At 43.2% G+C, this 144179-nt stretch overlaps 1 protein-coding gene across 1 annotated transcript; it reads left to right on the plus strand.

Moving 5' to 3' along the window:
* The first annotated feature begins 1114 nt into the window (after positions 1-1114).
* Positions 1115-116325, plus strand: TOX3 (TOX high mobility group box family member 3). Its single transcript, XM_066637344.1, has 7 exons — positions 1115-1265; positions 84519-84584; positions 91290-91547; positions 108429-108698; positions 110996-111223; positions 112724-112804; positions 113912-116325. Exons 1-7 carry the CDS (start codon positions 1164-1166, stop codon positions 114650-114652), a joined length of 1746 nt encoding a protein of 581 aa, XP_066493441.1. The 5' UTR covers positions 1115-1163; the 3' UTR covers positions 114653-116325.
* Positions 116326-144179: the final 27854 nt, after the last annotated feature.

Raw genomic sequence — 144179 nt, forward strand, 5'->3', positions numbered from 1 at the left:
TGTGGTGATGGCATCTGGCCTGGATGCCTTTAAAAGGGGATTGGACAAGTTTCTGTAGGAAAAATCCATTACGGGTTACAAGCCATGATGTGTATGTGCAACCTCCTGATTTTAGAAATGGGCTATGTCCGAATGCCAGATGCAAGGGAGGGCACCAGGATGCAGGTCTCTTGTTATCTGCTCTGCTCCCTGGGGCATTTGGTGGGCCGCTGTGAGATTCAGGAAGCTGGACTAGATGGGCCTATGGCCTGATCCAGTGGGGCTGTTCTTATGTTCTTATGGATAGGATTGGGTATGAAGTCCCATTATAAGCAATGAGACTTACTCCCAGGAAAGTGTGGATAAGATGGCAGCCTCTGAGCCCCATCCTAGACACGCCTACTACTCAGAAGTAAGTTCCATTATAGCCAGTGGGGCTTACTCCCAGGAAAGTGTTGCTGGGACTGTAGCCTTGCAGCCCAATCCTATGCATGTCTACTCAGAAGCAAGTCCCATCACAGCCAGTGGGGCTTACTCCCAGGAAAGTGTGGCTCGGACTGTCGCCTTAGTCAGGTACCAGCGGGTGACACGCCTTGCGCCAACCCTCGAGGGGTATTTCGCCCGCCCCTGCCCTGCCCTGCCCAAGGCGCGAGCGGGACCCCCCACTCCTGGTCCTGGTGCAGCGGGGGGGGGGTGCGCGCACTCGCCCGCCTCCGTCGCCCTCTCCTGGGGCGGGCAGGAGGGAAGGCGGGGGAGCTCCGCTGCCGCCTCCTCCTCCTCCTCCTCCTCCCGGCCGGGCGCGTGGCTTCTTTGTGTGGTGCAGCTGGTCCTGGAGAGGCTGAGGCTCCAGCCCGGCGCCGGCCACTGGAGGGGGTGGGCAGAGCGGGGAGGCAGCCGAGCGCCTAGTGCCCCTCCCCAGCCCCTCACCTGCGCCCCCTCCCGCCGCTCACCTGCCGCCTGCCCCTCCCCCGCCGGCAGCCCGCTCCTGCCTGCGCCCCTCCGCCCCCTGCGGGGAGCTGCGCCTCCTCCTGCTCGCCCAGCCCCACCACTTGCTCCGCGGCGCTCCCCCCGCCGCCGCTGCCGCCGCCAGCCCGCCCGGGAACTTCGGAAGGTGGATCTATTGGAGCCCCCCAGAACTTGCAGCCCGCTGGACCTTCTTCTCCCGCTCCCAGCCCCCCGGCGACATGGATGTAAGATTTTACCCGGCTGCATCGGGGAGCTCCCTGCCCGGAGACCCCTCCGCCCCGGACTTCGCCCACTGCCTGGGCTACTACAACTACAACAAGGTGGGGAGCCTCTTCTCCTGGCCTGGGGGGGGGGTATTGTGTGTGTCTCTGTCTTTCTCTCTGGTGGGGTTCAGCCTCATCCTAGGCATTACTCAGGTGTAAGACCCTTTAGGGTCAAGGGCGCTTACTCCCAGGGAAGTGTGGATCGGATGGCAGCCTTGCAGCCCCATCCTAGGCAGGTCTACTCAGGAGTAAGACCCATTAGAGTCAAGGGCGCTTACTCCCAGGGAAGTGTGGATCGGATGGCAGCCTCGCAGCCCCATCCTAGGCAGGTCTACTCAGGAGTAAGACCCATTAGAGTCAAGGGCGCTTACTCCCAGGAAAGTGTGGATTGGATGGTATCTTTAGAGACGCAGGCGTGTCTACTCGGGAGTAAGACCCATTAGAGTCAATGGGGCTTACTCCCAGGAAAGTACAAATAGGATGGCAGCCCTAGTTTGCCATAGTTTTAAAAGGGGTGTGTGTGTGAGGGGGGGGGAGGAGGGTGTAAAATGACTTGATCTCCAAACTTTCTTTCCCTGTTGAGAAATAAGGCAGCTTTATTTGGGAAATCAAAAGTTTCCCAAGTATTTCTCTGCCTCCCTCCACCCCCAGGCATGCTGCTTGCATCTTTTAACTCTTCTGTATGTATGTTTCTTTCTTTCTTTTTTTGAAGGTTAATCCACTATAGTTTTCTCTCTCTGCTCTTTGGCCAAGAAGGCACTGTTTTCCTGGGAAAGCTGTAAACACAACACAAATGTGCTCCTGACATAACACAAATGTGCTCCTTACTTGTGTTTTCATTGGTTGTGGGGAACTGCTGAGGAAGGGGAAAGTGTGGAGATGGTGTGTATCTGGGCAAAATGGGACTCTGGGACGCTTTTTGAAAGATGCATTTTTTGGTGCGAACCTGGAACAATGGACAGTTTTGCTGAGCGCACTAGAAATACTTGGGGAATTATAGTCACCAGCCAGCTGCTGCTGCTATTGCTATCTTTTTTGTCTGGTGTGTGCAGAGAGTGGATCAAATTTTTTTTTTTGGGGGGGGGGAATCTTGGTGTTAGATCATAGTCATGTTGAATTGCTTGCCAGAGATTGTGCATCTCTGTGGCCCCCTTCCCTTCTCCCCTGCCACTCACAATGGTTGCTCTCTTGTATTCAGGTTCCGCCACAGTTGTACTACAACATTTACTAAAGGCTTTTGGTTCATAGGAAGCACGCTTGCAATGAAGTTGAATTGAAATCCATAAGCTTTACATCCCAGTGAATGTGTTGATGATCAAGATCCCCAAGGGTAGTTCCATACAGGATTTACTTGGGTACATGTGTATATAACCCGCAGCTGCTGCTAACATCATCCAAAGAAGGAGCCTTTTTTGTGTGTGACTTGTTAGTCTGCTGGAGAAGTTGTGGTATTGCTTTGCTCTGGCTCTTATTTGCATCTTTTCTTTCAGAGGTTAGAGAGGACAGGGTAGATGCAGCAGCCAGAAAGCAAGGACATTCCCTGTGGCTAAATGCATGTACAAAAATATGTTTTGTGACCATTGCGAGTCTGTTTTTGCCAACAGCCAGGAAAATAACAGGGAAATGTGAACTTAAGAAGGACACCGTGACTCATTCCATTCTGAAAGGGACTTGGTTGTTTGCACGTTGCTATGTCAATAGCACATTGAGTTATTAGCAAGGGGGGGCCTTTATATGTGCACATAAAGATTCCTTTCAAAGCAAGTCTCTCCCCCCCCCCCAAATGCTGTGTTTGCCTAACCTTTGGGGCCTCTTGTGAGATACTGCCTAGGATGCTGAGAAATAAAGGATGCTATACAAGCAGGCAACTGATGGTGCTTGTTCTTTTTATTATATTTAATACCAGTACCTAGCTAAAAGTTTCAGAAAATGCCAAGAAGGAAAACACTCTGAATTTTAAAAGCAATGTCTGAGAACATCTTTTGGAAGTTTTTTAAAATTGTCAGATTGCTTGGATGCTGTCAAAGCAAACTTCCCTTTAAGAAGACTCTGATTTTCAAATATGCTTAGCTCTGCTTAGTGATCGTGTTGATGAAAGCTGATCTGATGTTTGCCTTGTCGTATCTGGCCAAAACGCACAGATGTCTTTCCACTGGGTGATATTGAACCACTCCTGGAGAATGCATGCATGCACACAAGCTTTTGGGTGATATAGCGCTGAGAGTATAAGCATGCTGCTGTGTTGATAGTAGGGGACAAAAAAAATGGTAGTCTAATCTGAATTAAGAACTACAGTGTCACCCTTGAGTTTTAAGGTTCAATATAGCCTTTTAAGTACAGTATAGGCAACTGTGTATTGCCTTTGGTAGGGCAGTCAAATGTATACAGTTGCAGCCATTGAAAGGATGACTGTAGTTTGTGTGTACAGTATACATTAACTGCTGCATTGTACAATATTTACACCATGTGGGTTTTGGTATGGGCAGCTATTGAGGTGTTGTTGAATGACCTGTGTAAGCCCTCCTTTGTTTGCTTGCCTCTATAAAGTGTGAGTGGCTCCACAATTAGAAGTTTGTGGAGGCAGTGTAATTGTAACACCTTTTGAATCATTTTCTAATGTATCTTTGTTCATCTAGTGTTGGATACTCTTTCATAGGACATTAAGCTCCCTTTTTGACCTGCTAGGAATTTGTTTTGCCCCCCCTTTTTTTTTGCACTGTTCAGAAGGTGCTGTTTTTCACCATGTTCAGAAGGCACTTGCATTTCGGCTTGTGCTCTGGATAGAAGATAGTTATGATTTGGTCTGTGATCCTAAATATAATTGGAAATAAGGACTGTTGAAACCAAGAAAATGTGTTTAAGATCAGGAAGTTTGACGTCTCCATGGTAGTTTTTAGGGTAAGCCTACTTACCTATGGGAGTATGGCAGACTAACCTGTGATTATGGATCTCTTCCACATTTATACAGCTTTAAACCATGGTTGACTAAGTTAGCAAAGGATCTACTCTGTTGAACCATGCCTCTCACTTTTGCTGATCTCATCAGAGCAGCTCTTGACTGCTTTGTCATCCATAATTGCATTACATTAGCATATTTTTACATACATTGTTACTTGCTAGTCACAAGATCAAGCAGTATACCTACTGTACTCAATGATCTTGTGGCAGCGTTCGTACTTACACACTCTTGTTGAATCTGTGTCTAATGCAATGACACAGTGTGTACTGCATAGAACAGGCCAACCATCAGGAACTGGCATCCTAACAGAAAAGATATACTTCTATATATGAATGGATGCAATGCCCAATAGTACAAAATAAGTAATCAGTGTATCTCTACTGGGGCTCTAGGACATGAAGGCACATCACACAGCCTTGCTGAAGTTTAGCAACTTTATATCTGGTTATTGCCTGGATTGGTGACAACCTTCAAGCCTCCTGGAGTATCACAATGGAGGAAATTTGGGATATAAATGTAATTTTAAAAAATCCTAATGATCATAGCTTGTAGTTCCAAGTTACTTCAGAACAATCTCATTGAAATCAGTGGGATTTCTTTAAAGCAAATGGTTTGATTCTCATACCACCACGCTATGTACGTCTACTCAGATATGTCCCATTGTGCTCAGTGGACTTCTTCCCAGGAATGAATGTATAGGATTGCAGCCCTGAGTGATTGGGATCCAGTATCATAATCTGTGTCTATGACTCTAAGACAGGGGTGTCCAAAGTTTTTGGCAGGAGGGCCACATCGTCTCTCTGACACTGTGTCGGAGGGCGGGGCGGGGGGAAGAATTAATTTACATTTTAAATTTGAATAAATTTACATAAATACTTAATGAATATATTAAAGATGAACTTATATGAATGAATGAAGGTCTTGCAATAACTCAAGGCCTATAAAAGACCTTGCACAAAGCAAGGCTGGCGTTTCCTTTGCTGCTGCTAATGCATCACAGACGTGAAACAGCAAGGAGTGGAGGGAACCCTCACCCCACAGCTCACGCGAGAGGTCAAACAATTGCCCTCCTGCTGAGAGCAGTTGTGTCGGGCCAGTGTGGGCTCCAACAAATCTCCGGAGGGCCAGAGGCTCATTGGAGACTGGAGGCTCCCTGAGGGCCGCATTGAGAGGCCTCAAGGGCCGCAAGTGGACCCAGGGCCGGTGATTGGGCACCCCTGCTCTAAGATAATAGTGCTTGGGGAACTTGTGGGTTGAGGGATAGGATGTCACTGAACTGTTAGGGAACAAGTGGTTTTCTTTTAGCCATATGCTCCTGAGCAAGAACAACTACATTTCTGTTCCATAATGCTGTATTGTGGATATTATGGCTTCAGTGTTGTGAAACTCGCAGAGTTCCAGTGCTTAAACTAGCTTATGTCCTAATACAGCAGGCTGAAGCTGTAGCTCAGCGGTAGACCTTGTGCTTTGCCACCAGGAGGTTCTAAGAGCAATTCCTGGCATCTTCAGATAATGCAGAAGAATCTTGTATTATTTATTTAAAGGATTTATATCTCACCTTTCCCACTGAATCGCATGAAACCTTAGAGTGCTTCTGCCAGTCAGTGTCAACAATACTAAACTGGATGGGGCAAGGGTCTGACTTGGCTTCCTATATTTCAGTAGGACAGATCCTTCTCTTCTTACTTCCATGGAATAGTATCCAGTGGGGGCAACACCCCCCCCACCTGCTCAGCAATTCTGTGACTCTCTTACTAGTCTATTTGAAACATGACTGGTCTGTTTTGTGCCACATGTGCATGCACACACAATGGGGTTAATCTGGACTAAACTGGGGAAAAAAAACACAGTCTGTGTGATGTGATATAAGTTACATTATTGCATGCTGGAGCACGCAGCTTCCATAAATAGACCTATTTCAGAGGGCAAAAAGCATAATGTCTCTGACGTTTCACAAGACAAGGGACAGCAAATGAGTTTTTGCAGCTGCGGGATCTAAACTGTTCAATGCAAACACTACAGTTGGGTAAATAGATGGTGGAGATAAAAGGAGGAGCAGATGGCCAACGAATGCTTGTGTGTCTTGCGGTGTAAGGCCGGGAGTTGCCTGCATTGCTGTGACCACCTGTATCTTTACCATATCCAGGAAGAACAAATTAAAATTTCTACCACTTCCCTGCCTGTGCAGTTTGTCCACTGCCCGAACCTGTTTAAAATGGAGAGCAACAGTTGTTGCCTGTGTAGCCTTGTCTCTCGGGGAGGGGGCGGGCTTACATTGCAATCTGGCCTATAATCTCATGCCCTTGCAACTGTGTGGTTCCACACTTTCCACATTAACACTTGAGGGTGAAATGAAAGTGGGGGGGGGGAGCCGTTTGTGAACCTGTTTGGCAGTGGCGAGTTTAAAAAAAGCAACAACAATTGAAAGCTCAAAGTTTTTGATATACAATTGCATTTTTGATGTGATAGATTGTGGTATCTGTAGCTATAACAATCTATATATACTTAATAATGACCACAGATCATTGAGTGATTGAGTGATTTATAAGATCACAGGAGGGCCACCTCAAAATAATGGTGGTGGTTTCTACATCATAGAGGGACTGCCTTGTTCTGCAGAAGTACATCCATTTGTAAATTAAAAGAAAAAGCAAAGGTACATGAAAGTGTCCCCCCCCCCAAGAAACTGCCTGATGCAGATTGAGTATGCTCTGTGACCCCCCCGCCCCATAAATCACAAAAAGTTGAGGGAAAAATATAGCAGAATTGAGGATGTGTTGGAGGAGAAGAAAGAAAATGGCCTAGTCTGCCTGTAACAACTGGAGTTGAACATCAGGGTTGGGGGCATGAGACATGTTGCAAGCTCCTCTGGTAATTAAACTATTTTTTTAGGTCAGCGATTTTCAACCTTCTTCGTCTCAGGGCACATTGACAAGGTACTAAAATTGTCAAATCACACCATCCGTTTTTTGGCCATTGACAAGGCACACCAAGCTGCTGGTAGGGGGCTCACATCCCCCAACTGCCCTATTAATAAATGACCCTCCCCCAAACTCCCACAGCACATCTGTGGACCATCCGCGGCACACCAGTGTGTCACGGCACAGTGGTTGAAAATCGCTGTTTGAGGTGATTTTTTAAATGGTGGATTTGCAAAACTTGTACCGTATTTGCCCTAACGTGGACCATATTATTGTTGCTATTCTGATCTGATTTTTGCTAAGATTTGATTTTTTGGTGAACTTGCATTAGAGTCTTCCTTTATATACATATATATATAAAGAACCATGTTTTAGATTTCTTGCACTCATAGGAAGAGAGCTTTAAGTTGGTGGCTTTCAAACTCTGTTCCAGGGCCTACAGGATTACTTATTGCCATATAAACCTGCCCAAATGTTAAGTTTACAACCTTCAGAAGATGGTTGCCTTCCCACACCTCCCAGTATGAGGCAGGTGGTGCCTGGGAAGAAGACCTTTTCCATCTATGAAATTCTTTTTCTCAAGGGGATTGCTCAGTGCAGCATCTTCTGGTCTCCTGAGGCCAGGCAAAGACATTTTTGTTAAATTTGTCTAAGCACCACTGATCCTTCTAATGCTGTTCTCATCCTTATTTGCTGAATTTTTATGGTTTTCAGTGTATACTTCAAAATTCGTTAGAAGCTTTTTGTTAAACCGAAAGGTGGGAAACTATATGAGATGTTTTAAATAAAATGAAAACCCTGAGTTTCCTTGGAAGCTTAGTTATAGATTTTAGTTTATTTTAGAAATTAATATAGCATAACAGGGTTTTACAGATTTATTAACCAAGAGTAAATCTTAGTTTAATCTTAAAGAATTATTCCATTGAAATATATAATCAATTTTTTCTTTTTAAGTTGCCCTTGAGATTGGTTATGATATGTTTGTAAAGTTGTATTTTTACTTTTATGCTGGTCTGACACTGTTAAATAAACTACTACTACTACTACTTGGAAGTTTACTGGTCTTCTTATAGAGGAATCTCTAGTCATGGTAGACTAGCTTCTCTGAAGGACAGCTCACCTACTGCTGCTGATTTTCACAGCACATGGAAAGTATTGGATGTGTTTTGTTCAATGCTCTTGAGCCACATGACTTTGCTGGTCAGTGCCTGATGTGAAGTGAGGCTGCGATCCTATGCACACTCACCTGGGAGTAAGTGCCATTGAAATCAATAGTAGACATGCATAGGCTTGCACTGTGAGTGTATATTTTGCAAACCTCCCCAGAATCTTCTGCACTCACCAGGAATGTGAAAGGCTACTACTAAAATTTTTCTTTCTTTCTTTCTTTCTTTCTTTCTTTCTTTCTTTCTTTCTTTCTTTCTTTCTTTCTTTCTTTCTTTCTTTCTTTCTTTCTTTCTTTCTTTCTTTCTTTCTTTCTTTCTTTCTTTCTTTCTTTCAGTTAGAAACTTGGCTGAGTTCAGCACCAGTTTCCCCCTCCCCTTTTTGCCTGCTTCAATATGCAAGTTCCATTTTAAAATAACCAAGAGAACCAGAGAACCGCAAGCTTCATTGCATAGCCTAAACATCACTATTCTGGGTAATGCTAATTTACCCTAGGGAAAATGCTACAAATGCAATGCAAACAAGCCATCTGGAACCATGGCAAAGTGTTGTGCACTTGGTAACTAGGTGTTGGTTACCAGGGATTGCTAATATCTCTGAGCAGGAAGAGCAGTAGCTGACTTTGCTAAATCAGTGGAAAGTTGCAGAAATACACTAAGAAACATGTCAGATAGATGTGCATGTTACTGTATTGGACTCAATGTTTTCTCTATCATAAGAGGCATTGGATATTATTGGGGAGTCAAATCAGACTTGAATCTAAAGCCTAGTTCACAAGTGCCTTTTTTTTGTATTTCATTGAACTGGAACTGAATCTGAACGTAAGATCTCTTAGTTGAATCCAACCTGAACCGGAATTGAACCATAAGCACAAAAAGTAGTAACCAATACTAAATAAACCGCTATCTTTAAAAATAATAATTGGACACTTAGGAGATTCTTTTGTGAGGGCTTCTCTTTGCTCAGGCTAGAGAAACTATATTTACCACTAAACCACCTGAAAAGAAGGGGAGGAGCAGCAGGAGAAACTAGGAGGCAACGCATAGACCTAATAGTCCACGTGGGCCCAATTAGTTGCTTCTCCACTTACACACAGAATGTTGACTAGCAACCGGACTTCAGTGCAGAGCAGTGGTTCCCAAACTGTGCACTGTGATGCACTCACAAGGGCGTCGCAGGTTGCCCCTCCTATTGACTTTCCCAAGCGCCACCATCTTGGATTTCTTAAGATTCCGTGACATCCAAGATGGTGGCTCCCAGCTGAGCCAGGAAGAAGAAGAGACTGCAGAATGCTGTGATCCTGGTAAGCTTGGGAACCACTAATGTAGAGGATTCTTGAAACGTGATTGCTCAAAGTTTCTTTGTGCTTCTTTGGCACTTCAGTTCTTTCCTGCTGCCATTCAGTCATTCATCCTAAGCTGGATGAGTTCTTGTCTTGTTTGCTAAGTGAGTGAAGCTGTTTGCAAGAAAAGTGAGAACTATGAGGTCTTGGGAATGGGGAAGATATAATAGGAAAGTAAGTACAGCTGTGAGATTGAGTAGGAGTGGAGAGGAAGCCCTGTGTGTGTGTGTGTGTGTGTGTGTGTGTGTGTGTAACAGTTCTAACCTGATTAATAAAATAATCACTTTGTTATCTTACCTGAGGTCTCCATGAGTGACTGGGACTAAAACCTTCTCCCGTGGCCATTACTACTACTATAGTAGGCCCTCCATATCCATGAGGGATCTGTTCTAGGACCCCATCTCCCCCAAAGACTCCAAATTCTGTGGATAATGAAATCCATGGGGGTCCTGTGCTGGCCAACTGAAAGTGCCTCTCTATTGTGTCCGGGAAGCCTTCTGAGGCAGAGGGAGGCTGTGTATAGAAGCCACTTCCAGTCGTATCCAGGAGGTTTTTCAAGTCCCTCCAGCTGTGGGCTCGGCCTCCGCCAATTCCAAGGCCGTAGATAAGGAAGGCCCACTATATTCGTTTGCTGGTTTTTCAACAAAAGTTCATAAAGCAGAAGGAACAAATAAGCATGAGGACCCAGCATTTACTCAAGGATAATGTGTGCTGGTCTTCAGTATGGGAAAGGGGGGGGGGCATAAAAACAGCCACATTGATTTCATTTTCTTTTTTTTTTTACTACAAATTTAAGTCAGTTATTGGTTTGTTTTTTGCCATGACATGTATCAACTGATTGAAAAGTAGCTTGGAGTCTCTGAACCTGTTACCAAACCACTTTTTAACTGGAAAGTGAGTCATACTAATGAACCTGACTTAGAACAGGACCTGTATTTTTAAAATTGTTTTGGTCTCTCTGGGTATCAGATCAAGCACTGTCTCTGGGCAATGGCTTGTGCAGATGCGGAAGGGTCATAACACAGTTGAAAACAATCACGTTACAGTTGCAGTTTGCCCGCACATTCTCAACTAAGGTTCATGGTAACCAAGCCACAAAGTATTGGATCGAGGCAAGTGCATGTGCAATGAAAATACATATATAAAACATGTATTTTGTCCTGATTTCACTTTGCTTGCTGTGCTTCTGCAAAATCAGTAATGGGATTATGCATTTTTGAAAACATGTGGCTTCATTTCATTCCCATTCTCCCCCCAAAGATGTTTTGGAGGTTTTTGGAATTGAGCTTTCTCCCCCAAGTTAACTAGCTGTGCTACATGAAAGACACTTATCAGATTGCTTGTTGACAGCTACGTTTTCTTTGTAGACATTCACACTGTTGCCATGTTGGACTAGTGGGTTGCTCTTGTGAAACCGATACATGTTGCTTTCTTTTCTTTCTGTTTTGGCTTGGTAAATGACCTTAGGAATGTTCTGATAAGCATCTTTGCAGCTCACCATTTCTAGGTGTCAAATCTGTCTAGGTAGGATAAAATTGGACAGTGTTCCCATGAGCGAACATTGAGTTTCTCACTCTTTTGGTTACCCACTCTGCACAGCTTGAGATCACGTGTATGTTCCAAAAGTGAAGTTGCAAATTCCAGTGCGGAGAGTTATGTTCAGGCAGTTTGCTACTGCATGTAAAAACACATGGATTGATATACTAATCCTGTGTGGGAATTAAAAGAGCAACAGAGTAGTACAGCATGCACCAAACCCTGGCCTGTGGACTAGATCTGGTTCCTGCAAAAAGCCTTCCCCATTGTGCGCAGAGCTTACCATTGCATGCTGCTCCATCTTCTGATTCAATCTTTCACAACATTGGGCCGGGCAGCCTCTTCTGCTGCTTGTTGCCCCAGCAAGCTCTTTACTCCAATTTTGGGGCAACTTTCTGATAAGATAGTATCTGAAGATTAAGACGGAGCAGCACAGAACAGTAAGCACTGCTCACAACTGCGAAGGCTTTCCTCTACATCTTTAACCTTTCATGCTCAGGGAAGCACCAGAACAAGCAACAGCTCTTCTTCCCAAATCAGGCAACGACGATGAAGCTGTAGATGAGCAGTCAAATCTAGTTACATGCAGGCATCCCATGTATGTCAATAAGGGTCTTATGCCAGGGGACACTTATTTAAACCCATGATCTTAGTTGGTGTGGGAGGGAAGCCTTGACTTACTTAAGGATCATATTCCTTCCTCAATCTGTGCACACTTTTCAGTGTCCTGTAACCCCAAGGGAGTATTATCAAGGCAAAGTGAAGTCAAGCTATAATTAATCACTAGTGGACTCAGTTCTGCTAGACTAATGAAGTTAATTTATTGAGATTGCATACACTGATTTATCCAATGCAGCTGGGAAAGTAGCCTTCCTTGGTAGTCTGGTATGGGTGAGAGGCTTTTAGAGGTACAAGTTAGGCATCCCTTATCCGAAATGCTTGGGACAAGATACAAAAAAATCTGTCAAAAATATATTTCAGAATACTTGTATATACATAATGAGAGATCTTGGGGATAGGGCCCAAGTCTAAACACAAAACTCATTTATGTTTCATATACCCCTTAGCTTGAAGGTAATTTTGTACAATATTTTTAATTTTGGGCATGAAACAGTTTGTGATTTTATTTCTTTAGGCAAAAAAGTCATGATGTCACTGAAAAAAAGTTCTGTTTTTTGGATACTCTGTATTTCGGAATTCTGGGTAAGGGATACCCAACCCTTATTCGCTTATCATAATAGATCACTTTAAAAGCAGATAGTGAATGCAACATTGTACTGGCCTAAGACCCTACTCTGTATCACTTTAAAGGACAGAATTGAACTGCTTTCCCACCAATAGCAGTTGACTAATCACAGGTCAAGAAATTGGTTATAACCTTTCTCCTAATTTAGATACGTTCCAGCTTGGATATTATGGGGCATCACCTTGATACCACTCCCAAGATTTTGGTTTTGAAACCTTGGTTACTGGAGCCACCCTGTCTTACAAGAGCCTTTGTTTGAGGCATCTCAGAAAGCCAAATGCAGCTTTCTGCTAAGCTGTCCTCCTTGGAGAGAAAATTGAGTTACTTTCAGAAAATAATTAAAGCCTGGTTCAGGCCCTTTGCAGGCTGGCTGATGATGGTCTGTTGGGTTCATATCACTCTTTGAGAACCATTGAGCATGTACACACACATGCATGTACAGCTGAACTTTTGTACTTGAGACTGTTTGCTCTGATGTTCAAAATGGACTTTGGGGTATCAGGGAATTTATGGATACTCAAGAAGAAAGATGAGGCAAAACAGAAAATCTAGTGTAACGTAGACTCCATGGTCCTTCCAACTCTATATGGCAGTTTTTGCTTTCATTAAAACAAAACAAAACAAAAAAAACCCCATCAAGTTTCTAGCTAGGATTCTGCCCCTTTGCTCACTGCAGCCAATAATCTTAACAGTGCAATCCTAGACATGTTCTCTCAGAAGTAAAGTCCTCCAATTTCATTTCTATGTTCTAAGGTTGCATTCTAAATAATTTTCTGCAATAATTCTCTGCCCCCTCTGGCAGAAGTGGTTAGGTGTGGCACTAGCTGAGGGCCCACCTGTTGATACTGACTCCTGCACCCTCAGCACCAATGGCATAGTAACAGAGCAGAGGGACACCATAGGAGTCCACTGTAGAACCAACCAGCAACCAGACACCACCATTTCTATCAGCGCCCCTCCCATCACAATATGTCTGACTATGGGTCTGAGTATTTTATAATGTCTTACTGCTCTTAACACCTCTAAGGAAGGAGAGCTTACCCAGCAGGGTTGCTGTGAAAGGGGTTGGTTCCATTTGGGGTCTTCTTGGCCTCCAGAGAAAGTAGGATAGAAACAAAAAGATTGTATTGCTGGCCCAACAACCTGGATTCCCCCAACCAGGCCTCAGAGTTTAGCAGTGGGGAAGGGGTTTCTTCCTCCTCCATCTTTCCTGGGCTTGCCCCCCCCCCCAGATCTCTCATCACTCCCCCTGAGTGCCTTAGGAAGCCTTGGGCTATACCCTTCCTGGGCTGTCTCTCTCCCATCCCCACCATCAGCTCCACCTGGTTAAAGGGTTAAAGGGCCAGCATCGCCCAACTTAGGGAGACCCTCATCCTGCAAGGAGCATACAACCCTGTGCCTTGATGGCCTAGGGGACAGTGGAAGGACCAGGCATACACCCATGTGGTGGCTGTATGGTTCCATAGGCTGCTCCACCACCAGGGTTGTGATGGGACAACTGGAGTCTCTTAGGCAGTGGGGCAAGTTCAGAGGTGGACAGGGAGATATAAGAAGCTGTCATCATAAGAGAAACCATATAAGAGAAACCACTGGTTGTGTTGGCCAGTTTCAAAGACTACGTCTCTCTACTTCTCTCTTGTACAAGCCTTAGGTACACTTATTTAATGATTTTAAAAGCTCCATACCCTACCTCTTTTTGAAGGACCCAAAAAGGCAAACAGCATAATTAAAAAAGAAGAAAAAAAATATATGCATAAAGTACTCTTATATTATGTAATGCACCACTTGTGGTACCATAATGCCATTCATGCAATATCCCCTCTCCTCCCCATTGCTGCACATGTGTACTTTATAGCAGCGAATGGCTAACTTTCTCTGATATGAGCATAGACCTTGCCAGGCAGAAGTGTGAAGGCATTTTTGATGGTCGCTTGGTTTATTTATCTCACAGAGGTCAGATGGCCTTCCTGGACAAGGGACTGAAAAGATTTCATGGAGTTTATAAACTGTTAAAATCTGTGAGCAAATCTGGTAAATTTAGGATGCAATCCTGTGAATGCTCTCCTGAGAATAAGCCTCATTGAAGACAGTGGGGCTTGCTTATGAATCATAGAGTTCACAAGGTCATCTAGTTCAACCCCCTGCCTGTAGCAGAAAGTCTTCCTAGAGCATCTCCAGCAGGTGCCTGTCAAGCCTCTATTTGAAGATAACCAGTGAGAGAGAATCCACCACCTCCACCAACCAGAATCTCCTCTTTTGCAGTTAATACCCGTGTACAGGATTACACCATATAGGATCAACATGTATAGGATTACACTGTTAATGATGTAAGTATTGCTTCCTTAGGGCAAATTGAAAAGGAGTCAGTAGAACACATGCTTTGCATGCAGAAGACCATAGGGTCAATCTCTACCATTTCCAGGTAGGCTTGGAAAGGCCCTGCTGACCAGAACCCTCTTGAGCTACTCAACTTCAGTGTAGACAATGCTTAGAATGGTAACTTCATATATTTGCTTGCTGAACCTCTTTAGATTCTTTGGAAGAAAGCCAGTGGTCACATACAGATGCTGCAGGTGTCCTCCCTGAGTCTCAGAAGGTCTTCCGGGGGGCCTTAGAAAGGCACTTTTGGGTTTCTCATGTGACCTTCCTGGGCTTCAGAAAACCTCCTGGACATGACTGGAAGGCAGGTGTGACGGTCCAGTGCAGGTTCAGAACCTGCGCTGAGTCAAATTCATGAGTTCTGAACCGTGGATGAAAAGGGCTCACCTGTATTCAGTTGTGTGTACTTTGACAGTGCAATATTTACTCAGAAGTGTCCTCAGAAGACTTTCCTGGGCCTTAGGAAACCTCCTGGACACACCTGGAACACACTTCTGGTTATGTCCGGGTGGTCATAGGAGGTCATGCAGTTCGGGTTCGGAAACCATGCTGAGTCAAAATCTCAGGTTCTGAACCTGAGGATAAAAAGGGCCCACCTGTATTCAGTTGCATGCACATAAACAGTCTACTCAGAAGTAAGTCTCTTTATGTTCAGCAGGGCTTATTCCCAGGAAAGGGTGTGGAGGATTGCAAGCTTAGTAGGCTCTGGGAATGAGGAGAACCGGGCATTAGGAAGAGCATTAAATTGCTTAGAGTAGGGGCATGTTGTTCTGAACATTAGAGCTCGATGAGGACTATTTGCTATGGGAGTTCTGTTTCCAGCAAGAATTCCTATGGTGAGTGTAAAGCATGGGTTGGCCTGCAGCGCAATTACTTTCCAATAGCTCTGAGAAATGTAGCCTTAGCTCTGATTTTCAGAATGATGTAGTGAGCTTGAATAAGGAACATTTTCAATCTTTAACTTTAAAGACCTGTTTTTTGGGGGTGGGGGAGAAATTACTACATGAATATGTTGGGAGAAAAAAATTGCACTATGTTGAAAGATGCCAGCTGTTCCGTGTTCTGCTTTTATCTTGAGGCCTTTTATGGTTCTGTTGGCGGAGAAGTAATTTTGGGCATTGGCTTTAGTAGCTTTTAAAATAAACAAAGCACTTTCTTCCCCTCCCAGTTATTGAGTCAATTACATGCTTTGTACTGAAAATGTTTAGCAAACCATCAGTCCACAAAGTTCTTAACAATCTGCTAAGCAGCCTCAGTTCTCATGCTTGTAGCAAGAATGTGTGCTTTAAAAAAATTAAGAAAAAAGATCAACAATTCTAACCACAGCTTGTTGCTTGTGTGGTGCGTTATCCCTCCCCCTTACAGTTACATTATATAGCCCCTTATGTCCTCAGGTGCCTATAGGAAGCATTGGAGTAGGGGAGGGGGGAACCAGAAATAAACATGATGTTTTGGCAGCAAAGCTTCTTCTTTTATATCAGGGGCTGGTGTAGAAAATAGGCTTCTCCCAAGCTTGGCAGAAGCTTCCCCTCCTTTACTTAAATACGTAAATGAGTACATATTTACTAGAGAGCAGATGTAATGTAGTTAAAACCTGGGCTACAACTCTGGAAGTAACTGGTTCAGCTCTCGCTTCTGCCACAAACTCACTAGAGTGGAAACTAGATTGGGCTCTTGGTATCTGCGGTGGATCCATTTCAGGGCGCACATACCCATCGGAAATTCCGTGGATAATTGAATCTGCAGAGGGTCTGTGGGGGCAAGGTTGCTGCAGGAACTTACCTGGGGGGTGGGTCTGGCCCTGCAGAGGCTGCATATGACCTTTCCACGCCTCCTAACACCTACCAGATACTAAAATCCACAGATGCGAAGCTCACTGATAAGAGGGTCCACTTTACGCACTTTCCTGGAAGTAATTCCTGTTAAACTCGCTGGAGCTCATTTCTGCATGGGCATGAGTAAGAATTGTATCTGTAGGTAGCCTTTGGAAAGCTGCCAACCACATGAAATAGCACCACTAAAAGATGATACAGATATGCCCCCAAGAGAGAGCGATAAAAACGAAAGATGGCTATAAAAGCAAAATGATCAACCGTGGTGGTCAAGAAAGGTTTGATAAAATGTATCCTCTTCATCAAAATTAAAAGGAAGGGAGCACAGCAAACCTCCCACAGGAGGAAGTATCACAGGCAAGGAGCCACCACAGAGCAGACCCTCCTGCGTGTCCCTGATAGCTGAACTTCAGATAACTGGGGACTATGCAGAAGAGCTTCCCCAAGGATCTTGGGGCATGGATACACTCAGGAGAGAGAAGGCAGTCCATCAAGCATTTGCTTATTATTATTAGTGTTTTTATTGAGGCCTGCAAGCCAATGGAATTGAAAAGCAAGATATAAGGTTGTTAGTAATAATAATAAAGGTGCCTTTTAAAAACATTAATTCTTTTCCATCCTAGTGGCAGGATACTCGTGGTTTCTACTTATTGGCCTTACAGAAATGTTGTAAGGAGTATAGGATTCCTGACATAAGGAGTATAAGATTATAAATGTTTTGCATTCAAGAAGAACTTTACAAATGCTAAGTAGTAGTATGTTTAAAAGAAGCAAACAAAAACACAAAACCATAAAGGAGTTTCTCTAGTTCTCCCCCCCCCCCCAATAGTGCATTTCTTTTTCTCCTTTGTACCATTATCTTTCTTGCTTCTGGGCTCTTCCAAGGCCTCTCATTCTGTCTGTGTTTCTCTTGAAAGTGCTCATCTCCTTGCAGCACCTCCAGGCAAACATTTCTGCCTACAGCTTGAACAATGTAAGTGTTTGTCTCCCCTGCATTTGGCCAGAAGGCCTTCCCCACCTGATTGGATGCCAGCACAAGGGCTGCAGCTGGAGCACTGATTTCATACATTGGGTTACTTTGATTGACTGCCCATCCAAACTACATACCTGTGGGCTGGTTTACATATTACTTCTGTCACTTTCAGCCCACTTTATTGCAGTTTCTGGCATTGCTAAGTCATTAGTATGCAGCAATTGGTGGTGAGGTTAGAGTGGAATGTCTTTTTCCTACCCCGGTTCAATGTTTTTTTTTTTCTTTCAGGTGTTTGATTATGTTGTGTTGACCCCTCAGTTAACTTCTGCATGCAAATGGCTTGGCATATGATGACCAAGTAGTCTATACATGGACAACCTTCAGGTTAAATTGATGATGGTGTTTGGAATGGAGGAGTTGGAAAGGAACTTCTCCAGGGAAGAGTTTCTTAAGTTCATTCCAAACTGAACCAGTAGGGAGGCTTGCACTTCATAAAAACTGCCCCACTGGATCAGGCCATAGGCCCATCTAGTCCAGCTTCCTGTATCTCACAGCGGCCCACCAAATGCCCCAGATGTCTTCATTGTTAAAGACTCTGATTCACTCTCTCGAATGAATGGTTTAGTGAGCCATGTCTAGGACTTTAATGCAATGGTTCCCAAACTTACCTGGGTCATGACACTCTCACAGCCTCTTCTTCCTGGCTGAGCTGGGCACTGCCATCTTGGATCTTGTGATGCCCAAATCTCTTGTGAGATTTGAGTGCTACCATCTTGGATATCACAAGATCCAAGATGACGGTGCCCGGAGGGAATAGGTAGGAGGGGCAACTGGGGACATCCTGTGGTACCCATATGAGTGTGCCGTGTCCCCTAAGATGTCATGATGCTCACATTGGGAACCCTTGTTTCCCAAATGGAATCTGAGACCATCCCAGCCCGTCTTACTGAACTTACTTTTTACTGAACTGCCTTTTTAAAGATACTTGTACTAAAAATGGAATTCCAAGTTGCCTAACTGCACAGTTGTTGTGAGAATGAAGGAGAAAGGTTTCAAAACATGTAGCACATTAGCTGGTGCTATGTACATTGTAATTATTCTACTGTTAGGTTGCCATCCCTTTTGGGTTGTCTTTCTGAATGCAGAAAGTTGATCTCAAAGGTGGACTTTTGATATCCATTAGTGGCTGCTCACAAAATACCTGCTTAGTTCTGAAAACGCACAAGCGATTCAATATATAGAGTGTTTTCTGTGTTCCAGACAATCACGCTTTAAAGAATTGTCCTGAATCCCAAGAGGGCTTGAACCGGTTTTATAAACTAAAAATGGAAGCTGATATTTTTGGGATCCCAACAATCACCTTGGTTGTACAGATAGCAATAGCCACTTTTCCTTGGACAACCAGACAATTGCACACCTCTGTGTTAACAGATTTAAAAACACGAATCATCATTGTTTGCTATACTTAGCTCTTCGAAGCTCGGTCTCCTAGTCTCAGAGATGCAGCTGAACTAGTGACAAGATTGCATTTGTTTCTCTGCCGAGGTCAGGAAAAGGGGAAGCTGCACCCCGATCAGTTATGCTATGGGGGTGCAGTTTATCCTTGTCTGCCCCCTTCAAAAAGCCATGTTGAGATGAAGAGAAGCAGAAGTAACAGATATTGGATTTATTTTATTTAAGGAATTTATATGCCACCTTTCCAGCCCACTTAACAGCCCTCAAGGTTGCCCTCCCGGTGGTTTGCATCCAAAGGTTTCCTTCCTCCAACAGAAAGAGGCCTTCCTCTGGAGGTGGTTTGCATCCGAAGGTTCCCTTCCTCCAACAGAAAGAGGCCTTCCTCTGGAGGAAAGACATTTTTGGAGTCAACCCAGTGTGTTCAGTTCTGCCCTAGTTGTGAGTCCTGTAAGCAAGGCTCCATAAGTAGGAATAATCCAACACTAGATGATTTGTTCTTAAAGGTAGGGGAAAATATTATGGCAGGAGTTCTCAAAGTATGTGTCTCGATGCCTTAGGGCAGTGGTTCCCAAACTTTTTAAACTGGTAGCTCCCTTGACCTACTGGGCCATTGGCTGTGGCTCCCCATTAGGGCTAAAATTCTATACATACATTTATTCCACAGTGGGTTTTTCTCAAAAGCTACTCTGGCTGGTTTCCACGGTTCCCCAGGGAGCTACATCTCACAGTTTGGGAACCACTGCCTTATGGCATCACGGCATAGGGATGTTATGGGATGTTCTTGGTTGTGCCTCCTATGTACTCACCCTAAGCACCACCACCTTGGATCTCATGAAATCTCGTGGGACTTTGGTGCAACCATCTTGGATTGCACAAGATTCAAGATGGTGGTGCTTGACTCAGCTGGGAAGAAGAGGCTGAGTGTGCATCATGACCCAGGTATGTTTTGGAACGACTGCTTTGTGGGACTTTGAAGACCACATGGGGAAGCCATTTGATCTTGGATTGAGGTCATTGTCAGGAAGCCAGATCACAACCTAAAGGAAAGATGTCCTTTCTCTGGTACACAGATTGGAGATCATAGTTGAGATGGTGGTTAAAAAAATCTGTGGTTATAGCGAAGGTGCTGGTGTGAGATGTGCGTGAGTACATGCAGCTTAGAGTCGCTAGACTCCTTATCTGTATGAAAAATCACTGTGATTGACCTCAGGTGTATGTATGTCTATTTGATTTCCCAGTTGTAAGCGTTCCCCTTTTAAATAATGGAGTGAACGGGGCAGGAAATATGCCAAGGGCAGTGACTAGCAGAGTTTTCAGTAAGCCTCCTGTTTCTGCATAATGGTGTGATGCTAATTAAATTGTGCTGTGTACACAATTTCCTTTTTGCCCTCCTTGATCAAGTTAAGCAACTTCCTCTGTATTGAATAAACGTGCAGAGAAGCTGTTTTAAGAAAGCAATTAATGTCGCAGAGACCAATACGTCCTGCTGTTGAAAATGATTTTCCCTGCAATTTTCTTTAAGTGAAAAAAATATAATAAACAAAAAGAGTTCACTGATATGAACTAGCATTGCTTTGCTGTCAACCGCTGACAGCGACAACACACCAAGGCCCCACCCAGTTGCTTGTGTTCATCAAGTGACTTCACATGCCATTAGATGCCCCTGTAAGAGGCTACCACTCTTGCTGAGGGCAAGTCTGCCCCAACCTTACGTAGCACAGTTTCAGACCTGTACGCTTCAGCAGTGCTGCTCAAGCATCTCGCTTGGTCCACTAGCTATGCCCCTTAGCCTACCATAGCCACAGTTTCCTCATTCCTGCAGTGCAGAGTAGGCTGCTAACTTAATCAACGTTATCTGCCATATTCCTTTGACACTGTAAATGATTAATGCAAATGATTAATGCATCCACAATGTTGCATTTGTATTATTTAGTCTGTATTCCTATAAGCACATTCTTGGGAGTAAGCCCAATTGAACACACGGAGATTCACTTCTGGGTAATTGTGCCTAAGATTGCACTGTGAGAACCACACTGTTGGGAAGCTCGTGCCTTTTGGGAAATCAGGAAAAAGTGTAGGCACAAACTCAATGGAAGAAAAGACTTGTTGGGTTTGGTTAGGTGGCAGGTTTGGCTCTTCAGGGAAGGTCACAGCTCAGTGATAGAGCATGTGTTTGGTGTACCCAAGGTTCCAGGTTCAAGCCTTTCTGTATGCAGACAAAAAAGGATCTTAAGTGGCAGATCTGGAAGAAACCTTTGCCTGAGATCCTGGAGAGTGTCTGCTAGTCTGCAGTGACAATGCCAGATGGCAAGGACCAATGGTCTAATTCAGTGGTTCCCAAGCTGTGGGTCTGTGGCCCACCAATTTTTGGTGGGTCATAAAACTTAACCTAATCTCCTTTGTAAGTTTTTTATGACTTAAGGGACCCTATGTGCATAAGGGATAAACAACCTACTTCATGGGGGAAACACTGCTGCCCAATCACCTATAGCCACAGAGCCTATAAAGTGAGGCTGGTAGTGACACTTTTATTTTAGGTGGGTCCTAATGCTAAAAATTTGGGGAACCACTGGACTAGAGCACTATCAAAAATCAGAAATCATTGCAATGCAGAACCCAGTCTTTTTCTGTAGCTTGCAAATGCACGTTGGTTGCTGAAGAACGTAAATAATCTACTATATATTACTTGTGAATGTGTGCAAGAGCTAAGTAATACTACGTATACATAAGTAGAGTAAAATGAACAAGAGCACGTGTTCGCAGAAGTGTGTGGAAGTTTGTGGACATGACAAAATAGGTTGAAAGAGCAGGCCACACACCAAATGAATGAGCTCTGGTTATAACTGAAACAGGTCAAAGGAACGGATTGCAAAGAAGCGGGCTGTTGAAAAGTGGGGGGCACCCGTACACCGTAACTAGGGGGGCTTAGTGTACTGAACATTCAGAATGGTCATCCTGTCCAGGTAGGGCCTTTGCTGGGTACGCCCGCTTGATCAGCATCTGATCTTAGACATGACCTCTCCCTGAAGGAGTATTGTTAGTCCTCTTTTGAACAAAATTCCTGATCTGGCTATCACTCAGAAATGGTTCATTGGGTCAGCAGTAGGGATTTGGCAATTAACTCATGACACTGTGCCGCTTGCTACAGTCCTGGTTAGGATTATGGTTAATTTTTATTAACTCTGATATTGCTTGCTGTCAAATTACACATCTTGTGTATATAATTGAGTCTCTTTCTGTTACTTTGATATCATTGACAATCAGTTATGTGCTATTTGTATCTTTTGATGTTAGGGCCTAGGGCTTAACCAATTAACGGATCCATTCATTCAACATGGCAATTACAGGCAAGAGTCACCTATTTGCAAAAATGGATCAGGCTACAGAGTTGGAAATGTTGCTTGGGGCATATGGTTCAGCCATGTTTTTCATTAACTTTGCAGCAAGCAGGAGAACAGCAAGCTTCTTAAAATAAATGAATCCTCTAATCTTTTAAATAATGTTTCTTGGGATTCTCACAAACCTCTTTAGGGTCAATTCACTTGAACATCTTTTTATTTCTTTTCTTGCACTGAGTCATTGACTGCAGTCCACTTCCACAGCTAAATGAAACTGTCTTCCTATTAAGATGACAAAACACTGAGCAAATTGTGTTGGCAGAAGTGCAAACTCCTTTATTGACTTTTTTCCATGTTCAACCTAAGCTGGAAGTGCAAAATGGTATGTTTTGTCTGTATGACATGTCTACACTGCAAGTATGAAATTAGTTTCACAGTGGATTCCACTCCACAGAGCCATGCTTGCTTATGAAAGTTAGTGATCCCTCATAGAGAATTAGCTTGGCTTCATACCCTATAAGGTCCAGATATAGATCTGGAATATGGACCAACTAGAACCATTCAGTGAGAAAATTGGGTGCCTTAGTGCTACCTCTAATAGTACAATACTGTGCATGATTACTCAGATGTAAGATCATTGTGTTAGTGGGACTTACTCTTAAAAATGTATGCATAGGATTGCAGCTAAGTTTTTTAGGGGCAGAGGCAACTTGGTGAGCTATTCTGGGAACAGAATGCTAGACTAGGTGGACCTTCGGCCTGATCCAGCCAGCCTTTCATATGTTCTTATGTCCCATTTCATACTTTGTCCTCACAACAACTCTATGAGGTAGGTTAGATTTAGGTTTTTTGCAGAAGGTGCTTTGCACCTGCTTTTATTGTAGATTCCAAGAGTTGGGAAGTGCTGCAGAGGGCTGCACAGGGCTCCCCACACCTTTTGCAGCCTGCTGCAGCCCTACATCATTCAAAGTAAGTGGAAAGCGCCCCCCTTAGCGACGTGATCCTGGGGATTGCGTCGCTGCCCTAGCCCCTCCCCCGAAATAACTTACTGAGGGAGTAAAGCTCCCTCAAAGTTTGAGAAATGCTGCTCTACACACAAACAGGAGAGCCCCCATATCAGCAAATCTCATATCTGCGGATTCAATTATCCATGGATCGGGTCCAAGCCTCCCAGTGCGCTCACCCCTGCATGCACCCGTTCCCCTCACCACAAGCTAAAAAAAAACGCAACTTGAGGACTTCCCCGGGCCTCCCAATGCCTTATAAGGCATTAAAAATGTCACTTCTGGTTTCTATGTGCATTCTTTTTTTTTTTTTAGTTTTTTCTCAGAGCTTAGTCTAAACTTGGCAGAGGCCAGGGATAGACATCCTCTCGTCTCCAGAGGCGGGACCCCCTGGGACCACGGGGATTCATCCAAATCTGTGGTTTGAGGTATCTATGGGGGGTGGTTCCAGAATGGAACCCCCACAAAAAAGGGGGCATGCCTGTGCTTGGGATTGTTGGCAACCTTCAATCTCGAAAGACTATGGTATCGCGCTCTGAATGGTGGTTCTGGCACAGCGTCTAGTGTAACTGAAAAGGCCGATTTGGGAAGCCAGACTTGCTTCTGACTAAACGTGCAACGGATTATGTTGGAAATGTATTCTAGCGGCTGCACAAAGCAGATGATTTAGGTACACTGTGGACTTAGTGGTATGCAAGTCTCAGAAGAAAAATACATTTTCTCCTTTTACTCGTTCCTGTCTGTTATGCTTTAGTTTCAATGAGGTGCAAAAATAATGAAAAAAGGTCACAACTTTGGTCTGAGGATTTGCAATTCTAGTTAGTTTGAAACAGTGGATCCCATACTTTTAAGCATAGGGACCCACCTAAAATTAAATTTCACTTTATCAGTCTGTCAAGCCTCTGAGGCTATAATGGTGATTGGGCAGCAGTGCTCCGCCCCAGCAGATTGTTTAACCCTCGATGCACGTAGCCTAATCTTCCTTGTCAGTTTCGTGACCCACCAAAAATTGGGTCATGACCCACTGGTGGGCCATAGACTCACAGTTTGGGAACCGCTGCTCTAAACATTTCATGACAAAGCTTAAAAAATTATTCTCTTTTCGTAATTACGTAATTGCATTCCTGAAACAAATTTCAGGAATAAATAAATTGGCTTGATTCATTTGAAATTAGCTTATAAATTTCCATCCTGCAGCTTATTCAAATAGCTGTGTATGCTAAATGGTGCTTTTATTAATAAGGTGGTATCTGACTGAAAAGTTCTTTAATAGTGAATTGTTAATGCCATTAAGGTCTTAAGTGCATTGAACAATACAATGCTCCTTTTACAAGTGTTTGAAGTCTTAACATAAGTCTTAACATAACAACCATGTAAACATGAACAGTACTCTAGTTTGATGGATTCTTCTAAGATCATTTTAGATTGTGGTAAGAAACCAAAACCACAGAGTCAACTATTTTTCTTTTGCCTTGTTGCATGTAATTAGATGCCTACAGTTGGAACTTCAAATCATTTTTTCTGGCAACAACTCTGCTCATTTAAGTGAACACAATGCTTTGAGGCTTGGGTTGTTATGATATAAGCATTTAATAATGAGCAACTAGGAGATGTGTGGCAAGTGTACTCATGTGTCAAACTGGAAGTGTTTGTGGAAATGAAAAGTTACTGCTTAAACAAAGATTGTTTGGGCTTTGCTGTTTCTTATTTGCCAGTAACCTCATGTATTGGGGCAAATTGTATATGTAGTGAATGTTCATGTTTAAATGTGCAAAACAAAACCATGTCCAGAACACTTTTTTTTTTTTAAAAAAACAGCTTTTTACTTTAAAAAGACTTTTAAGTAATTTTTAAAGATTTTATTCAAAAACATTTGAGTCTTAGCTATCATTTTATACATTTCTGGAATGCAATCCCTTGTTTCCTGGGCTAGAAGGCACCTTTAAAATGCTGTTCGTCTTCTATTTAGCAGGGAGAGAGCAATTGTTCCATCTTGCCAAGATATAGCATCTTTTTCAGTGGTTGTTGTCTCTTTTTGTAGATAGTTCCTTGTCACAAAAGGGCTCACAGTATTTTTATTTATTTTGCGACGCATATCACTTTGTGAACTTCTTTTATTGAAAAGCATGACATAAATACTTTTTAATAATAGTAGTAATAATGATCAAGTAAATTGAATGCTAACGGTGGGGGGGAATTACAACTGGCAAGACTTATGTCAAAAGGTAAAGATCTAAAGCAAGGACAATATCCTTCTACAGTATGGATCAGAATATAATGTCTAAAGAAATAATAAGCATGTACGAGAAAATTATACTAGGAGCGCTGCAAGCCATTTCTGAACTCAAAGTATGAATTTGTCTGGTGTATATTAGTAGGATTCAGCTTTTATCGTCTCACCCCAATAAAACTGTCTTCTGTCATTTGAAATTTCTGCCTCCAGTACATCTTGCAAAATTCTGAAAACTATAAATGCTTATTGAAGTCCTGGTGTTGGAAGAGTATCATGACACAGAGCCATCTGTGTATATGCTGCTTTAACGAGTTACAGAAGTAAAAGAAAGCACCCTGAGGAGCTTACAAGCTAAATTTAGACAGTGGACTGGCGAAGGAGGGTGAAACTAACAAGGGATGAATTCAAGCCAGTGTAGACATGTGTCATTTGATTTCATTTCAACTTCAGAGGAGGGTTAAAGGATTCATTCAAAAGGTTTTTATGGAAGAGGTTAGTTTTAAATGGGAGTTTGAAGGAAAATGGGAAGGAAAATGGGAAGTTTGAAGGAAGCCTACACCATGGCTTCCTCATGAGGAAGCTGATTGAACCATTCACTAATGAGGCTATACTATACCTCCAAAACTAGATGTGATAGGGCAAAACGGATGCAATTTTTGGAATCAGCACCCCAAATATATCTAGGAATTGGTGTAACGTTTAAGGAAGCAAAATGTGTGTTGGCCTGTGTAATCTGACGGAAAACCCATGTGGTTTTTATATCAAATTGCAAGCAAGGGGTTTATTTTTTGACATTGTTACAATGATTGACTGCCTGAGTCGACAATGAATTTGATCTTGGCGATGATGATGTAGCAAACAAGCACAGAAGTGTTACTCTTTGAGTATAGTAGCTTAACACCCAGCCTTAGAACCAGGGTTAAGCTTTATCTTGCTGTCATTAGCCAGAGTTAAAAAATCACACTGGAAGGCAAATCCCTGTGGATAGCATTCCAGGTTTTCTTGCTGTGGTGGAGGGGGCCCTTTCTCTGACAAAATAAGTCCTGACTCCAATGGAGAAATAATTCTGAATGCTACCCATCATTGTTCCATTTATTTCAGTGCATAGGAAGCTAATGTTTATGGGTCAGAACATTGGTTCATGGAGAGTGATGGTGATTCTCAAAGGGTCTTTTCTTAGTGATACTAGGGTTTCAGTCTGGGACCTTCTGTATGCAAAGCATGGGTTTGATCACTGAGCTGTGATTCATCCCCCTGATTTATTTATTTTTAAACACTTATATCCCATCTTTCTTACCCTCAAAGGTTGCTCAGCTTCCTGTTCTGCCCCACAGACTCCAGTTTTCATGCCGGATTGCCTCAGAGCCCTCATGCTAGGAAGCCACTTTCCCGTGAAATTGGGGCACATCGTATGAGGGCCTCATTGTCTATTTTATACCTTTTCCTGGGCTGAAGAAAAAAAATCAGTTTTATAAATGAATGAATGAATGAATGAATGAAATTTAAATGGATGAATGAGTTTTACATGGTTTTTTAAAATAATCAACATGATATGATTCAGAACAAAAGAGGAAAGTGACAATTGCAAAGAATGCCATGCTTAAACTGAGAAATGGTATGTAATGAATAAACATTAGCAGACGCTCCAAAAAAGTTGCTGTGGGCTGGATAAAATCTTGTGGTGGGCTGAATGTGGCCCCTGGGCAGTAGTTTGGAGATAACTGAATTAAACCTTCAGACTAATTAATGAATGTCCTTTAGCTTTTGTGAGGATTTGAGTTTTTCCAGGTAAATCTGTTGTGGATGGGTATTCTCTATTTGTTTTGACCAAGAAATTGCCATTTCTGCAGTATATACACTGCTAAGTATTTCCAGATTCCATGGGTGTCCTCAAATGACTTACCATAGTTACCAATGATCCATTCTGTTAAATGTGTTGAAGATGTGTTTATTTGAGCTGATCTTGGTCAATGTTGGGTTCATGCTGCAATTTGCCCATTGCAGGAGCTTTTTGTTGGCAGAGTGAAATCTGTGCTTAAATGCTTAGTTCTAAGATGCTTTGTGGAGTACAATAAGCTTGCAAATCAGCTTGGATCCTCATATTGCAGTTCTAGTTTGGCAATGGAGTTGTTAGTCTCTCATTGCAGAATGGAGTTCTTATTTGTGATGCTGTCACTGAAAAGTACCCCTAAACATGCACTATGGATCATAATTCTTGAAACTTCTTGCATCCAATGTACAGGTGGAGCCTGTTTATCCGTGTCTTTTACATCTGTAGATCTGGCTCAATGCGGCTCCCCTGGATCTGCATGGGGCCAGACTTTGCTCCACCTGACCCCTCCAAAGGGGACCGGGAAGGGAAACGCACCTCTGGGTTATAACCCAGAGGTATTTTCCCACCTCTGTGGACCATTCTGAAACCTGCAGAGGCCATGGTCAGACATGCACAGCCTCTGTGGACTTCAGAAAGGGGACCAGAGCATGACTCTGAAGGGGTTGAAGATAGCAGATTTGATTATCCACAGTTTTCTGTATCTGCAGGGAGTCTGAGAATGACTCCCCCATGGATACTGAGGCCCCATCTGTATAGATCAGTAATTTTCAACCAGTGTGTCATTCATGGTCTGCTAGTGCGCTGTGGGATTTTGGGGGAAGCCACATTGGTGTGCCATGAATGGTGTGCTGCTGGAGTCTGAGGGTCATTTATTCATAGGGTCATTAGGGGATGTGAGCCCCCCACCAGCAGTATGGTGTGCCTTGCCAATTGTCAAACAACTGATGGTGTACCTCGACAGTGGCTTATCGGTGTGCTGTGAAATGAAAAAGGTTGAAAATAGCTGGTATAGATAATTAGTATAGTGTTTCTGGGACTGTACTTTCCAGACTGCATATGGCAATTGCCATAGCTAATGCATCTTCCTTAAGAAAAATTGTGACTAGTCACTGCTTTGAAGGTATACCTTTGGGATATAGTGCAACAGATGGTAACTTCTTCTTTTTTTATAATCTGTCTTCTGACAATCTTCTTTCTATAGACTTTAGCACTGAAAAACCAATTTTGGAATAATAGCCTGGCTGTCCTGCTTGTGGAAGATATTTACACAACAAATATCTTGAGCTTGTTTGTGCAGTCATAGATAATTGCTACACTACGGTCTTTCCTCTTCATTGTTCTGCAGTCTCAATGTGTCATTTGGAAGCTATGAACGCAGTGCACTAGTGTTGTGTGCCAACAGAAGACTTTGAGAGGGGTTCTTTCATTTTCATGCCTTCCAATGCCTGCCATATAATATGATATTAATTCAAACAGAGCAGGTCTTGTACAGCTTGTGACCTACTGTGCCAAAAACCATGTATTGTGGCCTGCCAAGCACTTGACATTCTCTTCCACTACTTGTTTTTACAGTTTCAGGCAGCAAAAATGGGAGACTGTTAAAGAGAGACTGGGAAGCTACTATAGATAGTTGGTAGGCTCCCTTGGCTTAATGGGATGAAAATTTTCAAGTACAGTGGGTCCTTCTTATCTGCAGATTCGGCATTTGTGGATTTGACTCAATATGGTTTCCAGCCTGCGCTGGAGAATCTCACATGACCTCCCAGACTTGACCACAAGGCACTTCCGGTCACATCCGGGAGGGCTTTCGTAGATTTAATTATCCACAGAAATTAGTACCGGGGGGGGGGGTTCTGGAACTGATCCCCCATGGATACAGAGGACCTACTGTATAACAGAGAATAGGAGCAAAAGGCAACTTTTTAGGATATGTATGAAATTTTCCATTGGGTAGATGGGTTGTAGAGTAATCAACTTGACTAAAATGAGCCTGGACATTCCCCCCCCCCCCAACTTGTTGTAATGTCATTAAGTTAAAGAGTCCCCTTTTGACATCTCCAGGATTGCACTCAGTAGCCACTTGGTGATTTATGTTGATTTCTGGAGACTCCAAACCAGTCCTGGAGAATGGCAACCCTAATGTGGCATTTCTTCTGGTGTGGCCCTGGTCATCCCAGTCCTGTCATCTGGAGAACTACATGCTACCACTACAGTGGCTGGAATTATTACACAGAATGCTGACCTTAGCATTATGTAACTTGAAGTTTTGTTTTCTGAGTTGGCTTGTTTTTCTCTTCCCTTCCAATCCCTTTAACCATTTTGTATTGTGTGTATTACAGTGGTTCCCAAATTGGTGGGTTGGGACCCACCAGGGGAACTAGAAGACGGCCATTCCCCCCTTAAGAGAAGTGGCCCAGAAATAGATGCCCTGACAGTGCTGCAGTGATTGTGCCATCGCTGGGCAAGGTTTTTTTTTTTTTAAACTTACCTGGGGGGTTGCGGTGGCCTCTGGGAGGGTCTGGGAGGCTCACAGCCCCCACCGCAGACCTCCTTGCTGTTCCCAATAGCCCTGCTCATTGATTGACCCCACTTTTGGTTTTCTAGCAGCTATTTGAGCAGCAGGGAGGCTCACAGAGGGGGCTGCAAGCTTCCAGGACCCTCCCAGAGGCCAGCGTGACCCCCAGGGGAAGTTAAAAAACAAACTTGCACACGGTGCTTCTGCAAGTGCTGTGCTGCCATTGAGACCTCCCCTGTTCCATCCCCGCCAATACTTATTGCGGTCTCAACGTTTGAGTAGGACTTGGGGAACTAGATTGTAAGCCTGTGTGCAGGCTCTGAGACATTCTTTAGAAACTGATGTACAGTATCTAGAGTATTTTAAGTACTTAATTAATAAAAAAATAATTTTCGCATGATGGTCAATGTTGTTTTTTCCCTCTTTAAGCATTAACTCTACTATAATAAGAAAAAGTGTACTTTACAATCCTCAATAGGTTTGCTACATATGCGAAGATTAGTTAACTTTTATTGCAAAACACCGGAATTTTTTTTATTTTTAAGAAAAACAGTAATGAATTTTTATAACTCAGTGTTAGGTAGGGTTGCCACTGATGGCTGCAAGACTATTGGGGGGATTCATTGTTTTGTGTGTCCTCTTTTCAAATTCAGTTGTAGTTACTCTGAGTTGTCAGAAAAAGCTTACCTTAAAAATTTTGCATCCTGTTGCCATTTTTTCATAGTGACTGTTAGCTGCTGTAACCATAGGGACAAAACTTGTTGTCAGCATATACTTCTATTTTTGAATCTTTCCAGTAGGCTGTTGACAGGCCTTGGGTGCGAAAACAATTAAGATTTGAAAGACTTAATTTCAGCTGTAGTTTCTGTGGTTGTAAGAAGGTGTGATAGCTACAAGTTTGTTGTCTGGTGTGCATCTATTTAGTTTTCTGTAGCAATATTTTGAAACATTGGAACAAAAGTTGTCTCCTGATTTTTAAAGACATCTTACAGCATAATCCTCTGCATGCCTACTCAGAAGTAAGAGCCAAATCCTATTTAACTTTCCAGTGCTGATGCAGCTGTGGCAACAGGGCATGGTGTAGCATCCTGAAGTGGGGGGAGGGCACTCATGAGGCCACCCTAGGGTAATTTATTCCTGTGCCTTATGGCTGCATTATGGCTTCATCAGTGCTAGAAAGTTGGTTAGGATTGGACCCAGTTCCGTTAGTTAAATGGAACCTATTCCCTGTTAAGTGTGTATGGGTTTGCAACCCAAGTCAGTTTATTATATGTGTTTTGAGCAGTTCAGAATTCCTCAAATTGTGGGTTGCTACCCACCAGTGAAAGCTACTTGCAAGGCATTCTGGGGTTTGATGCAGCCAATGACACAGGTTTCGGGCTGGCGTGATCCAGAAGCGGCTTCTGATTTGTGTTTCCATATTGCCTCTCAGCTTCCTGGTTGTGGTGTATGTGGGACCCACTATGGATGCTAGAGTGGGCTGCAAAGGTAGGAAGTTTGAGAACCACAGAATTAGTTGATAGTGCAAACCTATACATGTCTACATAGAACCAAGTCTCACTGAGTTCAATGGAGTCTGATTCTAGGTCAGTATGAATGGAATTGCACTGTAAATCTCTGTAATTTTGGATATGTTTTGTAAGATTGCTGTGAGGAAGAAAGTCTTGATTTTTAGAAATACGCTCATTTCATAGTACCTACCATGTTAGAAGAGGTCTTTCCCTCTTTGTGTTTGAGAAGGAAGAATACCTTCACCAAGATGGCATATATATTTTCAATAAGAAACCTCCTACTTGTTTAATATTGATCATATTTTTAATCATTGGAAACGTCTTAATCAATTAATTAACTGAGCGTTGCAGCCCCAAATTCAAACACATCCTCTCAAGTGTGGAAAATTTTCTTATACATAGTGATATTGTCTTTGCTTTATATCTGGTCACAAGAGTTTTAGCTTTCTATTTTTTTTTATGCCATTTGGGATATTTAGTCTTTGACATCTCCAGACTTGGTCCTTGCAATTCTCTTGGCATGCTATAATTTGGGTGATAAAGTTTAATTGGTCCCAAGTTTGCACTAGATGTTCAAGTAGTGGTAGTTTAGTACTGTGTTAACTTCATCAGTAAAGATTTTTTCCCCCTACAGTGCCACTTAGCAGGGATTAAAATCCTGCTGCTGTTCCTTGCTTTGCCCTCGTGATGAGCAGAAAAATACTAGTTATCATGTTTCCCCTTTTTACTGAAGATCCTGCCTAGGGAGAGGGCAGCCTCCCAAGCTATTTTTGCCCAGGACAACAAAAGTAATTACATTTCTCAACTGTCCACACTGTTTTTAGCATTCCAAAGGAAAGATCAGTGAATTATGCTGGAATATTTGATTGCTGGCCACTTGTAAATCATGTAGCAGCAAAACTATGGCTAACTGCTCTTGGAAAGGCAGCTTGGGAATGAATGCCTGAATATAAGCAAATCCTATTTAGGTATAGAGTGTACTTGTGGTTGCTGTAGGCCTGGGTCTCACATAAGCTAAGCTGTAATGAGCAATCTTGCTAGGTGGGGTTTTCTTATGGTGTCTTTTCTCAAAATCCATAGATGCTGGAATCTGGGGGGGGGGGGGTGGAGCTGCAGGAACTTACCTGGAGTCTGTGCCTTACCCTGCAGAGGTTGTGCTGGCCTCCCAGCCTCCTCAGAAGGCCTTGTGGACTTGACTGGAAGCCTCTTCTGGTTCACGCCGGCAGCTTCTGGCCACGTCTGAGAGTTGTTCTGACGTGCAGAGAGGCCAGGCCCTCTGTGGTACAGGCTTGGCATCAGTGGATGCTCAAATCTGCAGGTGCAAAGCCCACAGGTAAGGAGGACCCACTGTAGTTTGCATCGCCAACAGGCCCACGCAGTTGTAAACTTGGCTCTTGTGCTGCCCCAGGGCACAGCACCGCAAACATGCCGCCCCCCTGCAACACACTACCTCCCAAGGGGATGCTTAAAATGGCTCTAAATGGAGCCTCGCGTGATGTTCCTTGGGTGCTCTGAAAACCTTCTGAGAGCTCTGGAAAGCTGTTAAATAGTTCTGGTTTTCTGACAAAAACTGGAAGTACTGTTTAAGGGTACTCTGGAGGCCTCAGAAAGCTTTTGGAGTACCCATGGACACAGTGCAGAGTTTTGCCTGCCGCCGGAACAGCTTCGGAGAATGGGCTGAGTCGTCGTCGGCGGTGGTGCAGTGGGTGCGGCTTTGCCACTCCCATAGGGCCCACAGGCATGGTGTCTGGGGCTTTAGCCCCCCTGACTCCCCCTGGACTGACACTGCATCCATGTTGCCAATAGTGGGATAAACAAGATTAGCACAGCCCTGTCACTGCTCCTTAGAACAATTATTAAACGTCTTAAGTTCTCAGTACTGGGCTTGGTAATTGAAAACCTGTTTCAATCAGAAATAACTGGCTTTTCCCTGCTTTACATGCATAAATCCCAGAAATGGGAGCCACAGCTGCAACACCTGACGGGTAAGCGGGGCTTTGTTTCTGAAATTAGAATCTCATAACCACCTTCTCTGAAATCAGAACCTATAATGTCTTTGCTCTGCAAAGGGATATAGTACTTGTCAGTAGAATGTTGTTTTATGAAACAGAGGTATGCCATTCACCCTGTTGCAATCTGTGAGTTATTAAGTTTAACTTGAATATGGTTTATTTCTCCAGATGCTGCAGTTCCAAATAATGCATGTTTAATACTACATGTGAAATTCCACAGATTCATAATAAAATTTGACATCATAATATCCTTTGCGGCATCCAACTGGTCACATCCAACTGTGATAAACAGTTGCATATGTTTTATACGTGACATCTTCTAGTAAGCTTAAGGATAATGGGGGGGAAAGCGCCACAGTTGGCATTTGCAGAAACCATTGCAAATTTCTGAATGTTATTTCTGAGGAACGAGAAAACACACAAACATGCACACACACCAAATTTAACATTTATACGTCCACTAATAGTCCTTTATTTCTCAGAGAGGGGAAAAAAAAATCCAGACAGCTATGCTTTAAATGAATTTAATGAACTGCAAAGACTGACATTTTCACTATAAAAGTCACACTTCATTTCATGAAGTAGTTAAATATTGATGTTATATTAAAATAAAGGCTTGGGTATAAATGGTAATGCGGTTTACAAAATAGGGATCTAAGGGCTCCCCCCCTCTTATATTGCAAATTTCATGAAGTGAGAAAATATATAAGAGTAATAATCTAGCTGAGTGTTCCCTTAATAAACACAAACTACTGTGCTGAAAGAATGTCAGAGCTGCCAGGCATATCCAGGAAAGTGGCGGGATGGGCTTGGAAGCATGGTGGCGGCGCTTATGCTTGCATGTTGAACATTTCAGGTTCAGTTCAAGTAAAGCTGGGAAAGACCCCTGTCTGACACCCTGGAGCACCACTGCCAGTCAGAAGGAACAATATTGAACAGGATGGACCAGTGGATTGACTGCCTAAAAAGAGATTCATGTTTTTACTTTTGTATGAAATTGACAGCGCAACCTTGAAGCATTGTTGAGCTAGTAGGGCTGTCCCCGTGTTGGCCCAGAGTGTCGCAAACCATGTTTGCAACTACTCTAGTGATGTCTGGGCTGGTGCAGAGGCCCATGCTGGCTCAGCAGTACTGGATCCCTGTGCCAGCCAAAACAGGTAAATTTGCACCAGGTGCAGCTGAGAGAGGGAGAGCGTTTTGGAGGCGGGGAGGGGGTGTTTTTGGGTGGGAGAGGGTGGAACGGAGGGAATTGAGCCTGGGAAGGGGTAGAATTGGCAGAGATGGCCTCTGCTGCATCCTCATCTCCGCTCCCAGGCTGGGGAAGCCCTACACGGCTTTCCTGGATTTGCACCAGCTAAATAGCTGGTGAAGAACTGAGAAGTTTGATAAGACATGGTTAGGGTTTTTGCTTAGGGTAAGGGGAAATATATCCCAAAGTGAGTTACTCCAAAATGACCTCCAGCCACTTCCTAACCTGCTTTGGATACAATGCTGGGTGTGGCTGTGCTGTCGCAGGTGAGGATTTGGCTGTGAATCTAAACTTGCAGTTCATTAGGTCATTAAAAAAGAGCATTGGGCACAAAAGTGGCATTCAGTAATTACTGCTGCACAATATTTATCACTGATTTTAGAATTTTAATGAATTCTAAATTCAATTTAGAATTTAGGTGCTTTCAATTTTAATGAATCACATGAAAAACAAGAAATTTGCCTCCAAAGCTTCCCAGCTAAAGTGATAGAAAAGATTGTCACAACTTTGTTGCATCCTCATACCCTTTCCACATGTGGTTTAAATTTGCTTTAGCCTTTTCTGTGGTAGGAAAAGCATTTTCCCTTTACTTTTAACTTCCACTTTTTAAAAATGTAAATGGACTTTTTGTATTCGTTTAGGAGAATTGTGTTGACAGGCCAGATTTCCCAAGGATTCCATGAAGCCATATTGGCTATAAACCACTAGAGAATTCTTCTGTGCATGACTCATTGAAATCAAGAAGTGTGTAGTGCTTTCCTTTTAGTACAAGCAAGCATTTGAGAAATTGAGCTGTCAGAGGCATACTTAGAATTCACTTAAGCCAGAGCCACAACCAGTCAGTGAAGACAATTTTGGGCATAGTTGCACCAATGACTAGACACAGTCAAAGACCGCTTTGAATGTGTCCATCACAAAACTTTTACTGTTATCAGGAAAGATATACAGTGGGTCCTCTTTATCTGTGGATTCAGAACCTGCAGATTTGACTCATTGCAGGTTCCAAACCCACATCTGGAGGACCTACAGAGAACCTCCCAGATATGACTGGAAGCACCTTTCAGTCACATCTGGGAGGCTCTCTGGGCCTCAGAACACCTCCAGATACAACTGGAAGGTGCTTCTGGTTGCATCTGGAGGTCCTGTTGGACCCCACTCAGAGATTCCATGATCTGCACATTTTGGTATCGGGGGGGGGGGGGGGGGGCGGGGGCTCCAGGAACAGATTCCCCACCGATACCGAAGTCCAACCTGTATTGGTTGCTCCAGTGGTACAGCATTAGAAAAAAACTGACATAGTACTCTGCTTAGGGGAAAATGCAACTGGAAAGTCTCCAGGTCAAGTCTCACTTCAACCACTAGTTTGCCAAATGGGAATATTTAAGCAATGAATTGGAAGTTGAGATGCAGTTACAGCAATACCTTGACTTTCATCCACTTTCATCGGTTTGCTCTTTCAGCTATTTTCAATTATAACCACATTTCAAATTTTGTCCACGTACTTTCCTCTTTTGTCTGATTTCGTCCAACCTTCCATGACATTTGTCGACATTCTTATGTTTATTTTCCTTTTATTTCTGATTATTTAGGTTTCACATACATTCACGTGTTATTTTTTTGCCAGCCAAAATAAATTTGCAAGCTAAATAAAGGTACAGTTTGAAATTCATCAACTTTGACTTTTATCTGTGCTGTGGTCCCTAACCAGATACAAGGTATTGCTCTAGAAAAATCTGAAGATGGGACGTTTTTCTGTTTATTTAATCAACAAGAAACCCAAAATAGCCCTCCCTGGTCAGCACAAAGCAACCCAATTGACACCTGTGACAGATGGCGTGCATTGAAAGTGCTTCCTTTGGGTTAGCCTTGAATTGTGAAGTGGGAAGGTTGGTGACAGCCAGGAACATATGTCTACAAACAGAACAAACAAACAGCACACATGCACTAGAACAGAACAGAAAGGTGTGAGACCCGTGTTCACACATGTCAACAATCCTAACATTAGAATAGGGAGAAAAAAATCCAGTGCCAGGCAGGAATATAACAATGGGTTTGTGCATGTGGGTATGATTTTCTTTTCTTTTCTTTTTTGGTGGGGGGAAAAAGTAGCATTATTAGTTATACTGGTCCTGTTCTTCTGACTCTCACATTCAATAACTGCATGAGATCAATTGCCTTGAAAAAATTACTTTTTTGTTCAATTCTAGGCTGACCAGTCTATACTGAATATTGTTAGTTTTGCAGGAATGTTTAAAAATCACAGGTTTGTATATAAAGGCTTTTTTTTAATGTATCCCCTATCAGTACTGATACTGGCATGCTTTTTTTTTTTAAGCAAATGATCTATACATTCTTTTGAGAAGGTATTTATAGAGCAAGCATATGCATATGTTCTAAGAAGCAAGTCCCATTGTATTCAGTGGGGCTTACTTCAATAAAAGTGTGCATTGCCTTACATATGCAGCTTCTTTCCACATGATGATCAGCTTTATATAATTGAACATTTCACATACCTGGGTAAACACTTAATGATTCACAGACCTTTTCAAACAAATAAAAATCTTGATGCTGTATATTTCGATGCTTACATTTTAACTCCTGCTTTGCAAAGCTTCACTGCAATGGACTATATTTATGAAGTGCTAATTTCAGTAGTTATTTAAGATGTAGCTAGCTTTGCAGACATTAATCTTTTTTTTTTCCTTTTTAATTCAGGGATGATGGTTTGGGTTTTTGCTCATTCAGTCTCTGAATGGGCACTCAATAACTATGCAAACTATCTATTTCTCCCTTGGGTATTTGTGCTTTGATATATTCTGATCCTTATTAAATTTAAAAAGGATCAAATTTATACAGCCCTGGCAGAGATTTATTAAAATACACTGAGTGGACAGCTGGTGAGAGTGCACTGCTACTATACTAATGTATGCCTTTTACCCACAGAATAGTAATTATTGAGAATCAAGAAAGTATGTAGAAGGTTAAGTATAAATGGAGAAAAAAGTATTGACTGTTGTAACACAGAGCTAGAATGAAATATGATGTACCGGCAGGCCCCCATAACCAGAAAGCTCCTTCGGTCACACCCGGGAGGTCCTTTGTGGGACCTCTTATGGGTTCAGAAGCCACACCTGCAGGTTCCAAATCTGTGGAAGAAGAAGACCCACTGTGTTGGCTCACGTAGAACTGGACTGGGCCCCAGGTGTTGAGTTTAGGGTTCGCTCTACTTCCTCTTGTCTGGTTGAAGGACAGTCATAGGTAAAATCAGGTTGTCACATTATAAAATAAATCTTTGTTGATTGGCAACCCAATCCTAGGCATATCTACCCAGAAATAAGCCCTATTAAACTCAATTGACCTACTTTCAAATATTGAGTTTCATAGTAAATATCCATAGAATTGTGCTCTTAGTACGCAATCCTAACCCCTCATGTCAGTGCTTTCCAGCACTGGCATAGCGGTGCCAATGGGACATGTGCTGCCTCCTGGAGTTGGGTGTCACTCACAGAGGCCTCCTCAAAGTAAGGGAATGTTTGTTCCCTTAGAGCTGCATTGCCCTTATGTCAGTGCTGGAAAACACTGACATAAGGGGTTAGGATCGTGCCCTTAGTCAATTAATGTATCAATCCATCAATTAAATATTGCAGACCTAGTGGAATTCATGTTTTGCTTGTTGATCTGTTTCCCTGAGTCAGAGGAGCTGTGGATACAGTAACATCCATCCTTGTACAGGGCTCTGGTCAAACAGCAGAGTTTGAAAAAGCTGAGATAAACTAATTTGCCTGTATCACTTAGTGATGTCATCACCTATATGACGCTTGCCCTGATCCGTCCAAACAAATTGGGCTGCATGACCCTGAGTGTGTCCAGGGTCCCTGAGTGTGTCTAGGCTAGCTGTTGCTTTAGCACAGGAGATGTGTAATCAAAACATTTAAAGTAACACCTTTTGCCTCTTTAGAAAACAAAATGAAACGAGCATCCCAATCCTGAGCTGCCCGCAGGGTTGCTGCGGTGCCGATAATGGCTACTGGGGCTTCCATCGTGCATCAGGCAGCTGCTGCTGCCTCTTTCAGAGAAGGGGACTTTAGATCCCTTCCTTCAAGTAAAGGAAGTAGCCCCACAAGAGCTAGTTGATTCTGCAGCAGCTCTGGAATCAGAATCCTGTGTTGGATTTCACGGCCCGATACGGAGCTCAGGATCTGGTGAAGCTGAGCTCCACAGGTCCCGACCTCCTTCCCGCCCTGCCCTCGTCCTCCCCCACCCCAGAACGCCTCTTCTCCACCTTCCTCCATGCCCCACTTACCTCTGCCACCCTGTGGTTCAGGCGACTGCGGAGTGGTGGAGCACTGACTTTCCACCAGCACTAGCCCAGCGCCGACTAGCACTGGGTTAGCTCTGGTGCTGGGCTGGCGCTAAAGCTCACAAACATGCCTTGCAGCACGTTTGTGACAGTGTGGCCCGGCGGTAAGTGGGCACGCAGAGCTCAGGATTGGGCTCTTAGTTACAGCGCAATAATGACAGGGACAATAACATGTCCAGTGCAGCCTCACACGGAGGATAGAATATGGTGGAGCTGGGCTCTGCCAGTCCCACCCCCTCCTCTAGCATTCCAGGTGGCTGCTTCTTACATACCTCCTCTAGTGTTCTATGACAGGCTGCAGTGGAAGAGAGATAAGTGTTTGGTGCCCTTTTATCTGTGGTTTCAGTATGTATGGGAGGATATTTCCCCTATGAATATGGGGGGATGTCTGTAATTGCTTTCAGAAATATTTCATTGTCTTTTTCATTTATTCATTCTGTATATTAGCTGCTGTTCTACTCAAATGTCTCTCAGAGTGAGCTGAAAAAGTAACCCAGGATACTTATGTCAGCATTGCTATTCTTCATTCATAGGTAAGATGACTGACTGTTGAATGGTCAAGACGCTGGCTTCCTTTGAAGAAAGTGGGAGCCACCTACAGTCTCTGCCAGTAGGCTTGCCATGTCAGTGCACCTCCAAACAAGAGATTTTTCTGAGGTTGCAACTTGAGGTGTAGCCTGCTGACTTAATTAATGAGAGTTTTGAAAAATGGAAAAAAACTGATAGTGGGTTGGACGAGTGACAACTCCGAAATGACTTGAGACTAATCTTTGCCCCTTCTACCTAAGGTGGAAAACAAACAGAAAAGCAATATGTTGGTGAAATGGAAATTTCTGGAAAGACAGGCCATCCTGTCTGCCAGTAGTAACTGTAAAGGTTAACTGGGACTTTGGGAACTCACAACAAGATGGTAAACAAGTAGTGTTTCTGCAATCTCTCATAAGCAAATACGAGATATAACTAGGTGGAAGAACTGCAAGCACTTGCTAAGAAAACAAATCTTTACCTGCTTGTTTCAACAAACTCATGAAGGACAGGGTGCCAAGTTCCCACCTGAAAGACCTATCTGAATAGGGGGGAAATTGACACAACTTTTGACTGCTGGTCTCAGTGATCTTGTCTATTGTGTCAAATGTAATTGCAGCATCCTGAAGGCTCTAATAGTTTTTGGAAGGAGGAGGTTTAAGTAATAAGCTGAACTAAATCAAGCAGGAATAGGGCTAGTTTTGCAATTTCCTTGACATCTGTAAGTGTAAAATGTGACTGCCTGTGCTTGCTCTTTGGGCATGGCTGTTGTAAACGAACTCAGGGAATCATTCGTATGACTATATCAGTGACAGAATTCCAAAGTGTATGTTTGAGTTGAACTAAAGCGTTTATAATGCACCGCAGGAACCCACCCATAAGTCGAGCTCACAGATAAGACGAAGGCAGGTTCTGAGCCCGGAATAATGGAATTTGCTATGACCCTCAGATAAGTCGGGGGTTTAACTTAGGGAGGTGTCTGACTATAATTTTGTCTGATTTTACCTGAGGCCAGATCCTGAAAAATGTCCAGTAATTGTTATCTAAGAACTGTACCATCTAATTTATTAAAAATAAAGTAAAAGATCATAAAATACATTTGTATTCAGTAGCTTTTTTAATACTGGTCTCCACAACCTTTTTGTAAACACTGTCAGAGTACTAAGTGCACTGTAAACAACATACTAATAGAACAGTGGTTCCCAACCTGGGGTTCATGTATCCCCAGGGGCACTCAACAGGACCTTTAGGGGTACTTGAAAGAGAATGGAATAATGGCAGTGCTCCAGAATGCCTTGCAGGGCCAGCAAGGCAGGAAAGAAGATAGCTAGTTGACTGTGAAAGCCCCACCAATAGCTAATTTTTGATGATCAATTCATGTTTGAACCAGTGATTGAAGACCAGCACAGGAAAAAAACTAAAACATAAAAAAAGTGATCACTCAGAATTTCTCAGGACATATCTGGTGCAAAGGCAGAATCTTCTGCTCTTAAGCCAGAAATTCTACTTATAACATAAAACTTAGAACACAACTGGGAGTGTGCAGTTCAATTCACAGCAGAGACAAGCAACAGCAAATGGCTGTGACCAAGTGCAGCTGCACATAGCTGAAACCCTATTAACTCAGAAGCAAACCGATTGCTTTCCCTGGGTGTTATTCCTAAGTAATGGTACTCTGAATTGTAGTTTTTGAGACATTTGATGGGAGTGTTTCCACTTTCAGGGAAGGTGCATCCTGCAGCTGCAACAAGCCCTCCCTCACCTGGTCTGAGGGCTGTTTCCTCCTCTTGATTTACAGCAGGATCAAGGCTGTCAGGGGAGTTTCACTCTTAAAGAAGTGGGGTGATTCTGTCCTTTTCCTCTCACCCCCACCCCCCACTGCTGGCTTAGCTTCACTGCCATCTTTTCCTGGGAGTAAGCCCCATTGATAATAATGGAACTTTCTTCTGAGTAGGCATGCACTGGCTTGGGCTCAAAGACTGCCATCCTATGCACACTTTACTGGGAGTAAGCCCCATTGACAATGGAATTTACTTCTGAGTAGGCATGCAAGGCTTGGGCTCAAAGGCTGCCATCCTACGCACACTTTCCTGGGAGTAAGCCCCATTGACAACACGCATGGGATGTGCTCCAGGCTCCTGTTCCCCTTTCCTGTCCTTTCAAAGACTAGCAGGGGAGGAGGAGGAATGCTTGATTGACTGGGGATACTGCAGAAGCAAGCATGCTCTCCTAAAAGCTTACTACATAAGCAGCTGTTGCAAGTGCTTCCTAGCTCCTGCCAGCATGCAGCTAAGATCTCTGGCTTAGAGATCTTACCTGACTTAGAGATCTCTGGCTTAGAGATCTTACCTGTTGCTGCAGAAAAATTCTACTCCTGTGTTTTGCATCTTTGCAAGGTCTCCAGGACTCTTCCAGTGAAAAGGACACACACACACAGGGAGATTGCTTCTCTCTCTCACACACAGATGCCCCCTCCCCCCCCACAAATGCAGGGACTTTCCCCCTCCAGTCCAACTTCATTGGTGAGGATAGGGGGAAATGAGATTTGCAAAAAGTTTTGCAAAGGATAGACTGAAGTGTGACTGTATACAGTAAGGGGAGAGGTGGAGAGGAAAGCAAGAGGAGGGAAAAGACTAGGAGCCCAATCCTAGGCATGCCTACTCAGAAGCAAGTCCCTTAATAGTCAGTGGGACTTACTCCCATGAAAGTGAGGCTAGGATTGTAGCCTTAACTGTTTTAAGTGCTCTCTCTCACACACAAACTTTTCCTTTTATAAAAGTTAACTCTTCCTCTCCCCCCCAGTACAACTTCATCAGTGGTGAATGATTATGGGGAGAGGGGCTAGCAAGCCTCAGCTTTGCAACAGAGAGTTTAAAGTTTGGACTCAATAAGGGGGAGGGGCAAAAACAAGAAGGAAAGAGGAGATGGACTTGACCCTTTCAATGGCTTGAGAAACAAAGGTACAGCCTTCTGCAGGCTGCCTCTCTCTCTCTCTCTCTCTTTAAAAGGATCACTCTCCCCCCTTCCCCACCCTGTCCAACCTCATCTGTGGGGAGATGGGAAAGGGGTTAGCAAGTTGGGCTTTCCAATCGAGTGCCTGAAGTTTAAATACAGTAGGAAGGGGGAACAAGAAGGAAAGAGGAGATGGACTCAGCTGTTTCAAATGACTGCTTCTCCCTCACTCAGATGCCCCCTCCCACACACAGCTCATTGTCTCCTGCTCTGTCTTGGGTGCCGCTCCAGAGATGCCTCCGTGGGCGCTGGTGCTGAGCGAGGGGGGCTGCTGATGGCTGCCATGGCAATTGCCCTGCCCTGCCCTTGGAGCTTCTGCAGCTGGGCAACAGCCTGAAGGAGCACGTGGAGCACACCCGCACCACACCCGCAGGCAACTGCGAACGCTCAGCAGCAGCCCCAGCCTGCAGAGCCTCCTCTCAGCAGAAGATCACTTCCTCCCTCCCACAATAGTGATTGGCTGGCTCACTCGCCTCCCCCCACCCTTGCTGCTTGCCTGCCCCAGAGATAAGGCGGGGCAATGATTTAGGCTGCTTTTCTGGGAAGAAATTTTTCGCCTTATAGGCGAGTATGTACGGTAAGTCACTTCATAGTGAAATACATGTTTAAACACATGTTTTATGTGTCTCAACACGAGCTGAGCAAGGTTGCCAACTCTGACTGAAGCAATTCCTGAGATTTTTTTTTTCTTCCAATATGTTGTCATGTCGAAAATTCCAACAGCTTAAATCTCCAGGATTGCTTTCCAGAGTTGTCTGGACATCAGAACCTTGGAGACTCCAGGTCAGTCCTAGAGGGCTGGCGATTCTTAATGCTGATGCAGGAAGCATCTGTCAGGGCTGTACTACTCCAGACTATGAGGTGGGGGGGGCCCTCATGTGATCGAATGCTCGCCCGTACAAAAAATTTAGTTTACCTAGACAATTTGGTGTTGGGCAGTCCTTCTCTCTGAAATGCTTATTTTCTATTTATTTATGAAAGATATTTTTACCCTGCACTTCCATCCCTATTGGACCCTTGGCATAGAACAGTAAAACAGCAGTTCCCAAACTTATTGCGGTTGTGGAAACATTGCACGAAAACTCGTGTGATTGTGCAATCTTGGCCCAGCGAGCCAGGAAGAAGGGATCGCCAGGGCATGGTCCCCTGGAATGCCATGGCACACATTTTGGGATAAATTGCAGTAAAGTTTTTTGTTTTTTTTTAAAATAAGTTAAAACAATAAACAATTTAGCACTGACACCAATAACAGAAAACCTAAACAGCAAGCAAATCAACAATCCAGGGCATTGCTATCAACATGTATTTTCATAAAACGTGTGCCTACATGAAAATGTGTTGGCCTGTTGCCAAACGGCCCCAATGAGGTGGTGAGCAGAGTTTCCCTGGGGGTGACAGTTGTTCAAGTCTGGAAGCTGCTGGTGAGAAGGTCCTGTCCTGTGTTCCCATCCTCAGTGTCCCACTGAGGACACTGTCTTTGGAGCCCAGGTTTACTGGGCTTCCCAGTGCAGAGCCCAGACCCACCTGCCCATGCAGTATCAGCAGCTAGATACGGTAATACAGAAAACCAGACACAATCTCAGGTCTCTCTAAAATATTTTAAATCTAGAAAATCATTGTGGAAAATTAGCATCATCATATTTAGGCTCACGCTAGGCTGGAAAGTGTCTCGTTTTCAGCAAAACATGCTTCTGCAGCAGCTGTAGCCCCACTCCTATACACTCCTTCATGGTAAGCCAGAGCTGCTGTAGCAGGCCAGTTTCCTCCCAGGTTTGACGCCGTGGTAAGGAGTGTCATGTATGCATTCCTTGGCCTGGTGCTTATGGTTTGCGGCAGGTAGCCTCCAGCACCCCATGTGGGAAGCGAGTCTGGGTGAGACTGGAAAATGTGGGATCCCACACAATTTCTGGATACTCTTCTTTGGCTCCTGGGCCTCCCTTTTGACACTGGGCCCAGGTACAAATTACTTCCTTTATCCCTCTGTCATGGCCCTTGGAATTACCAAGATCCAGGTCTACAGAGCTTGTGTCCTGAGTACACTTCTGTACTGCAGCGAGTCATGGACTCTTTGCTCACAACAGGAGAGGAAACTGAGCGCTTTCCACATGCGCTGCCTCTGACGCATCCTCGGCATCACCTGGCAGGACAAAGTTCCAAACAACACAGTCCTGGAATGAGCTGGAATCCCTAGCATGTATGCACTGTTGAAACAGAGACGCCTGCGTTGGCTCGGTCATGTCGTGAGAATGGATGATGGCCGGATCCCAAAGGATCTCCTCTATGGAGAACTTGTGCAAGGAAAACGCCCTACAGGTAGACCACAGCTGCAATACAAGGACATCTGCAAGAGGGATCTGAAGGCCTTAGGAGTGGACCTCAACAGGTGGGAAACCCTGGCCTCTGAACGGCCTGCTTGGAGGCAGGCTGTGCAGCATGGCCTTTCCCAGTTTGAAGAGACACTTGGCCAACAGTCTGAGGCTAAGAGGCAAAGAAGGAAGGCCCATAGTCAGGGAGACAGACCAGGGACAGACTGCACTTGCTCCCGGTGTGGAAGGGATTGTCACTCCCGAATTGGCCTTTTCAGCCACACTAGTCGCTGTTCCAGAACCACCTTTCAGAGCGCGATACCGGAGTCTTTCGAGACTGAAGGTTGCCAACACACTAGTTATAACTAGACCCCAGTCATACACAAGGCATGCTGCACTACAGATACCCTAGAGATTCTTGCATCTAAATTTTTTGACTTATTTTAGGCCTAAGTAAGGCCACTGTAGGCAAACTCCAGAAGTGTCTAGCAGTGCTTTGGAAACAGACCTGTGTGTGTGTGTGTGTGTGTGTGTGTGTGTGTGTGTGTGTGTGTGTGTGTGAGGAGGAGAGAGATCTTTGTGTTGAATTGGCACGTACAAACAGTTCACCAAGTGGAGCAGCCTTTCAAAACAAATCTAACTTATAAAAGCAGGGAATATATATTAAAGTGATTTGTGGTGTTTTTAAGAAAAAAAGGCCTTAGTACTTTATGGTGTGTTTGGTGTTTGAGGTCACAAAACAAATGTTTTGTTTAGGTCATGTCTCAGATAAAACTCCCAAATGCACCTCATTCTGATGTGAGCAGCTGTGTATCCGTGTGTGGGGAGGGGGCAGGGGGTTGCCTATTGCAACATTTTGTACTTCTAACTCATTGTATTTTCTGGCTACTGCTAAGAATTGTGGGAAACATTCCTTTAAAAAAAAATGAAGTGTGAATCAGGGAGTCTATATCTATTTAGCAAATGCCAAAAGCATTTTAATGGATGCATGGCAACAGGAATTTTCTCTGTGGGTAGAAGAGAATCCAGAGCTTTAAAAAAGGAATTCCAGATCATGAGGCACTCAGTTGTATTTAGCTTCCAATTACCACCAGTATTGAAAACAAGGAAAAAAAAAAAAAAAACCCTGACATTTCTACTAGGGCTTTCCATTCCTTGATCAGGTCCCAAACCAGAACTTGTTGTAATAACAGATTCTAAGGCATCATTGGGCATCAAGCCTTTTTACCTGCACTTTTTCAATGATCTCTTTTGCCTCCTCCCCATGCTCTGGCTTGTCTTTTTCTCTGGTGACTGGGCAGTTTGGCAAGAGCAGTTCCTTCTCCTCCCATCCTGCAAGCTCACAGTGGTCCTGCTGCCTGAGAGCTACTGGTTGCTGAGGAGGGCAGGAAGGAAGATGAGTCCAGAGCATTTCCTCTCCTCCTAAAAGGTCAGCTTAACTGGTTCATGACACTCGTTACCTGCTAGGGCAGCGGTTCCCAAACTCTCTGTGAAAGTGATCTTGCCATCGCTGTGGACAAAACAGTTTTTCCTACTTTCTGGGGGTCACTATGGCTCTCCAGAGGGTCTGGGAAGCCCACAATTCCTTCTGTAGGCCTTCCTGAACCCCCAAACTGCTGTAAATAGCAAATAAAAAAAAAATCTGCTTTTGGTTTTGTGACAAAAACCAGAAGTGGCTCCCCCCCTTTCAGCAGTGGTGTTGTGAGGAGGCCTGCAGAGACGGTTGCAGGTTCCTCAGCCCCTCCAGAAAGCCACAGTGACCTCCAGTTAAACAGAGAAAAAAACTCTTGTCCATGTTGACAGTGTAATCGTGGCAATCACGTTGCTGCAGTTACTGTTGCCCTGACCCTTAAGGGAACAGCAACAGAGGTTCCCTAGTTGGGGCATTGTGCAATGCCCCAATTTGGGAACCTCTGTGCTAGGGGTTCAGGGTTCTCAAACTTATCATTGGTACCTCTTTTTGCTTAAATTTGAAACATATCAGTTTGTCTCAAAATGAGACTGTTCCTTGGTCCTTCTGGGTTAGGGTTTTCTGCACTGATTGACCACAGCTTTCCTGTAGGAGCAGAGGTGGTGCACTGCTGGGAAAAGGAGGCCGGCATTTGTCTTTCAGGGGTTTCAAGGTCTTGGGCCAGCTCTTATCCTCTGAGTAGCATCATGACGTGGATCAGATGATCCTTTGGAGTCTCCAGCTCATCCATTCCCTTCCTCGTTGGCATGTGCGAGGAGGAGTAGAAGAGTAGAAGTTTGACTAAACCACAGTTTCCTCTTGTTTATGAACTAGAGCGACTGTGATTTCTGACTCTAGTTAATGCGCAGGTGACTCCAGGATCTTAAGGCAGGAGTCTTCCCCAGAGACCTGTTACTGGACAGCCTTTCACCAGAAGTGTCACTAGGGTTTCCGTCACCTGATATGAAAGCTCATTGCGTCACCCCCGTGATGGACCTCCTCCCGTACAAGACCATACAGAATAAATTGCAATATCACACACACAACTTCAATGCAGTGGCATCACTAGGGTTGGTGGAACCCCCATGAACGTTCTTTATGTATGTATTTATTTTAATATATAATAGTACAGGTCACCCAACAAATCAGGAACCAACAAAAAACCAGTGGCCAACTTGATGACATTCACACAACTGAATAAGAGTTCTTGTATTAGCTCTGAGACATGGACATGAGAGCTGACTCATACGAGCACCTTATTGCTTCCCTGCTGTATCATAATCACACCTTATTGGCTCTTGGAACCATCAGTCACATCGGTGAGTTTTGAGTTAGGAAATCCACTTTTTGTTACATAAGGCAGCTGTAATTTCTTTTTCTGGTTAAATAACCATAATGTTTGCTAGAATACAGATATTTCAACGCGGTTTGTTTCATTACATTCTACGTTAAACTGCCCATCGAAAAATATAGACCATGATGGTATTATTCAAAAATAACCAAGATTTTCATAATTTTGGCCAGCAGTGATATCACCGCCCTGAGGATGCTACTCAGGGCTGTCCGCAGCCCCCTAGCAATGCCACTGCCTTTAACTGAAGGTATTCTGCATGCAGAACAAGGGCTCTGCTGCTGAGAGGCTTTGGTTTAGCGTAGATGTTGGGAGCATGAGCGATGTGCCGCTGCACACAGCAAATTCATGGGTGAATTGGAATTTGACCGTAGACTACTGGTTCCTACTTGTGATTTAGATCTGTGCAGTGAGTATAGTGGTATGAGTCAACCTTACAGGACAGTGTATGTGATATAAAATTGAGGTCTCACTGTTGCTAATTATTTATATTTTGCATAGGCTCTGTTCAGATGGTGCACTTGAGTGCATGGAAGTTGGATCTACATTCAACACCTTCCATGCATTTGAATCTACATTCAACACCTTCCATGCATTTGTAAGATCAATCCGGTACCTTTACATGCGTGCACATTTCTGTGTAAATGAGTATTTATAATGATAGTAATAATAACAATAGTTATTATTATTATTGATATTGCACTATCAATGTGCATGGTACAGACAAGAGAGGAGAAGAGTCCCCTGTCTCACCTAAAATAGACAAAAGGGAGACAACAGAAGAAGGGAGAGGAATTGTGCCTGGGAAAGGATATGCAATTATTCTGTATACATGCACTTAGGGCACAATCCTAACCAGGTCTACTCAGAAGTGAGTTCTATTTTGTTCAATGGGGCTTACTCTCAGGAAAGGGTGGTTAGGATTGCAGCCTTAGTTTCAGTTTCAGTAGCATAGAGAATAGTACAGTGTTTCTCAAAACTTTTTTGACTGGCAGCTCCCTTATCCTACTGCAGGGGTGGGCAAACTTTCAACTTTAGAGATCCTGAACCTTTAACAATTGTATAAAAGAGGGAATTTCAGCAGATGTAGCTTATCATCTCACAGATAACAAGCTATACCTGCTGAAATTCTCTCTCCTACATAATTTGTTAAAGGTCCAGGATCCCTGAAGTTTGCCCACCCTGTCCTGCTGGGCCATTGGCTGTGGCTCCCCATTAGGGCTACAAACCTATACATTGTGTAGGGTGAATAGTTTTTCTTGAGGATTCTGCGGCTCCACTGGCTGATTTCCAGACCTTCCCGGGGAGTCACGGCTCACGGTTTGGGAACCATTGGGTATAGTTCCTTAGGTAGGTCTCACACTAAAAGGTAGGCCCTAAGACTGAACATCTTTAAGAAGATATGGCCTCCCTGCTAGTTTCAAATCTCAGATCTTACAGATTGTACAACATTAAAATACTGGTTGTTACATTCCTCTTGAGTTCTGTGATGCTCTTTTGGAGCTTGTTAGTTAATTAATGCAGCTTAGATGGTAAAACTTCTTAATTTGAAGATAACATATGAGTGACAAGGTATTAATTGCACCAAAGATAGCATGCTAATTAAAAGGTCTCTGCACAGTTGTCTAATGTTAACTGTGCCTTGAAATACTTGAAATTGAAGCCTAATTATATTCTGCTCTCCGAATGTTATATATTCCTTCCCGCCGTTTCCCCCCTCCCGTTTTTTGAAAGGGAACATCAAAATGTGTCTTTTTGTAGTCTCCAATATTCTTTCACCTGGGAAGAAAGCTTTTGTTGCGTGTTGTTGCTTACGCAGTGGAGCTGCACAGATAAAGAATAAGCAGGGGTGACAAACCAGTGAACTAGGTAGTATAAGTAGCCCAGCCTAACATTGGGGTGCTAATGTAGCCATGCGCACGCATACATCTTAGGAGGACAAATACAGTGTGACCCCCATATCCACAGAGCCAGCATTCATGGATTTGAATTACCATGGATGCCATGGATACAGGGGAAAGCCACTTCCAAACCGGAAGTGGCCAGGATTTGGATATCTGCTGCTTCCCATATTTGTGTGTGTGTGTGGGGGGGGGGTCCTGGAACGGATCCCCCCATGCTTAAAAAGGCACAATTGTAGAATGTAGGCATTTTGTATCACTATTTAAGTAGGCTAATTTGTGAGCGTGGCGTTCAGAATAGGGGTGAGCAGGGTGGGTTTTTGGGAGCAGTGATGGTGAGCTGTTGCCTCTGCCTTGCCCTGTCCCCAAGCATCATGGGGGAAATAGCTGTATTTGCACATGCTTTCCGAAGCATGGGAACGCATCAGTGGCATCACTGGGGTTTGTGGCACCCAGTACGGGAGGTCAGCACATCACCCCCATGATGGACCTCCTCCTTTTCAGTGGGCAGGGCAATGCTCTGGGTGGTGGGCGTGGTGATCCTCCATTGCCCTGGCTCTGTTCAGTTTTATTTACTATAACATTTGGTAGAACAGAGTGATTTCAATGTGGTCTGTTCCATTGTATTCTGCATGAAAATATGCATTGAATGATATATAACTTGATGGTGTTATTCAAAAATACCAAAAAATTTTGGCCAGTGGTGGTGTCACCACCCCCATGTGTGGTCACCCGGTGCGGCTCACACCCCTAGCAACACCACTGGAAAGCATGCTCCCTTGGAAGACTTTGCAAGTTTTGATCCCAGGCCCTCAGAAAGCTTCTTGCTTCATGTGCCACGATTTCTGCACTTCCAGATTATCAGTATAATATAGTTTGAGGGAGTTTTGTGGGGGGTACTACACTGAGATCCAGGCACCTAGCTCCATGCATATGCAGCCCAGAATTTTGAAAGTCACTGTGGGGTGAGAAATGCATTCAAGTGTGTGAAGTTTTTTTTGTGACTATACTCTCACATTGATGGTAACAGTGAAGCAGATGGTCTATTTATCATTTGGTTTTCACTATGGTATTCTAAATTTTCCCCAGCCTGGATGACTTTTATGTCTGCCTTCTTCCCGATGGTGGTGAAAGTGTTTTCACCACAGCTCCCGGTCCACATTTTGGAGTTATGTGACAGGATGGTCAACCAGCTCTTTAAAGGGAGGGTAAAAACGTCAAAGAGCTATCAAAATGTGAATTCCAGAATAGAGTAAAACCCCTATATCCGTATTTTCAATTTCTGCGGTTTCAGTTATCCGCGGTTTACTTTGATCCATAAGTTTCCAATTGTGTTCCATTAAGCTAAAATGCCAGAATTCCATTCATGAGAGAGAGAGAGAGAGAGAGAGAGAGAGAGAGAGAGAGAGAGTTTAATGTATTTTATTGTTATTTAATGTAGGCCAGGGGTGTCACACTCATTTCATACTTAGGGCCAAGGTTAGCATTCGTGGTGCCAACTGAGGGCCGGAAGTGATATCATTAAGCAGGAGGTGACTTCATTAAGCAGATGATGGCCAGAAATAAGAACTTTGTTCTCATGTAGCAATTCGTTAGCTGCAAATGACAGAAGAGAAAATGTGCAAGTCTTGTTCATATTTTCAAGATATTTGAGAGCCTAATTATCAAACTGTGAAGCCCAAGTGTAACGGGGGCTGGATAAATTGCTTCCAGGGGCCGCATTCAGCCCGTGGGCCTTACGTTTGACACCCGATGTAGGTAATGTCTAATTGTGCAACTTATCAATTAAACATCAATTGATCAATTATTTATCAATTAAACTGTATCATAGGTATGAATGTAAACAAAAAAACTGCTTATATGTAGGGTTTGCTGCTCTATGTGGGTTTTTTTTTTTACTTTTCTGTTATTGTGAAAAAAATGTTTTTGTTTAGAGGGATGGATACTAACTGCTGTTTTTATCAACCTTGACATTTAAAGTCTTGAGTGCACATTTTACTCCATGCTTTTACATAGAAATTTGCACACAGTATAGTAAACACACCTGAATTGGGTACTCCGAGTATGTAAAGCTGCAGCTATCCATTCTGATGGGCGATAACAATCAGGCTGTTATGTTTTCCACTGTATAATATGGAATACAGGTCACTGTAGCTAACCCTATTCTAATCATGGCTTCTTTCAACATAAATCCATTAACCTACAGTGATAACCTCACCTCCGAGTTCTGAGATAAACAACACTGCATTATAAATGGTTGTCTCCATGACTAAACTCTTTTTGGAAGGACATTGTAAATAAAGTAAAGAAAGTTAGAGGTGGAAAAAGAAGTTCACAAGGATTTAATCTTTGGTTGCTTGCAGCTTAAGCACTACGTATCTCAAAGACCACTAATACTAATAATAATTGTTTCTTAAGAAATGGAGGCAGAAACTCAGTGACAGAGCAGCAGGAAGGACTGGGAAGTCCTGTAGAGAGACCCTCTTAGAGCTTTTAGATTATACTGACTTAAGTGGACCACTGATCTGATTTGGTATAAGGCAACTTCCTATATTCGAGGTACAATAAAACAGATATTAGCCACTACAAGAACCTGCCTGCAAGCTTAAAATCTGAAAATCAGATGCATATCAGGAGTTTAGGGAAGAAAACGGAGGCAGACAGACTAGATTAAGGCACAGGCATCCCCCATGTCCGCGAATCCTGGCCCCCAGCCCATTAACTTTTATTCTTACTGGTAGTGCCACGAATGAATGTGTCTTGGTTTTACAGGTTGTTATAAGCATGAAGCTTATAGACAGGCAAGAAGACAGGAAGCCTGCAATCTAGAGGGGTCAGCTCAGAGGTTGCATCCCTTGCAGATATGGGCGACACACACACATGTAGCTCACTTATGTTGAAGAAGGCTTGGGAGCATAGATAGCCTCATAAGGTCCTTCCTAAAGAGTAGGAGCTAATCTTTGGTCTAAGAAAAGGATTGGTGTTGGAGGATTGGTTTCTCCTGTTGTAGCATCACACATGTCTTGACTGTACCATTCATGTGTGTTTGAACAGCATGTAGATTATATTAAATAAATCCCATTTGCTACACTGCTGTAATTCTGAGCCGAAGGACTTTTCAGAAGGGCTGTACAGGGCTCTTTAGTGCTGAAGTTCAACAGTTTGTGAAGAACATGGTAATGGAGAGACTGTTTGACCCAAGAGAGTTGGTCTGTCAACACGCTGAGTTCAGTGGGACTTAGTCCCAGATAAGTGTGTAGGATTGAAGCCTCTGACCTTGGCAGCTGCAGGACTCAAAGCAAAACATTTCTGTGAGAGGACTCAATGCTGTGGGGCCTTCTACTCACCTGGATGAATTGCAGTGGCTAGGCACCCAGTAATGGCATCACTGCCAACTGCTTCTTGCGTTGGGGAGCAATTTCAAGCCACTTGGACCCAGGGGCAGGTGGGATGGAGGGCAATGCTCTGCTCGCTGCCCCAGTGTGGGACCCCTCTAGGGGCCAAATTGCCCTAAGGCTGGCCATGCATGTACAATCTCTCATTAGGTGTGAATCAGCTGTGGGTCAGAGCTGTGTGTGTGTGTTCAAAGTGTGAGTCACCTTTTGGAAAATTGCTGCTAAATGTGAGTCTGTGTGAATAATAGGTATAGAATTCTGGATTCTGAAAGACAAACTGATCTGGATGTTTAATCAATACATTACTGGGGCATTGAATTGTGAAAGATGAGTGTGGGGGAGGAGGCTGGTCCAATGAGATGATTCCTGATAAAAGAATTATGGTTTGGGGTTTTTTTTTCCCCCCAGTCAATGCCCATTCTTTGAATACCCAGGGTGAATGGCTGTCAAAGGTTGTGCGCTTTTTTTTTCTAATGACATTTGGTTTTTGCATTTTTCCCTTTTATATTTGTACGTTCGGGTAGTTCTGTTCTCAGAGATCACTGCAAATCCCCTTAGTAGTCCCTCCCTCCCCTCCTTCTCATCTAATGTAATAGCTATTTTATATCAAATTGGTATTCATTTTAGTTAATACAGAATAATCAAATCACCCACTATTATTACTGGGGCACTGAAGAAGGAAAAAAATGGGGACGTAACATAAATCTCCTAATGTAATGAAACTCTCGTTGTATTCGATTAAGAATGTGAAACCTGCTGGTCCCAGCTCACTAGAAACAGTGACTGAATAAGGAGAATAGAAAGGCATTTTCATTTTGCCATGTACATACTAATTTGGATGCATAGTTGCCTTTTTGGGAGTCAAAGAGAATGGGGTGGCTTTTGAATGAGTCTGCAGACTGTGTTAGCCTGACTGTTTTAGTCTTGCTCTCTGCTGGCCCCCTCATTGAGCTGGGATAGAGCTCATTCCCCCCCCGCCCCCCTATAGCAGATTTTGGGGGTGCCATTAAAGGGCCAAAACTTGGCAATAATTTAGGCTATCCCCATTTGCATTCTGAAGGCTCTCTGGTTCAATCCTTGACAACTCAGTAAGGGCTGGGAAAAGTCTCCTCTTTGTAACTCTGGAGAGTCACTTCCATTCAGTGTGTGTTTACTTATTTAATCCAAATACTTCTACTCCTCCTTTCTGCATCCAAAGAGACCCTATTGAAAAAGAAACAACAAAACATAAAAGTACAAGATAAAAACAAACCTCAGCAACCCAACCGAAAAGAGTACTGAGCTAGATGTCTCAGTGATTTATACAATTTATTGGTTTACTGTAGTGGTCATCAAACATTAGGGTTTCTAGAGCCCTAAATGGAGTCTTGGGGGGCCCTGCCACTGCATGTGGGGAGACTTGGGGAGCCCCAGAGCACCAGTGCATGAACCGAGTGGTGCCCACTTATGGAGTGCTTGGGGAGCCCCTACAACGGTCTCCAGGAGCTCCAGGGCTCCTAGGAGCACACTTTGAGAAATACTGGTTTACTATATCCTAGCCTACATATCAACATACGTTCTTCACTTTCCTTCCCTCCTTCTCTCTCTTCTTCCTCTGTTGCTTACATTCTGTTGAATTTAGTCTTCTAAGCTTCTTCTATCAAAGACCTGTCTCTCTCTACTTTGTAGAGCCCCATGTAAATTGATGATAATGTAATAATAAAATTATTGGCCCTCCTTATCCACAGGTTTGGCATCCGTGGCTTCCGGTATCTGTGGGTTCCAAGCCCATGGCTGGAGGGCCTCACAGTGTTATGTATGCAAGTTATGCAGGATTGAAATCCTGCATAACTGATTGGCCCAGACTGATGGCTGGCCAATTGGGTGAGGGATGAAAATCCTACCATCCGATTGGCCCTCTAGTGAATGTTTCAGTTGCACCAATCATGGGGAGTCTGGGCAGAGCTAACGGGTATAAAAGCCAGGGGTGTTTGCCTTGTGTCAGATTCATTGCCAGCTCCTGTTCTGAAGATGGAATAAACATACTGAGCTGTTATCTCTATGCCTTCCTTTATTCGCATGGACCCACTATATAACACTGGCAACGAGGATGGGATTTGATTCCTCCATGCTTAACAATGCTAGAACCAAGAGCTGATTCACTTAGAGTTGATTCACCACTGGGGAATTGTCGCCCCAGGCAAAGAAAGAAGAACCGGCTTCCATACGTCTGTTGAGCTGTCAACATGACCACCCAAGGTCACATTGAGGAATTTGATCCAGCGTCCCCGGAGCTATGGGACACTTATGCAGAATGTCTTGAGTTCTTCCTTGAAGCCAACGCAGTCAAAGATGCCGCCCTAAAGCGGGCCACCTTGCTCAGCGTCTGTGGTTCTGCCACTTTTGAAATTGCCCAGAATCTCGTGGCACCAGAATAATTAAGGGCTACCAGTTATAAGGACATCATGGCCCTCCTGAAGAATCACTTCTCGCCCCAGTCGCCCCATATTGCATGCCCCCATGCCTTCTACAAGCGAGATCGGGCTGCCAGTGAGTCTGTTCCAGTTTACGTGTCCGTACTTCGTCGTCTCACATGAAGATGTGAATTCCGAGAACTGGAAGAAATGCTTCTTGACTGGTTCGTATGCGGCCTCCAGGATGAAAGGATTCAGAGGAAGCTCTTCGCAAAGGAACAGTTGACCTTTCAAGAGGCTGTCAAGGAGGCACTGGCGTTTGAAAAAGCAGAAGCAGCAGCAAGGGAGATTCGTGCCTCTCACAGCCCAGCCACAACTCGAAGGGCCGAGGCGGTCCACCATGAGGACACGGCCTCAGACCGTTTGGAAGACTGGGAGGTGCTACAAATTAATCGAGGTATGTCAAGACGCAATGATCGCCAAGAACCACAAGCACCTAGACCCGGGGCCCAGCACGCCTCCGATGTCTTTAGCCAGGGCCCTTGTGCCAGCTGCGGGGAACCCCATGAACGTCGGAGTTGCCGGTTCTGTGATGTGACTTGTTGGGCCAGCGGAAAGAGGGGCCATATTGCCTGCGTTTGTTGCAGTAAGCCTTCTCTGGCTCAGAGCCAGAATGTTCTTCAGTGGTCTGTCGGCCAGGAAGAGCTCTACACTACTTCAGTACACCCCATCCAGAGTGTCCGTTTGCCAACCAGGGAAAAGATACATGTGACGGTAGAAATTCAAGGGTCTCCCTGCATAATGGAAGTGAACTCCGGACAGTGCCCTCTATTATTTCTACAGAGACTTTTCAGTGTCTTTGCCCTAGAAAAGGCTCCAGCCTTGAGCCAAGTGGAATTTTGCTTACAGATTTTCAGGGCAACTACATCGCCATTCAGGGTGCGGGTAAGTTTCAGGTTCATTATAAACACGTTGTTGGGCTCCTGGATCTGGTGGTCATTGAGGGCCATCGTACCAGCCTCCTCGGCCTTGCGTGGTTTGATCCTCTTGGCATCCAGGTAACTGGGGTCCAGAGTATGAGCAAATTAGACTTTGATGCTGATGGCATTCATCCTGCGTGTCATGAATATGTACATATTAGGCCTTGGTTAGCATGTGGGGCCTGAACCAAACTAAGTCAGTAACGGAGAAGTTGCTAGCAGTTCCTAGCTGCAAGAATGTGAGTAAACAAACACAAAGATTGTTGTCTCTCCTTTGCTGGCCAGAAAGGACAGACAACAAGAATTACAACCCATTGGAATGTTTAGCACCTTAGTAGACAAAGAGGCACCTGATCAAGCGTGATGGAGTGCAGCTGTGGATCTCCAGTTGGGAGGTGTAAGAACTAGGAGGGGTTAGCAACCAGGCCAACTTCGAGAACGTTCTGTCCTCAAGAGTTCTGATTGGACAGTCTAAATAAGTATGAAGTCACCTCAGTACTATTAGTTTAAGAAGTAAAATAATGAGGCCCAAGGGGTGTGTCCGCCCCTTTTTGGACAGAGGTTTTGGGTGCAACATCCCACATGCTGTGAGCTCCTTGGTCCAACATGGGCATCTGGCCTCACAGGTAGCCTGGAGCTAAAAGATCCACAAGAAGCTGACCCAGGTGAGAGATAGGGATTAATAGAGATAGCCAGCTAGCTTTGTGATTTTTATTGCTGATATGTTTCCTAGATGTTTATGCCTCTAGCATTTGCTGCCTTATGTAACTTATGTAACCTTATGAATTTAATAAACTAAAATATCTTTTACGAAGTTGTTTCATTGTCTATTGGGGACAAAGGTTCAGAATCCTGCCTAGTCGTTCAGCAAGCTACCAAGTGCTCATTGAGGTCTAGTAACTTGAGGACTGAAGCTTTAATTGGAGAAAGCGCTCAGTGCCTGCAAGGGATAGAATTAAGCCTAGAGGATCTCAGTGTCCCTGGACTGAGACACTGGCATGTACAGAGTGGTGGCAGTACTACTGAACAGGGGGCCTTGAGGGCTTTAGGGTTCGAGAACCAAGAACTCTGAGCACCCCAAGATTGCGCCACTGCGCCACTGTGCCAGACAGAACTTCGGAAAGACCACTGACTTCCAAGTACAAGAGGTCATTCGTGGGTTCAGCCTGAGCGACCCGGTCCATGTCCGGAACTATGCAAATGGCCCAGCTTGGATCCCAGCAACCGTCATTAGAGTCACCAGTCCTGTCTCTTATGAGGTTGCCATCCGGGACGACCGGCCTCTCCACCATCATGTGGACCAGATGCGCCACCGCCTGGCTGACTCAGCATTCGCCACGCCGATTCCAGTCCCTGGTAACCAGCATCAGGTCTTGCCGCAGACCGGAGAGGCCATCACTCCTGATGTGTTACCGCAGGAACCGGAGACCTCCTGGACCTACCTGAGCCACCTGATGTCAGTGCACCTATGGGGAATCCCTCTGCCATAGCTGTGCCAACCCCAGAGCGGACTAAGGTACCAGAGGTCCCGATACCAAATCCTTGCTGCACCTTGCGAATGCGGTACAGCCCCGCCACTCTGAGGACTATGTTTGGTAACCTTGAACTGTACTTTGGTGGGGAGGGGTGTTACGTATGCAAGTTATGCAGGATTGAAATCCTGCATAACTGATTGGCCCAGACTTATGGCTGGCCAATCGGGTGAGGGATCAAAATCCTACCATCCGATTAGCCCTCTAGTGAATGTTTCAATTGCACCAATCATGGGAAGTCTAGGAGGAGCTAACGAGTATAAAAGCCAGGGGTGTTTGCCTGGTGTCAGATTCATTCAGATTCATTGCCAGGTCCTGTTCTGAAGATGGAATAAACGTATTGAGCTGTTACCTCTGTGCCTTCCTTTATTCGCATGGACCCAATGCAACTGCCTTTCAGTCACATCTGGAAGGCTCTTCTGGTTAGGGAGTGCCATCTGGACACATCCAGGAGGCTTTTTGAGGCTTGGGGAGGCCATGCCTCAGAATCTTCTGGACTTGACCAGAAGGCACTTCCTGTTGTGTCCAGGAAGTCCTTTGAGGGTTGAGTGCAGATTTGATTATCCGTGGAAATCAATATCCACAGAGGTTCCTGGAACAGATCTCCCATGAATACCAAGGGTCCACTGTAATGACTTGGATTTGGAAGTGCTAATCAAAAGCCTCTGCTTCTGACATTGCAAAAATGTGAGATATGGTCCCATGACCAGAGGAGTTCTTCTGTTTGTGCAAGCTCTTGTGTAAGACTTCACACTAACTCTTTTAAAATCTCTTCTATGGCTTGCTAGAGGCTGATCTTGCACAATCTTAAATATTTCGCTCTTGCTCATTAATGAGACGTCTGAGCCTGCATTTCATCCACCAGCTTTTTGAAGTTGGGTGAATATTGTGTGAGGGCCAGTCTCAGGGAATCCTGGAGATGTTCATCTGTCATGTTGGAACGTTGTGTACTCTTTGTCATTTTCAGATGGGAAAATGCAGATTCACACAAATAAGTTGAACCGAAACAGGAGTGTACAGCTTCACTGCATCTTCTCAAGTTGGGAAATTTGTCTCTAGGCACTAGGTTCCAAAACGATTCTTGCTCAGCACGGATCTTGTGAAAAATGTCATTTTTAAGGGTTAATATTTCGTTTTCAAGAGGTGGCTTGTTAAGTGAGTAATTTTTACTGATAGCAGCTGCAGTTTCTTTAATGTCCGCATCTACTTTGAATGGGTATGACAAGTACTCCACAACTGTTCCAATTTTTGGGAAGTCACAGAATTTATTTTTGAATTCTTGGATAACAGAACTGATTTCTGTCACATACTTCTCGTTCTGAAAAACAAAATTTGGGTATTGTCCCAGATGGTCCTGCGTATTAGGAAAATGATAAAAAGTGTTGTTTGCAAGGTCAGTCTTCATTAGCTCAAATTTGCTCTTGTAGGATGAAACTGTACTCATCATCTCGCCAGGGCATTTGTTTTTACCTTGTAGTTCAAGGTTCATATCACTTAGTTCACCTGTAAAGTCAGCGAGAAATGCCAAATCACATAACCACTCCTCATCTTCCAACTCTGCTTGGTCATCTCTCCTCTCCTTCAAAAAACTTCTTATTTCATTCAGCAAATCACAAAATCTTTGCAGAAATTTGTGCCTACTTAGCCACCTTACATCTGTGTGCAAAATGATTTCCGCTGCCCCTTCATCAAAAGTAAGGTTGAAAAGCCGTCTTTGAAGTGATCTTCCATGAACTGAATTTACAATTTTGAAAGTGATGTCCATGACAGTCTTTGTATTGAGTCTCTTGCTTGCCAAAACTTGCTGGTGATTGATGCAGTGGTAAGAAAGGAAATCTGGGAAGTTGTCATGCTGTCTACAGAAGGCTGTGAAACCGTTACCTATCATTGCTCTTGCTCCATCAGTGGTGATGGAAACAAGTCTATGCAATGGAAGATTACACTTTGTCACAAAAGAATAGAAAGAACTGAATATTTCCTGACTGGTAGTTCTCCCTTTTAAAGAAATCATTCCAAGTAGTTCTTCTTTAACACTGAAGTCTTCAAAAACCATCCAGATAAAGACTAGTAACTGGACTATGTCTCTTATGTCTGTAGATTCATCCAGTTGGAGTGAGAAAGCAACACAATTTGAAACATCCTCCAACAATTGTTCAGTTGTGTCTCCACACATCTTTTCTATTCGCCGCACGACGGTGTTTCTTGACAATTGTACATCTTGAATAGCAGCTATGATCTCTTTCTTATTTTTAAATCCTTCAAAAAGATTGTCAGCGGCTTCGAGAAAACAATCTTTTATAAATTCCCCTTCAGTGAAAGGTTTGCATTGCGATCAAGTTGCTGACCTTGAAGGATGCTATGGTTGCATTGACCGAATGTGACCTTGGCTTCGCCATCAACTGTTGCTGAGTAGCCAATTTCAATTTAAGTTCTTTGAGCTTCAGTTTACGAATTTCACTTTTGGGTGAAAAATCAGCATCAAACTTATTGCTATGCAGAGCCTTATAATGATGTTCCAGATTACCCTTTTTGGGCAAGGATACTGGGGCATTACAAGTTAGACAACAACACTTGTCTTTCACCATGATGAAGTAGTAGTCCATTTCCCATTCATCATGAAAGGTTTTGCTCTTCTTTGGAACACTCATCTTTGTTATACTGGGGTGGCTGGATGTAAGAAGGCCAAATCTGCTAAGTTATAAACACTGGCTGAATCTGGTCCAAAACTGTCACTGTCCCAAAGTATTAAAGATAAACAGAAACTGAAGACCTCTGGATGATGTGCAATACAAGGACTGGAGATGCCAAAACCACACATGCAGTTCTAAAAGTAAAATTAAGAATTCATCATACTGGCACCAGTAATCAAATACCACCAAACAATCATAAAAAAAAACCTCAAACACCTGTCCAGCAAACCAGATAAAATCAAATACCGCCAAACAAGTTCAAATACAACCACACACGATTTAATAAATTCTGCACACAGTGTAGAATCAATGCAAAGGCAAGGCGAAATAAAATTGCAGTGTAGAATCAATGCAAAGGCTAGGCAAAATAAAATTGCAGAGGCAAGCAAAAGTTACAGTGGTTTGAACCAATTCAAAGGCAAGGCATAGGCAAGTTAGAACAAAATTGGAAAAACCCGCCAAAATCACCAAATTCTTGACACTTTGTTGTGTCTGCCCGAAAACGTTTAATGAAAGCGAACTATAAAGCGACCAGCACACGACACAACTAATACGGTAAGTGTATTCAGTTAAAGCCCGGGCGAATGGATATCTCCCAGTATATAACACACTTCTAAGGGATGTTGGGACGGGGGCAGTAATGGGTGATTCTGAGAGGCAGGAGACCAGGTATGACGCCGGGCCTGTGGCGTCTTGTCGTGCGGCGCAGGCGGCGGCCCCCAGGGGTACCCACAAACTATTGGCACGAAAACAACAAGCGCCCCCAATACACCTACAGGCAAGATTCCCGCAGGTAGGGAAAAAAGACAGGCAAAGGATCAGTGGCGGCGGCAAGCCCTCGGCAGACGACCTGCCGGCACGAGCTCTCTCCTAGCGATGGGGCGAACTGCTGGAGAGATGGAGCCAAGTGGGGCTGGCGATCTACCTCTGACCCCTCCACGATCTACAGGTAGATTGCGATCTACCTGTTGGACATGCCTGCTATAATGTAACCTCCAACATTCTGTGGTTGTGCAGTGTGAAAGCTCTTTCACTTGCTCAAGAGCTGATGAAATAGTGTTAAGTCACTTTCTTTTTCCTTTTCACTGCCATTAAGCCCCATAATAATCATTAATAAGAATAATATTGTTACCACTATGTGGTTGCTCTTTGGATTTTCTGTCTCTAGCAGGTGTGTGTATTGTTGGTGTTTTTTCTTAAGAAGCTATGATTATGTGTAGACATTTCTTGAGAAATTTCATGTGTCCTACAGAAGCTTATTTGGCTTGCCTTGAAAATTCTCAGATGTTTCACCTTGGGAGGGACCCTGAAATTTGCTTTGAATGTCCTCTTTGTGAAATTTTGGGGCCATCCTTATACGGTGTCTTAATAAGACTCTCTTGAAATAAACCGGTCACACTTCCTTTACATGTATCTTGATTCCTAAAGGAAACCTAGACTTTCAGAGTTCATTGTTAAGTAAATTCAAACCCTCATCTTAAAAAAAGGGGGGGGGGAAGAAAGATAAAAGGAGAGAAAGAAGATTGGAGTTTGACAGGGATGTTCAGAAGAGGATGAAGCAACTGCCTAATGAAGATGAATGAAGAAAATTGCCCGTATAAGGGTCACATGCTGTGTGCACAGCCCAGGTTGCCAAAAGTGGATGATGGAACCTCACGGCTCCATTTATCAGTGTCATATTTGGGCAAAAACTGAGCAGCATTGTGCTCTTTCCTCCCAGATGGATAGGTCAACTTTAATATATATGGCTCTTGTAGAACATTTGTTTGATGTATTTTCATTAGCTAGGCAATAATAGAGAAGCAGTGGAGAGAGACATGAGACGGCTTCCTCCTTTTTTCGGTTGAAATATGGCATATTCTAATGCTCAGTATTGTGAGGCTTGTCATTGATTTTTTTAAATGTTTTATGACATGATCATATATATATTAGATTCCTGTAAAAATAATGGGAAGGTGGCATCAAAGAAATATAACATATATTACTGGTAGTGTGTAAATTTTCATGTCTGAATACATGCAGTGATTCTTTTTCCCATATATTATGTCTCTGTGTCCAAAGAAGCACAAAGAGAACTTTCTTTTAATATTCTTTCTGAAAAGCAAGTCAAAACTCCGAGATTAGGGGAGAAGAAAAGGAGTGAGCTCATTTCAAATGCACACACAATTTGGGATTTGTCCACTGAAGCATAAAGAATTTTTTTTCCTTTTATTTTTTCCTAGATCCCAATTATGCAAATTAAGCATTTTCATCTTATTTTGTGGAAAGAAACCAAACTCATCATGAGTGAGCTGATTCCACTCAATTATTATTATTATTTTTAAGATAAAGGCGTTCCATTCTTGCATCTTTCCAAAAGGCTTCTGGTGCACATGAAGTTTGCAATTTGTTTCCTGGGTTTCCTGCCCCCCCCCCACTTTTGCAGGGAAATTTAGCAACAGTAAGGGGTTTTGATGCATTATATTATCCAACTTTGCTGCTGTTTTTAAAAGCAACAACCACCACCGAAAGCAGGTGTTTTTAAGTGCAATGCAAACATTCCAGCCATATGTTTCTATAATTTAAATTAATTTGGTACAGTCGTATTGTTAATCTTTGGTGACTTGTTGATTGGCGTTTTGCAGACATATTTCTGGAAGGGGCCCAATTCCATTTTCTGGCAGTAGCAGAGAGCAGCATTTCCACAAATTGGAGTCTTGTACAGCCCTGGGAAGGGAGCCAAGATTTAAATTAGACAATAACCTCTGCTCTGTATATAGCTTGTATTCCTCAACAGTGGGGAGAGTGATTTGTTTAATACAGTCAGTCCTGTAGCGTATAATGGACTGATAGATGAGTCATTCTTTGGCAATGCATGTTCCTTAAATTTGTATAGATTGAACAACTGGATGGTAATGTACTTACTTACAGTTGTGCAAACAGTAACTATTAGCAGAGACTGAAAAACGTCTGGGAGGAACTTCATTTTCTTTGGAGCTTAAGGTTTTGCAGCAAGTGTGTGTGTGTTTCTAAAAAACCCTTTTTATTTGGTTATAGGGAGAGATTTTTTTCTCTCTCCATAAACTCTATTTTTGAATTTGCATGCAGGACTGGGAAAGATAGGGGCAAATGTGTTATATCGTAGCTGGCTGTTTCTCATACTTGGTGTCCTATAAATATTGACTTTGGCACTTGGTGTTTCTCTCTAATTAAATTTAGTATCCATCTGTATTTGCAGCTACATAATCAGAACTTGGGTCTTTTCCTTTTTTCTTTTGGGTTGTGTTGCATTTGCCTGGTGCATTGTTGCCTTTTTTCTCCTTTGCATGTTGAAAATGTGTCGCTGACAATTGATATCCATGGAAGCAAGGAAATCTTTTCTTTTCCAACAATGAGGGTCTTTTTTTTTTTTTTTTTTTGCAAAAGGGGGTGGGGGGGAACCTCTTCGTACCAGTCCAGTTCATGTTTATTTAAAAGCTTAAAATCATTAGACCAAATCTCACTTTTTGTCCCACAGAAAATTGATTTTGCTCACAAAAATGTCGGGGTCTGAAAGAATATTCAGAAATATGCAAATCTGAGCTGGGATAGAAATCTGTTTGAGCAGCTGCACAAAAGCAATCAGGGTTCCCCCCTCCTTCTTCTTTTCTCTTAACCCCAAAAGCTTATTTTGCCGTGGTGTGAACATTTCTGAACAGAACTGTCACCTGCCTCTATTAAAACATTTTTGTGTGTGTATGTCAAGGATGGTGGAGCAAACCTTGCTGCAAGTTGAACAGCTTAGAATGCTGTTTCTGCCAGCTTTCACATTTACAAAACAGAGCACACACTGTGTAAATATTGAACAATACAAAGACATCTTTCATAACTGTTTATAGTGTACTGCACACTCTCCGGAGTGATGCCAAACAGTAGTTAGGAGAAATGATATGCCAATCAAAAAAATATTATTGCAAGTCTAACCTGTTATAATGCTCTATCTTATCTGGAGGTGTCAACTTGATATAAGCCAGATGCTTTTCTTTAAAACTTAAACTCTTACATATATAATTCCGCTTGTTACAAGCTAATCCTGCCTTTGACAGGATCACTTGAAGTACTCCATATTAAGATCTGTCTGGCAGTTTTGTGGTTTTAAAAAAAGAAAATGAAAGTTCTAGTGAGGAATGATGCTCCCGAATGGTGCAGCATGTTGTCACAGGCCCTCAATATGTCCTCAGTCTGGAAGACATAAAGTTAATTCTTGTCACTGTCAGCAGCATTTTCTTTGCTATGGGCTTGGAGTCAAAGATAGACTTCTTTTGTATCTACCTTAAGTGCAATTGGCCTTCCTGCTCCTGGTCTTAACCTATCTTATTTTTATTTATTTATTTTTCACATTTTTATACCACCCTTCCTCCCCTCCTTTTGTCCTCACAACAACCTTGTGAGGTAGGTGAGACTGAGAGAAAGTGACTGGCCCAAGGTCACCTAGGAAGCTTCATGGCTGAGGGGGGATTCGAACCTGGATCTTCCAGGTCTAAGTCCACCTCCCTAACCACCCTAGCTCTATCTTGCTGGCCAGGTGGCTTTTAAGTCCAAAACAGGAAAAAAAAATACTTTGAATACTGTGCTATCTCTAAAGCAGTAATTTCCCCAGTGTTTGCTTCCTGCAACTCTCCTTTGACTTCAAACAGTAGTGCAATTTGGGTTTTCTATATTGATATATATTTAATATACACAGTAATACAAAGGTCCTCAAACTGCAGGTTTGTGGGTGACCCAGTTTTTGGAGGGATGTGCATTGTACTATCCCGAAGCTGACATGCATTCTGGGACATGATGCGACCAACAAAGTGCATTGCATGCTGTGCTACTTGAAACCTGCAAGGCATTCTGGGGCGCTACTCAAAAGCCGCAAGGCATTCTGGGGTGTGACGTAGCTGCCGCGGCAGATGATCTGGGTCACGGTCATCTTAAAAGCAATTCTCAACTGCAGCAAAAGTAAGTGATGCTGCTGCTCGTAAGATCTTTCAGGCAGCTGTGGTGGCACTTTTGCACAAGCACAGTATATCCTTTCACTTATGTGTGATAGTGCTGGACTAGCAAGAGCAGCTTGTATACATTCCTATTTCCATTCAGATCTCCGGAAGTGAACTGGTACATATGTAGGGGACATACAGCACAATTCTACGCATGATCGTCTACTCAGAAAAAAATCTCATTGTGTCCAGTGGGCTTGCTCCTAAGAAAATGTATATAGGATTGCTGCCTCAGAAATACGCTATTTCCAAATCCCAACCTGTCAGTAAAAGTCAGTGCTCTCAAGTACCTTAACCTGGGCAATTAAACCATCTCTCCAGCTCCACCTCCAACACTCCTCCATAAATTTCCTAGCCTAAAACAGGTGTGTCAAACATAAGGCCCCCTGGACCAGAGGCCCACAAGTTCTTTATCCAGCCGGTGGGCTCTCCCAGCACCACCATCAGCTGCTGAGCTGGGCTGTGGTGTCACTGCTGAATAGGTAGCCTGCATGATAACTGGGCTTTTTCATATCTTGAAAATATCAACTTTTGCATACTGTCTCTTCTGACATTTTCAGCAGAGTTTCTAAGTGAGGAAAAATGCTTATTTCTATCATGACATCACTTCCTGTTTAATGAGATCACTTCCAACCATGAATGCTATTTGACCCGCTGTATGAAATGAGTTTGACACCCCTGGTCTAGAAGGTGGAGACTTTAAAGATACCAGGCAAACTTTAAGGGTGCAATCTTCTACACACATTCTGTATGTGAACCCATAGGACACATTAGGACTTCTGATTAAACATGCTTAAGATTGCTCTGTAAGAGATGCAGTTAGTATTGGGCTGTCAATGATGAGTGGTGGAAGAATTCATTTTAAAACCCTGTTGAATGTTTTGTTGTTTGGGAGTAACCTGCAATCATTCTGGGACTATAATAACTCTTGGACCACCTTTCTTTTTCACATACCAGTTTTAATCATTGGTGGTGGTGCTGCCTCCATGTTTGTTTCCAAGCTGATCCCAGTACATGCAAAGAGGCTTTCATATGTAGTGTAGCACATAAAGATGCTTTCCTATGTAATCCATATTTGAAAGCAACATATTTCTTGGTAAACTGCATGTATGTTGCCATGGCATTGGTTTGAGACATGTGTATGGAAGCTCGTAACAGTACCCAGGCTGGTGGAAAGTAAACTGGCAGGAAAAGGCACCTGCAATGGTAGAGTGAAGGGGGCTTTATTAACGTCAAAACTGCTGGAGTACTTTTGTGAACATCAGTATAGAGGAAATTGGTTTGTAGACTGTATAACAGTGGTTTCCAAACTTTTTCAACTGGCACCTCCCTTGACCCTCTGGGCTGTTGGCCAGAAGTCACCATTAGGGCTACAATCCAATACAGTGTACAAGGCAGCGGATTCTGTGGCTTCCCCTGCTGGTTTCCAAGGAGCTACAGTTCACAGTGTGGGAACCTTGCCAGGTGCAAGGAAGGACACAAGGATGCAGGTCTCTTGTTGTCTTGTGTACTCCCTGGGGCATTTGGTGGGCTACTATAAGATACAGGAAGCTGGACTAGATGGGCCTATGGCCTGATCCAGCGGGGCTGTTCTTATGTTCTTAACCTCTGCTGTATTGAACAGAAAATATGTCATGGACTTCCCTCCTTCCTGTGATCTGAACCTTGGTTATGTTCACCACTTTGGTATCTGAGATTGTTTCATATTCCCTAGGTAGCCCTAAATCATTGTAGCCTTATGTAGATAAAACTCCTGCGGTTTGCAGTCTGTGACTGTATTTTCATGTTTTTAATTATATGAAATTAGCCTTCAAACAATACTGATTTATTAGATACCAATTCCTCGTGTTACTTTTGGAGTTTTGTGAGCTCCCAGATGTGGCTGTAAAACACCACTACCGAGGACCTGACAAAAAGAAGTCTGTTACCGATTCTGAATTACTGTTTTTGTTGTTACAAGCTGGGCTCAGAAGGAAAGTACTCACAGTGGGGCACTAAGGAGAAAGCGAACAGTGAAGAGAAATGGCTCTTAATGTTATTACTCCGACTCGGATTCCAAGGTTCATGGCTGTGGAGGGTCCACCTCCCCTCCCCCCCCCAAACCAGGCATTAACAGGAAGGAGAAATGAGGAGGATAAAATAACATTCTCAGTGGACAGTTAATGGTCAATAAATATGTGGGAATACATAAGTTGTCCTAGTTTTGCATTGGATCTTGTGCACTGTGTCAGTTAGCAATCATGAATGGCTCATGATGCCTTTTTGCAATCTAGTACCTCGCACACAGTGTTGCCTGCTGCCTCAGTTCCCCCCCCCCCCCCAGTTCTGGGGGTAATACAAATATGGGTTTAAACAAGTTGTGGTTACAATACACCACTGGTATTCAAACTTCTTGGAAGTAAATCTCCCAAGATAAGTCTTTGTGGGGGAGGGAGGAAGGTAGTGACACAATCCCTAGGATTGCACTGCTGCAGAAAAGGGTGGGCTGTTTGAAACGTATGTGCTGCCAGGGTCTGGGGTGTGTGGGGAGCCCCACAGAGTGCTTTGCAGCGCTCTCTGTGGCTTGTAAAAAGTGAAAGTTGCGATCAGACTAAATCGGAAGTGGGTCACGATCACAACTTTCGCTTTTTACAAACTGCAGGGAGTCCTGCAGAATGCTTTGTAGGGCTCCCCACACACCCCCCCCCGAACGATGGCAGCATGTAAATTAAGTTTAAAAATAGCCCCCCTTCTGCAGTGGTGTGATCCTGGGAATTATGTCACTGCTTTCCCCGCCCCTTAAAGGGGTGTTACACGGGCTGGTGGGTTGTGATCCACAAGTTTGAAGACCACTGCAATACACACATTAGGTTGTGATACTGCAAGCCCAAGGTTACAATACACTCATTAATGCTTACTAGGCCTCGTAATCCAGTGGACGTGAAAGAGTAGCTGCACAATTACAGTGAGTCTTTGACCCTCTTTTTTTGCAAGTTTGGAAGGAAAGAGAAACTATTAGCCAGGTTTGTATGAATATTTCTCTTCTGCTAATGACATCTGTGAGTTTGTAAGTGGTGGGACCAAGTAACAATTTATTCACTGTCTGCCTGGATCACTGAAACAAGTTGAATTGTGTCTCTCCAGGTTTGGGAGGGGGGGAGTTTCTCTGTAGAGCACTAGAAGGGTTGGGATTACTAGAACTGACTTCAAACCTATCCAATTTTCTAGTGCTGGTACAACTGTACCAATGGGGCGTGCGCTGCTTTCTGAGGTGCAGCGGTGGTTACTGGGGCCTCCTTAAGGTATGGGACCATGTGTTCCCTTACCTCAGGGATGCATTGCAGCTGCACCGATGCTGGAAAGTTGGATAGGATTTGGCCCTCAACCATCAGCAACAAGGTAGAGCAGAGATTTTCAACTTTTTTTCATCTCACGGCACACTGACAGGGCATTAAAATGGTCAAGGCACACCATCAGGTTTTTTACAATTGACAAGGCGCACCATGCTGCCAGTGGGAGCTTACATCCCCCATTGGCCCTACTAATAAATGACATTCCCCCAAATTCCGGTGGCACACCAGCGTGCCACGGCACAGTGGTTGAAAATGGCGGAGGTAGAGCAAGCAGTTTACTCATCAGCCTTTGCAACCCAGACCATAATGTCCACAAGCAGGTGTACCTCAGAAAAACATAGTTCCTCCCCTTAGAAAGTATTGAATTGATTCATAATTGGAGCAGGAGAATTGCCTTTCCAGCTAAACCATGAGCATGCATTTCAACAGTGCAAAAACTCCCTGACCATTTGAACGAAGTTAGTTGCCTCGTTCGATATAGTAAGAGGCTGTTTTCTCTCTTTCTTACTGCTAATTGTTGTGTCCCATCCCCCCCCCCCCGGTATGATCATTGTGGAAGAGTTTGCTTGAATGGTCCTGAATGCTAGAATGCTAGGACTTTTCAGTTCAGGCTGCTTAACGTCATGGTGCCACCTGTTTTTGACTGCAGAGTATTATTTTATATCAGTTTTTAAGAAAAAAAAGAACATTGTCTTTCCTTCCTCTTCCTCCCCCCCCCCCCCCATTTACACACTGCTGCAAGTGTGGTTGTCATGATATACAGGTGGGCCCTTTTTATGTGCAGGTTCAGAACCCACGTATTTCACTCAGTGCGGGTTCTGAAACCATGCTGGAGGGCCCCTGCTGACCTCCTGAATGCCACCAGAACCATCTTCTGGACGCATCTGGAAGGTTTTCTGAAGCCCAGGGAGGCTGCACGCAGCCTCTCCGAAACTCAGAACACCTCCTGGAGATGTCGAAAAGAAGTAGAAAAGATACTTTGGTAAAACCAGAACCACCTTCTGGTCATGCCCAGGAGGCTTTCTGAGGCCTGGAGAGGCCATGTGTAGTCTCTTCAGGCCTCAGAAAGTCCCCTTGAGGTTTTGAAAGGGCACTTCCAGTTTTTCAAAACTGTTTTTCAAAACTAGAAGTGCCTGTCTGCAACCTCCGGGTGCCTCTGGTCACATTCAGAGGTCAGGTGAGGACCCCGACTTGTGGATTTGGTTATCTGCAGGTTTCTGCATCTGCTGGGGTTCCAACAACAAACCCTCCATAGATGATGAGAGCCAACTGTGAAGTACTTAATGAAAAGGGAGGGAGATAAAACAACACTTCAAAAGTGCAATCATAAAGCACTTACAAAAGAAGTGATATGAAAAGTCAACTTTGCTGAAAGCAATGCATTTAACATTTGGTTCATTTTCTTAAGTCTTTGCCCTTCTGTACAAGGCTTGTTATTTGTGCTAATTTATGTTTTTTAAATCTGTTTTTTACATGTTGTTAGCTGCCCTGGGTCCCTTTCAGGGAGAAGGGCGGGATACAAATAAAGTTGTTTATTATTATTATTATTATTATTATTATTATTATTACAAGTGGGAAACAAGTGGGAAACCCTGGCCTCTGAGCGGCCCGCTTGGAGGCAGGCTGTGCAACATGGCCTTTCCCAGTTTGAAGAGACACTTTGCCAACAGTCTGAGGCTAAGAGGCAAAGAAGGAAGGCCCATAGCCAGGGAGACAGACCAGGGACAGACTGCACTTGCTCCCGGTGTGGAAGGGATTGTCACTCCCGGATTGGCCTTTTCAGCCACACTAGACGCTGTGCCAGAACCACCTTTCAGAGCGCGATACCATAGTCTTTCGAGACTGAAGGTTGCCAATACAATACAATATTATTATTATTATTATTATTATTATTATTATTATTATTATTATTATTATTATTATTATTATTATTATTATTATTATTATTATTATAGCTGAAGCTTCTGTGCTTCTCTGAAACCATTTTCACACACAAACTTGAAAATTTTGTGCTATCACCTCCAGTTCAACAAATCAGGTTTCGGGAAAGTTTCTCGTGATAATTTGAAAACTGGCTACGTACTGGACCCTTTTCATCCTGTCCTTCTTCCACTTTATTGTTGGTGTTTAGTGACTTCACAAATCATGGTGGAAGGCAATGTGCCTGAATCTGACTTGAGAAATTTTGTCAGGAGAGAGCAAGTGCATAGGAGGTGCCTTCTCCCACTTACAGTCCAATCCTGAGCTGCCCTGCGCCCAGAGCTGCAGTGGTGCTGAAATGGCTGCCACTGCATCCATTAGATGCTGGGCAGCCACCAGTGGTTCCCAGTGTCTCCTCGGAGAAAGGGAAGGGAAGCGGCCCCACAGTGGGACTACTCGACTCTGCACTGGCTATTTAATAAAGTAGCCCCATGTTGGGCCGGGACGGCTTTGGATGTGGCAGAGCAGAGCTCCAGTGTTGGACTGGTTGGACTGTTGTTGGACCAGTGCTGATTACCACAGGCGCGCCTTATGGCACATTTGCAACAGTGTGCAGCAGCGCTGGACCAGCATGTGTTGCTTTGGATAAGACCCTTGTACACCTGCTTTGCATATAGAGCATGTTTTGCATCTGCTGTGTAGCAGGAGGTCCCAGGTTCAATCCCTGGCATCTCTGAGCAATTCTACCATGTATACAGACTCAAGGTACTGTGGTTTAGTTCAAACTGTGAACTAAGATAGGGTGAAAGACCAGGATGAACACATGGTTTGAGAGAAAGAGGTTGAGGTTGACTCTGGCTCTTAGGAGCAAGAAACCACAGCCTTCTTCTCCTGCTAAACCCACTTCTACCAATAAAGAGTATTCCTGTTACCTCATTTTCGTCAGCTCCAGGGACTGCAGTCCATTATGAAGTGTTTCTTATATCACTAGCAATTAAATTCCCAAAGTCTTCTCCAGATTCTATCCTCTTCAAGAAGAGAAGTGCAGTATGGATATAGCGAAGAACTAAGACACTTGTAAGCACATTCATCTGCTGTGTTTAGGCTTAAAATGTCTTAGCTAATCTTACGTTCGTATTCTTATGAAATACCTACATCTGTTTCACCCTCTCTGTATTAATTTTGTTTTACATTTATGTCTCAGTATAATTTAAAACTGTGCAGTTGAGTCAAATAATGTTCCCGATTAGAATTCACAATTTTGCTTAAGTGAATGAAATTTGATGTAAGAGTCTGAGGAAAAGCTACTTACAGACCAATTGCAGAATGATCATATACTGCTTGAAATTCATGTGAGAAAATTTTGCAGTAATCTCAAATATAGTGGTAGGAAACCATTTCCTTGAGATTCCAGGAATAAAATGTATTATGCTAAGATTCAGTACTTGGGCTCCATAGCCATCTGTCGACCAATCTTATAATTTGTGTGCGCAGTGTTTTAAAAACTAACGGAAGATGGAGTCTGGTGGGAAGCCCAATCCTGTAGTTCACTTTAGCCTGTGCAAACCCTCTGTGCTTGTTCCTGAATGTCCAGTGCAGTCCACATACAAATTTTAACACACCCTGAGTAGAACAGGTAGACTTAAATGATGATCGTCAAAAGGGTTGACTGGCAGTCTATGCTTGAAGGGCCTTGACCAAATCTGGTCTTTGAAGATGTACCGCTCAGCTACCAGTTGCACTTTGTGAAATCTGGGGCAACCAAACTTGTTTCAAACAGGAATTGCAGAAATCCAGTCACTCATTGGTAACCACCATGGCCACAAACAGGCAGCACAAAAACAAAACAAAACTTCCCTCCTCTATGTTCATCTATAGTTTTCAGAGGGGAATGTCATCACTAACCAGTAGTCAATGTATCCCTTCCTTATTTAATCCAGGTGCCTTTCCAATCCATTGCTAACTTTTAAACTCAAAGGGGGAAGGCAATATATGCTCCATATATATACACAAGTTGTATTTTAGCAATCGTTGTTGTTGTTGTTAAGTTGTGTCCAACTCTTTGTGACCCCATGAACCACAGCACGCCAGGCCCCCCTGTCTACCACTAACTTCCGGAGTTTGTCCAAATTCATTGCCCCCTTGACACTATCTAACCATCTCATGCACTGCAGTCCCCTTCTCCGTTTGCCTTCAGTTTTTCCCAGGGTCTTTTCTAAAGAGTTCTCCCTTCTCATGAGATGACTGAAGTATTTAAGCTTCAGCTTCAGCATCTGTCCTTCCAATGAACAGTCAGGGTTGATTTCCTGTAGGATTAACTGATTTGATCTCCTTGTAGTCCAGGGGACTCGCAGAAGTCTTTTGAGCTATTTTGGCTATAGCTCATTGGTGATGTACCATCTTGTGACTAACCAGCTCCAAGAATATGTGACTCCTAAGTAGTGTGAAGGGAGGAACAACCTGCTGTTTCAGGCAAAGGATTTGGAAAGAGGCCACCCAAGTGGTTTAGCAGTGATAACCTTGATGCCACCTGTCAACCCTGAAGATAAGGCCGACTCCATCAGCAAGTGAGGGAAGAAGGTCTCATAAGCTTGTCTCATGTATTTGTATGGCTTGCTGTGCATGTGTAAGGGGACAGAAGGATGAGACCAAAGAGGAGAAAGCAGAGTGGGTGGCAGTGTTTAATCTGGGTTGGTCAGCATCAGTGAGAAGGCTTCCAGGGAGAAGGAGAAGGATGAGAGTGATGGGAGGCCTCTAAGGGAGAAGCCCAGAACGTGGTAGGGAATACAGGCATGGCAACCCTTTTGTCTATACAGGCACACCGTACCACAGGACCCAAAAATTAAAGCAGAACGCAGAACATCCATTAAAAGTAATGGGCCAAGAGAACAGAGGTGCTGAAATGGCTTTCTCCCCAGCTGCCTTCATGATTTTGTATTACATGAGGCTACCTTGAGGGTGGAAATGGTCATATGTGGAGGAACCTTATTTTCCATTTCCTTCCAACTGAAGCCCAGTTCCCTATGCACAATGTAAGCTCACAGGAAAGGACTACATTTTCTAGTAATGTGTAATAGTCAGGCATGAATTATTTGCTGCAATATAGATTATTTCAATACTTGGGGAACTGTTCTATGCATTAGGGGCAGGGGGATTGCAGCAATGCAATCTCCAGGATCACGCTGCTGCTGGGGAGAGTAGAGGTTCTTGGCTTACTTGAAGCCAGTGACGGGGTCTGGGATTGCATGGAGCATCGCAGACACCTCTGCAGGGCTCCTCAAGCCTTGAAAATAAATAAAAAAGTGATCTGAAGTTAAAAAAAAATTCCAGGCTAGGGGAGCCCTGCAAAGGTGTCCGTGGGGCTCCCTGCACCCTGTTACTGACTTCAGGTAAGTAAGAAGTCTCTCCCCTTTCCCCAGTAGCAGTGCAATCCTGGGGATCGTGTTGCTGCAATCCCCCTGACCCTCCAAGCACTTAGATGGTGCCCTCCTCCTAAGGAGGACTTTGGGAAACACTGATCTATGGTATATACTCAAGAGGGTGGCAACTGAGATGGAAAGGAATGAACCACTTTGAAAAGCCTCAACCTGAAAGGCAGTGTACAGATAGCCTAAAAATAAATGGCCATAACTGTTAGTGATACATTGTATGGTGAAGAAGGAACTACCTTTTCATGAATAGTAGCACACAACTGTTTGCTTTCTGCAAACCTTCTTCATTAACCCTTTGATGATCAGTTGACACAAATCTTCCGTTTTCCCATTGCTTGTTTCCCCATTTCCAGTAAAGTGTTGGTGTGCATTGTCGTTGTTTGAAGCTATCTCCTTGAAGGTTGCATTTGTCCAGCTTCTCATCTTTTAATTACAGATGGTTTATTGTCTAGGCTGTCCCACTTTCCACGTGGCTCCCCACCAGCAAGCTAGACTTAGCAATCTCTATTAATTTGATTTGGCACTTCATTCAATCTGAAAGGCTGTGAGCACAATTTTTTTTTTAAATAAACACAAAGCCAAAACAATGCTTAATTCATGCTATTATCAGACATTGTATTTGCCTGAAAGTTGTAATTATTGGTCCAGCAACATAATCAAAACTCAGCCAAATGCAACGAAGCTGTTCTCTGGTTAAGGTATTAAGATACAGTAGTTAAACCTGTAAAGTAATTTAGTTCTGGTCTTTAATTACATCTTTGGGGATCATTATGTTTCTTTTACCCATAAGGATAGTGTAACCTCTTATGAATGGGATTCAGCAAAATGGAGATAGAACTGACGCTTTTACCCCATAATGAACGCTCCTACTTTATAATATGCAAGAGAACAAAAATATGTAATTCCAAACTTGAGAAAAAAGTGATTTCCATCTCCCCCAACCCAAAGCAACACTGGATGCAGTTAATCCTGCTTGCAATTTAGCACAATTGATAATGTGGAACACACATTATAAACCAAAGGAGACAGCCTATCTGTAGGCTTACAGTACAAAAAAGACAGATAAGAAATGAGAAAAGACACAAGGAGGAAGAACAATAATGTATATATGTATTACATTACTTAAAAGAAAACAAGTGTATAAGATATGCTAGTTATCACTTCATGTTATGGTGGGCTTTTTAAAAAATAACTTTCTTTCATTTAACCCTTAAGTGAGATGATGATCAGAATCTCTCTGCTCTCCCCTAAATTGCTAAGTTATACAATTCATTCATGATTTCACACTCTGTACTGCCTGGGCCAGATGGGATTCATCCCCTACAGTCTTTTGGGCCTTTTTCAGAGGCAATACTCCTGTATTGAACCAGTTAGTTAGTATGCTTCAGTGGGGTGAAATTTAGGTGCTGAATACTAATCTCATAAATAGTAGGAAATATATAAAAGCATAGTAAGGCTGCAATCCTATATAGCCCCCTTGGTAGCAAGTCCCATTGGACTCAGTGGGATTTACTTCTGAGTAGGTATGCCTAGGCTTGTGCTATGAGAGTTTTTTACTCTAGTGTGGGGAGCGAGGGACATAGCTCAGTAGCATAGTTTAATGGACACTCTGCATCTGCGGATTTAATCATCCACGAATACAGAGGATCCATAAGGCGGGGTGTGCCAGAGCCACTTCATCAAGTCTCTGCCCCCTTGACTCCAGTTGCCCACAAGTCATAACGGGTGGCTATCACAACTCACCCAAAGCCGTTTTCTGAGACGTTTTAACTCAAGTCTTTTCAAGAAACAAGAAAGAAAGCACACACAAAAGCTAGTCTTGACTCAAGCCTATACAAGTCTTTTCATTTTTTCAAAAGCCCTGAGTCCCAAGTCAGTGTCCAAGTTTTTGACGTGTGACGTGAGTCCATATGAGGCGTGAAAAGTATATTTTCATGACTCAAGTTTGAGTTACTAAAGCACTTTGCATCTTTGAGATGAATTAAAATTGGCAATTTGGTTTACAGATCTGTGGTATCACTTATTCCTTGTGACACTGACATCATCACCTTACTTCTAAAGCATAGTATCTTAAATCCATCACTGATGTTGAGTGCTTTGAAATCTTGTGATGCAAGCCCATGCAAAAGTAGCACTGGCATTCATTTGTTTTAACCAATGCCCCTGCAAAATAGTGGGTATCCATTCAGATCATGCCACAGGAATTGCATCCATTAAATGCTGTCGTATTCTTGGTCTTTTGCCACATCTGTTCTTAAACACTTGTTTTAGTGATCTGGTTAAATAGGGGAAGAAGTTGGGGGGGGGGGAGAGAAATACATTGTAATCCATTCAGTTCTTGTCCCAGGTGAATTCCACTGAAATGTACAAACAAGAACAGTAGACTGCAGTCTTGAGAACGGTTTCATGCAAAGTTTTTTGAAGCATATTTCCCAAATTAAATATTTTACTATGGTGGGGAAAAAAAGAAACCCTTTGTTCTATTAAGCATGATTATAACTGTTCCCAGCTGATCCCCAAGAGTTTACTAAATTAAAAGCCGTTAATACGTAGTAGGCCTTATATAGATGCAAAAGATAAGCAAAAAGTGCTTTGTAATTGCTCCTCTGAACTTCAGGTGAGAGCTTTTGAAATTACTTGGGCCGATGGAGCCACCTGCTAGTCTTCAGGTGCTGAGAGACCCACATTGGAGCAAGCATCAGTGCATTTCAGTGTTAACATTGTTACTGATTTTTTCCTCATTTCTCCAGGGCCAATACTAATTAATGGATACAATTCGCAGCTGATTAACTGTAGATTTTGCAGTAATTACATTCGCATACTAACTGTTCAGAGGACAATTTCTCACCCAGTTTCTTGTTCCAGTTTAAGCTTATTTTTTCACTGTCATTTAGCTCCTTACGATAACAGTTTTATTTGCTTTTGTTGAGCAGGGGGCATGCTGGGTGGTAAGGAAGGATGCTTACGAAATTCTTGCTGTATGAATTTCTCTGCAGCTTTTGGAACCTCAAGTTATCTGGTCAGGTTGAGAAACACCAACATATCAGCACTTTGCCTTTTTTGATTTCTGGACTTTGTTCTGACTGCTGCACAAAGATAGTCAGTTTTCCATTTGTGTCTTTTTTTTTTCTTCCCCCTTCCTGGTTGTGACTGTGCATTAGCATATTTGCGCATTTATACAACACTGCACAAAGAGGAATTCTGATGTATCCATGTTTCTTTTTCTGCAGCTTTGATCAATGTCCATAAGGCAGTGGTTCTCACACATTTAGCACTGGGACCCACTTTTTAGAATGAGAATCTGTCAGGACCCACCAGAAGTGATGTCATGACAGGTAGCAACATCATCAAGCAGGAAAATTTTTAACAATTCTAGGCTGCGATCCTACCCACACTTACCCAGGAGTAAGTTCCATTTACTATCATTGTTAAAAGAATATACATAGTAGCTTGTTAAATGTACAGGTCTGTCACATTTCTCCAAATGCAGTCACATACCATGGTAGCATCAAGTCTACGATATTAAAAATAAAACATTGAAATGGGGACCCACCTGAAATTGTTTGCGACCCACCTAGTGGGTCCCGACCCACAGTTTGAGAAACACTGCCATAAGGGGTTAGTGACCTGTAGGAAAGGTAGATGTGAGCTGAACATGAAGACAAACTGCATGTACTTATTTAAAAATTCTGACTGCAAAATCTCTTTGTGAAAAGCATTTTTTTATTGTTTCTTGACATTCCTCAAATGTTTTTCCCAAGAAAGAACCACTTCATTTGCTCTTGAGTTTTGCCTTAGGGGACATCTGGAGATAACCTAATACAAATTCACCTCTAATTTTGCACTATTCAAAGTTGTGGTGGAAATTCTTACTTTGGAGGCTGGAAGAATATTTGCCATTACGGAGCTGGTTTCCTTAAACAGATTTTTACGGTGTAAGAAAGTGACCTGTAACTTAATGGCTAAACAAAGTGCAGTACACTGACAGGAGCCTGGATACTATACTGCTCTAAATCAAGCACTTACAGTTGTATATTATAAGAAGAGCAGGGCTAAATCAGGGGTCTCTAAACTCTAGCATGTGGGCTAGATCCAGTCTTACATGAAAAACCCGTTGGGTATGGTGGTGGCACAGCCCTACTGTTCTGCCGCGCTTTACCCTGCTATCTTCTCAGCTAATCACTGCAGAAACTTGCGCCTTGCACTGCTTTTGCTGGGAAATTGGATTGTAGAGCTTTCCAAGGCGATTGGCAGCAGAAGTGGTTGCCAGGGATGGGTTTCTGTAGTGGTGAGGTATGAAGATAGCAGGCTGCAGCGTAGAATAGTAAGGCTGCACCACCACTGGGCTTTCCGTCTAACACTGCATGCCAGAGTTTGGAGAGTGCTAGCTTAAGCTAAAAGGGTGGAGCAGGGTATTTTTTACAAAAGCTTTTACCTGCCTGAAAAAGTATCCCCCTTTGGTGACATGGAGGCAGCGGGAAGGGGCAAGACAGTGAAAAAAATGTTCCTCCATTCAGAAGACAATGCTAGCAGCCATCACTCTTAATTTATGTCATGACTTTGCAATATAGCCACATATGATTAGCAGGATGCAGGTTGTGTCTATTAGCTATGTGATATTAGCTGTCATTAGTTGTGTCATTAGCTGTATGACACAGGTTGTGTCTGTTGTCTTGTGTGTTCCCTGGGGCATTTGGTGGGCCACTGTGAGATACAGGAAGCTGGACTAGATGGGCCTCTGGCCTGATCCAGTGAGGCTCTTCTAATGTTCTTATATGATGTTACTGCAGTGATTATGTGATCCCAAATTGTCTCAGATCACATGTTTTAGGAAGATGGACCCAAAATCTGTGGTGCTCCAGCATGAAGGGAAGCAAGCAAGGAAGTGTTTAAGGAAACATCCTTCCACCTGAAAGCCTCCAGTCAGTGCTTGCTACTTCCTGAAACAAACGTTGCAGCCTGAATCTCATGAGGTCAGGGATGATAGAATGCTAACCTAGAACTATGAGGAATGTCTTGGCACTGGGGCCTCCCAAAGGAAGAAAGAGAATTCTAAAAGCATAATCCTATACATGTTTGCTCAAGCAGAAGTTCCACTGTGGTCATTGGGGCTTACTGTCATGTAAATGTGCATAGGATTACAGCCTAAGTGTTGTGAAGTCTCACCCAATCAAGTTCCCTTTGGTGTACTTGGTGTTGGAGCTAACTCAAGCCCAGTGTCTGATTGATGACAGTATTTGAGGCCAGGAAGGAAGCTCCATCCCAGTTTAGGTTAACTAGTTAGTGACCCTGGACTCCAGGGCTGCCTTCCCTTCAAACATGTCCACTCCTGCACTTTCATTCATAGTTCTTCAGGATGCCTGTACAGGTCGGTTTCTGGAACCCCCACAGATGCCAAAAACTGCAGCTAATGAAATACCTTTGTCTCGCTGCCGCATCACACATGTGGAACAGCAAGCAGTGGAGGGAGCCCTCGACCTGCAGCTCACACAAGAGCTTGAATAGTCACCCTTACTCTGAGAGCAGTTGCATTGGGCCAGCATGGGCTGCAGCAAGTATCTGGAGGGCCAGAGGCTCAATGGACTCCTGCGGGCTGGGTTGGGAGTCCCCAAGGGCTGCAAGTGGCCCCTGGGCCGGGGTTTGGGCACCCCTGATCTAAACAGTTGAGCTTCTGGATTCTGTTGTCAGTGCTGCAGCCTGTGGATATAAACCCCTGATGGTTTTGGTAGTCGAGGCTAATTCCTGTTCTGTTTCAGCTAACTTTTTCTTGCTTGCTTACTTGCTTTTCTTAGTGATTTTTTTTCCTTTCTTTGCTAGTGTACAGAGAACAGCTCTTTTAAGAACCATTAGCGTTTCTCATGTAAATCCTACTTTGTTCTCGGTTCAGTGACACGAAAGAGTCTGTCGTGTCAGTCTTGCAGCTCCTGAAAGAGTAATGAGCAATAAGACTGTGTGCTAAAAGTCACCATGAAATCTTGATTTGGAAGAGGGAATGCATTACTGAAAATGTGAAGTAGGGCTTTGAAAAACAGAATGCAGTGATGACATTTTACACCTGTTAGGGTATTTATTTATGAAATAAGTGTAAATCTCTATAGAATTAACCTGGGATGCCCTAGAGAACACTAGTTATAGTTAGACGTGTTCAGACATTCAACTGAATGTTCAGGAAAGCTCATTTGCCTGCCTGAGGTGTAGAACAGGCCTCTACACCTGCCTACCTCTCCATACCTGTTCTAAACTTCTTGTTCAGTTGCTTTCAGCTTAGAACACAGCTGTTCTGCAGAGCTTAGAACAGGGCTGTCAAACTCGTTTCATGTAGAGGGACAGAATTAGAATTCTTGGTGTCTGTTGAGGACTGGAAGTGATGACATTAAGCAAGAAGTGACATCATTAAGCAGATGATGGCCAGAAAGAAGCACTTTGTTTTCACATAGAAACTCATGAGCTGCAAATGACAGAAGAGAAAATGTGCAAGTGTTATTCATATTTTCAAGATATGAGAGCAGATTTTCAAGCTGTTCAAGCTGGGAGAGCCCAATTATCATGGTAGCCTTATAAATTGCTTTCAGGGGCCACATTCAGTTCATGGGCCTTATGTTTGACCCTCCATGCTTGATCTTTTCAGTGTTTTGAGGAAGCAAGGAGAAAGGCATTTGGGGTGCATTCCCACATCTGTGGTTCCCACTGCAGGTTGTCTTTGTCATTTCCTGTGTCTGTCCAGACCAATACAAGTTCAGCAAATCTGATTTTAAAGGTTTTCCCATTGTTGCATTCTGGCAACCATGTTATTTAACATTTGGTAACTGCTGTGGGATCTCTGTAGTGGTAAATAAAATTAAAAAAGAAAAAAAAAGATTCCTCCTTGAGTATGGAAATGTGTATTATCTAGAACTTAGCTATACTTTCATTTGGCTTTGGTCCCAATTCTATCCAACTTGCTAGCAGTGATACAGCCATGCCAGTCGGGTGTGTACTACATTCTGTGGGAGGGGGAACACTCACAAAAGCCTCCTCAAGGTAAGGAAACATTAGTTCCCTTCCTTGGGGCTGCATTGCAGCTGCATCGGTGCAGGAAAGTTGGATAGAATTGGGCGCTCAAACACCTCAGTTTATCTCTCATTAGGAGAATTATATAATGCTTTCAGGACTGATTACTGTACACTACAATGATCTGAGAGCACGTTCACACAACCATTGGTCTCGTGATGGCAGCTTAAAATTGCTGTGTAGGTTGGATTCCTGCCCATGACCATTTAGTTGTACATGCTGCAGACATAATCAGAATTAAGCTGTGGAATGCATGTTGCTTATATCTATGGATGAAGAATAGGAAACCAGTATGAAGAGCAGATCCCTGTTCCAACCAAGCACCTTATGTTCATGTGTATCATTACTGTGGATTATATTCTAAGTTTAGTTGATCATGGCTCAGGAAGGGCATCATGGCTAAATCTCAAATAAGAGGGACTTAGTCATGACTATGTTTAAGTTGCAACCCACTGTTCAGTACTGAAAATGCTCTGTGGAAGAATAAACAATTGTTGGTAGTCTCCTTGGTCAGGTGAATTTCAAAAAGAATTTTAAAAAGCATCTTAACATAGTTGCCATCTGGCAAACCTCTTTAAGCCAGATTGACCAAAACAAAGTCTATATAGGCATGTGCTGCTTAATAACCTTCCGCTTAATGACGGTCTGAATATACAGCAGTGGTCAAAGTACAACAAAGAGGCTCCTAATGAGTGTATGTTTACACAACCAAGAGGCAGTAGCCTGTGTAGCCAGCTAGTGTCTGGCAGGGAGTGTCTGTTTACACAGCAAAGGCACTAGATTGGACTGAATGTTCACTTAACAACCTAATTGCATAACAATGGGATTGGAGAACATATCCTCTTTGTTAAGTGGCACACACCTGTAGTTAAATTACAAAGCCAAGAAAACGACAGCATGCTGTCATAACTCTTTAATCTAGTCATGCCAACAAGTCATTTTAATGATGGTTAAAAAATTGCTATTAATAAATGCCCCTCCTTTAAAAAAAATCACTCATCCTTGGTGTGTTCCATATGAAGTATTAAGACTAGTAACAAGAATACCAGTCTTCTTTAATATAGGCACATGTTCAATTGGATTCAGAGTTTTGTTTTGGTTTCACTTGAAACTTTCTGTCTTATCCTTGTACTTGGCAAGACAGTCATGCAGTCCAGAGTTCTGTTCCTGGAAATCATAGCTTGTGAAATGCCAATATTTCTTTGGAACAAATATAATGATGCACAGGTATGTCCAGGTTGTACTGATGTCTTGCAATTTGGTTTCATGGAAACTTGAGCTAGTTGTCATTTTTTTTTTTTTTTAGAATGAAAAAGAGACTGGCAATCTCTCTCTCTCTCTCTCTCTCTCATACACACGCATGCACACACGCACACACACACCTTTGTATTCTTTAGCATGGTTGTGAAGTGTTTTCTCATCATCAGTATTTCTCATGGGGTGTGTAAAGAGAACTTTCACTATTGCTGTTTAATTATAGACCTTTTGAGATGGAGAAATCAGGAATGTAAGACACGTCTTCTAGAGTTGAAGGGGATTACTTCTTCTTCTGTACAGAAAAGCAAGCTCCACCCCTAGAATGACAATCCTGGACATTTGTACACCATTCTTCAAAAGAACCGGTGTGCCCTCCCTTCGCACATGCGCATTTGCACACACTTGATGAACACAAAATCAGGAATTTGCACGTGTGACTGACTGCTTGAAGGCAGAATGTGCGTAGCGTTCTACCCAGTGCTTGCCAGTTCACACACGTTGGATAATCAATTGGTGATGGGAAATTGAAACAAGTATGTGCACCTGTGAGCTGCTCATATCATACAGGATTTCTCTTATTGGTGTGGGAAACTATATTCCAGAGGAAGGGCACATCCCACCCTTTGCACAAGATGTGACGGCTAAAGAATGGCTGCATATTGACATATATAGATATTCTCTACCACCACATGTTTAATATATTGAAATGGTTTTTTAGAAGGGTTAAGGTGGGTCATGAGTAGCTACTTTCCCACAGTGAGCCATTGGTCCATCTAGGTCAGTATTGTCTACTCAGAATGGCAGCAGCTCTTCAGGTTTTCAGATTGTAGTCTCACCATTGAGATCCTGCCGGGAACTGAACCTGGGAACTTCTGTGTGCAAAGCATGTTCTGCATGCAAAGCAGCCCCTCCTCAGTGGCTTTCTCAATTCCAGATTGCAGTGGGCCCACGACCCACTCCATTGGCCTCTGCGGGTCCCTAATGCCTTGCAGAACCAACCCAAAAACTTGTTTCTGTGAACTGGAAGTAGCTTCCAGTCATTTCCACAAGGCATTCTGAGCCCCACAGAGGCCAATGGAGTGGGTCATGGACCTGGCATAAGTTGGAAGTGACCTCCAGGGGCTCTCAGAAAGGCTTTGTGGCAGAGCATTGAGCATGGATGGGGTTGCAACCACCATGAGGACCATGTGGCCAAAGTTTGGGAACCACTGTTGTAGTTGTATATTCTCTTAGTATTATGTTTGAGTGTTTGTTTCCTTGCCTACCACCCATCTCCAAGGCATTAGTTGAAATTATGTCTTCATGTTGCTCTGTGCGATAACATAAAGAGCAATGTTGACAACACATTGTCAACATCGACAGAGTGTTGCATCTACACTCTAAAGCTTCATTGAGTCAAATACTCCAGTTCCTTGTCCCTAATGAACTACCCCCATTTTCTGTTGTCATCTCTTTTCCAACTGCCACCTCAACAATCCACACTCAAGACTCCTGGGTGGGTCTACTGAGCATTCCCTGTCTCCATTGGGCCTTTTTGTTTCATTTTCACATGTTCCTTTTCTTTTAATTTACAAAGTAAATCTACTGGGTGCTTGAAGATTCCCCCAAGTTTGTGGATTCCCTCCTGTCTCTCCGGGCGGCTCCATCTCAGATATGAAATCGGAGATAGACACACAACTCTCTGAGTTTGCAGCTATTGTACAGAAGCCAAGAATCTGGCAATAATATACCTTTCTAGAATAGTATTAAAATTGGTTCATACAATGTTTATATTTGGGTATGTGTGCATGCATGTCTTTCTTCTGCCAGAAAGGGTGTTACAAAATCTGTCTCTACTCAACATTTTCTGTGCATCTCAATCTTACTCTTGTTGTTGCATATGTTAAAACGTGGGTTCCTATTTCTTTTTCTTTTCCTTTCAGTTTGGCAACAACAACAATTACATGAACATGGCTGAAGTAAATAATGCATTCCTTACTGCAAACGAGGTAGGTGTTGGTTCCCCCCCCTTGCCATCTACCCTCAAATACTGCTGTTTGCTTTGATAATTTTTACAGGCTTTCAACAGATGACGGGCAAAGAGCTGAATTTTGTATGTGTTTTATGAAGCACAAAATAAAGACTTTAATGAGAGAGAAAATAACTTGACAGCTCTCCATTACCAGTCAGTTAGCTGTCCGTAAGACTGTTACTTACGTAGCGTGTCAATAGAAACAAATCTGTTTTATATACAGCAGAACAAAGAAATGTAACCAGAAGGAAAAAAAAAATGAAAGGCACAGTAGGTGTACATCTTTAAAGCAAACAGAGTAGCAGTCATTAGAGGCTAATGCGCTAATTATGGTCATGGATACAAACGTTTTATTTTTAATTTGGGTTCTTAACACTATTAGGAAAACAAAGAGGAAAGTGTCACAGTTGGCGGCATCGTTTGTTTTCCAGGGGAAAATAAGGAAGAGACTTTCTGCTGAGAGTGTTGGAACAGCAGGCTTAAGAAGAAGCAGTAGATGTGAATTGATGGGGCCTGACTAGGTCATGGGGGTGATGAATTTGGCCTCTAGCTTGGAAATATAGGAGGGGGTGGTCAGAAGGACAGTGTTCCAGCCAACCAGACCACCCCCCAACCATGATGTTCTTCTAACCATGCCTGCAGCCCTCGCTCCAAGACCAACCATTAAATGGCATCAGTAGTGTTAATATTTTATCAATCAGAGAAATCTAAGAGAGAAATGTATGAAATAGTGGCATCAGGTCCAGCCTTAGTTACCTTTTGGCAAAAGCAATGGTTTCTTCCAGTTGTTGGTGGGCATTCCAGTTCCAGATGTGGGCATTACCCCATGGAATGGTTTTCTTCGCTTTATCTCACTCTCTCGTTTACCGTATCCGAAGAAATGTGGACTGCAGCGGGCAGTAAACTGTCTGAGTTGTGCTGAAGGTGAACGCCCCATGGGCAGTTTCCAAGATGAATAACAATGTGGTCTATGTTGACCTTTTCACATAAAAAACTAGCAGTCCTCTCCTCCGATCCACAAAGAATGTTCTGTTTTTGTTTTGTGGTAGACAAAATTATAAGGATGGGGAATTCGTGGAAAGAAACGGTTGCGGTAAGCACGACTATGTTTCATGTAGTATTTTACAAACAGCTCTTAAAAAAACAACACAAAATAAAAACAACAGAATGGCTGCCATCTCTTTCTCTCTTTCACTGCCTTCCCCCCCCTCCCTCCAACAAGACTGCTTAGATAAGGGAAGATTGCTTGGCACCGGCCCCAGTGTTAGTTGTGATAATGAACACAAACCCCCATCTGTAATGACAACATGATGTTTCATTCTGTAGAATTTCATTCCTCCATTTGAATCAAACATTGATGAAAGCTCTACTGCCAGCAGCTGTTCAGAGACAATTTAATTCCAGCTGTGATAATTCACCGTGTCAGGCATTGGCTGTTATATGTTGATACAACAGCTCTCCAGATTTGCATTTTTATCAAAAGGAACAAATGTTTTGAACATTTCGGTGCAGATGGCATTTAACCACACACACAGTTTTTTTTGTGTGTGTTTTTTGTGGAGGTTTGGTGGGTTTTTTTTCCCCACTCTAAAGAAATCTAAGACAGAAATGTATGAAAAGTTAATAGCTCTTAAAATTGTGATTGGTAACATAACCCCTTAGAAACATTATACTGTTCTGGACATAACTGTACCTTTTTCCACCATCAAATTACATACCATTCAAGCACTTCTTATGACATGAATAGTTCCTGTGATTTGGAATAAGCCTACTTCACTGTAAGACTTTTCCCCCATTTAGATTACATTCATTTTATCCACTTATCCATACATTACTTTCAGCAATCATGACATGAAATACAGTTTGATGGGGGTTTTTTATTTCCTTTTAGAAAAGCAACCATTGACATACACAATAATTCTTCCCCCTCACAACCACCACATGTTTTTAAGAAGATATTGCTAACCTGATAAATATCACTTCTGGAGGTAAAAAAAAAAATGCTCACACAGTTCCCCTAGATATTAAGAAAAAGTTTTCAAAGCAGTTCTCTTTGGGTACAATCCTAACCAGGTCTACTCAGAAGTAAGTCCTGTTTTGTTCAATGGGGCTTACTCTCAGGAAAGTGTGGTTAGGATTGCAGCCTCAGTAGACAATAAGAAATTGGTTCCCTATCCTAAAGGACCTACAATCTAGCAACACATGCATAGGAGACACCAGCAAACAGTCTCTGCAAAAAAAAGAAAAAAAGGTCTGCTGGGGTGAATAGGGGCAATTGTTGTCTCTCACTAAGTACAAGACAACCACCACTTTGAAAGGTGCTGCTTTGCTCAGTTAGCAGGTGCTGCTGAATATATATTATGGAAGCCTGATGAATTATTTCTTTTAATAATGTAGAATTATTTCTTTTAACATGGAACTATTTCTGCTGCCTCCTCGATATCATGCCAAAATCTTGTACTATAGCAGGGGTGCTCAATAGGTGGATTGTGATCTACCGGTAGATCGCAAAGCAAAATGAGTAGATCGCGGAGTGCCGACCCCCCCTTCAGGTGCCTCTGGGAGGAAACGCCGGGAGTAAGGCCCATTGTACTCAATGGGGCTTACTCCCAGGTAAGTGTGGCTAGGATTGCAGCCTCACAGCCTAATCCTAGGCATGTCTACTCAGGAGTAAGTCCTGTTATACTCAGTGGGGCTCAAGGTACACCAACATACATTGTACACATAAATGTTAAATGTTATGATGGCGCGAACATTGTAAAAAAAACTCTGGTAGATCTCCAGGCCTTGCTGGGTTTCAAAGTAGCTCTCGAGCCAAAAAAGTGTGAGCACCCCTGTACTATAGGTTTAATTGCTCAGAACTAGTAGAATATGGCTGAGAGTAAATATTTGCACATTGGTGCAAGTGTAACATTGCAATTGCTGCATTAGAAGTGAATTAAATTGCTCCCCTGTTATTTCTAAATGAACACTACCATTTTGCATGTGGATCTCTTAAACCTGAGAAGCTGTTTTACCCTGCTTTTTTTTTTTTTAATGCAATGCTCCTCCATAGAAATTGTGGCATTGACATTAGGGGACCATCGTCCATGCAGAGGAATTGACATGTCACCTTTCTGTTCCGACGTGCTCCTGTGTCACGATGGCAGTGACCTAGTTCTTTAAAAAAAAAAAAATGAAATAAAATGGTGAAAGCACCTTAAATATTTATTGAAATAATATTTCAAGTGTTAATTACTGTGGTAATGAAAACAGCCAAATGCCACATATCAGGAATGAGTGTTTATCCATATTGTTAATGTGATATGTTAGATTTCATTAAGCAGTAATGAGGTAGCAAATGAGTCGCAAATTACCATTGCATCTGTTACTAGACCACATTAGTGCCAAACTTAACGGCAAATGTAGCCATCGGGTTATGTTCATTAGCCATCCGCCTTCCATGGCCAATCCATCCCTTTGTGTTGGTGAACTTCAAGTCTCCCCAATATTAAAAAAAAAAAAAAAGACTTCCTGCTTTTTTTATTATTATTATTATTAAGACTTCAGTAAATGCTTCCTCTCATGCAGGGCATGTTTCCAGCACTGGAATTAAGTTGTAGTATTTGTATGCACATTTGTGTTTAGTATTGAGAGAGATTTCAGGAGTCTCTGAAGACTCCCTCAATGTTACTTCTGCAGTCTGTAACTGTCTGGTAGCTCATCATATCTGGTGTGAGACCAGTAATGACAGCTGACAGGTTTTATATGCAAGCAAAGGGGAATCTTTCCCCCCTCCCTTCTTGTGTTTCAGTTTCCATTTTCTCTCAAGCGGTTATTAATTTATATCATCATTAACAGTTTGAAGGATGACAATTTCCAGCATTTAATGAGATCTTTCACCGAACATATCATTTTTAAATTAACTGGCATTAAGTCATTTTTTTTCCAGACAGTGTAAATAATGCATAAAAGCTCCCTTCCCCCCCACTGCACCCCGCACTTTGCCCCCCCCCCATCTTTGCAATAAAAATGTAAGCTAACATAAGCAAACAAATTCTATTGTAGTCTGTGATGCCTGAAAACATGGCACTGGCTTGAATCCAAAGCACCCTTTTAAAGCACTGTGGATTCTTCCTATTCCCTCTGACGCAGCTCCTTGTACCATCTCAGGGTTTGTTCCCTGACCCTGACATATTTAGGACCGCTTGTATGGGCACATGATGTTACTATTTCTGAAAAGCAAGAATGGGGGTCTCGGAAACCCCAGTGAACACATGAAGCTGACGAGATGACCTTTAGATGGCAAGCCACTGAGTTGGATCCAGAGGTTCTATTCCTCTAATACAGCTGCTTTCAATCAGTGGGCCATGGCAAATTGGTGCTGCAGATGGGTCTGCAGGTGTGCTGCAGGAGTTTGGGGGAGGGTCATTTATTATTAGGGTTATTGGAGGATGTGATCTCCCTACTGGCAGCATGGTTGACCTTGTCAATTGTGTAAAAAAAATAAAAAAATAAAAGTGATGGTGTGCCTTCTGATTTTTAAAATTGCTGATTACATTGGTATTTCTGTTAAAGGAATGGAACTTTTGGATCCAACCCAGTTGTCCCATTCTACAGGCCACCCTTACCTCCAAGTGTCCCAGGATGTTTCCGAGAACTAAATAGTACTGAATTTGACAGAAGGAGTTTCCTATAAACATAAGAGCCCTGCACGATCTGAACAAATATTCATCTACTCCAGCAGTCCATTTGCCCCATAGTGGTCCACAAGATGTCTCCATATTGAGCTGTTGTACTGCACATATCCATCATTGAATGATGTAGAGTTGGAGGCCATTTATTTCAGCAGTATTATGGGAGATAACCAAGATGCACTAGGATTCCCTGATACAGACCAAGGTTACCACAGTTGCCCAAAGAGCATAGTTTGGTCCCTGCACTCTGGCTGATTGACCGAAGGGGAAAGAGGAACACTGGGAAGCAAGGTTCTGGGCCATCCTGCAGTTGCAAGCAGATCCCTGTGAATTCTGGAGAAAAGCCGGGAACAGTGATAGAGACTCTATGGCTCTATGACCCTGGTTGGTCCCTGTGGAAACAGAATGTAGGACTAGAGGGATTTTTCCTCTGATCCAGCAGATCTCATGTTCATGTGTGTATAGATGCAGTTTTAATGTATCCTGAATATCAACCATGTGAGAAATACTGGTCGTGTTCATTGCCTGGAGGGTAGAAGGGGTGACAAAGCAATATGAGTGTGCAGACAGGCACAGAGCATGGATGCATGCATACTCCAAATAAAAGTTGCATTTTAGCCAAACCCTTAACCCTGAATATACATTAACTTTAAAATGCATCTTGAAACCATGAATATAGCTCTGGGGCTAAAGCAGACTCCACTGCATATCATCCCATTGCTTTGTATAAGTATCTTGGTCTCTAACATCCAGGGCAAGTCAGCCATGAGGTTGATCGAAGCACTTGAGCCTGGGCTGAGGGAGGCGGCAAACTGATAGGGACACCTTGCACCTGTCACCTCCCCTGCTGTGCCACCTGACTGCTGCCCTGTACTCTTTTCAATCCTGAAACAGTGGGGAGCTGGCTTACTTTCACTGACACCACTGCCCAGAATCATGACCGTGGAGCTCGAAGAGAATGTAGCATACACGGTGATCCAGTTTCTGCTGATACTCCTTCCAAAACTGTCATTGAAAAGGACACTTGCATGTTAACACCTCTCCCACTGGTGCATTTTTCAAGACAGTCTGGTGCCAGTGGCATAACTAATACATCTGAGACCCAGGGGCACAAACAATTTTAACATCCTCCCATACACTGTATACCCCATACACTGGGTACCTTGAAGGGTTGACTTAGAGGCCTCTGAAAGGCATTTCTGGTTTTCATCAAAAAACCAGAAGTGCCTTTCAGAGGCTTCTGTCAACCCCTAAAAGTGAGGCACCTGGGGCAATGTACCCCTCAACCCCCCCTTAGCTATGCCACTGTCTGGTGCAGGGATGATCTTTCCTAGGATCCCCTCTGCACTGGCCAGTTTTGAAGATAGCCCTTGAGAGAGGAGGTAAGGGAGTCTGCAGGGGTATTGAGGGCACAGAGGTTAGTGGAATTGGACTCTCTCAAACAGCTCCCAAGCTTTGACCTGGTCCACCCTCATCTCAAACAGGCCATTATATTCTGTAGGAGGAATAGGAGGGAACTGAGAAGCAGTATTCTAATATTTCACATTTATGGGTTGTAAAAGAGTTTTGAAGTATTCACTGCCAGATTAATGTTGTGTGTGTACTACCAAAATTGTCAGCATTTTATTGAAGCATCAGAATAATGTGTAGGCTCTTTGTGCTTGCTTTACTAACATATCAATAAACTAGCAATTTGTTATACAGCCAAAAGGAAGGGGGGGGAACAGTGGAGCTGATGTTCATTCCAACAACAAAGACAGATGTTGCTAATTAAGTGTGCATTAAAAAACAGTTAATACTGATACACCATTAAAGCCATATGATAATGAGACTTAAATCTTTAATCTGAAGAATCCATAAAGCTGGGCATATGTGGAACTTGCCACACTTGTGATTTGCAAAAAAAAAGTTTGCTCATGAGCTAAATCTTATAGGACATAAAAAGCCACTTTTTATTATACTGTGGTTAGCTTCATTGCAGTGAAATTGCCTTTGTGTTTTCCTAGCAAACATTCCACACGCCGAGCCTTGGAGATGAAGAATTTGAGATTCCACCGATTACGCCACCACCAGAGTTAGATCCCACTAACCTCGGGATGGCAGACATACTCTTGCCTTTTCAAGGCCTAAGCGATCAGTTGGCCGCACAAGGGAACGAGTTTACACCCCAGTTTCCTCCGCAGAGCTTGGATCTTCCTTCAATTACGATATCGCGAAACCTTGTGGAGCAAGAGGGCGTCATCCAAAGCAATGGACTGCATATGGTAGGACTTGCTCTTTTTCTCTTTCAGCTGCCCAACTGCATCATTGCATCATATTGTAAGGCAGAAAACATTAATTGCTAACTGACTCAAGTTTTTATAGTATCCCCACCTAACGAGTCCAGGAAAAGAATAATCAAGTCATATAATGCAGCATTTCTTGCACCTTGTACCACCTGCCTACTTGTTGGCATAGTGTCTTTTAAGTCCATTAAAACATTCATTGCAATAAGATTTACCCATGAAACATAACTGTTGTCCTTAGTTTGAACCTCTACTTGGACACCTTGTTCTTAGAAACCTTGAGTGAACACTATATATCCACTTAGTTCATTGTACCTCCCTGTATTGGAGAAGCTTCAGTATAAAGAAGTTGCAGACTTCAAACTGAAACAGTGTGTGTGTGTGTGTGTGTGTGTGTGTGTGTGTGTGTGTGAGTGAGAGAGAGAGAGAGAGAGAGAGAGAGAGAGAGAGAGGTAGGTGTGTGTGTGTTCATAAGATGATTGGGGTTGACCAGGACAATGAACTTGTCTTTTCTGGGATTCACATTGATTGAAGGTCCTCTTTTTAGCGCCAGCGCTGAGCTCCAGGGCTGGCGCTGGGTGTCGCAAATGTGTCTTAAGGCATGTCCGCAGCGCCTGGAGGGGCCATTGGTGCTGGACCTCAGCTCTGTGTGGACAGCTGGCGCTCCTCCAGGACCGGTTGGCAGTAAGTCTTCTTGGGACAGAGGGGGAGGTGGGGAGTAGGTGAAATGGGGTGGTGGGAGGGCGAAGGGATGGTTGGATCTGGCTTGGGAGGGGGAGTGCAGATGGCAACAAGCTCTGCTGCCATATCCTAACTTTCCTCCCAGCCTAGGCAGCCCAACAAAGGCCTTCTCTGCCTGCTCCCGCTCAAAAGTGGGCATAGATCCGAGGAGACCCATTGGCGCCACAACTGCATTACCTGGGGTAAAGGAGCAAACACTCCCTTACCCGGCACTAACCTGGCACTCCATCACGAACCTGTTACCCATTCTATCTAGCAGTAGCCATTTCAGAGCCACTGGAGTCCTGGGCACCCCTGGGCCTAGGATGGGCTGCCCACCTTGGTTGATTCAACAGAGTATTGTGTTCTCTAATTTATTTAGCCCCATTGTGCAACTTCTGCTTCTGCAGAGGTTAGAGGTTCACTAGGGTAGATTGCTTTTGGTCACAATAAAGTGAATATTTGCCACTCCACTGGAATGGAAGATGCATACGGACCTGTGCCCTCTGTTGTCTTCAATGCAAAATGAATGTTGCTTCCATTTGCTAGACAGGGTATCACAGATATGTTACAAGAATGCTCTTCCACTCTAAAGTAACTATGGCTGCAATCCTAACCACACTTTCCTGAGAGTAAGCGCCATTGAACAAAATAGGATTTACTTCTGAGTAGACCTGGTTAGGATTGTGCCCTATGAATCTGTTGTAGGAAGCCATCTTTATCTGCAGCACTGATGCCTGATTCACAGGCTAATTAAATAGGGTAGGGGTACTTCAGTGAAGAGCCTTCTGGATTGTTAGTTTCTTACTCTGGTAGGTTTTCTGAGGGATAAAATTATTCACAGTGTATATTGCAGCCTGATTCAGTGCTGCTAGTTCAGCACTGAAAAAATGGCAGATTCTTGGGTTGTCGAGCTGAGAAGTAGTAAGCAAATTCTGCCCTTTATGTCTGTTGCCTGTTTAGATTGCTCACTTTAAAACACTAATTCTTTAAATTAAAAAGATGAGCAGCGATGAATGCTAGTCATTATTATATATATTTTTTTTTAATGAGCACTTTATTAAACTGATAAATAATGGAATTATTAATAATGCAATTCATCTTTAAATGGTGTATTTTCATGAATTATCTTGCCTTAGAGCCATCAACCTTCTTATTTCAGCAATAAAAAAATGTAAAAGAGGCATTTTAACTATGAAATTTCATTTCATGGTCAATTGGGTTTACAGTATCTGAAAGAACTAAGTATGGGGACATAAAATAATTATGATATTCGTCTACACTCTCAGAACAATGCCTGCATGAGCACTGTTTGGCTTGTCATATTTTATTATATCTTTGTCGACAAGGTGATAATCAGTATTGATAGAGAGGCCCTGGATGTTTGTCTCTTTTAAATGGTGCTTTAACCAAACCAAAACCATTAGAGCAACATCACATTTTTTTTTCATAACAAGTGAAATCTTGGCCACTTTGGGGAACACGACTGTGCTTAGATAGCTTCGCTGCAAATCACTGCTATTTTAATTGGATTTATAGATTGACCCTGTTGAAATGTCCAGTAGAATTTCACCTTGAAGAAATGTCATGAAATTTTCAAGCACAAACAGAGAAGAAATGAAATGTACTTGGGCAGAGCTATGATTAATACAGTGTGTCTCTGACTTTGTTCTGAGTACTACCTGACATGTTCACCTATAAACTTGAATGCAAAATCGCCAGAGGCATGGGTAAAAATAGGTTGGGTCGAGGTTCTCCAATGTTTTCCCTCCAGGTGCTGAGCTGGCTACCTACATAATAGTACTTTTGCAGGCTTCTCCTAGATTTGCTGCAGGAAGACCACCAGAATAATAAATAAAACTTTACATTCCCTTTCTGACTTAGGAATGCTGTATCCTGCAATTCATTCTAAGTGCAAGCAAGCTGTTTTATTACAAACTGAATGTGCTCTAGCAGTTATTAAAAATGACTCTGTTGATGGATTAACAATCCTTTCTACTAGTTAAAAAATAAGGTGCCACATGATGTATTGGCCTGGATTCCCTACCCGGCTTTTTATCGCTTTTGTTTATAGAAAGAGTGACAATTTGTCACATTACTGATTAGCTTCATTATTATTGAAGGGGAACAAAAGCACATTTATCTTGGTTTTAAATGCATGCTCTTACACTGGGAGGGTTGCACCCCCCCCAAAAAAAAAACAAAAACTAGAGAACTACAACAAAAATGGGGAGATAAGAGGGTGTGGTTTGATTAGCATTTGCATTTTAATAATATGCTAATTTAAAGGGGAGGGGTGAAAACCAACATTCTTAAATGAATTACTGGAGGAAAAATTGAATTGAGTTCTCGTTTCAATTCAGAAAAACACCTGGGACTTAACAAGATGAGGAAATCTTATATATCCAACACATAAAAATGTGTAAATCAATTACCATATGCCATCAAAAGTCATTATAGACTCAAGCACAGTGCACTGTTTAGATGGTCACACCTGAGAAATTATTTAAATCTACAAAAGATGGCAATTCTGTGGAGCCACAACTTGGGCTCTGTAGGGTTCCTGCTTTTATTCTCTGCTTTTTCCCCCCTTTAAACATCTTTCTATAATCTGCCCAGCCTGCTGAGAAGCACTGACATCAGTAGTACATCAATTTCAGAAAGTGGATTATTTTTACTAGACAGCTATTGTGACATATTGGGTCACTCATAAATGAAAGATATTCATGCAAGCATGCAATACTTGTAATGAAGTCTCACTCTGACCTTCTGTATGATTGATTCTGTAATTTAGTTTTCTCAGGCACTGCCTGAAATGAAATGAAATCATGTTGAACAAGTTTTGAATACCCACAGTGCACCAGGAGAAGAAAAATCTGCAGCCCTAGAGGCTTGAGAGGGAGCAGCTGAACGATTTATCTCCATGCTATTATAGCCTTTGCCAGCATTCAACATTTTCTTTTTCTTTTTTTTTCTTATTTGGCTTAAGTACTTAATTCTGCAGGTAGCTGTAAATGGGAAAATAAAATGCTGTTCAGATTTAAAATGACAGGACAGGAGTATGTGCAAGGGACTGATAAAATATCTTGAATAGAACTGACCTTTCATGTAGCTGAAAGTTACTGGGGGATTCATCCTAATAATTACCATATAGATTATTTTTATTTCTTTCCTGCAATGAAACATTTCAGAGAGCAGTGGTTCTGATTGAAAGAAAATTGAACTTGTTAACATTCTTTTCAGCTTAGCCTGTTGTACATAACAGAAGGTTAGCTTTGATGAATTTCGAAATTCCCTTTCTGATATCTAAGAAACAGACGGTAAAATAATTGCCTCTTTTCAGCCTGAATTTATTTTTTTTTCTTTCTTTTATTAAAAAAAACCTGTCTGGTTTTATAAAAATAAAGTTAAGTATATACACATTGTTCTTTTGGGGATGGGTAAGAGAAGAAATATTGAATTTTTTCCTAGGAAAATATGTTCTTTCTTTTTCTTTTTTAGAGACAAGGCTGACAATAAAAATTAGCAAGCTTTGGCTTGTGTACATAATTCCATTTTGATTTTATTTATTTTAAAATGAGTAAGATGCTTTTGACAAAAGTCTCCGAAGCAGTGCTCAATCACATTTTTGAAATAACATTAAAACATTTACATAAAGCAGCGCTCTTAACAATAAAAATTCCAAATCAATAGCAAAACTTTATTCAGCGGTACTAACGGAACCAAATTAAGAGCCCACCTAAATAGAATAATCCTTTGCTAACCTTCAGCAGAGAAAAAACTAGGCCAGCCTCCTAGAGGAGGGAGTTTCAATGTCTTGGGTTTCTGGTATTCTGTTTCTGGTAACCACCAGAACCACCACCATCTGGTAACATACTTCAGGACCAGATGATCCTTTCAATATCTTGGACCCAAGCAGTAAATGACATTTGATAATGATGATGATGATGAAATAATGACTTGTAGAGCCCAATCCTATCTCTAGTGGGGCCACCGGATACAACAGCACCAAAATACAATAGCTGTGTCCTGTGGCCCCACAGAGGCCACCAGAGGTATCCTCAGGAGAAGCAGTCAGGCCCTGCAATGGGGCTACTCAAGTCTGAGCTGGCTGTTTTGCTGGTGCAGACTGGAGAACCTCTGTGCCTGACTTTGCAGCCCAATATGGAGGATAGGATCCAGCGGAGCAGGGCTCCGCCTGTTCTACCCCTTCCCAGGCCGATAAATCCCACAGCTCTGCCCTCTCCCTGTCCTATCCGCAATACTGAAAGCTTCCCCTACTCTGAAAACCTGCACGGATGGTGTGACTTACCCCCAGGTGCTCCTGTGGCATCTCCTCTCGGTGCTAAGGCCCAGTGTCAACAGCCCCTCCTACCCAGGTGCCGTGGTCATGCCTTATGGCACATTTGGAACACCCAGCACCGGCACTGAGCTCCAACACCAGCACTATGGCCCCTTAGGATTGGGCCCTAGGTGACTTGCCCTAAATGACTTAAAAAAGAGGAGCTACATTCAATATCATCTGACAAAACTGCGTATAGTGTAAGTCAGAGGTTCCGCACTGCAGCACCCCAGGATCCTCACTCGCAGTCTTCTTCTTCCCGGTTTGCCGGGCTGAGATCATGCAAGAATAGCATGCAATCTTGGCCTGGTGAGTTGGGAAGAAGCGACTGTATGGTGCCCCTGTGAATGCAAAAGGCACTGCAGCCCCAGCAAGTTTGGGAACCAGAGATTTAAACAAATGAAACTGCTGCTTTAAATCCTTAAAAATAATGAATTAAAATTGGAACAATTAGCTGATTTCAAATTTCTGTTTTGAACTTTGTAGCAAACAGATGAATTGGATAGTAAATAAAATCATTTGTAACTTTTTAATGATTAAAATATTTACTGTATTACATTCTGAGGAAGTAAATAAAAAGAGATGAATTGAAAATTACCAGTAGGTTATTTCAAAATTGGCAATGGGGCTTGATTTCAGGTTTTGTTTTTCTCTCTCTCCAGCAATCTGTGTATCTCTTAATTTATGCATTTAATTTTCTTTTATAGAAAATTTTATCCAGTTTGTTTTTAATATCCCACTTTATGATCTCGATATGGGTAGGAGGAGAAGTAGGGTTGTGATTACAACAATGGTACAGCAGTGTTGTGTAATATATTTCAGATAAAACAGTTATTTCATGGTTCATTAACGTGTTCAGTGTCTGGAATTCTTTATTAAAAGAAGGCTTTGTTGTTGTTATGAACATGTTTATTGTCATTGTTAAGGGAATGGAGAAAAACCCACCTGATTACTGAGTGTTATCATTTGTTCATTTATAAGGATGGCACTTTCTCACCTGAGGAGGCACTTATCAATTTATTTTGACCTTTTAACATCAAACACTGATCAATTACCCTTGGCTAGATATTACTACTGCTATTGTTTAATCCAAATTGCATCAGTAGTTGCTCTGGTCAGAGTAGGTCTAATTTCCCATAATCCTTCTTGGTTAACACACTAGATCAGTGATTCTCATCCTTTTTAGCCCGGGACCCACTTCTGAGAATGACAATCTGTCTGGGGCCCACCGGAAGTGATGCCAGCAACCTGGAAGTGATGTCATAGCCAGAAATGACATCATCAATCAGGAAGTGACATCACTGATGTCTGCGCCGGAAGTGATGTCATCAAGCAGGAAGTTCTTGCCTAGAAACTCAAACTGTAAATGACAAGAGACAGTATTCCAGCTCAGAAGCTTCTTCCAATTCTCCCTGCCCTCGCTACCATTGCTAGCAAGCAAAAAATAAAACAACATCTGGAACAAAATATTTGTGTATTTATATACTACTGTTTTTATTTACAAAATCTCAAGCTACTTCTTGTATTGCGTTTGAAACTAACAAGCATTGATGTGGCTATTGATACTGTGCTCAGCATTAGCCCGAAACAAGTGCATCCTACTCATGCACCTCAATACAAGAAGCAGCTTGAGCTTTTGTAAATAAAGGAAATAAAAACAGTAGTATCCCCCTCAGAAGGAAGATAAGTAGGGACGCTTCCCCTCATCTCCCCAAGCCTAAGCATGTCTACTCAGAATTGACTCCCATTATTGGCAATGGGGCTTACTCCCAGGTAAGAGTAGACAGAATTGCAGCCTAAGAGAGAAGAAGAGGGGAAGGGTGCATATCAGAGAAGCGGCTGGGGGAGCAGCACTCTCCCTGGGTGTTCCCCCTCACATGCCAGGCTTGCCCTCCCTCCCCCCCCGGCTGCTCCCTTGGCAGCCAGGCAACCAGGGATCCCCCCTCACCCCAGCAAAGATATAAAGAGAGGATGTGCAAGCCAGGGCAGGAATAGATCGCGGCTTCCAGGTGATTTCAGAGAGGGAGAGAGGTTGTGATGCAGAGGATGAGAACGGCAGTGGGGTGGCGGTGGTGATGCTGCTTTCAAGGCAGGCTCACAAGAGGGGAGATCACACAGGTCTGCCTTTACTCACCCAAGCCCTGTGTTCAGGTCTCCGCCTACACTCTCCAACCCAGTCCAGCTGCAGGGGAGGGAGCTGCTCTGTCTTGCAACCCCAAAGCAGCCCATCCCGTCAAGGCAGCCAAGCTGACAAAGGTTGGTGGGGAGAAGCCTGGCTGGCTGCGATTGGTCCCCCTGAGGGAAGCCTCCAAGTACAGAGGGAGGTCCAGCTGGAAGGCAGCAGCACGCTTTCTGGGGGAAAGCGGCATGCTATTTTCTTTGCACATGTGCAAGCCACTCTTAGTTATGTCTCAATGCTGGGAAGCTTAAAATGGCAATGCCCAGGCTTTGCCCACTTCCAAAATGGCGCCGCCTAGGTCTTTTGCCATCTTCCAAGATGGCTGCCACGAGCTTCTCGCAACCCACCAAGTGGGTCCCAACCCACAGTTTGAGAAACACTGCACTAGACTATCATCCCTCCTGATTTCTCTGCTTTATGCTAATTTGAGATTGAGATGGGATGGGTAGATGTGTGCCCTTGCACCCAGGACTGGTTCCAGAAGCAGGGGGCCCAATGTGGAGCATTTTTGTGGGGCCCTCACCTCCCTGCAACTCATCAAGCAGCTGTGGCAACGAGCATCTTCAACATGCTCAGGGCTGAAGGAGATGACGTCCCCACCAGCTGCTTCCAAAAAGCCCATTTCTGGCTGTTTGGACCTAGGTGCAGGCGGCAGGGCCCACACTTTGCTCCGCTCACTGTGCCTCGGCATGGATAATTCCCTGCTGGGGCATCAGCTTACAAAGCAAGCTGGCAGCGGCATGGGCCCTCTCCAAAATGTGGGGCCCAATTCAGTCAAACCAGCCAATTCACCCTAAGGCCAGCCCTGCCTGCAGAAGGTGACATATACTGCTCTGTGTCTTTATCCCAGTAAATTTTCCCTCCATTAAAATCTTGATTGTTCCAAGAGTGTTCTTTCACAAATGGAAAGGCCTCCTTTTGATAAACTCCAAAGCCTCTTTCCAACCTAGAAATCAACATTATGAGAAAAATCAGCATTATGGAGAAAATGACATCCAATCTAGAGTTTACATGCTACCATCTGCATTGTATTTATTTCCCATCTTTCTCATAATATTATATAACTCCCAAAACTTTGTGTCTCCGGAGTGTGGGATATTACCCAGTAGTGAAAGTGCATGACTTTATGGACAAGACTAAGATGATTGCTTTTCCTACTCTTGGTTATTTCAATCTAAGCCAGCATCACTGTGCATGGTTTGAAATCTTGAGACGCCTCTGACTGTTACAACACAGATTGACTGAGATAATTAAATGAAGAAAATTAGTGACAACCTCAGAAGGCGGGTCTACCTGGGTATATGCTGAAATAGTGAAGAACAGTTCTACAACTGATCTATCTTCCTGACTGCACTCTGTGTCTTTTAGAGCGACAGGTCCCTGTGGCTGATAACAAATCTGTTTTATATAACATGCGCTGTGTGGGCAACTATCATGCCTCCTAAAACAATTGATCTACAATATTTTTCATTAAAAGGGTGGTGCAGCCTCTTTGAGGTTACCTGCAAAAGCCCTGACAGTGACATGGCAGGTCTTTGGAGATGTTGGCTTGCTTCTATCCTGATGGCACAAGTGGAATCCAAAGGATGGATAGCTACCAAGGTTTTTGAGGTTGGCCTGGTTGGAGGAATTTGCTGGATGCCTGTATATTGTTTCCCTAAATTGTCCTAGCTCTGAAAAGCTTTGTATGAGTAGATGTTGCTCTTTTAACAGAATGGTGGGTGGAAGTTTAACTGACTAGTAATTTCTGAGTGGAAGCCCTCAAAGTATGAAATATAAGTTGGAAAATAGACAAGCTATTTCAATTGCTGCAGTTCTCTGAGGTTACTCTCATTTCTGCCACCCATGTATTATGCAGCAATTTCAGTCTTCAGTCTTCAGTACCATATAGCTTTTTTTTTTCCTGAGGAGGGAAAAAAAAAAAAAAAGCATTGACCCTTAGATATGCACACATGGAGAGCCATTCCCAAAATATCATGCTGACATTTGGAGAGGTGAAAGCCTTGTAGGCAATTTTATTCAGGGCCAAATATTGGTTTGCCCCATTCAGAGGTGCATTTGAAAGGGTCAAGGGAAAGCAATTGCTGATTTCTTCACAACTGGAGAAGCACACAAGGGTTGAAACATTCTTAGAACTTCGAGATGGCATGCTAAGATGGTAGGCATTGAGGTCAGAGAGGCTTATCCAGGTTGGTTTCAGATTAATATACATGTATGTGCTTTTTGTTTTCTTTCTGTGACAGCCCAGCTAAATTCAACCAAATCCTATTATTGGCTTTTGCCAGATATTTGTGTATATCCAGGCATCTGTCTAAGTAGTAACCTGGGCTAGAAAACAAAGCAAATTTATTCAAAGTGAATCCACACAGTTCCAGAAATGTGGTAAATGTGGCATTAAAGAAATGAACTCATAGCTCATGAATTTGATTATGTTTCCTTTCTTTTCTAGTGTGCCTGATTGCCCCAAATCACAATTCTCTGATTTTTTTTTAATCAAAAAGAGGCCTTATGCATGGTAGGCTGCTCTGAGCCAATGGGATAGAGCAGGATATACATCAAATAGCTACTTTTAAAATTGTTGGTTCAGGCAGCTTTGCAGTAATAGGAGCAAAATTTCAGATATTATTAATCTAGCATCAGCTTTCTTTTAATGCCCCTAGTTCTTGCATAGAGCAGAGAAAAATACTTCAGAGTTATAGGTGACAGGTTCGGTTATTCAGAGAAGTTCACAGCTCAGTGACAGAGCATGTGTTTTGTATGCCCAAGGTCCCAGGTTCAAGCCTTCATACCTGCAGATTAAAAAAGATTTTAGATGGCAGGTCAGGAAGAAACCTTTGCCTGAGACCTTGGAGAATGGCTGTCAGTCAGCAGAGACAGTGCCAGGCAGCACAAACCTAATTCAGTGGTTCTCACACATTTAGCACCGGGACCCACTTTTCAGAATAAGAATCTGTCAGGACCCACCGGAAGTGATGTCATGACTGGAAGTGACATCATCAAGCAGGAACATTTCTAACAATCCTAGGCTGCAACCCTGCCCACACTTACCCAGGAATAAGTCCCATTGACTATCATTGTTAAAAGAATATACATAGTAGCTTGTTAAAGGAAAAGTCTGTAACATTTCCCCAAATGTAGCCGCATGCTATGGTAGCATCGTCTAATATATTAAAAATAAAATATTGAAATGAATGGGGACCCACCTGAAATGGGCTCGCGACCCACCTAGTGGGTCCCGACCTATGGTTTGAGAATCACTGCTCTAATTCATTATAAGACAGCTTCATATGTTCAGGAAGCTGGATAATCTGGTAGCTTTCATCTCTGCTATCTTGATATCAACAGAGTTCCAGTGATTCAGTAGCCTCAATCTTTACACATTTAATAAAATGAAGAAAAAAGTCTGGGAAATCTTATGTTGGATATTTAGCACTGGCTGGCTTTATCAAGTCCCATAACATTGCTATGGTAAAATTTGCTATGTTGGCATTTGAGCTCCAAGAGGGACTAAAATTCTGAATCTGTTCGATCTGGGTAAGTTCAAGGCCCCAAGCAAGACAATACTGGATGATTTATACCACCAAAAATGTAGCTCTTCTTCCCCTTCCATCCAGTAATATCTAACAAAGCAAAACACCAACAGAAGCCAATGAAGTGGAGAAGTCTGGGGAAACAGAATGGAATTAAATCCTTTCATACATTTTATATTTGGTGTTTCCAGAGCAAGTAGAGGACTTCGCTCTCTCTCCTAGAAACTTATTTGGCTACACTTGAAGATTCTCAGAAGTTTCTTCTTGGGTGGAACCCCGCATTTGCTTTGAATTCCACCTTGTGCAACATTTTGGTGCCAGCAGGTCTTGTGTGAGTCCCATAATCTCACAGGGTGATTATGAGCATTAAAAATAAAGACTATGTAAGCTCTTCTAAGTTCCTTGGGAAAAGCACACATAACAGATAACATAAAAACAGAACTGTGGGAAAATAGCATGAGCATAACATACATCAAGAATATTGTTAGAAAAACATATCAAGAATATTGTTAGAATGGCATCACAAGCAAATTCAATTATTCAGATATAGAGATACCTGTCGAAGTCAGTAGCCAAAAATACTGTTGGGTGTAATGCAGGGTTTCTCAACCTGTGGGCCACAACCCAGTGTCCCATGGGTTCGGGCTTGGGCCCTCCTGCCCATCCTTGCATCTGGTTGACTCCAAATTAGAGCCCTCCAGATGCAGTTGGAGGCTGCAGCGGACCACCTCAGGCCTCCACAAACAGACAGAAATTCACTTCCAGTTTACTTCTAGCTTTGTGAAACCAAGAAGCCTGCGGAAGCCCAGTATCAGAGAGGGAGTTGGGTCACAGTGCTCTCTGCACCGGAACAGGTGGGTTGCAGCCGGGGGAAGTTTACCTTGATCTAACCCTGATCTAACGCATCCAGGCTGTGTGTTAACAGTACAATCTGATGTGTATCTACTCAGAAAGTCCCACTGTTTTCACTGGGGTTTACTCTCAGGAAAATGCATATAAGATTGCAGCTTAAATTTTCCGTTCTTGGAAAATGAAAAGAAGGGGAAAATGAGCCATGGGTGAGGGGGGAACCACCACTCTGCAACCATTTCTCAAAAATGCAGTGGTTGAGAATTCATAGTCTTTCATGTGAAATTGGATGCTGGGTCTATGTAAATAGGGAGAATTTAGCATCAAGGTTGAATCACAATGACAAGACTTATAGTAAACCATTGGTCCATCCGTATCTTCATATGCTGCTTTATTCGGATAAGGTGTATGGAAAATGTATTTTATGTTTAAAGAGTGATCTTTTATATGTAGGAAACCACCTAGACACAGTTTTCTGCAAGCTTTGCAAAAAATAAAATAGCAGTTCTCTTCATGGTCCTCTTACCTTTAAAAAGTATATATATCAAAAATTATTTCCTGAAGCATTGAAGCTGTGTCTAAAGCAAAGGACTCTGCCTTAATATGCGGAAAGTGATATCCTTAAAAAATGCTCCGAATGACTCTCAGATACCACTGCCAATACTAGATCAGTGTTCCCTTACACTAAATAGGGTAAAACAGATAGAAAAGACTGCCTTCAAGGAAACAGGCTGCTTTAGCCAATGGGTGTATTTCATACAGTTCGGTGTCAATAAGAAAGCTCTAAAATAGATCACATGGAAGACTTGAAGTCAAGTACAAGAAGTCCTCACTTAAAGTTGTTTCATCCAACATGGTTTTGTTTTAAAGCGGTCAGAATGCAAGGCATTCTGGGGTTAACAATGTTTTAGAACATTATAGGAAAGGGCTCAGTGAGCGCACCACTTGAGCAAGTGTTACTGAACCTGCCTATGGGAAGGTTGGTTTCATTATAAGTTATTTTGCTTAAAGTTGCAGCTTCCAAGATCCTACTGGCAACTTTAAGTGAGTTGCTTATGGAATAGCTGTAGCCCTATTCCATTGTCGCTGCCCAGCAACTGGTATTCTTGGATGTACTTCCTATGAACATGGAGATTCCAGTTAAACATCATGACTAATGGCTAGTGATAGACCTATTGTCCTCCCCATGACTTAGCTTAATCCCCTTTAAAATCCATCTAAGCAGCACAACAGTATTTTAACTGTGCAATTCAGAAATCCACTTACCAGCTCTCCAGGTATGAATGTTCTCCAGTTCTCTGGTAAGCAGGACACCACTCAGAGCCACATATAACCCCTCCTCCACACAGATTGTTTTCACTGCCATTTTTGAGATGGAGGTCCTTCTGAGCAGCTTCCACTTTTCTTAATGTCTCCATATCCTAGCACAAATGAGGAAGATCCTTTTTCTTTTCCAAGCCTTCTGAGCACAATGGAGGGCGGGAAAAGAAAGGAGATGGGTGATAACCACAATTAATGTCTGGCTGGTAAGCCAACATGTGTAGATCGCTGGCAAATTCCATAACTTGATTACTTGTTTTGTTTTGAAATGTTTTATTTCGTGCGTTTCAAACTCTACTGTCATTCACTGGATGACTCAAAGTTCTGCTCTTATGAGAGAGGCAGAAAAAACCCTTTTTACCTGCTGTACATTCTGCAAATCCAGGTCAGCAACTGATTTGATGGGTAGCATTTTTAGTAGGTAAGGCTGGACACTGCATTGTTTTGTCTCAGGATGTAAAAATGTTCATTTGTTCCACCTGTGTTTAAACTTGTTTGCGCAAAACAATTTCTATGCATTTGTTGCAAAACAGGCAATGTTATCTATGCAAAGGATCCTCACTGCAAGATGTATGGATTAATGTATCTTTGTATAAAACATTTTTTTTTAACTTGCCATGGACTAGTCCCTGGTTGTGCTGTTAAACTTTCTATTTCTGTGAATGGGAAACCTTCATTATGCAATGAGAAACAATTGTGTACGTCGGACTGACAGATTTCTGTAATTTGTGTGCTTTGTTACTCTTGGGTAAAATATTAAGGAATGTTTTTGGAACAATTGTGTTCTTTTTAGTGTGTTTGGATTTTTGTTTTGAATGAGCACTGGAAGGAGAATTGAGAGTCAGAGAACAGTAATTGGTAATACACAAGTAGCAAGTAGTAGATAGACTGGAGAGTATAGAGATGGGCTTGAACCTTCTGAGAAGTATCAAGTTTTAAAATAAAGCACTTAATCATTCCTGTTAATGTCACTCATGCCCCTTCTAGTTGCTCAGCATTTCTTTTCAAGTGTTTCTTAAGTAGTATGAATACCCAAATACTCTTTTTGGGTTCTCACTGGTGATGACACATTTATAGAAAAGATTTATACCCTACCCTTCTCCCCAATAACGGGGCATCCTGCACATTGTAACTATTAACCAATTGAAGGGCATTGGTTACTAGAGGTGTGTGGCAAGCTAGGTTCTTCTAATCTTTTATCTTATTTGATGGTTTTCTGTTTCCAGGAACTGAACATAGAGAAGTACAGGCTGGCCCTTGGTATCCATGGGGGATCTGCTGCTGGACTCCCTCTCCATGGATACCAAAACTCATGGATAATAGAATATGTGGGTGGGGGGCATCAGATGCGAGAGAACCCATAGACATTATATATCTGGACTTTCAGAAGGCGTTCGTCACGGTCCCTCACCAAAGGTTACTGAAAAAACTCCACAGTCAGGGAATTAGAGGACAGGTTCTCTCATGGATTGAGAACTGGTTGAAGACCAGGAAACAGAGAGTGGGTGTCAACGGGCAATTTTCACAATGGAGAGAGGTGAAAAGTGGTGTGCCCCAAGGATCTGTCCTGGGACTGGTGCTCTTCAACCTCTTCATAAATGACCTGGAGACGGGGTTGAGCAGTGAGGTGGCAAAGTTTGCAGATGACACCAAACTTTTCTGAGTGGTGAAGACCAGAAGTAATTGTGAGGAGCTCCAGAAGGATCTCTCCAGACTGGCAGAATGGGCAGCAAAATGGCAGATGCGTTTCAATGTAAGTAAGTGTAAGATCATGCACATTGGGGCAAAAAATCAAAACTTCACATTTAGGCTGATGGGTTCTGAGCTGTCTGTGACAGATCAGGAGAGAGATCTTGGGGTAGTGGTGGACAGGTCGATGAAAGTGTCGACCCAATGTGCGGCGGCAGTAAAGAATACCAATTCTATGCTTGGGATCATTAGAAAAGGTATTGAGAACAAAACAGCTAATATTATAATGCCGTTGTACAAATCTATGATAAGCCCATACCTGGAGTATTGTGTCCAGTTCTGGTCGCTGCATCACAAAAAAGACATAGTGGAAATGGAAAAGGTGCAAAAGAGAGCGACTAAGATGATTACTGGGCCGGGGCACCTTCCTTATGAGGAAAGGCTACGGCGTTTGGGCCTCTTTAGCCTAGAAAAGAGACGCCTGAGGGGGGACATGATTGAGACATACAAAACTATGCAGGGGATGGACAGAGTGGATAGAGAGATGCTCTTTGTTGTTGGCAACCTTCAGCCTCGAGAGACTATGGTATCGCGCTCTGAAAGGTGGTTTTGGAACATCGTCTAGTGTGGCTGAAAACGCCAATTCAGGAGTGACAATCCCTTCCACAACGGGAGCAAGTGCAGTCTGTCCCTGGTCTGTCTCCCTGGCTATGGGCCTTCCTTCTTTGCCTCTTAGCCTCAGACTGTTGGCCAAGTGTCTCTTCAAACTGGGAAAGGCCATGCTGCACAGCCTGCCTCCAAGCGGGCTGCTCAGAGGCCAGGGTTTCCCACTTGTTGAGGTCCACTCCTAAGGCCTTCAGATCCCTCTTGCAGATGTCCTTGTATCGCAGCTGTGGTCTACCTGTAGGGCGCTTTCCTTGCACGAGTTCTCCATAGAGGAGATCCTTTGGGATCCGGCCATCATCCATTCTCACAACATGACCGAGCCAACGCAGGCGTCTCTGTTTCAGCAGTGCATACGTGCTAGGGATTCCAGCACGTTCCAGGACTGTGTTGTTAGGAACTTTGTCCTGCCAGGTGATGCCGAGGATGCGTCGGAGGCAGCGCATGTGGAAAGCGTTCAGTTTCCTCTCCTGTTGTGAGCGAAGAGTCCATGACTCGCTGCAGTACAGAAGTGTACTCAGGACGCAAGCTCTGTAGACCTGGATCTTGGTATGTTCCGTCAGCTTCTTGTTGGACCAGACTCTCTTTGTGAGTCTGGAAAACGTGGTATCTGCTTTACCGATGGGTTTGTTTAGTTCGGTATCGAGGGAAAGAGTGTCAGAGATCGTTGAGCCAAGGTACACAAAGTCATGGACAACCTCCAGTTCATGCGCAGAGATTGTAATGCAGGGAGGTGAGTCCACATCCTGAACCATGACCTGTGTTTTCTTCAGGCTGATTGTCAGTCCAAAAGAGATGCTCTTTACACTCTCACATAACACCAGAACCAGGGGACATCCACTAAAATTGAGGGTTGGGAGAGTTAGAACAGACAAAATAAAATATTTCTTTACTCAGCGTGTGGTTGGTCTGTGGAACTCCTTGCCACAGGATGTGGTGATGGCAACTGGCCTGGATGCCTTTAAAAGGGGATTGGACAAGTTTTTGGAGGAAAAATCCATTATGGGTTACAAGCCATGATGTGTATGTGCAACCTCCTGATTTTAGAAATGGGCTGTCAGAATGCCAGATGCAAGGGAGGGCAACAGGATGAGGTCTCTTGTTATCTGGTGTGCTCCCTGGAGCATTTGGTGGGCTGCTGTGAGATACAGGAAGCTGGACTAGATGGGTTTATGGCCTGATGCAGTGGGGCTGTTCTTATGTTCTTAACCAGAAGTGCCTTATGGTCAAGTCAGGGAGGTCGGGTGAGGCCCTCCAGCCTGGGTCTGGCACCTGTACTTGAGTCAGATCCATGGGTGCTGATCAGCAAATAAAGAGGCCCCACCTGTTTTGAAAAAGAAATCTCCCATTAAGTGACCATTTGCTGCAAGTTAGACCAAACTCAAGGTGCTGCTTCTGGTTAAGAAGGAGATGTAAATTTTGACTCTTTCAAAATACTGCCTGTGATGGTTTAGTAGAGAATCAGCTCGCTGTGTCTTTTCAATTAGACTATATAAAATACTTGTAGTAGTGCCTGATTTGATCATTCTGGTACCTTAATAACCTTTTTTCTTCCTTATGCTTTTCAGGATCATAGCCATACAGATGTGTCTCAGTATCGCCAGGACCACTCTTTGATTATGAGATCTATTGTCCATATGACAGATGCTGTTCGTTCAGGAATTATGCCTCCTAATCAACTGACCACCATTAACCAATCCCAGCTGAGTGCCCAGCTGGGGCTGAATTTGGGAGGTGCCAACTTGCCACACACCTCCCCATCCCCTCCTGCTAGCAAATCGGCCACTCCTTCCCCATCAAGTTCTATCAATGAAGAAGATGCAGATGATTCAAGCAGAGTAAGTTATAACCTGCGCTGGAAGAAAATGCTCTCTCTGTGCAATGTAACTGCATGGGCTAGGCTTTGTGTGCGGAAGGTCCCAGGTTAAATCTCTGGCACTTCGAGTTAAAAAGGACGAGGTAGCAGGTCTTGAGAACTGGTCTGGAGAACTGCTCCCCTTCAAAGTAAATACTGAGCTAGATAAACCAGTGGCTTGATTCAATATGATAGCTGCCTGTCTTCATATAGTAATAGAGGATTTAAATATGGCTGCAGAACATCTTGATTCAGTTGTACAATACTTGTCAGAAGTATACATTGCTGCTGTTCTGTGGCTTTTGAAAAGAACAATACTAGCATAAGAGTCTAGAAGACTACTTCCGTATTTTATCGATGCTGTCATTCCCTTGGCCGACCTTCTTGCAACAGTGTTGATGTTCTGACATTCTTTGCTGATATGTGCCTGCATTTGTGTGCATGTGTGTTTAAATCTGTACATTTGGCTAGATATGAAAAACAACCTCTTCGTGGGAGGTCTAGGGTGTGCTCTCAGCTTAATTTTCATCTGGTATTAAATGGTCATGGACAGAAAAGAAAGCCCTCTGAGAAAAAGATATCTGAACAATATCAATCCGATTTACAGAACAGTCCTATGCATATTTACTGAGGAGTAAGCCCAATTGAGCTCAATGGAACTTACTCCCAGGTAAGTGTGTATTGGATTGCACCATTAAGGATGTAAACAAATAGTGGGCATTTAGTGGGTAGATTTTATATATGTATTCCTGGTATGGCAGAGTTTGTAGTTACAGTTGGGCCTCTGTATCCATGAGGGATCTGTTCCTGGACCCCCCCCCCTATCCCTGAGGATACGGAAACCTATGGATAAGCAAATCCGTGGGTCCAGTTCAGTATACCTGCAGACACCAGAGCCATTCTCCATCTGCATCCAGAGGTGTTCTGAAGCTCACAGAGGCTGTGCGCAGCCTCTTTGGGTGTCAGAAAGCTTCCCAGATGCACCTAAAGAACACCTCTGGTCGCATACGGGAGCTCAGGTCCAGCCCTCCACTGCGGTTTCAGAACTCACGGTGAGTTAAATCTGTGGGCTCCGAATCCGTGGATAATTAGACCAGAACACAGGATTAAAGCAGGTTGTAGAATGCTCAGTAAAGAGACTGGCTGTGCAGGGTTTTGTATATGCACAGTTCCTCATGAAAACCATGGGAGCTACACATGTGGAAGGCCTGGAATTAATCAAGTGGATCCATCAAGTGCCCTTTCCACCAGAACTCTGCCTACAGGCTATGGAGGGCAGCTGTGGAAAGATCCATTGAAGATCAGTAGTGATTGAAGAATGACTCTATTAAATGTCCTGTGACCTGGAAAACGGAACAAAGCCATCGTAAGCAGCCCAAACAAAAGGCTGAAAGGAGAACCATGAGTTGCTTCCACCTCCTTTTATACAGAGTATCTTATTTCTGTAACTCATCTTATATGGCAATGACTCTTATATGGAACTATGGGGACCTTTTGCTAAGTTCAGGCTGGACTAGCTACAGGACAGCTTAGGGTGAAACAGACCAGTAGGTGGGTCATGAACAAATGTTAAATTCATTTGAAAGGCCTCTGGGAGAGGGAGGTGGACCAGATTGGCTATTCAACCCATTGCCCAGCTACCAGTTCTGTAAGACTTTTCTGAGTGGCTTTGAGGGCCCACAGCCTTTCTACAAAGTTGTAAGTTGACACAATGGCTTCAAATACTAATTGATATTGTCTTTAAAGGTGTGTGTATGAGGCTCTGTTTCTTCTATATCCCTATGTGGGCAGGCTCTTTTATGTTTTCTTGTATAGCGCTGAGACATTTGCCTTAATTTTTTGTTTCAATAGTGCACTTCTTTTTTTAGTTGTGTTTTATGTTGTATTGATTTGAGTGTATGTTAATTAAATATGAAGGCAATTTGAGTATTTAAATGCAAAACAGAGTGAAAAAATATTTGTAACAAACAATGAAATAATACCTTTTAAAAATAATTTTTTCATTTAATATGAAAGTTCCTAATTCTTTTGGTCAGAAATATGTGCTTTGTTGCATGATGTTATAGTTCTATTGACCTAGTATTTTTTGAGCACTTTCATCCATCTTATTCTGCCTTGGGTTCCTTTGGCATATACCCTTTTATTTTTGGGGTGAGGGGCGAGGGGGGGGAGGTGGTTAGCAGTGTACAAATAATCTTAGATGTGCATAATCAACATACAACTCACATTGCATACTGGAGGTAAAATCCTGACTGCGTTCCTGTCATTGCTCCTTATTAGACTTCTGGAGAAAAGAGAGCTGCCCCAGATTCTGGCAAGAAGCCCAAGACTCCAAAGAAGAAGAAAAAGAAAGATCCTAATGAACCTCAGAAGCCAGTATCAGCATATGCCCTGTTCTTTAGGGACACCCAAGCCGCAATTAAAGGCCAGAACCCCAACGCAACCTTTGGAGAGGTTTCAAAAATTGTAGCATCTATGTGGGACAGCTTAGGAGAAGAGCAAAAACAGGTAACCGAGGGACTTTGGAGTCTGGGGGAGACAGGGGTGATGCAGTAATGAATGGGAACAATGCCAGAGATTACAGTCCATCTAATTAAACACCAGCAGCCTGATCCTTTGGTTCCATTAATTAGATCTGCAGCATGGATGGGAGAGCAGCTATGCTGTCGATCATTCCATCTGAGAAGCTAGCTTCATACTTGCCTATCATGGTTTCCAAATGCCAGCACTGGGCTACAATCCTATGCATGCTTACTCCGGATTAAGCCTCATTAGAAACAGTGATTCAGGCTGCAATCCGATATACACTTTCCTGGGAGTAAGCCACATTGAACACAATGGGACTTACTTCTGAGTAGACATGCATAGGCTTGTGCTGTTAGACTTGCTTCTAAATGAACAAGACTTAAGATTGATCTGTCAGTAGGGTTGCAAAATGTGATTGATTAGATTATTCCGTTAATAAACCTGTTATGTTTCCTGATTAATCAGGCAGTATTTTAAAATAAAAACAGGTGTTTCTGAAATCTGCAGACAGCAAACACCTTGACAGAAAACAAGGGATTCTCTCTTCTGTTAGGTGCAGGAGAGGGTATCTCTTGAAAGAGAATGTTTGATATGAAAAGTGTATGCATTATCTAAAGACAAAAGCAGTCTGTTTCAGATCATTTATAGATTGGTTTTGCTATGTAAACTACTGTGTGAACTACCTTTTGTTGAAAAGCTGTACATAAATATTCGTTTTTAAAAAACCTCTTGTTTTTACTCAACATATGTACTCAACATATATGCATATTTGTGCGTATTTAATGAATGTATTAAAACTCCAGGTGAACACACTATGTCTTGGAGAGAGAGAGAGAGAGAGAGAGAGAGAGAGAGAGAGAGAGAGAAGTGATTCTCATTACTGAGGCTTACAGCCCAATCCTATCTGGGCTGCCTGTGCCATGATACAGCGGCACTGAAACTGTATGCTTTGGGGCCAAGGAGGCTGCTGGGGTCTTCTTGGGGTCAGGGAACATCAGTTCCTTTACCCCATGTTGGGCCCTTGTAGCCCCAGTGGGTCTACTCAGCTCAATTCCTGGCACAGATTTGAGTAGCCCATGCAGGGCTTTCAGGAATGGGAGGGAAGGATAGGATATGGTAGTAGCCTTTGCTGACATCACCCCCCCCCCCGGGGCCTGAACCACCCTGGACCACCTCCCTACCCAGTTACCATAGTAACCCTGGACCAGTTACTATCTCTCAGCCTAACCAACCTCACAGGGTTACTGTGGGGAATAAAGTGGCAAGGGGGGGAGGGAGAGACAGATTTTTGTGCACTGTCTTGAATTCCTTGGAGGGAGAGAATAAAACTGTAACCAACTCTACTCTGGGAGTCCAAAATTAACATTGTCTTTTGACTTCCCCACTTTTTACGAGACCACCCCGTCCCTCTTCAGGCAAGAACAGCTTTCCGGTGTGAAGTTTATATGCTGCAAGTGGTGTTAATTGTAATGTCTTTAACAGGTATATAAAAGGAAAACCGAAGCTGCCAAGAAAGAGTACCTTAAGGCACTTGCTGCCTACAGAGCAAGTTTGGTTTCCAAGGTGAGCTCAGTTCTGACTTCAATCAGACACACAGGAGAAGTGCTTTCAATGTGGATTTTGTCACCATATTAAAAATGCATCAGTAGAAGATCTCAGAAGGTGTTTTATCTGGTATCCAAAGTGGTGTCGGCATCAAATTAATCTGCATTTGGATCTTTTGTGACAGAGTGTTTCATGAGTGCTAAAGATCAAAGAATAACAGTGTGTATTGTTTGTTTATTATACTGAACAAAAAACAAGTGAAAATTCTCGGACAGCAAAAATGGAGGAAACAATTTCACATGCCAGGTTCTCTGTCTTGTCTACATACACACATTCATATCTCTCTAGGTGCCTTGCTTGAATGCTTGGATGTTCCTTGATTAGGATGAGTTAACTGAGATGATACGAGCAGGACTTGCCTGATTTGTTCAGTGCTACAAACTGGCAATTTCTGAAGGCGTCTTGCGGGTCACTGTAGAAAACAGGAATTGGATGAGATGCTGGGGATGGATAGAGTGATGCTCTTTTCCCTCTCACACAACACCAGAACCAGGGGACATGCACTAAAATTCAGTGTTGGGAAAGTTAGGACAGACAAAAGAAAATATTTCTTTACCCAGCATGTTATTAGTCTGTGCAATTCCTTGCCTTAGGATGTGGAAATGATGTCTGGCCTAGATGCCATTAAAAGGGGATTGGAGGAGTGTCTGGAAGATAAGTCCAACACAGGCATGATGGGTATGTGCTACCTCCTGGTTTTGGAAGTAGGCTGTCTCAGAATGCCAGGTGCAAGGGAGTGGCAACAGGATGCAGGTCTCTTGTTGTCTTGTGTGCTCCCTTGAGGCATCTGGTGGGCCACCGTGAGATACAGGAAGCTGTACAAGATGGACCCTTGGCCTGGTCCAGCAGGGCTCTTCTTATGTTCAAGTGACAAGGGAGGACACCAGGATGCTGGTCTCTTGTTGTCTTGTGTGCTACCTTGAGGCATCTGGTGGGCCACTGTGAGATACAGGAAGCCGCGGACACCGGGGGGGGGGGAATACCTGTATTCATATGTCTAAAACAGTGACTGTGTCCTTGTATCAGCTAATATGAAGCTCTTGAATGTCTCTCTATTCAATGCAGGCTGCTGCCGAGTCGGCCGAAGCCCAAACCATCCGTACTGTTCAGCAGACGTTGGCGTCCACCAATTTGTCATCCTCCCTTCTGGTGAACGGTCCTCTTTCCCAGCACTCAGTAGTGGCTCCGTCACCGCAGACTCTCCAGCAGTCCCTCCCAAGGGCGATCGCTCCCAAACCTTTGGCGATGAGGCTGCCCATGAACCAGATCGGCACTTCGGTCACAGTTGCACCCAACATGCCCACAAACAGTTCCACGCCATTGATAAGCTCCATGGGGTCCAACATGGTGGGTGCGTCAGCCTCGGCATCCTCTCAAGCCAGCCCTTCCTTGCAGAGCCAGCAGCACCAGTTGCAGCAGCAGCTGCAGCAGCTACAGCAGCAGCAGCAGATGCAGCAGCAGCAGCTCCACCAGCACCAGATGCACCAACAGATCCAGCAGCAGATGCAGCAGCAGCACTTCCAGCAACACATGCAGCAACACTTGCAGCAGCAGCACCTGCAACAGCAGCAGATGCAGCAGCAGCTCCAACACATGCAGCACCTGCAACAGCAGCAGATGCAGCAGCAGCTCCAACACATGCAGCACCAGTCGCAGCTTTCCCCGCAGCAACACTCCCCCGCGGCCTCACAGATAACCTCCCCACTGCCCGCCATTGGCAGCCCGCCACCAGCCACCCAACAGCACCAGCCCCAAATACAGACCCAGACGCAGACTCAGCTCTTGTCACAGGCCAGTATCTTCTGAAGACGACCCACATGCCTTCTTGCACAACCGCTTTGCACCTGTCCGCAAAGGCAAGAGGGACTCATGTACAGCAGAGAACTGACTATTGCTGGTGGCACTTATGCAGGGATGCATAGCAGATCACGGCAGGCTCTAAACTGTCTATTAGATAGGCAATAAAGAACTACAATGTAGCTGTGTATAATCTTTTAGCTGTCTATAAATAATTGGTTTCTCTTTCTGTTTGTTCTTCCTATTTTTTTTTTAAATAATGAGAAAGCTGTGCTCTTTTTTTCCACTTTTTTTTTAATTTATTTAGAGCTTTACCTACAATATGTGAATCAGATGGTTTTGGGGGTACCTGGGCATTAACACTGAAAACAAGAATGGCCTCTTCACCAAGAACGGCCAGATTAATAACTGTTCTTTCTTTTTTAAAATGAGTTGCAACATTTCAAAGCGGTTGCGGACCTATCATTGGGCTCTATGGGGAAAATGCCCTGGGCACAAGCCTCTAGGACCTTGCAGAAGCCTCTCTGAAGGTCTAGTCCTAACCAGCTTTCCAGCTCTGGTGCAGACACAGTGCAGCCCCAAGATAAGGGAACAAATGTTCCCATACCTTAAGGAGGCCTCTGTGCCTAACTCCCCACCACAGGATGTAGTGCATGCTCCATTGACATAGATTCACTGGCACTGGAAAATTGGATAGGATTGGGCCCTAAGGCTCCTGACGGAGTCGGAAACTGTGCTTCCGGTTTCCCGGAAGCACAGTTTATAGCATTGGGGAACCTCAGGGAGGCTTCCCCGACACAGCCCTGGGTTGTGCGAGGCTCCATGAGCCTCAGGTGGGGGGGCAGATTTTTGCGTGGCGGGGCAGCAACAGCCCACCTCTATCACAGACCTTTGCCCCGGGGCTCAGGGCTGGGGAGGTCGGCCGCTGTTTCAAAACCAGTTGGTTTTGGGGTGGGTTTTTTTTTTTTTGTTCATTTGAACTCATGAAATCCTTAAAAGCACAGTTGTAACTACCTGTAAAATGTTGATTGGATTCCATGCAATCTCACTCGTATGACATGAGTAGTTGACGGTGTTTTTCTCTGTCATGAATAAGATAATGTAAAAAAAAAAAAAATCACAGACTTTTTGCCAAAGCTCCTTTTATTTTGTAAATGTCTTCTGAAGAAGGGGATTAAAAAAAATATCCCTGCAAGTAAAAGTTTCTGAATGTCAAAGCCCATCTCATCGTTAAACTATAATTTCTCCAAATACGCCGGTACTTTGTGCTAAAGCATATTCTTACCCTGTTCTGTTTGTTCCAGTTCAAAACAAAATGTGAATATTCTATTCTGTGTTTGGGTAACAACTTTCAGATTTAATACACTGTATTTTTTAAAAAAGAAAAGAAAATGCACTTAAAATAAAACTGTTATTACAAAAACAAAAAAGGTGAGAAGGAAAAAAAGGTGAGATTTTTAAAATATGCTGTAATACCAGTAGACTATTTAAAAGGATTGTCACATCTGAAGAATCAATGTAAATATTTTCTTTTTAAAAGTTGTAAGTTTCTTTTTCCATATCATGTGTTGTAAAGGTTTCATAAATGAGGCTTTAATGTAAACACTGGTAACACGAACGATTCAATTGCTACATTGCTTATTGTGTTTTAAGCTGTTTTATACTTTTTTATGAGTTATGATAGCAGCAATTAAGTTGTTTGTATTTTGCTTATCTAAAACAAATGCTTTTATCTTGCTATAGAATAAACACATTTGAGTAAAAAAAAACAAAAAACCAAGGAGATATATGTACGTCCCCTTCCCCTCCGCAGTGCTGCACATGCTGTTTATATATGCTTTGGATGGGGTGTCTCTTTTCCTCAGCTAAAACCTCTCAAACCATCCTGCTATGCCTTTGTTCAGGGTTGAACTTCCTGCTAGGACAGAGCTAGGTTGCAAGTTGATACCCAACCAGGAGACCTGAGAACAAGAACAAAGTGGTGCATCTTGAAAAAGCAGGTTTCTTTTTCTGGGTTCAAAGCTGGAATCCTACAGTGTAAATTGCAAAGTCCACAATGACCATATAGCAGACAGCAAATGTGCAAGCAGGTGAAACAAGGTTGCAAATACACGTAGATGGCAAAGGTTGGGTGTGCCCTTCACACCTACAGAGGCTTCTCATTACCTAGGGTGGCAATTTGTGTACTAACTCTTGAGCAAACTTGGTCCTTCATCGTAGTTTTGATGCTTCTGGAATCAGGAGAAGGTGGTTCAGTAATTGATGTTGGAATAGGAGGTTAAGAAAAGCCTAGTAACCAGGGAAAAGACTCCTAATGATTGTGAACATGGAAGTTACGTTGAGTCAAGCCATTGGTCCATCTAGATCAATATCATCTACAATAGCTTGGGAAACAGCTCTCCAGTGTTTCAAACAAGGGTCTTTCTCAGGTCCACCCTGGAGTTGCTTGTGAATGAACCTGGGTCCTTCTGCATGCAAGGTTCAGTTCTACCACTGAGTTATTCTCTCTACAGTTGGATGGTTCAGAACTGGATGACATTATCAATAGCAATAGATCATAAATTTGGGGCACAGAGATGTTTCAGAGAGGAGGACATGAAAATAGGAGATATGAATGGATGTCTAATGGTAGATGTGTGTGAATGAAAAGGGGTTTCCACTGATACTTTGTGGACTTTGGGGCCAGGATGAACTAAGACCACCAAGGTTTAGAATTACTAAAGCTGCCTAGCATTACACACCATCTAGCACAGCTCCAGGTTAAAGTCCATTGATTGCAATGGAGAGTCAATATTAACTGTTTCTGTTGGTATGTTTGCATGTGCTATTTTGCGTCAGGACCCCTGGAGTCTTCTGGTTAGACAGAGCACATTGGGAGATAGTTGCATAGATGAAATCAGGACAATCTAAATAACATTGCCTCTTATATACTTAAGTGTGCCCTAACGCAAGGCAGTAAGTGAGATTCAGAGATGAAAGCAAAGAACTTCTATTTGGACATGAAGGACATGAAATATTGCTTACAAAAATTGAGAATTGGTAAAACATGACTTGTTTAAAGGGTCTGTCTGATAACGAGAGCATTGAATCAACTGTGGAATGACGAATAGTATATGTTACAATTTGCTACCATAGTGATACAAGAGAAAAAAAGGTAACTTCAGCTTAATTCAGTAATGGATAAATGGCATGAACATTGAGTGAGTTTTGCGCTGGGGGTACTTCTCCAAGGCAAGACATCTCCCATTGATAAGGCCTTGCAAGAGTAATGGTTTGTCACTCAGCGACCTTAACTGGATTCCAAGGCCAGAGATCACATACTCAACTTGCCTCTGTCTTGAGATTCTGCAAAAGTTTTCACCCTGTATGTTGGTCGCCATAAAAGCAACCCGTCACCCCAGTCCTCCTCTCCGAGAATAAAATAATGATGCCTGACATATCTGCCTTTGTCTCAAGGTAAAGCTTTTTATCACTTCCAACACCTATCGCTTAAGTTTGCTTCCCACCTAGACTTCTCCAGCCTTCGGAAGGTGCAGAGGCTGGCAGGATCGGTACAGCCACACTTCAAAGTGACTTCAAGTTTTTGAGAAAAAAAAATGATTGCACATAAAAATGTGTCTTGGAGTAGCAATCCAATCACAACCCTGAGCTCAGTTGTGACATTTACCCTATACTGTATACCTGGACATTTATCCTATATTTATCCTAGGTGAAAATGCCACATACATTTCTTGCATGTCAAGGGTGCATTTGTACATTTAAATGTACAGTGGGTTAGTGTACAGGGGTCTTAGCCTGAGAGAGGGTGGCAAGAGCTCAGAATCCTAAATGACTGACCTCAACTTTGCTCATGCCAACAGATTCACAAATTTAGACAGCTTGATTATCATTGTTAAATCCCATGTGGATCACATAATGTGCAAACTCATCCACAGGGGACTGCCTGCGACCGTATTTTTTTTTTTTAAATGTGCTAAAGTTGGATTCATATACAAATTTCTTGGCTTCTTTTTTATTTTGTATCACTTTTTAAAAACTGCCCTTCCTCCAAAGTGCACAGGATGGAGAACGGGGCCTCGCTTTATGCTTGCAGTAGACTTCACTTGGAATACTACATCCAGTTATCAGTACTGCATTTTAAGGACCCTGACAAACTGGAATGGGTTTGGAGGGGGATGACAAATATAGCAAGAAGTCTAGAAACCAAGTTCTATGAAAAATGGTTAAAAGAACCCAGAATGCAATCCTAACTGTGCTCCCGGCCAGTGCAACAGGGTCACAAATGTGTCACAAAGCACATTTCCAGCACCTGGAGAGGAGGCTGGCAGGTGGTCTGTGCTGCCCTGCTGATGTTGCAACCCAAAGATCGACCAGACAGCACAGGTGAGATGGTGCTAGATGGTAGAGGGATGTGGGGAGGGTGTTTCTGGGTGGGTAAGGGGTGGAATGGGGGCAGATCAGGTCCAGGAGGGGGCGGGATCAGTGGAGGCCTTCTCCGTTCTATCCTAACTCCCCTCCCAGGTCTCCTGTCATTACACCAGGATTTCTGCCAGCTATATAGCTGGTATGGATCCAAGCAGCCCCATAGGGGAGGCTGGGGCTCAATACGGGATAAGGGAATAATAACTCCTTACTCCAATGCAATCTCCTGCCGCCTTCTAACCTTCGCTGGATACCGTGCAGGCCATGCAGCCTGGCTGTTCCAGGGAAGGTTAGGATTGGACTGACATCTTGTTAGGCTGAAGAAGACAGGGGGAAGACTAGGGGGAAAATGACAGCTGTCTGCCAGTATCTGAAGGGCAGTTGTGCAGAAGAAGGAAAGAACTTTTATGTCTGTGGCTGCTTGGGGGAGGACTAAAACCAATTAGTTGCCTCATTCCTATTCCCATTCACTCCCCCTGCTCATGCTATTTTAAAGACAAAAAAATCTGATGACTTCTTTCCATTGGAACCAGTCTTTAAAATGCTGTGCAGGGTGATGGAACTGTGTCTGAGCAAATTTCTGAAGGCCCAAATCATCTCCCTGATGGTTCTGCTTCCATTTGGGGACCCCTCCAACCACTATTTTTTAAAAACAGAGCAAATGCACCAGGCCACTTGATGCATTTAGGGTAGCATAAAACTTGGCTCTAATGTTAACTGCCAAGTGCCCGTCTGAATAACACAGGCCTACAAAATTGAGAGTCAGAAAAGTTTTCCTCAAACTTTTTAGTGGTATGATATGTTTCCTCAAACTTTGATATGAATTTGGGGTGCCGATTCCAAAATTGGCATCCGTTTTGTCCTATCACGTCTAGTTTTGGAGATGCGGTATAGCCTCATTAGTGAATGGTCTTCCTCATGAGGAAGCTGCTTGAACCCATTCACTAAAGAGGCTATGCCGTGTCTCCAAAACTAGACGTGACAGGGCAAAATGGATGCCATTTTTGGAATCAGCACCCCAAATATACCCAGGAATTGGTGTATCGTTTAAGGAAGCAAAATGTGTGTTGGCCTGTGTAATTTAAAAACAAAAGAAACCCTAATTACCAATTCCCTGAAAACAGGAGAAATATTAACCTTCCCCTTTAAGAGTGCATCTGCAGCTGAGCTGCCACCAAAGGGGAGTCTTTGTATACAGTGGGGCATACTCCCAGGAAAGTGTGTACAGCAGTGTTTCTCAAACTGTGAGTAGGGACCCACCAGGTGGGTCACAAGCCATTTTCAGGTGGCTCCCCATTCATTTCAATATTTTATTATTATTTAAGTATAGTAGATGCTACCATGGTATGTGAATGCATTTGGGGAAATGTTACACATCTGTTCTTTTATCAGGCAACTGTGTTTATGCTTTTCTCAATGATAGTCAATGGAACTTGCTCCTTGGTAAGTGTGGGTAGGATTGCAGCCTAGGATTGTTACAAATTTTCTGGCTTGATGATATCACTTCCCATGGGTCCTGACAGATTCTCATTCTATCCCAATAGGAGAGGCAGCTATTTTTTGCTTTTATGTTGTTGTGTTACAAATATTGTTGCAGTATGTATGCTGTTCTTAGTAAGGTGACCTTTTCTAATTGACTGATGGTGTTTATGCTCATCCTGATGGTGTTCAAGTGCTTTCCCATGTGTATTGGAATAGCACCCAAGGCCCCTATGACTATTGGTATTACTCTTGCTTTCTTGTGCTACAGTCATTCCATTTCTATTTGAAGGTCTTTATACTTGGTGATTTTCTCCAGTTCTTTATCTTCTCTTCTACTGTCGCCAGTTACTGCAATGTCTACTATCCAGACTTTCTTATCCTTCTTGTCAATGATGGTTATGTCTGGTGTGTTGTGTGGCAGATTGTATTCTAAAATTCCAGAGTACGTTGGCTTCTTCAATCTACACTACGTTTTCAATTTTGTGGTTCCGCCAGTTGTTACTTGCAGGCAGTTTATACTTTTTACACATGTTCCAGTGAACTATCATCACAACTCTGTTGTGCTTTTCTTTGTAGTCAGTCTCCATGATCTGCTTACAGTAGCTGACCAGGTGATCCACGGTTTCATCAGCACTTTACACTTGTGACATTTGCGGTCCGTAGATGTTTTCTCAATTTTGGCTCTATATCAATTCATTCTTAGTGCCTGATCTTGGGCAGCCAAAATTAATCCATCTGTCTCTTTCTTTAATCTACCTGTTCTTAGACAGCACCAGGTTTTGTTGTTGTCATCATCTCCTGCAATGTCTTTTATGAATTGGCCATGGAGAGCTTTGCTTTGCTATTTTTCTTTCCTGATCTTCATTTTATCTTTCTTCTAAGCCAGCTTTGTTGTTATTATATCATCGTTCCCAGTATTCAGCGTGTTTTCTTGGTAAACTAGCTTCAGTGCATCTTCTTCACTATCCTTTGTATATTCTTGTAATGCCCTTTTCTCTTCTTGTACAATTTGGTGCGCTTGTAACATCCCTTGCCCACCTAGGCTTCTGGGTAAATAGAGTCTATCAACGTCGCTGCATGGACGTGGGGCATGATTCATTGTCATTACCTTCCTGGTCTTCCTGTCTAGCACTTCTAACTCCACCTCGGTTCAGTCTATTATGCCAGCTGTGTACCTTATGACTGAAATTGCCCATTTATTGCTCTGATGGTGCTTCCTGCATTAAGTGTGGATTTTAAGATAATATTTACCTTCCTAATGTATTCATTACTAATTTTCCTTTTAACTTCTGCATGTTTAATGCTTTCTGCCTGAAGAATGCCTAAATACTTGTAGTGATCTTCTTCTTTCAAATACTTGATGTTATCTCCATATGGCATTTTGATTCCTCTGGTTCTCACCACTTTTCCCCTGTTGATACTTAGGGTTGCACATTTGTCTAATCCAAACCCCATTGCTATATCTTGACTATATATTCAGACAGTGTTAAACAGTGATTCTATTTCAGATGGTGATTTTCCATATAGCTTTAGATCATCCATGTAAAGAAGGTGGGAAAGTTTGGGAGATGTGTTCGATGTTTGATAACCCAAATCTATTTTGTTTAGCAGTGTTATTAGAGGAATTAATGAGATGACAAATAACACTGGTGATAGTAAGTCACCTTGAAAAATACCTCTCCTGATGTTAACATCACCCAACCTATCACCACTGAGCAGCATCAAATGCATCTTCCATTTTGTCATTGATTTTTGCACAAATTGTCTGACATTTTTACTGAGGTCTGTTATTTCTAGGCACTTCAGTATCCAATCATGTAGCAATGAGTTGAATGCTTTTTTGTAGTCTATCCAAGCTACATTTAAATTTGTTCTTCTCTTTTTGCAGTTTTCTAGAATCATTTTATCAATTGTTGTTGTTATATTTAACGCATTCAGAAAGGTGTTATTGACTGGTTTGTTTTGTCCAAACATTGAGTCCTTCCCAAGAGCCTGGGTTGCCTGGCTTTCATCCTATTTTGATAATATAAATACTGTTGCAAAATGTAAGCTGTTCCCAGTAAAGCTGCTTTTTTTTGCAGTAGATAGATGGCAATTTCTGTGGCCCCTAAGTTGTTCAGGTGTTCTGGAATGGCACCAAGGGCATCACACACCACTTTGGTCTTCTTCTGCCACAACCTTTCAATTTCTATTTGTAAATCTTTGTGTTTTGTTGTTTTTTCCAGTTTTTTCTTTCTTTTACTCTTCAGTCACCTGGTATTGCCTATATCAATGATTTTGACTTGTTTTTCTTCTTGACTACAGGTATGTCTGGTGTATTGTTCAATAGAAGTTTGTCTTTAGTCGGAAATATAATATTCATTTTCAACAACTTTTTCAATTTTGTGGTCACACTAGTTTTTGGCTGCAGGTAGCTTATATTTTTTAATTTTTATTTTTGTATGATGATGATGATGATGATGATGATGATGATGATGATGAGAACTAGCATGTTTGCTTATTTTAACATTTTCCCATTGATCCAACTGTGTAGATGGAGTAAATCTTTTTCTCTATTGCGTCAAGGTCTATTACTCCTCTGCTAACAGCCCGGTTTGCATTCAAGTTCTAAGGGATTTCAGGGATTCTGTTTTAGTCCCATTCTCTCTCTCTCTCTCTCTCTCTCTCTCTCTCTCTCTCTCTCTCTCTCTCTCTGTGTGTGTGTGTGTGTATGTGTGTGTGTGTGTATATGTGTCCCTCCTCTCCTCCTTCCCCTGCACTAGGAGAGCAGTTTGACCACTATCCCCAGTTGTCTTGCATGATTAATTACAGCATCTGTCCTGTCAGAAGCTATAATGAAGAGGTCTTGATAAAAATTGCAAATTACCACTGGCAACAATCTTAAACTGCTTATGATAAAATGAAAATTAAAAACAGCAAGTGAGGAGCCTGAGCAGAATCCTAATCTGGAAGGGAAACACACACACTCACACAAAGAATAAGACTTGGATCAAAGTAGAGTATGTGGCTACTGTGTGAGGAGAACCACAACCAGAGTAAATGAAATAAAAAAAATCACACAGGTTTTGCAGTGGCCAAGCAGCAATCCATCAAGAAAAGTGGCTGTACCCTCGCCAATCATGTGGAGCTGGAATAGTGCTCAGTGGTTGATGCCCAGAGACAAGGGCATATTCACAGTGTGCATTTTGCACAAACAAATGTGCCTTTTGGTGAGATAAAGTCATCCTGTGTGCATGTAAATTCAAGTAGCCACAAGAGTGTCAAATTTAGACATGCATGCATTTCTGGGTACAGAAAAAAAAAATAGGTCAACTGAAGGCCCTTCTAAAATATATAATATCATTTGGAATATTTATATATCACCAAAAAAAGTTCTCAAGGTGGTTTACGTAGCAAAAGAATGAGAAAACTGTTCTTTGTTTCAATGGGATCGCAATCTTAAACATACACACAGGGCTGGCCTTAGAAGCTATGGGACCCAAAGCAAAGTATTTTTCGGGGGGTGGGGAGGGGGAAGACATCTTCCCTACTCACCAGGATGAACAGCAGTGGCAAAGCACCCAGCAGTGGCATCACCGGCAACTACTTCTGGGGGACTAATTTCAAGTCAATCAGACCCAGGGGCAGGCAGGAGGAAGGTGGCCATGCCCGCTCGCCATAATCTCTTTGCGATGCATCAGCATAGAAGAGTCCATGATGTAGCATCAGCTTCAGAACAAGGTACCAGCTTTGGTTGCAGACAATCCACTTGCTGACCCAATTTAGGGCCCCGCCAGGTGTGGGGCCCATTGCCCTAAGGTAGACCCTGCACGCACGCACGCACACACACACACACACGCACACACACAATTTAAAATGATTATGTTAGCTGTACTTTCTGGTTTTAAATTTATAAATTAGGAGCAGGAAATTATGTGTAGGGAGAAAGTGGTTAGAGTTTCTTCCTCTCTTTGAAGTGTAGGCATCCAGTTGCTGGAAGACCTGGCACAAAACTCCAGCCTGGGGTTTCCACAGCACACTGGGCCTTCCATCTTGTCAAACTCACCAGCATTGGCTATTGGGTGTCATGGGTTGGCAGGTCCTCCCTTTCTTCACACAGTGACCAATGGGAGCATCCCCAAATGGCCATCTGATGACCCAGGGGACAATGGAACAGGAATTCATTTGTAGATGGGATGCCCAGCACTGGACAGTTTCTTTGGTGACTCACACTACTGCTTCCAGGGATACTGGGGGAAATGGGTTGGCTTGGCCAGGCCAGGCAGGCACTATGATGAGCCTGGTCAGTGACTGACCTGGCTGATCTTTGAGACAGCTACTGATCCATCCAACACGGTGGAAGCAGGAAAGATAAAATGTAATTGTGTTGCTTGTATCTGATGAAGTGGACTGACGGGCCTGGAGGGGATAGGGGGCAAATATCCCGAGCACTGTGTACTTCCCAGAAGTACTGCTTAAGACCATGGGGAAGCCTCAGAATGCTTCCCCAGTCAGTTCCAATGTCACACAAGGCACTATGGCACTGGGTAAGGAGGGGGGATGGCATGGTGCGGGGGGCAGTGGCATCATGGACCATTGCCCCAGGATGCGTAGCGGGGTAGGTTCGTTACTGTCATCCTGTCACTTCCATTCATTTCAGTGGAACTTGAGCTGGAGAATGTCCTGTACAATTGTGCTCAATCTATCTAAGGGCGCAATCCTAACCCCTTATGTCAGTGCTTTGCAGCACTCGCTGTGCCAATGGGACATGTGCTGCATCCTGCAGTTGGGTGTCGCTTATGGAGGCCTCCTCAAAGTAAGGACTGTTTGTTCCCTTACCTCAGAGCTGCATTGCCCTTATGTCAGTGCTGGAAAGCACTGACATAAGGGGTTAGGATTGCGCCCTAATTTAGTTAACTCATGTGCCAGTTTAATGTGGCACCTGAAGCCCTTTTGGAGTTTTTGAGTTGTCTTCACCAACATTTTTGGCAACGACTGGCTAAAACAAGTGGCTGACATGGTTTTTTGAGGGGTGAGGAGAGGAGACTGTCCCAAGTGATCAGGGTTAACATCAAAGGAAGTCAGTTTTCCATTGTTCAGAGGGAGAAGGAGGTGCAATTCCACGTATATAATATCCATACATATACATATGTGTGTGTATATGACCTCAACAAGTGGGAAGCCCTGGCCTCTGAGCGGCCTGCTTGGAGGCAGGCTGTGCAGCATGGCCTTTCCCAGTTTGAAGAGACACTTGGCCAACAGTCTGAGGCTTAGAGGCAAAGAAGGAAGGCCCATAGCCAGGGAGACAGTCCAGGGACAGACTGCACTTGCTCCCGGTGTAGAAGGGATTGTCACTCCCGAATTGGCCTTTTCAGCCACACTAGACGCTGTGCCAGAACCACCTTTCAGAGCGCGATACCATAGTCTTTCGAGACTGAAGGTTGCCAATACCAATACAATACAATGTGTGTGTGTGTGTGTGTATGACACATTTATTATATCCAACACTTTGGTGGAGTCCAGTTCACCAGTCCACTTCATCAGATGCAAGCAACACAATGCGAAGCTCTCTGTTTTTTTGTTTCTTTTTTTGTTGTGGTACATTATTATGGCTATCCTCCTGGAACTGATTTTCAATAAATATCCTTGCCTGCCACAGATCAGAAATACCCCTTCTAACTGGAGATGCAAGCCTGCACACCATTTCCAAATGCCCTATTTCATTACACCTAGCTGTTATAACCGCATAGAAGGATCCTAAGATCACCCAAAGCAGTATTAATATACAATTTGCACGAGAATGGTGTGGAGCGTAAATGATTTCCCCCCCCCCGTCCTACACCTGTTAAATAATGTTTTTCCTCCTGTCGTTAATAAGTGCTTCGCTCCCTCTCCTTTTCCCAAGGTTTCTGCCACTTTATCACCCCAGTTAACTACATTCTACTTTCACATTAACCCAGGCTGACATACGATGAAAGAACATAAGGAGTTTTAATTTTTCGCTGAAATAGGGTCATTAGTTTCCAACTACGAACAAAAGCTTTAAATACTTTATGGGGCAGAGTTTCCATGATATATTATCACCTGACCATTGTGGCTTGAAGTGGATTTTTTTTTTCCGAGCAGATGGATTAAATATTTCAAGTTTAACCAGGGAAACTCCATACAATAACGGGGTGGGGGGGGAGAGGTATAGACTTTTGAATAGAGCCTCCTTTCCCATTTCTCACTTCATGGAGTATTTTGCAGGCCGGGACTTCATTCTAACCTTTCCCTCCCTGCTTTGTTTGTCTTTTGTTTGGCAACAGCTGTTATGATCGTTTTTTGGTCAGCTGTGATTGCTGGAGGCAAAAGAGGACCAGATGGTGTTTTGCGATGCATGAATGGTGAGTTAGAGGAGCTTGGATTGAATAGGGCAAGTCTGAATGGTGTCTATCCACCACCTGCCCCCTTCAGCAGCAGCAGCTCACATCAAGAGTAGCATGATCTGTCTCTGACCAGCTCCAATCAGAGGGAGAATGAAGAGCGCCTTGTTGGATTTTCTCCATATTTATTGATCTTCCATGCACTGACAACATAATGCAGCACACAGTCAATTTGAATTAATTGGATATGACACAGCATGTACATGTAATCTATCACTGCAGTCATCTGGTACACTATGGGGATTTCCCTCCCCCCCTTCCCCCCACCCCCCCCCCGTGTACAGAAACATGTGAACATGTAACAATGCACCTTAATGAAGTAAGTAGACAGGAGTAAAGCAAGATAATGTTGGTTAAATAAAAGGCAATTTTAGCTCATCCCTTACATATATTGATGCTCACACAGAACCAAATTGCAACTGAAAAGATACCCAAGCATGTTCGGCTAACTCAAATCTGCTTGCAAAATTGTAACAGGATGTTCTCCCATTTTGACACTGGATGTTAGATTTAGGGATTTTTTTATGGGGGGGGGAGAGGGGAGACATGATACTGATCCAGCTCTAGTAGAAATTTTAGAAGGTATTGGTGCTTGACTTGGACAACAGAATGCGGAGAGGCATGCCCATTGAAATGCACTTCTAAATGTGTATCCCATAGAACTGTGCACATAGTATGCATCATGCATCCATCCTGGCAATGTGCATTGACATGTGCATCCAGTATATGCCTACACTTCCTGATCCAGTAAGTGACCCTGTTATAGCCCAATCCTGAGCTGCCCAGAGGAGCAGCATTGCCAAAATGAAACTTTAGGCTTGGACATTAATGGTGTGAGATGTGGCACAATGTCGTCCAACTCACTTTTTACCACCACCTGGTTCATGGTGATGGTGGTTCTCCCAATGATGGCAGGCAGCTGCCACTTTTTACCCAGGATTCCCATGATTCTACGGGATGAACCAAAGATGGTTGTGAGGGGAATTCTGGCTGAAAGAAGTGCCACCACTGGTAAGTTGGTCTGACTCCTTCCTGCAATGACCCCCAACTTCACTGCCTGCAGCTGGAGCGGGGTTGCATTTTGGCTCAGTTTTAATAAAAACCAATGTGGGTTGATGACATTTGGAGTATCTACCCACCAAAGGCTAAGAATGTTCCGGAAGCAGCTCTTATCTGAAATGGCTCAGAATGGCTCTCTTTTAGAACACTTAAGTAGTTCTCAGAAATTCATAGTATAGGTTTTGTATTTAAGGTTCTGCCATTGAGCTGCTGGAAATGAAGTCATCCTGAAATCTAAATTAAGAAATGAAATTCGGCAATGGTGGGAGGGGGGGAGGAGAAATGACATCTGGTAACATCTGGGGTCATATTCCTGACTGAAATGCATTAAGTCAGATGCTAATGCGATTTGGCATTTGGTAATCAATAATCTAGGAGAAAAACCAGCATTCTTGTTTGATTACAATTTTGCCACAGGCTACAAAGTCAAATGTGTGCTGTATGTGTTTTTAAGGGGTGGGAGTATGTGTATGTGAGGGTACAAAATTTGGGACTCCCAAACAAGACTTTAATTTCTCTGACGTTTTCACTAAACACTGATTATGGTTGCTGTTATTTTGTGTCTGTATAATTGGAAGTGTGTTTTTGCTCAGAAGCAACGGACTTGTCAATATCATTTTGTTAGTCATCCCCTGAGCTCCAATTCTCTTGAGGAGAACACGCACAAGTTGCCGAGCTGTCAGAGGAGTTTTTAATGCTTGACCCGAAACAGCACAGCAGCTCCACATCTCTCTCTCTCTTCCTCTGTCCTGCTTTTTTATTGCTTTTCATTTTTTTTTTGTACTGTTGATATTCTTTATACCAAACAAGAGGCTGTAATGTTGGGAACCTCCATGGTGGGAATGGCAGAATTACAAGGTGCAGTTGGCTATTAAATGCCTTGATAGCATTCACTGCAAGAAAATGGAGGGACCAGAGCTCCTTTTTGGCTTCAGATACAGGCATCTCCCCATATTCAGTATCCATGGATCCAGTTATCCGTGGTCCCCTGTACCCATTAACATTGCTTATGTGCTTACAACTAGTGCCAAGTAAAAATGTTTCTTCTTTTTGCAGGACGCCATAAGCATGCAAGCTTGTGGTGCGATGTGCAGGCAGGTAGTCTGAATGCTTGAAGAGACTAATCTAACATTAACAGGAAGCAGGAAGTTGATGGGTTCTTGTTAATATCCAATTAGTCTGTCTTATGAAACAAAAACACCATTCAATGTGTAATTTGCAGCAGAATGCAATGAATAAACCACGTTGAAATATCTGTGTTCTATCGAAAGGTGTAGCCAAAAAACCAGTGGGGCAGGGCAATGGTACATCTCCATGCCCACCATCTGGGTCATTGCCCAACCCACTGCATGGGAGGAGGTCCATCATGGGGAGTGATGTGCTGGTCTCCTGCACCAGGGGATGCAAACCCTCGTAATGCCAGTTGATACAGGGGACACCTGCATGCTTAAACATAGTTCATGCCTTTGAAAAATAAGGGAGAGGTTACACAGGAAAAGACTGAGAAGGGCCAAGGTGGACAAAAACAGGTTTTGAGGCTATTTCAAGATGCAGGCCTAGAATTTCTCACAGTGAGGAACACACGGAACAAAATCTGTTCACTGTCAAAAAATAAATGCAGTGAATCGCAGTTCCTGAATCGTGGATCCCACGCAGACCAAAGCAACAAAAATATATCAGCTTTCCATTTTGGAATATCCGTCGTCATACAGTAGCTGAACGTCTTATGTTTTCTACAGATGGTGTTTATATAGCATATATGAGCAGAGGGTTAGAGATAGTCATTAAAAAGAATTTTTTTTCTATAATTACTCACAATTCCCATTGTATAATTGGAGGGCTTCAGCTGTTATGTTAAACATTTTATGGAATTAGAGTCACAGTTACTCTTCAAGCTCACTTACTAACACCGAGAGGGATGCTGTAAACAACGCCACAGCCGATTTTATCGTGTTTACTCTCGAATTTGGCTACGACGCAAAGATTGGGAGAAAAACAAAACAGGACCCTGTTCCTTTTATTGAAATGTCCCTTAATTAAAGTTAGATAGAATGGCCTGCTTGCTTCAGTGAGAGTGTTGGGAAATGGAGAACAGTCTGGTGGCCTTTTCTGTGATTTGAGAGCAATCCACAAGGCAATGGCCACTAGCTTAGATGGATTTAAAAGAGAACTAGATAAATTGGTGGAGGACTGGTTACTAGACATGATGGCTACATCCAGGTCCAGAGGCAGTAAACAGGAAAGCAATGGCAGGAGAAAAGTCTGTCTCCATCTCCTGCTTGTGGGATTCCCAAAGGCAACTGGTTGGCCACTGTGGGAACATAAGAACATAGGAAGAGTCCTGCTGGATCAGGCCATTAGTTCACTCTCCTGTATCTCACCAGATGCCACAGGGAGCACACAAGACAACATGACACCTGTGTCCTGTTGCCACTCTGGCATTCTGAGATAATACCAGGTGGTTCCACACACTCATCATGGCTTGTAACCTGTGATTGACTTCTCCTCCATTAATCTGTCCTATTCCCTTTTAAAGTCACCTAGACCAGGCACCATCACCACATCCTATGGCAAGGAGTTCCACAGACTAATGACATGCTAGGTAAATAAACATTTCAGAATGCTGGAATAGATGAACCTTGGACTGATCCAGCAGGACTCTTGTTATGTCACCATAACACTTTCCCTTCCCTCTATGACTCCTAGAAGCAAATTCAGTTATGCAAATCTGTGTTCTTTGCTTTATTTTATATAATGCATACATGCTGCATAATTCAGGGATACTTGGGTCAGAATTTTAAGTTTGCAGGCCAAAGTATAAACAGTCCAGCCCATTGGATGCTGACCAAAACATGCGCTATGTTTCTTTTCTGCCCATGCCAATGTGACATAAGCTTAGATTGTGCATATCCCACGATTACCCCTGCACCCATGCTTTGCCCAAGTAGGTTGTGACCTAACAGTAGAATTGCCATTTTGCTTGAACCAGAAAGAGAGCACTTCATTATAAGACTGGCCAGACAATACCCAACCAAGTGGCTACATTTTTCATTAAGCTCTGTATACATGGCAAGAAAATTCCCACTCTGCTAACTTTGCACTTGCTAGAGAGAGAAAAGCACAATCTATTCAAAATGAAGCACTTATAAAGTACCAAATGTGTGCTAATTAAAATTTACCCCATTGAAATCAACCTTGACTATATTGTGCCTACAGTGTTTGCGAGGATTAAGATGCTGGAGCTTTTTGTTTAATTAAGAATATTTTTTAAAGCTTCATTTAAAATGTCGCTGATTGATTTGCAGAGAAATAAGGTCTGCAAAGAAGCAAATAAAATTACAATTGGAAGATAGTAATGAGCAGAGGGCTCCCGTTATAGCCTTTCTCCATTCTGATTACATTTTCTGAAAGCAAGAAATCCTTCTATCTACCAAACAGTGTTCCCCCCCACCCCCGCATCCTCTCAACAATTAAGCAGAGTAAATTAGATTTATCAGTAAATGTGCGTTTGGATATAGAAGTCGTACCAACGAGAAACAAGAAAAGGGACCTTTTAATTGAGTATAATAATGCCATTTATTGTTCAGGCAGGGAAGAGCTGAGGAAGGCACTCCCAGGGGTTACCCCTATGATCTTGCCTCATGTTGTTGGCATCCTTCAGTCTCGGACGACTATGGTATCGCGCTCTGAATAGTGTTCTGGAACAGTGTCCTCTCCAGTGCGCGAAGCCTGGGTAAAGTAGGTATGGAGGATAGACTGTTACCTATGCAGCAAATCCCCCCTCTCCACGTCGCTGAAATGGTCCAATGGAAAGGCAGAGGCCAATACGGTTGGTTCCAGCGGTGTCACAGGAGTTGCCAGAACATGACTGTGTTCAGCCATGAACTGCCTCAGGGACTCCGGCTCCGGATTTTGCCTCGAGGTTGACTCCTGAAGCCTTTTCCATCACTGGATATAGCCACAAGGCAGTGGAGGTTTGGGATCAGAGTTTTCCTTCTCTCAGATGAGCTGCCTTTCCAGGCTAACGAGTCCCATCTACCTGGTGGCTGTTTAGTTTCCTCTTCTTGCCTCATGCTGACTAGTGATTTAGCTACTGACTGGCTTAGCTGCTACTCCATTACTACTTAACTAGTGATGGTTCTCCCAAGACTGACTGTCAGTTCTCTCTCTCTCTCTGCATACGCTATCTGAGGTCTCTTTTTGACCTGGTTATACCAGGGAATTGACTCGGGAATCTTGTTGATGTAAATAAATATGTATATTTAATGCTGCTGTTATTGCTTATGTAGTACCAGGGCTGTCTTTAAGCCAATTGGGCCCTGTGCCTTAGGGGTCCCTGCACTAGGCTAAAAATAAAATTACTATTTTTACTAAGGGCGCAATCCTAACCTAATTTCCAGCACTGGCATAGTTGTGCCAGTGGGGCATGTGCTGCATCCTGCAGTTGGGGGGCAGTCACAGAGGCCTCCTCAAGGTAAGGCAATGTTTGTTCCCTTACCTTAGAGCTCCACTCCCTTATGTCAGTGCTGGAAAGTTGGTTAGGATTGCGGCCTAACAGCCCACTCCTATGCATGTCTACTCAGAAGTAAGTCCCATTAGAGTCAATGGGGCTTACACCCAGGAAAGTGTGGATAGGATTGGGCTGTGAAACATTTCACAGTCATTCAAACAAGTAGGTTTGAAACTATTTACTTTTCAAAGGTAATCTGCACATTTTTTTGCGTTTACTTGTACACAGGCTTATATGTAAGCAATTTTATATTAATTGGTCCATTAATATAAATGGCCCATTTATATTGATTTATCCATTAACTCACATGCACTTTGGAAGTGCACATTTTGATTGCTTGCCATTCTATCATAGAGATATAAAGTCTATACTAAATTTTATTGCTATCTCTAAGATTCTATAGACCTTGGCGGTGAATCTGGGGTCCCACCAAAAAATGTTTCCAGTTGGGACCCACAGCTCCAAAGACCGACCCTGTTAGTACCATTCATGTGATGGGTGCAGTGAATAGAGTGAGGAGACAGGGTCTTGTCCCAAAGACTCTTAATCTAAATCTGACGCAAGAGAGACAACAGAGGAAAGGATGTGGAAGTGGATACAGAGAAAAACTTGGGAAGAATATGTGATTATTTTTCATTGTATACTTGAAAGGTTACTTGCACAGTAGTCTGAGGACTGGATCAGTCTTCATGGAAATATAAAATTATTTGAAGAGGGGATCTAAAAGAAATAAGGGGTGGTGGCATGATGGATTTTGGGGGATTGGATCTAGCATAAGTGGCAGCCATAGATGAAAGGCAGAGATGTTGAAGGGAGCAGCACGTCTTGAGATGGACAAGGATGGTGGAGTTGGATGAGTCACAAGCAGGCAGAACTATAACTTGGGCGGAGCCTGATTGGCACCTGCAATGGGTGCTAGGCCAAGGGGGAGCACATGACAATCTCTCAGGCTCCACCCTAGTTGTGGAGGAGGTGCTGCCAGCTACGCACTCTCCATCCCTCCACAGAAGAAGGGAGGGAGGATATGAAGCCACCACAGCAAGCACCCTCTCCTCTGAGGAGAACCTGAAAGTGACATCACACAATGCATGTGATGTCACTGCCTGGGGGGGGCAGGCCTCTGCATACAGGACATGTGAATCAAGAACAGGTCCATCCCAACACCTCCTGATGCCTGAGGCGACATTCTAATGCTGCCCTCCCTTACCCAGTGATGTGCCAGCTTCTGCTCCTCCAACACACCAGTTCATCACTCTCCTTTTCTCTACATTTCTGCTCTGTCCTCCTCTCCCTTTTCCAATCCAGGAAGTGGGAAGAAGAGGAGAAGGATCAGTGGACCAGGTGAGCGGACAGAAGTGAGAGTAAGTATAAGGGGACTTACTTCTAAGTCAACGCGCATAGGATTGTGCTGCGAAGGTATCAATTGTGAAGTCCGATAGGAGTGCTTCAGTCCATCTGTAATGAGGTTCTCTGCATAACAGATCTGGTTTGGTGTTGCAGCCAGGTAGAACCACTCCATGTTGCAAACTTTGGCAGGTAGGAAAAGAGAAATTCCCATGGAAGGCATTCAGCTTGGGGGTTCATAAGTTGAGCAGGCCTACTCCAGAAATTTCTGAAAATAACACCCTGCTTACTATTCATTTCTTGTGTTACTATAAGAAAATGAATCCAAATCCATTCATTTGATATTCCTCTAGCTTCGCCAAGTGCTCCCATAAAATTTGCACTGTAAAATTGCATTAATTAAAATTAATCTCATTATTTTAAAGTACTATCAAACCCACTTAAATAGGAAAAAAAGAACATAGGATTCAGCATTTAAAAAAAATAATAATACATAGCTTAGATTCTTGTCAAAGACTGGAGTTATCCTATGTAAAGTGGGAGTAAAACTTGTTGGTACTGGGGTGGGAGAGAATACAACTGAACTCAACCACAGAACAAATATATAATAAAATAACAATTTCCCTCTGATAATGTGTTTTAGAGTAACGGCATATAAATCTTTTAAATAAATAAATGAAATAAATAACGATGATTGAATTTCTATCCCTGCCCTTCTTTTTGGGTCTTCTAGGGCAGGGCTCTCCAGACCCTGTCTCACAGGCTGGATTCGGCACCCTGCCTTTTCACTCTCTCAAGCATGAATAGCACTTACTGGGTTCTCTGGCCCAGGTTCTCTGGCCCACTGCTTCCAGGTCCATCACCCCGGCAGCCACTGTACCTGAATTTCTGGGAAGGCACAGGGGGCTGGAGGTCAGTTTGGGGGAGATGATGGCAGGGAAGGACGGCTCTCTGATGGAACAATAAGTACCAGTTGCACCAGGGACGCCTTTCCCATTGCGCAGCGGTCTCCAGTTTGGAGACTTCTGTTCTAGGGGGCTGACAGCAATACAATTAAGCATCATCATGCAAATAAACAGGGAAAACTAAAACACATCAAGCAATTAATAATACAGAAGAACAAATGAAGTGCTGGTTTGGACAATGTATTTGCATCAAGCTGGCATCCTGCAAGTCAAGACTAGTGCACCCATGGTGCAAGGAGGAATTGCCTCTCTGTGTGGTCAACCCACCAGGATCACATGAGCCAATAAGATTCCTTCTGACTCTATAAAACTGCTGACTGTGGCTTGTCATTTGAGAAACTTGTCCCTCAATGCAGGCTGACCTGTTATGTCTACCTAGAGGCCAGCCAGGCAATGTGCATGTGAGGTCAGATAAGAATTCTTGTGGGGAGGGGGGGTGAGAGGAAGAATTCCTGCAACAGATAACAGTCATGCTTCTCTCAGCCAGAGATGGGATGTTCTGGACCTTTTGAGGGTCAAAGATTAGATAAACAACAGAGCTATCCCAGCAAGCAAGCAGGTGAACAACCTTGCCAAGTTTCTCAGGTGCAGAAGGACAGGGATAGGCGGCCTAGAGGCCATGTGTCTTCTGTGACCGAGTGATGGCACCAAGTTCAACAATTGGTCATTGCTGAAAACCAGATGCTGCAAAGGAACCCGGCGTTTGAGGGGAATTCAATTATGCTAAAAGGCTTCATTCATTCACAGTGCCACATGGCGGTAAAATGCAGGCTATTTGCAGCAGAGGAGAAGAAGAACGGCCATCTCCTCTGTTCACGACAGGACTAAATGTGGCTTTATCTGGAAATATTAATTTGTTGTGAAAACTTTCCTGCAGACTCAAAGAGAGTCGTGTTAGTGATAAACACATTTCTTCATACATGTGCAGGAGATTAGAGTTCAGTGATTGTTAGTTTTCTCTCCACATAATCTAGGGTTTGAAGGAAGGCAGGATTGTCTTTTCAGAACAGGGGTAGTTCATTCTTACCTGTCACTTTATTTTTTCAGACTTGACAGCCGTCCACTGGTTGACTGACAGTTGCATGTGTGAATGGAGACCAAACTAGATGTGATTTAATACAGGTCTTTTGACTGTGTGTGCTCATGGTGGGGGGGGGGGGATTAATCCTTTAAAAACAAAAACTGGAGAGGTCAGAGATTGAACTTGGGAATTCTGTGTACAAAGAATGGGCTCCATCACTCAACTATGGCCCCTACTGCATAAAAATTTAGTCCCAGAGTCGGCTTTAAGTCAATTGGACCAATTGCTCCCATTTGGGCCCCACATCTAAAGGGGCCCCCCATGCTAGGGCATTCTGGTCTTGTCACATTGCAATGGACACCTAACACCACATTGCAGGTTTTTATAGAGAACATTATCAATTCCAATTTTCTTCTGCATTTTAAAAAAGTCAGTAGTGTTTGTTTATACTGTTGATATTTTGAATTTTTTTATTGTACTTGAATTAAATAATCTGCTAATTATAGAACAGTGTAAAAATTTATCTGAAAAAGTTAAAAAGACAAATATGTAAATATATGCACAATGTGAATTTTATTTTTTTGCTTTCAATTCTACCATAGAGATATAAAGTCTATAATAAATCAGAGACTCTATAGGTCTTGGTTGTGAACCTGGAGCCCTTCCAAAAATGTTTCCAGTTGGGCCTCACAGCTCCTAAGGCTGGCCCTGGGTAGTCCCATTCACTTTGGTGGCAGAGACAACTCTGTACCAACTCTGTACCTTTGTCACTGAGAGTTGTCCCCCCCCCCCCACACACACACACTGACATGAGTGGGGAATGTTCTGGAAGATGGGGGAACTCTGTGTATTCTGCAGATGCTTCCAGTAACTCAATTGAGGTTTTGATTTGAATTTACACGCAAATATATCAACACTACTAGAGTCCCAGCAATTTCACTCTAGTCCAGAGTGTCTTCACTAATGTAGATTGCTGCTTTTCAATGGTTCTTTCCAGACTTTGCACTCCTAGCTCCAGCTCACTCCAGTAGATCAGCATAAGATACATTCCAGCTACTTAGATCAGGCAATGGACCTTGGTGCCCTTTCTCCCCAGGTGATTACCAGATCCAAAGGAAGAGCCATTTTATGTATGCAAAGAGCACAACTCATGACATTTCAAGAACTTGTTTCCTTGTTGAAAGGAGAAAAAACCTATTGCAATACATGCATCCCCCATATCCGTGGATACAGCATCCATGGTTTCAGTTATCTGCAGATCTCCATGGCCTGGACACCTCCAGCAGAACATTGCACTTATAGGGTTTCTCCATATCTGCGGCTTCCATATCCTGGAGGGGTGCCTCAAATTGATCCCCTGTGGATATGGGGGTGTGTGTGCCTGTATTAGACTTCTTTTGCACAAAATAATGCAGCTTGGTTATTTTGCTATAAGTGACTGGAGAATAGCAGAAGCCTGCAAAATGTATATAAAAATGAATCTTACTTCAACGATTAAATTCACATCCTTCCCATTCACTTCAAGGCCAGATGTTCTGTGTTTATGGTCTCTATGAAAAGATCCACTGGCTACAATTTGAGTGACTTTTTTCTGGCAGAGGGTCCAATGGAGGAAAGAACCATTTATTGTGTATTTTCCCCCAGCTCTTGCCAGTAATGGCTCCATTTTCTTTGGCTAGCTCATCCATTACAGTAAACACACAATGGCTTGTCAAAAGATCAATAGTAATTCTTAGTCTTTGAAAGCTTTATTTATCCACTGGTCAACTAGGTGCTTCATGTGTTGAACACTTAAAAACTTGGCTTTACCATCTCCTATGAGGCTCAAAAATAGTGATTACTCTTACGGACACCCTTAACTTTGTGCATGGGAGTAATTCCAATTCCAACTGAGCAATGAGACTTCTAGCATACACCTTATGGCTATGTTTTGCAACTTGTAGTAGCTGAGTACATCTTTTCATTTCACTGAAGCTGAAGGCGCATATTGGCTGGGTTTAGGTGTAATGGGAAATCATGTGTTCCCACTACAAGAAGGAGCCAAGAGATTAATGGCCATGTGCACCATTATTAATGGATTAATGGAGTGGTAGTGAGATGCAAGTATCTTGTGTGCTCCCTGAGGTATCTGGTGAGCTGCTGTGAGATATACGAAGCTGAACTAGATGGGTCCTGGGCTTAATCCAGCAAGGCACTTCTTAGGTTCTTATATTTATTTCTGCACTTCCTCCTTCCCTTTCCTCTCCTTCTACATGCAAGAGAAGGAACATGAAAGCTTTTGTTCCCTTCCTAAGAAAAAACCATCATACAGCATTGCAAAGGAACTCCAGGAACCTTGGTTTGTTAACCAGAGTTAGAACAAGCCAGGATATCATTCCATACCCACATATCCCTTCCCTACTGAGCACACAAACATAAAAGGATCAGTCATAAAAGGCTTGCTGGATTAGAGAAAGAGTTCATTTAGTCCAGCATCCAGGGATGAAGTTTACAGACCTCATAAGATCAGTCCAAAGGCCCATATGGTTCTGCATCCTGTTTTCCCAGTGGCCAACCAGCTGCTTCTGGGAAGCCCATTAGCAGGATGGAAAGATAGATTTCTCTACCTCTTCCTATCATTCCTCTCTTACAACTGGTATTCAGAGGTACGTTGCCACATAAACCATTGATAATGCATAGCTGTCATCATGATTAGTAGCCATTGGTAGACCTGCTTCCATGAATTTGTCCAATCCTCTTTTATAGCCATCACCTCATCTTGGGACAAGGAATTCCACAGACCAATTATGCACTGTGTGAAATACTGTCCTTCTGTCCATCCTGAATCGCCTACCAATCATTGGATAATCCCTGGTTCTAGTATTGCAAGAGAAGGAAACCCTTTCTAGCAACTGTTATACAGAGCTACAAAACTCTATTTAGCCATCACAGGTAAAAACATAAGAAAAATCCTATTGGATCAGGTCAAGGGGCCACTAGTGGTCAACCAGATGCTTTTAGAAAGTCCACAAGTAGGGCTTGCAGGGAACAGTCTTTCCCTGCTGTTCTCCCCCTCAACAACTGGTATTTAGAAGAGAGGTTCCACCTATTTATCATAAGTTACAGCAATTTCTAGCTATCTTCTCCATGATAGACCTCTCTTCCCTCACTGTGTAACTTGAGTGATGCTCTCTCTCTCTCTCTCTCTCTCTCTCTCTCTCTCTCTCTCTTTGTTAACAGGAAAATATGAAATCAATTCCATTTATGTGAATGGATCTTTCAGCAATCTCAGAGTTTATGATGAGGGCACTTCAGGCAGAATGTAACCAATACAGCTGCAAATATATAAAAAATGATTAAAACATGATGAGCAAAATGATGGAGATAAAAAATGAGATGCAAAGAGTTTGAAAAGTGAGAACCAGCAATCTTTTTCAATACGAAAGGGCTGGTCTGTTTTTCATGTTTACTCCAATCTGCTGTTTCTGTGTTCATAATTTCCTGCTCCATCATCAATCATTGTCAATTTTGAAAAAGTACCATACTTAAGGTCATTTATCCAGGCCCAGCGGAGTCTAAAATTATGCAACTTCAGTCAAATATACATGAATAAAGACTGTCATTTCTGATTAATGACATGTAACTTGATTGTGTTATAGAATCATCTTCCCATCAAAGATTTACAAAAAGATTGTTATAGGAGGTCCATTCTGTCTCATTTTGATGTTATTTTTTCTTCCAAGAATTCAGCCAGGTATTGGTGCTACTGATGTGTTTCTTTTTCCATTCGTAATGGTTAGCAAAATAAATCTTGGGCGCATTGGGCTCATACATAATAATAATAATACAGGTATTTATATACCGCCCTTCTTGGTCATCAAATTTCTCCTCAGACTTTAATTCAAGGCGGTTTACATAGGCAGGCTGTACTAAATCCCTGTAGGGATTTTTACAATTGAAGAAGGTTCTGTCTTTCAAGAACCACAACATTTCAGGTGGATCTTTTATGATCTGGTATCACATTCTGGCCTCCAGTTTCCTCCCATGCAGGCTGACAAGCAGCTCCTTCATATCTCACTTGAAGGGCGGCCAAAGAGCAGGTGGAATAACTCGTCTAGGCTTGTCAGTTGCTTCAAGGTCTCACCGTTCATGGTGCTGGTGGCCTCGAACTGGCGACCTTCAGATGTTATCTTCAGGCAAACAGAGGCTCTACCCTCTAGACCAGACCTCCTGCCCTTTCCTTCCAATATCCCTTCCAATGTTTTGCAGATGAAAAGAAGGACATGCTTATGAAGGTGTTTTCAACTGAGTCAGATTCTTGGGTCAGCCAGGTCAGTGTCATCTGTAGAATAGTGGCTGACAGAGTTTCAGAGAAGGTTCCACCACCGGAATCACTGAGTAATCCCAGAATGCACAGTCCTGCCTTGCACAGACCTGCCTGAGGAGCAGCTTACTTTGGCTCCATCTAAAGCCATGGAAGCTCTACAGGGATGACCTGGGTAGCCTGGACCAGCCTTAGGGCAATTTGACCAAATTGGGCCCTGTGCCTAGAGGGGTCCCACACTGGGGTGGTGAGCAAAGTATTTAAAGCCATAGCCTTCACCTTGCTCCGGAGTGGAATGTTCCATGCTGAGGCATCATGCAGAGAGTGATTGCCACTGGACAGCCCTCCCTTCAACCAATCTGATTGGTTTGAAATGGCCCCTCCCCAGGAGCAGTTGGCAGTGATGTTGCTGTTGGGTACCTCACCACTACCACTCACCCTGGTGAGTAGAGGGCCCTGCAGGGGTCCCCCATCAAAAATGTTTTTGCAGTGAGGTCCACAGCTCCTAAGGCAGGCCCTGTGTATGGCTCCTGGCACCGCTAACTAGTGCCTTCATCAGAGACAGGGAAATGCTAAAGTTGGGTTTTGGAGAGGATTAAAGCACAGAGCAGACACTAGGGAGCAGGCACAATAGGTAGCAGGGTTTAAATATCCTACTGGTGGCTCATGATGTGGAATGAGGTCAACCAGAAGCTGAAGGCCATTGCGGGCTGGCCAACCTCAGATGGGGAGACCATCCTTATCACTCAGGGAACCACTTGAAGTTTCATCATGGAGGGGGATGAGGATGCAGCCTCAACCCCCTTCCCACAGATTCTCTGAAGCTGAGAGGAAGCAATGGGAGATTTCCCGGCATCACTTCCAGGGAAGAAAGCCTATCACCATTGCCTCATCCCATGGGAGAATGATCCAGGTTATTCTACCTATCCCCTTGTATGCTGTCTAAGCTCAGTGAAAATGCATCTGATTCTGGACCCCATATTATCACCTCTGGGACTGCCAGAACAGAGATGGCAGAAAACCTGGAACAGACCCACTGATGTTCACCTCACTTGGAGGCAGAAAGCCTCTGAATCCCAGTTCAGAGCCTTTCTTAGGTGGGGGGAGGGGGGAAGCAATCCTGACCCAAAATGTTATCAGGATCAGAAACCTTGTAGTGCACCAGGAAAGGTAGATCGGCTAGACCTACTGACTGATAAAACAGCCATGAAGCTGTTGGTGCACCGGCTTCCACAGACCAGCTCCCAGTCTAGCTGACTTCTAGCAGTTCCCCCCATCTCAGCACTGGGGTTTCTGCTGTTGACCTGCTGGACAGATCCCTTGCTTTTCTCAGAAGACCAGAACAGGAAGTCTAGCATGGAATCATAGAGTTAGATGAGACCTTATAGGTCACCTGGTTCAAACTCCTGCACAATTCAGGAAACTCAGAGCTGGGAGATCCCCAACGATGGCTGACCAGCCTCTGTTCCAGCACTCAAATCTTGAATCACACTCACATCAACACACCTGTGGCATCACACTCATATCAACAAACCTGTTAGTTTCATTGCGGAGAGGTTATTCCCCATATGGCAAATGTACTGGAAACACAGACTGCTTCTGTGTTTCCAGTACAAAGCAAGAAAGAGAAACGGGGCAGCTTCAGATTTGCACAGATGTCTTAACCTTTACGCCCGCACTGGTTATATTGGTTCGTACAAGATGAACTGCATTACGGAGTAAATAGATTGGCTTTGAGGAAAAGGTCAAGACATATGTTCTGCTAAAATCTAATTTCACTCCATTGCCCTGTAACCTATTGCTCCCCTCTATACAAGAGGATAGAATGGTTGGAAGCTTGCATTTAATTATCCCTGTGATATAAGACTCGCTCATCCCTGGAGAATATGCATGAGAATGAGGGGAGATGTATTCAAGAATATTTCCTTTGCTTAAAGGAAATGTTTGCCTCGTGCTGTAACTCCATTCCACTTTGGGAACAGCCTGGCTCGCTTATTCAGAAGTACATTCTTTCTGCATCTCAAATGACATTTTACGAGAGAGAGAGAGAGAGAGAGAGAGAGAGAGAGAGAGATTTGCATCCCAGTTGTACAGCTTTCTCATCAACTGGTTTATTCACCATTGATCCAGAAGCCTTTATGTTAGATGAATCGCATCCCAATAGGGAAGGTTAATAACATGAATTTACATTGCTGCTGCCTTGATTTATTTTTCTTTTTATAAAATATTGCTACCATTAAAGGCATTTGCCACAGTCTCGGTGTCAGAGACTGGCATCGGTGGTAATGCATTGTCTCAAATACAATAATTAAGTCATGTTTTAACAGATGAGCCCAGTGGCAGTGAATCAATATGTAACTTAGGAGATTCACTGGTGATGGGGAAGGCTGTCCCAGTCAGATGTGTAAAAAATAACTTGGTTATTTCTCAGCTCAATGTTGAGGCCATTGTCTTCCTGTTGATACTTTTGACAGTAGGAGATGGTCTGATTCTTCCTCCAAATTTCACTGTGAAACTCCAAATGCACGAATGATTCCTCCCATCCCCATTGATCTTTATTGCTTCTCTAGAAGTAGTGGAGGAAAGGAGAGAGATGTCTCCTCCTTCCCATATACATATGGGATATGTATATCCCATAAGACTCCTCCTTCAAATATATTTTTCGCCCCCTGGTGCCACTGTTACGTTAAAATCCCCTTTTGCCTTTTAGTTGTGATTTTCTCTTTATATCTGGTTATGTTACTATGGACTAAAATATCATGCAGGCTAAACTGTTCTCCCAGCACACAGGCCACATTTCCAGAACTCTGGTCAAGCCACAAGCTCATGGTTACACAACCACCACCCCTATGGTCACACATTATGGGAGGAAGTCTGGTGTCTTAAATCACTAAGTGTCTCCTACATTACTGTATTTATTGTATTGTTTTAACCCAATCACTGCTTAAGTACTGTATGCAAACTTGAACTGCCTTCTTGTGTTGCTGATTCATTGTATTGTTTTAAGTTCCCCCATCTAGGAAGCCAGCCATAGACCCCATTGAATTTTGCTGATAACTGACATCCTGATCCTCTTCCAGTGTTTTACATACTCCAAGCAACCTGCTGTGTAATAGTAATCAAGCTACCATCCAGCTCAGCACTGTCTCCGAACCCCCTTTTAAGTGAGGGCTTCCTCTCACATGCTCTCTCTCTCTCCAAGGACCAACACATCTGTGTTGTGTCAGAGGGTCCTCTTCACAGGACTCTTCCCCCCTCCAACTGCTCTACAGGAACAGTAGTGAACAGATTTTCAGTGGGTGCTATTTCAGTGAAAGAAAATCTATCTTGCGCCTGGAACTCTTTCCCTTCTCCCCCCTTTTTCTCCAGTTCTCTCCCCATCTTTAGTTAGCAGCTGGGGTTGGCAGATCAGGGACCCCTAAAATCCTTCCCTACAACCTTTCCTTTTTCTAATTTCCTCAGATGCACCAAATACTCTTCACACGCAACCACCATGAAAGCTAGGTACATTAGATTCAAGTGTTAGGACCAAGGAACATACACTTATCATTTCTCCATGTGCATTCTGTTTGCCTTTGCGCTTTTGTAATAAAACTATAATCTTTTATTAAAAGTTATCTTTCTCTCAGTCTCCTCTTTAAGCAAAAGGGAATCTCTCTGCATTATGTCATCTTATTATCCAGCCTACGATCCTAATGTTCCAATAAGGGCAGTGTAATAATTCCCCTAAACAAAACAGCCCTTTTGGTAACATAATTTTGGTAACACCACCACTGTGTAACATGAAAAGGAATCTTGATACATTTTCTGATGTCTTGGAATTACAGTACTTAGCTGATGGGAGGGGGAACGCAGGCAGACAGTTATGAATGCACACGTCAAAAGACTAGTCATGCCCTTCTTCACCCTAGGTATTATCAAATCCTCTGTGTCAAGATGCCAGTTCAATCTGTCGGTCAATTAAAACGGCATTCATTTGTTCATACCTCTCCCCAGAGCTTTTTACACAGAAGACTATGAGAGTTA

This window comes from Tiliqua scincoides, chromosome 9 (genome assembly GCF_035046505.1).
Source record: "Tiliqua scincoides isolate rTilSci1 chromosome 9, rTilSci1.hap2, whole genome shotgun sequence".
Lineage (NCBI taxonomy): Eukaryota > Metazoa > Chordata > Lepidosauria > Squamata > Scincidae > Tiliqua > Tiliqua scincoides.

What these genes read in the sequence shown, in the direction of transcription:
- TOX3 (XM_066637344.1), top strand. Translation starts at nt 1,164, where the DNA reads ATGGATGTAAGATTTTACCCGGCTGCATCGGGGAGCTCCCTGCCCGGA. An exon ending in CATTCCTTACTGCAAACGAG is followed by an intron (nt 84,585 to 91,289) that starts GTAGGTGTTGGT and finishes GTGTTTTCCTAG; the next exon opens with CAAACATTCCACACGCCGAG. An exon ending in AAAGCAATGGACTGCATATG is followed by an intron (nt 91,548 to 108,428) that starts GTAGGACTTGCT and finishes TATGCTTTTCAG; the next exon opens with GATCATAGCCATACAGATGT.